The sequence below is a fragment of the Globicephala melas genome, chromosome 8 (genome assembly GCF_963455315.2).
Source record: "Globicephala melas chromosome 8, mGloMel1.2, whole genome shotgun sequence".
NCBI classification, from domain to species: Eukaryota; Metazoa; Chordata; class Mammalia; order Artiodactyla; family Delphinidae; genus Globicephala; species Globicephala melas.
Window position 1 is genome coordinate 62,076,674 of NC_083321.1, and position 144,179 is coordinate 62,220,852.

At 41.8% G+C, this 144,179-nt stretch overlaps 1 protein-coding gene across 10 annotated transcripts; it reads right to left on the reverse strand.

Annotated features, from left to right (window-relative positions):
- Positions 1-6,286: 6,286 nt before the first annotated feature.
- SYTL2 (synaptotagmin like 2) lies at positions 6,287-117,601 on the reverse strand. 10 transcript variants are annotated; one of them, XM_030835904.2, is made up of 20 exons: positions 117,462-117,601; positions 69,278-69,775; positions 58,803-58,954; positions 49,258-49,393; positions 42,053-42,134; positions 40,712-40,826; positions 38,794-39,597; positions 35,514-35,582; positions 28,831-28,932; positions 26,818-26,871; positions 25,525-25,572; positions 22,076-22,170; positions 19,076-19,195; positions 17,591-17,760; positions 16,382-16,484; positions 14,194-14,364; positions 12,112-12,190; positions 10,276-10,375; positions 8,369-8,574; positions 6,287-7,532 (listed from the first exon to the last, which is right to left on the reverse strand). In XM_030835904.2, the coding sequence occupies exons 2-20, from the start codon at positions 69,376-69,378 to the stop codon at positions 7,387-7,389; spliced, it is 2,853 nt and encodes a 950-aa protein (XP_030691764.2). In that variant the 5' UTR covers positions 69,379-69,775; positions 117,462-117,601; the 3' UTR covers positions 6,287-7,386. The 10 variants fall into 10 exon arrangements, with proteins under 10 accessions (XP_030691764.2, XP_030691766.2, XP_060159834.1 ...); XM_030835906.2 differs by lacking the exon at positions 25,525-25,572; XM_060303851.1 differs by lacking the exons at positions 35,514-35,582; positions 38,794-39,597; positions 40,712-40,826; ... (3 more) ...; positions 69,278-69,775; positions 117,462-117,601 and adding an exon at positions 33,150-35,501.
- Positions 117,602-144,179: the final 26,578 nt, after the last annotated feature.

The following is a 144,179-nucleotide window of genomic DNA, read 5'->3' on the forward strand; positions in this document are numbered from 1 at the left end:
TTCAAAAGCCGTGGTGTTGCTAGGGACTCCTGGCAATGTCTAGCAGTCGTTTTTTTCACCCAGTAAGGAGCCCTGTGATTGGTGGACAGGTCTTCAGAATGCTGTGAAGTAACCACAGGGGGACTCCGGTGAGTCCAGAACCAATCTGGTCAGGTTATACTTGCCTATCTAACCAGTCACAGCTCTCAGCCCAGTGTCTGGCCTGTACTGTACAGAGATGCCAAGCCCACCTGATTTCCAGCCAGCATCAGGGGAAGAAGCCTGACTCCACATAATTTCTTGTGGGAGTAAACAAATCAAGCAGTGGTGACATATTCCTCTTCCCTCTCCCGGCTTCAGTGGTCATGAGAATAAAGTCCTCTCTGTGGAAAGTGTTGGCTCCTTAAAAAATTTGCAATCTATAAATACAAAGTAGCAGTAGTACTCTGAGAGCGGTGATCCTAAATGGCTGTGAGTTTGTACCTGTAGTGTTTAACACACCTCTGAGAAAGAGCAAACCCCAGAGAAATTTCTTTTGTTTCCTGAAGCATTGTCCCCAACTGGGAATACATTTTATTAGCTATTCAGCACTCCCTGTTTTACCCACTGGCACAATAGGGTTACAGAGAAAAGCTTAATGGACAATATGGACGTGATAAACGTTAAAACAGAAAAAAGAATCAAATGAGGCTTACCTTATACACACCAAAGTCAATTCCAGATGGATTAAACAGTTAAATGTAAAGACTAAAATGAAAACAAAGTATTAAAAATGGAAACTAGAGGAAAACAAAGGTAAGTATTAAAGTTCTGGGTCAGGAAGGACTTTCTTAGCTTAAATATTATGTAAGAGATGAATAAGGTAACACTCAATTTGACTTAAACATCTAAAGTTATATATAATTTAAAAAATTATGTGACTCTGAGGTCTGGAGCCCCTTCTTTCTCAAGACCTGCCTGACGTTTTAGTTTTATTCCCTAGCCTAACACCAGCTATTGACGTTTCCCTAGCAGGCCCTGTCTGTAGGTGTTCCCTCTGCCTGGAATGCTTTTTTCCACTTTGTCCCTTGTCGCTCTAGTAATTTACCCAGCATTTTATACTTAGATAAGAATCACCTCCTCTGTGAAGCCTCTCCTAGCCGGTAAGTGTAGACGTGACCACTCACCTCTTTTAGTGCGGCCACTCTAGTCTATTTGTACTTCCAACAGAGCATTTGAAAGCCTTACTTCACTCATCATTTACTCCCCTGCCTTCCCCTGTTAAACTCTGAGATCCTTAGGGGCAGGAACTGTGTCTGTTTCATCCTTGGTGACTAGACCAATGCCTTGGGGAGACTCAGATAAATATGTGTTGAATGGATGTTGAAGGCAAAAATCGAATAGAGAAAACTATCCACCATAAATATGACAGACAACAGATTTATATTTTTACAAAGAGCCTGTACAAATCAATAAAGCGTTAACAGCTTAAAAGAGAAATAAACAATTGAATTCACAGATGAGGGGACAGAAATGGCCAAGAATTGAACCCTATCAGGGATCCAATAAATATAAGTTAACATTAGATATCATTTCATCTATCAAATTAGTCAAAAATTTTCCCCTTCTTTTAAGATGACCCAGATACCTGGTATTTAAGATACCTGGTATTATTATTTAAGATACCTGGTAAGGGTATAGTGAAATAGGTGCTCTCTTATACCATGGTAAAAGTCAATTGATGTATTGAGAACTTAAAACACCTTTATGCCTTTTGAATTAATGATTGTCCGTCTGGGGGAGATCTTTGCTGAAAGAAAGGCCTTTTTCTGAAAGAAAAAGTTTTGCTCCAAGTGTGGTTTATAACCGCTAAAAGTTGGAAACCAAAATGTCCAAAAAAGAGAAAATTTAAAGAAAATTATGATATTTTCATATAATAGAATATTATGTAGACATTAAACATTATCATGTTTATAGGTAATTTAATGGCATGGAAATACTTGTGTTTGAAAGATAATTGAAAAAAGCGAGATAAAAAAGTTAAAATTTAGAATGATCTTAATGATGTGAAAACTTAAGCACAGAGCAAAGAGTTAGCTATTCCTGCAATCCCTGTTAAGTCTGTGGTCAGACTTAATTTCTCAAGTCATGATGATAAGGAAAAAGCCTTGGGTGTTATTATACATGGATGGATTTTTAAATGCTTCAGGTTTCACTTGGAGCAAAATAGATCTGAAAGAAGAGTTTGAGATTTTTGCTTTGGTCTCAAAGATCAGGATCTCCTGTCCCAAATCCTGAATCTGTCTATCAGGGAAAGCTTTCACCAGCAAAAGGCTCGGAAAATCTCCTGAACTAAAATTTTAATAACTTAAATTGTAGGTTATTTAGGGTTTATGAAAGTGAATTAAAAAATGTGAGTGAAACTTATTTTTAATTTCCCCCTCACATCTCTTCTTCACTTTTCCTTAAATTTCAAGCTTCGTATACTGAAATGGAACTTGAAAAGCTGAGGCAAGTGACTAGAAAATTAGAATAGTCCTCTTCATTTAAATAAAAGGGTCAGACATACATTGAAAATTTTATTTGCTGATTATCATATATGGTTGTCTGATGTAGTAAAGTGAATTCACAGAATATGTTTCCTAAGAAAAGAAAAGAAAAGAGGAAAAATACTCAAGATGTTAATAGCAGTTGTTTCTTGAGGATGAGCTTACGGATGCTTTCCCCTCTCTTTGTACCTAAGTCCCTTGCACATAATGGCTGCTCAATGAAATCTGTTGATTAAATACATTTTCTACATTAGGAATATTTTATATATCTCTTCTACATTAAAATTATTTTAAATATTAAATTCATAGATCACTTGTCAAGGTTAAGAATCTCAAAAGATCCTAATCAGTATTCATTCACTGATTTATTCAACAAACATTTGTAATGTATGGTGCGGCGCTAGATGCTAAGTATACATTAATAAATTAGGTATATCACTCTTCTCAGAGAACTTTCAGTTTAGTAATAATGACTTTTGGCTCCTTTCTGCCATGGTTTTCTTTGTTATGCCATTTTCCCACCTACCTTTGACCCTGAAGGTATCCAGTATATATTCCAGAGGTCCAAGTCATGAGCCTTGGCCAATGTTCTCCCTAGTGGTGACCAACGAGTTCCCTCCACTTGTATTTGTTAAGTCTTTTAACATCTCCTTTTTAAAGCTGCTATTTACAGAGTTCTTCTATATGCCCTACATAGTACTAGGCATTTGTACATCTTCTCTCATTTAATTCTGACAATATTCTTGAAACATAGGCATTATTATCCACATTTTATAGTTGGCAGGGAACAAAGAAACTAATGCACAGAGAGGTTAAGTTGTCCCAAGTCACTCAGAGAGTAAGTGATAGAGACAGAATTCAAACCCAGATTTTTTGATACTGAACCCCATGGTCTTTAGTTCATCATTCATTCATTTGCTTAATCATTCATTCGTTCAATTCACATACTGAGAAACTGTTACGTCCAAGGTTTGCAGTCCCAGTTCTTAAGATAATTACCATCTAATGATGGAGACAAATAATAGAAAAACAGCAATTCAGTATGACGACTGCTAACATAATCATGGATCAATTGGACACATCACTCTTCTCAAAGAATAAAAATAGGGGCACAATGATCTGAAATCTGATCCCACATCCTGACTGAGGTGTTGAATGTGAAGAGTGAGAGTCTTCTTTTTGTAAGGCTGAAGAAGAACCAGTTCTTTAGGAACAAGTCAGCCAAAGAAGTGGAAGGAATGTTCTGTGATTGGATCAAATGTGTGGGAGCATTTGTTTTGTAAAACAAACTAGTGAAATTAGTGAATGAGCCTGCGGGGGAGTGGAGACAGGAGAGGAAATAGGAGAGCAATCCCAAAGGAGAATGGGGATTCTTCTTGGGACAAGAATTCTTCTTGGGACAACTTAACCTCTCTGTGCTTTAGTTTCTTTGTTCCCTGCCAACTATAAAATGTGGATAATAATGCCTATGTTTCAAAATATTGTCAGAATTAAATGAGAGAAGATGTACAAATGCCTAAGAGTACAAGAGAAGGCAGATGTTCGGGGACTTTTTACTTAAATGGTGAGTATGGATGACAGATGTACAAAGAAGTCCAAGCAAGTTCCCTGGACGTAAGCCTAGGCTAACAGTAATCATGCTTTGGTGGGCTCCTAGGCCATGTGAACAGGTTATGCAGTTCCCAGGATCCTCACCATCTACTTAAAAGCTGCAGCAGTCATGATGGTTGGGGAAATTTCGGCCTCCCTGGAAACAGTCAGCAGTGACTCTTTGGAATATTATTTTATTTTTTAAATAATGGAATTTTGAAGCATTTTCACCAAAGCGGGAAACAAATTACATGGCTACCTAGCTCTTGATTTCTCCAGTGCCCATGTGTATGATACCCTATTCTTCTGAAAATGGATCACCTCTCCCTGGCCACAGGGCGGACACATAATCCACGCAGGGCCAAGCATAAGATCTTACCCTATCCATTCCTGGCTACCGTGAGTGGTCCAATAGGTGGGGGTGACCCAAGCCTGGCCAGTTTCTCCCAGAGCTCTCTCAAGCTGAATCCAGGAAAGAGAAGTGCCTTAGCTGAGAGCTTGTGATGCTGGAGCTGCCTGTCCCTGAGGAAGAGGAGAGACAGTATCTGAGTTCCTGGTTCCAGCCCACGAGTCCCCAAAGTAATCTAGTTCCTGTAGTGCTTCCTTAATTCTCTGGGCTAACAGTTTATTTCCAATAAATCCCCCTTTGGGGCTTATTTCTGGTTGGGTTTCTGGAAAAAGAAAAAGAGCCCTAAAACATGCAGTTCAAGGAAATGCCTCCAGTTTAAAAAAATAAAAAATTTCAGCAGGGACTTTGCCTAAAAATCCCACTGGATGAAAAGTCTGTCAACTTGAGTTCACCAAAGAATTCAGGTTGCCTACACTTTATAACGCATGAAAATCCCATTTAGCCTTCCTCTTGTAGCCAGGTGAGATTAAAGCTTTTATAGATTTTTTTTGGAAAAACAATGTGACACGACATCCCCTTGGATGACCCGAGGCAGTTGGAAGTTCTGTGGGCAGATGCAAGGATGGTTCTATTGTCCCCTCTGGTGTCTTGGGGATCTGGGGATGGGGGAGGCGGGCATTCCTAGTCCTAGATGGGGAGATACTAGAACTCATCTCATTCATGCTTCATAGCTGGCTGGATGCTGGCAGATGGCTGAGCAGGTACTGAAAAAAGGGCTGAGAAAGTAGCTTGTACTATGAAGTGGCAGGAGCTGGAACAGGATTTGCACTTCTGCTATGGCTCCAGCCGATCTTGGAGATGTGCCTCCTTTCACCTCATCTTGTCCCTCCCTGCAGCCAGAACAGGAAGAGGAAATACAGCTAGATTAACCACCCTCCTAAAAGACCTTGAGAGACAATGAGGGAAGGGCGTTGTTTGAGGTTAGTTGCTCTTACTGGCCAGTGGGTCGAAGGTTCTAGCATCTGTTTCGGGGAAAGGAGGCAAGCACTCCAGATGTTTTCAATGACATTCGTTAGATACCTGTTGTAAGATCTCACCCTCCCCTCACCACCCAGGCTTCCCCCAACCTATATTAAATCAGGGCTTGTTTTGAGATGGTGAGCTTGTGGGGTTCTAAGGGGGAGTAATGCTTTATGTATCAAATGACCCAAAAATGTCTTTGTGGAAAACTTTAAGAATAAATGTTAATGTATCTTCAAAGCTTTTCAACCACTTTTTTTTTTTTTTTTTTTTTTAATTTTTGGCTTCATTGGGTCTTCATTGCTGCGCGCAGGCTTTTCTCTAGTTGCGGCGAGCAGGGGCTACTCTTCATTGCGGTGCGTGAGCTTCTCATTGCGGTGGCTTCTCTTGTTGTGGAGCACAGGCTCTAGGCACGCGGGCTTCAGTAGTTGTGGCACATGGGCTCAGTAGTTGTGGCTCGCGGGCTCAGTAGTTGTGGCTCGCGGGCTGTAGAGCACAGGCTCAGCAGTTGTGGTGCATGGGCTTAGTTGCTCCAAGGCATGTGGGATCTTCCCGGACCAGGACTCGAACCCAAGTCTCCTGCATTGGCAGGTGGATTTTTAACCACCGTGCCACCAGGGAAGTCCCTCAACTACTTTTTAAAAATAAAAGTTCTACTCTTAACACAGCTGAAGCTTCCCATTTAGAGGAAATGATGCCCAGAGTTGCAGTAAAGACTCTGGAGAAATATTAGCCCAAAAGTTCTTTAGCCTTGCTAGGGAATTTAGATTTTAGGGTTCTTAACATAAAGTATTTCATTTAAAACAAGAAGTAAGATTAATTTGACAATTAAATCATATAATAATTTATTCTAAGGGTTTTTACAAAATACTTTATGAAAATTATACAGACACAGGAAGTACAATATAATTTAACAATTTACATTCTAATTAAAACTTTGTTGCAAGGCATGTCTGAGACCACTCTCATGCTCTTTTCATATAGTAGAGTTATAAGAAAAACAGAATCTCATATATGCAAGGTTTGTTTTATATACGGCACTCTATTACAAAATACAGGCTTGAGACTTATCTTAGGAGAAAATTAAGCCCAAAACTAAATCCCACCTATGGCCAGTGGGTGGCACCAAAGCACATTTGGGACTTTAACACTGGGAAAAGGGAAAGTTTCTCAAGGCAAAAAATATACGCAGTAAATATAGTCTCATTGCCCTAACATGGAATTCCATTTTCAATAGAGATTACAGAGTAAATAGCTTTCTTATGAACAAATTCTTCATCATCACTGATATTCTGCCTTTTTTTCCCCTCGTAGGAGTATCTTTCAGTCACTCTTCTACAAACCAACATTTCTTCAGTTCATGCAAGGGTTTTCAATGATCAAGTGGCAGGCCCTTCTAACTGTAGCACAAAACTGTGGTTTGAAACACATGGTGGTGGGACTTCCCTGGTGGTCCAGTGGGTAAGACTCCACGCTTCCAGTACAGGGGGCGTGGGTTCCATCCCTGGTCGGGGAATTAAGATCCGACAAGTCTTGTGGCATGGCCAAAAAATGAAAGAAAAAAAAAAAAGAAAGAAACACATGATGGCAAATTGGAAAACTCTTTTCATTAACAACACCCCACATTTAATTATTTTTGGCAGCTTTTTCTTTGAAGCAGCAGCAATGGTTTGATTTTCTTAACTTTCTCAAACATCTTCTTTAATGTTGGAGTCACAAACACATTACATGTTTTGTTATCATTTAAGTCTCTTGGGCCTTGTAACCAAAGAAGTACATGCAGGTTGACTTTAACATGCTGTGTAGCATTTGTTATGGCAATAGATAGAAGGTGAGGATCTCTGTCTACATAGTAACATTTTTAAGATCAGATTCCACGTGTTTAGTAGTTTTCAGTGGAGGAGCCAGTGGACTTTGGGTTCACTTGGAAATCTTGGCAATCAACAGCATTCTAAGAGGCAGGGTTGCTTCAATCCAAGTGTTGGGGGAATTTACCATCTTTTCCCAGAGAGCAACTTCCTCTGAAGTAGAGTCCATCCAATCCACTTCAGTACCATAGCTTTTCCCTGGAAAAAAAGGGAAGCTTTGCATTTAGAAAGGAATAGCTCATTGGGAAAAAACTGAGTCATTCCCTAATTATAATCACCAATGGATCAGCTAGGAAGAGTTTTAACATCACCAGGAGGGCAGAGAAAGAACTGTTTAACCATCTGAGATATCCAATAATGGGACCCACCACAATTGGGATTATTCTCATTACTCTCAGAGTAATCATTTCTCTTCACATCCATATAAAAGTTAGATGAGAATCTGTCAGGTGCATAAGGGGATAGTAGGGAGGATTCCAGCATTGGGTTGGAAGTGACAGTAGGTGATCTCTAGGGAAGTGTGGTTACCGCTTTAGTGTCTAACAGACTCGATTTTGAATCCTGGCTCTGCCACTTATTAGCTCTGTTTCTTAATTTCTTGGAACATCAGTTTCTCTGGGGCTAACATTAGAAACAACTCATAGAACTGCTGTGAGGATTAAATGAAATAATGCAAATAAAGCACTTAGTACAGTGATCAGTGCTCCATAAATATTAGTTACTATTATTATGCAAAGCACACTTTTAGCCATGAAGGGCCATAAATGTTTTTTCAGGAAAGAGTAGTGATGAAGGCTTTTCTGGTTTCCCCCACAATAACTTAAGCTCTGTGTGGACAAACGTTGCATCCCGTTAATCTTTGTATCCAGAGTCCTTGGCACACAGCCTGACATTCCTTCACTCATTCATTTCATTATACTTAACAGAAACAATATCTGTTTTCATTAGGAAGAAGCAAAACAACAAACCAACCAATCTCTAGTGTCTCCAGAAGCATTTGACTCATGGAGAATTAAAAATGTAACAAATGTTACCTGTTCCAAAGCCAATCCGAAGACCTCCCAAAAACTGGTTGGTTAATTTGTAATGGTCCCAGACAGTAAGCTCGACACAGGCTTCCGTCAGGTCCTCAGGCCTGAACCCATCATACACCATGGTGTGGTTGAAGACAGGGTTGGTGGTTTTCCCCACAGCTCTCGTCTTCTGGCGACTTTTCCTACTTGTATCTGGAAGGATGGTACTACGAAAGGAAACATTATTGTGAGAACATTTTAATAAGACAGTAAACTCATGCTTTCAGTGTGCTTCAGCTACTGGGGATTGGCGAGAGGAAATGGAAGAAAAAAAGAGTGTAGAGAGATGGTGATGGTGATGGTGATGGCGATGGTGGGGCATCCTGCCGGAAAGACTCTCTGCACCAGAGTGGACCACACTTGCTTGGAATCCTGACTCTGCCACTTAGTGGCTGTGTAGTATAGGAAACTGACTTAACCTCTTAGACACTTGCTTCCTCATCTATAAAATGGGAATGGTGATGCCTACCTCAAAAGGTTAATATTAGAATTACATATTAAGCAAACAACTTAGTTCAGTACCTGCACTTAGTGTTTACTATGTAGCAATTGTTTGTGGATTCCTCTAAAATCTATTCCTGATTATCTGTGATAGCCTAAGAAATCAGTCTTGTACAGAACTGCAAAAGAAGAGAAACCTCTCCAATTTGCTAGATTTGACTTTGGGAATGAATTATATTACATATTTGCAATTATTTATATTTACTTTATGGTAATAAGTGAAATTAATTTAACCTACCATGTCTCTTGTGCAGACAAGAAGGGCCAGGACTAGTCTTGGAATGGGAGACTGACCTGAGCTGAAAAACTTATCAGTTGACATCTATGAAGAATATGTATAGGGAAAATCATAAATAAGGTCATATAAACTTAAATAGCTACAATTGGTCTTCTGGTAGAATCTATATAGATAAAATTAGTCAGAGAGAGTTAGGAAAGCACAATAATATCTGTTTAGGTAAGATGCCAAGCATTTATATTACAACAGAGAAAAAGGTTGCAACTTAAAAACCCAAATTGTCTTAAACTCTTATGAGCTAATTATTAGTATGGGCCTATTTAGCAAATAACTTCCCAGATATTTAGAGACTGATGCAAAAGACCTTTTGCAAATGGGCCACAAAACAGATGCTCCACAAAGGATCCAAGAGTTGCGGCATCACCATTAGCCATTTCATAAACTCCTTAGTATTGAATATTGTCCTCATCAGCAGATGTACCTCCTAGAAGACATTACGTATCTGAGTATGTGATCTCCGGTTTCGATTGTATATATTCCCTCTTATCTTTATGATTTTAAAACTAAATGAAGTACTTCCCTGGTGGTGCAGTGGTTAAGAATCGCCTGCCAATGCAGGGGACACAGGACACAGGTTCAATCCCTGGTCCGGAAAGATCCCACATGCTGCGGAACAACTAAGCCCGTGCACCACAACTACTGAGCCTGTGCTCTAGAGCCCGCGAGCCACAACTACGGAGCCTGCGTGCCGCAACTACTGAGGCCCACGCGCCTAGAGTCCGTGCTCCGCAACAAGAGAAGCCACGGCAATGAGAAGCCCGCGCACCACAAAGAAGAGTAGCCCCCGCTCACGGCAACTAGAGAAAGCCCGCACGTAGCAGCGAAGACCCAATGCAGCCAAAAATAAATAAATAAATTTATTTTAAAAACCCCCAAAGCAAAAAACTAAATGAAGCCTTGGAGAGGGTTCATGTCAAAGATCCCTCTAGCTCAAGTCGCCACTGTCTCAAGTTATTTTATTTATACTACTAATGACGACTTTCAGCATCACAGATACAGAAAAGTAAAACCAAGCAGCAAAGGCCAGGCTATTGTAGAACTGAGGGTGGAGAGTTATCAATGCTGTTACCATTTAACAAAAGAATTTAGATGGCTGCCCCTTAGCAGTGGTAGATCAAGGCATTCCTTCACCCAGATGTGCACTTCTCCAGTTGTAGGAAGCTTTTTACCTGTAACAGAAAAAAGAGAGAGAAAATGAAATTCCACTGCCATTCCTCTCTTGGCAGTACTGCATCCAAAGATGCCAACCTAAAGATGGTCTGACATAGTAATGCTAGCTAGTGTTTGATCATATGATCCTAATTGATTATATCTGTTCTTAACTATATCTTTCATAGTCTGGCTGTACTGAGCTCAGATAGCTCTATAAAAATAATTTAATTGATTCCAAGTACAGAGTGTTACATCATTCTTTTTGGGTTTTGCTTGGCTCAATGAGATCAATTATAGATATTAGGTAGGTGAATCATCCATTTACAGTTATATTCAAAACTACTCAGTGAAATGCATATACCTTTCAAATATTAATACCAATATCAATCGGTGCTGATAGGAGGCATTTTAAACATATTTGAGTATAGAGTAAACGAAACAGGTACTGGTTAAGGTATAGTCACTCTTCTTGTTAAAAGTAGTTACAAATTTTGTAGGACTATTGTATAGACACACATAACAGCCAGTATTATGGACAGGGAATTACTGAGAAGTTGGCTTAGTCTGAAGTTGTTGTCTAGGTTGGGTGCACATGGATGGAGGAATACTACCATACATTTCTGGATGGGTGGGCCCAATCAGTCAACCAACCAGTATTTAATGAGCATCTATTATGTGCTCAGCCCTATGCTAGGAATGTCATTGGACATACAAGGAATACAGAAAATCTATGTCGCTGGGAGATGTTTACAGTTAAGCTAGAGAGAGAAAATCAATAAAAACTATAAAAATGTAATATAAGAATGAAATGCAAAGTTATTACTGTAATGTTCTAGAAGATAATGTGATCAGTGAGGGTAAAAACATTCAGGAAAAGCTTTAGGGAGGAGATGGGACTTCATCTAAGACTTGGATAGGCTACTGAAAGCACCTGAGTTTGCAACCCCTGATTTCAGTCCTAACATTCATATAGATTCTTAAGGAGGACAACTTGGGGAACTGTGTGGGAAATGAGAGGGGGGTTAGCACAGATTTCCTGAGTCTCTTGCTCCTTAACTGTGCGGGAGAACTGAGGCCTTAACATCAAGGATGCAATTAAAAATTTTGAAGAAAAACCTTTCTCCCCTAATGAGACCTTGAGAGTAGAGGACAAAGGAGCTCTAATTTCTTAGGGGCTTCATATGAATTCTCCCAATTCCCACCTATGGGGGAAAAAAACACACCAGTTCCATTTGTATCACAGCACTATACAGGAAAGGCCATTCACGCCGTGGAGATACAAACTTTTGGGAGAGTGAGGTAAAAGTTAAAACAAGGGCTGTAAGCTGGACTGAAAAAAAAAATGAGAATTTTTCTCATAGAAACAGAAAATAGAATGGTGGTTACCAGGAAGGGGAACCTGGAGGGAAGGGGAAGAAAGGAATTGTGGTTTAATGGGTATAGAGTTTCAGATATACAAGATGAAAAAGTCCAGAGATCTGCTTCTCAACATTGTAAATATACTTAACACTACTAATGGTACACTTAAAAACGGTTAAGAAAAATTTTATGTTATGTGTTTTTACCACAATAAAAAAAAAGAAAATTTTGTAGTTTACAACTGTGGATTGACTCATTCGGTCTATACGATTACTAAATTAGTAAGTTTATTTAGGGCTTCACCTTTGAAAAAATCATAGAACTCAAAGAAATCCTTGAAGAGGGGAGACATAAGGTTAAGGACATAAATCTGGACAGAAAAATCACTACATACCAGGCATTGGCTCTGGGACATACTGGAGAGCTAACTTCATTTCACCTCTGTTTTCTGCTTCAAAGGCAACTGGTGCTGTCTGGAAAATGAAGGAATGTCAGCAGGTATGAGACACAAACCATTTACCCTGTTTGTTGGTGCTCTGTTACGGGACCATATCTGCCTCATTTCTCGGATTAGGTATCACTCATGAGTGCCCTGGATTAAAATTTCCCTCCTCATCAGAGCCAGACTGTTGCTTTTATATTGTGTATCTTTGTGGGGTACCCAGAAAACATTTCAAGGCCTTTAGTTCAGAGAAATCAGAATGGCTTTCTTGGAGACAGGAGTGGTGTTCTGGGATGCTTTGGTTTTTATAAAAACACATACATTTTTTCAGTCATTCAGCCAGCACATAAAACAACTTATTTGTATTCTCTTTCTTTGAAGGCGTAAGAAGAGTCGGGGGCGGGGGGCAGGGCGGGGGGGAACAAATATTACATTTTCAAAGCTGCATTAACCTAATTATTTTAGACCAAACGAGGAGATGCCTGTAAGAATAACAAAGACTGAACAATAATTTTAAAACGTATCTATTATAGGAGAGAGAGAGTTCTACTTTCAAATTCTGGTCTTAAGAGCCTTATTTCCAAAACATGGCTACATGTTAGAAACATAAGGGAAGTTAGTTAAAAATGAGATGCTTTTGACAACTTCTGAGGAATTCTCATCCAGCAAGTCATGGGTAGACCTAGAAATAAGTGCTTCAGGTGATTCTGATGTGATATTTTGGAACCGTTTCTTAAGTGGAACTGTTTTATTGTGTAGATAATAGTTTGTATCAATAATAGTTTGTATTAATTGTATGTATCACTTGCAGCTATGATGGACTAGCTGGGATCACACCAACCCTCCCGATGAGGATAAAAAAAAAAACTGGATTAAAGGAATATATTTGAAGGTGATGAAGAATTATTACGATAGACAGGACTCAAATGGACAAGATGTTGGAGCCTGACATTCTCTGCTTTCCACTTTAAGGCATTAGCTGATTTTCGAGTAGTGCCAACTGAGAGCACAACAAGCCTAGCAGAAAGAGACTAAGAAGCTGAGCAGGGCTTCTCACAGTGCTGGAGAGGCAAAAACTGGCCGGCTAAGGAGAGATGGTCTCAGAAAATACTCTAGACCAGTAGTTCTCAAAGTATGGTCTCCAGACCGGCAGCATCAGCAATGCCTGGGAATTTGTTAGAAATGCATATTCTTGGGTCAGATCTTACCAAAACAGAAATCCTCGGAACAGGGCCAGAAATCTATGTTTTAATAAGTCCTTCAGGTGAATTGGATACCTGCTAAAATTTGAGTACTACCTAGGTTTTCAGTTGCAACCCATGAAAGACCACAGTCTAGGAATATGGGCAAAGAAAAACTAGATCAGACCATGTGGAAGCTGAACCCCAGCTTCTAGTCAGTTCATTACCAGACTAGATTAAGGCGGTGTGTCCCTACTCTGTGTGTCAGATGCAAAAGTAAACCCTCTCAAATTATCCCTAGAATTTTTCATATGCAATGTCCAGCACGCAATAAAAAATGAACAGGCGTATCAGAACAAAGGACCAAATGACCAGACTAAGATAAAAAATTAGATAAGAGGGACTCACAAACGTTTAAGATATTGGAGTTTTCAGATACACACTTTAAATAACTTTGATTAATAAATTCATAAAGATAATGTGAAGATGGAGAATTTTAGCAGAGAAATGGAATCTATAAAAAAGAATGAAGTGAAAATGTAAATCTGAAAAGTATAATTGAGGACCTGTAGCTGGGTGTAACAGCAGATTAGACACAGCAGATAAGAAAATTATTAAACTAAAAGATAGGTTAGCAAAAAATAGCCAGCCCAAAGAATAGAGAGGAGAAAAAAAAAGAATAGAAAATATAGAAAAGAGCATAAGAAACATATGGGACAGAGTGAAAAGACATAATGATCCCAAACTATGGGTAAGCATTCTGAATGAAAACGCAATTATACAACAGCTCTCTCCTGTATCCTAGGCCCCAAACCAACCAACCAACAAACCAAACAAAAAGCTCTGCACTTACCTTCCGCTTTAGAGGGTACCACTTCAATTGTTTATTCTGTTTGTTATCCCAGTCCCAAGTTTCCAAATCAAGTTCCACTTCCCCTAGAAAACTATTGCGCTTAAATGTATCTCGATGCCAAACAGACAGGTTCAGTTTCTGTGTCTTTAAGATTTGCCTGTCGATTTTATACTGCAGTTCAAAGAAGGAAATTAAAGTGGTAAATAATATTATTTTATGCCAAAGTTATGACATAGAGATGAAGAAAAAAGTCATCTGTGTAGATCAGATTTTCTCATCTGTTAGGTTTCAAGTCTCAAGAATATTGCAAAGTCATCTTATTCTAAGTGTCTTGTTTCAAAGAGCTCAAATTCATCTTTCACAAAAGCTCATTTTTCTTTCCCCCTCTGGAAAAGCAAATGATGGCTCAAATATCATAGCTGGTAATAGCTCTCTAAAAACAAAAGCCAATTATTCAATTTTTACTGGATGTTTTTAGTTCTAACTAGATATAACATAAATCAAATTCAGTCTAAAAATACAAATGAAGTTTAACCCAATGGTCTGTTTTCTACCTAAGGACAAAGTATTTTTTTAATAGACTTTATTTTAATAGACTTTTTTTTTTAGAATTCTAGATTCACACAAAATTGAAAGTACAGAAGATTTCCCATATGTCACCTGTCCCATATACATACAACCTCTCCCACCATTATCCTGCAAGGACAAGATATTTTTCAACCTGTTTTTTTTGGCATGCTAATAGTTTTAATCTAAAATGTAGTCAATCCTTGATTATATATAATCATGGAAGGGATAATAGTCTTTCTAATCTAAAAATAATCTCTATTTGGCTTTATGATATACTACTTGACTGTCCATTTTGGTTGTAGCAGACTTGCCTTTCTCTGAGTTTACCATTTAAACTAGCTGGCTTTTCCTGAGTATAGGGTTGAAGTAGCTGACCTAGAAATAGCTAGGGTTCTGAAGTATGTCGTAGTCAAGTCATAATTAAAAACTTGCTACAGAAAATTCACCCATGGATGACTGAGGGTTAATTTAATGTTGCTCCTTTTCTCAGAGGATAACCAAATACTTGGACAGAATTTTCAGAAAGAGGGAATGAATAATCCTTCTCATATTTGTAGTTTTAAATAATCTGTTACTCATGACTAAGGCAGCATAATAAAGTTTGAAGGAAAAAGGAATATGGGCATTTGAGCCAGGTATACTCTTCATTAATCTATCCATCCATCTATCCTTCCATCTATAAACATTTTTTAAGTACCTATACCAGACACTGTGCTAAGAGCCAGCATTTACTAAGTGTTTAATGCATACTAATTACTTCATACATATTGGTAGGTAGGTACTATTCTTATCTCCCTTTTGTAGATCTGAAGTGTAGATGGGTTAAATCATTTGCGTAAGGGTATGCAGTTTACAAGCAACACAGAGTTGGTCCCTGCCCTCATGGAACTTACAATTAAACCAGTAGTTAAAGTGCTGAATGTTAACACAGCCTATTGTAAAACAAGGAGACTGAGGCAGCAGACAGCAGGGAAACTTAGGGGTTAAGGACAGCTTCTCATAGGAAGAGGCATTTCAGGCTGTGGGAAGTAGTTATGGACAGAATGTGGGGAAGAATATCCCAGTCTGAAGGAACAGAAAGTCCCAGCGGTGTGGGAAAATGTAGTTCCTCCAAAGAACAGAAAGGAATCAGGGTGACCTGAAGAAAGACTATGAAAGTGGAATGATGAAGCTGGAGCTCAGGTTATCAAGGGAGTGGTATGCGTGTTAAGATGGGTGTACTTGACCCTAAGGATAATGGGAATCCTCAAATATTTTAAGCAAAGAAACAACATGATCAGAATTAGGCTTTTATAAGATTGTTTTGGCAGCAATGCTCAACTTTATCAGCTGTGTATCCTTGAGCAATTTCCTTTATTTCTCTAAGCTTCATTTGCCTCATCTGTGAGACGCAGATAATACTATCCCCCTGGCAGGGTATGGAGGACATGCATGAGATAACGCATACAACAGTCATGGTGTATCATCTCATACAAAGCAGATTCTCAGAAAATGGTTATTCATTTCCTTCTCTCTTGGTGACTGACTTCCTCCGTAGGGACACTACCCAAGATGACATGGCCTTTTAAACGCATAGGTCACCATTTAGGATTTTCCTAGATAGAGAGGTCATAGATACCCGCAGTATTTCATTATACACAGGATTCAACGTTTTCTTCACCACAAGCGTTTTCTTCTTGCCCATTTTGCCCTTGTCTGGTAACAGATAAGTCTTTACATATCTAAAAAGAGAATTGAACAGACAAGAAGGTCAGAGAAAATAAAAGTGATGTGTCTAACCTCCATTTTAAAAAATGCACTGGAAATTGATAGAAATAATTATTTCATGACACTAGGAAAAGCAGTACGTAATAAATGCTCTCACCAACACCTTTACGCTTAAGCTTTTAAAGTGATTTCAGTGGAATTGATAATTTTATATTGTTTTGAAGATTTTTAAGGGATATTTCCTGAATTCCTTTCTTCCTTTGACCTTAACTAATGTGGGGCAGGGGGAAGACGACAGACCTCTAACATGATGCTTAATTCTATTGGCTAGTTTCCTATTAAGAAAAGGCTTTGATGCTTGCAGAATTAAAAAAGTTTTTGTGACTGTCTTTTGAAAAAAAATAATCTGGTACATACCTATCAAGCCATATGAATGTTAAAAAAAAAAGAAGAAAAAGAAAAAACAACAAAAAGGCTATTAAGCCCAGTTCCTTTTAGGATTGGGCTTATGCTAGCAAAATAATTAAGCATCAGACTTCTGCATAGGGATAAGTAGGGAATACCATTCAACTTTGTAACTAAACTGAAATGAAATTAAACCTGTGATTTCAAAGATGAGTTGGTAATTCCCCCTAAAGTTCTATAGAATATAATTTAAATATGGAAACTACCTTATTCTAGAATCTTAACTATTTCTGCACCGCAGAGCATTATAAAGTATGTCCCACGTGTCCCTAATCTTAGAGAAAGTTTGAAAGTGTGTGGAGAGAGACTGGGGCTCAATCCATCATTCCTCATTTTGCTGCTGAATTTATGTAAACAGTCGCTTATCTTCTCTGTCCCTTGTTTCCTTATCTGTAAAAAGAAGGAATCAGGACAAAATGACCTCAAAGGTCCCTTCCAACTTGAAATGTTTTGTGCCTCTCTGATATTTTTATAATTTAGTAGGTTTGGCATATGAATCTATAAGGTAAACAGCATTTCCCCCCAACTTTTTTTCCCAAACGTTCCTTTTAATACAGTCACACACATACCCTCCCTTCAATTACTTTCTTTCCTTCCCAATTTCTATAAGATTAAGAGTAACTAAGAGAAAATAGTGACTCCAAAATGTACTTACGGGTCCGAACGCTGTTTTTTAATATCTGCTGCTGCTAAATCTTTACACTGGGCCACAAACACATGCAACTCCTTCAGTGAGTCCACATAGTCGATTGCAAACTGAATATTTCCCTTCACTTCCAGATTGCCAAAGTCTCCACTATAAACACTCATCACACTGCCGCTCACCTGAAAGCGTCGGAAACACGCAGTGTTTGTCTCTATCTCATTCTTGAACCCAACACAAGGATCATGGATGTAATCTTTGCTTGCCATTATTTCTCTAGTTTGCACATAAAAGCAGTTAATTTAATATGGCATCAAAAAAGCATACCAACACAGACAACCTGACATGATATACATGACATGATGACTAGTGTTTAACAAAAATTGCCTCTAAGAGACATAGATGAAAAGTGAAATGCAAAGTTTTTTAGATGCTGACTCATTTCAAAGCAGTGTGATTTTATGGTAGGGGGCATTCAGAGTTCCATTTTTAGGCATGCTTAGAGTTTAAAGTGTTAAAGAAAGAGGATGTGAGAAACCTCAGGCACACAAATCACAGTGACACGTTGCTCTATCAAATTTCCAAGGCACTAAAAAGGAATTTTACTATGTTACCCATCCGCTGAATCTAAGAAAATGCTTACTGAGCCATACACTTTTAGAGGTCAGGAAGGGCAGAAAATGGATGATTGATGAAGGAAGTTTAAAGCCTTCCCAAGGCCATATATTTGATTGTCATCAGCAGAAATTCAATTTAAATAGATTTTTTTACAAAGAGTTTGAAAAATGCAAGGCTAGTAAGAATTTAAGCACAGATTTATCATTTGTTTAGCAGACCTGGTGAGATATGTGCATGTGTATATGTATCAGAGATATTTGGATAAGTGTCTGAGGACATATTTACATATATATATCTACACACATCTTACATGCACACACAAAACTACCTCACTTTATGAAAGTTCTGTGTAAAGTCAAATTCTCCAAATCAAATCTGAGCAACTACACTTAGGGAGCTTTCCTTTGAAAACTCCATTCTGAATCCCTCTATGGGGCAAAGAATCGCCTCTCCTATTCTTCTATGTGAATCAGTACTTTCATTCATCAGAATAAAAGTCTTGCTAAAAGACAGGTACAATTCTATACCTGCACACAGTATATAAAAGCATATCAGATATAAGCATACTTTGTGATAGTTACCCCATTTGTTGCACAGAAAAATTTAGTGGTTCATTTTGTTGGTAATTTAGGTTTATTTTTTAAGTACTTACATCCAAAAAACCATATTTATTTATTTTGGATATGAATTCTCTTGTGATTAAAACAGAGAAAAAGGAAGATTTGGCTAGCCAGAAGCCAACTGTGGGTTAGAGAAAAAGCTCTCATGCCCCTGGAATCTGAGAAATACAACAAAAGGCCCTTTTACAGTAGCAGGAGCATGGTGGAGCAAGGTTCGCAGAAGCAGAGGGATATTAACATGAAGCCTTTGTTTACATACAGAAGACAAGGACGTCATGCCAGAGGAGCTGCTAAGATTGGTTAAAGAGCTCGGGCTCTTCTTGTGTCTGCTGAGCTGGTAACTGCCTTCTGATGTTGTATCTGTTTCTCTGTCATCACTCTACAAAACATCATACAATATATACAAAATTTAAATTCAGAATGAGTCAAGATCAAAATCTGTTTAGATAAAGATAATATCTTGGTATCCCACTGATCTATGACATTTTCCAAGGTCAAAGTGCTAACTGCCAAGGAATAGTATTCAAGATGGGGTGGGTGGTCTGCCTTGGACCTCATCGTAGGAGGAGAGCAGTGGTTAGGTACTGAAATAACAAAGCGATTTGTTTCACCTACAAGGTGGCCCCAGGGTGCATTCTCTTAATATTATACATTTATATTGCTTGGAAAACTTTGTTGATACATATGAGAAATTAACTTTACCTAGACAATAAATGGTCTAACATTTACTATCAAATCTAAAATGTCATGCCTCATTCCTCTCGTTAACATAGGCTTAACTTCCCTAAAAATCAATAGTGTCTCGTTTTACTTGAGACACTATTAAACTAGGGGAAACAAATGCTAATCTGATCTGTGTTTCAAGTTTTTTATACATATGTATATATGTGTGTATATATAATTTTAAACCACCTCTTAGGTATTTCTATAGTGCTATTGTGCTTATCTTTTGTGTTGCTATAGGGAAGTATACTGATTTGTACATTCTGCCCACATTAGATTTTAACAAATTAAAAAAAAAATAGCAACAAGATACTTATTTTAAATATGTCCCAGGAAATATTTACCTGGGTCAAGAAAGAAAAGTGACAATAATAAATTTTATTATATTTAGATCTATAGTTTATTAGATGGTAGCTTTAAGAATTTATGCTTCAGAATGAGTTCCTTTTGGGGTTAGAGAGTTTATGGAGCAGTTCAGTGGCTCCTGGGGTTAGGGAAACACCTTTATGGAGGAGTGATTAGTTCATGCCAGCGTATTCCAGGGCCCATGCAATTACATGTCAATATAACAGATGCCAATCCTAACGCAGATTAAGAAAAGGGTTAAAAAATTATGATTTATATGGATGAGAAAAGAATCCTTCCTCAAGGGTGAAAAAAAATACATACATTTTTCATGACTCTATTATCATACTCCCTTCCCACATGCTTACAGACCATTTCCCCCTATCATAGCCGTAATACATTCTACCTGGTACATCAGATCATTAGTGATTATTGGAAGGATAGGACCTTGTCTTGATGACCTGGAACACTGATTTTCATAAAGTTGGTACTCAACAAATGTGACTGACACTAAGCCTCAAAGGGACAGTGGACAAAGAAGCAATGTCTGATTTCATCCCACTTCCTTTAACATTCAGTCCAACCCCAGGTACTTTGAAAGGTAAAATGATGCAGCTTAATTTGGTATCTCTGAGGTACAAACTCAAACAATTTGGACTGTCTTTTGTGTGGAGCAAGTGAGGCAGCAGGTTAAAACTGAAGGGAGGAGAAAAATAAAAAATCAGGCCAATCAGGTATCATTGGCCTCTCAAATTATTAGATGGTTCATTCATATGACCAACCAAGACCAAAGCATATCTACAAAGGTATAAAACCATAGGAACTCCATGAGGTGCCTATGCTGGTTTCCAGCTAATGAGTTAGTTTCAAAGAATGAGTGATTCTTTCCAAAGGAACTGTAATGTGGGCTCTTAAGCAAATGCAGGGGCTGAATACTTGCAACTATAGTTCATCTAAGGCTCAAGAGTAGATAGAACGGTGCCCAGGCGGTGGGGGAGAAGGGATGTAATTTATATATTGTCCAGAGCTTTCCTTACATTCCATCTACTAAGAGAACACTTAAGGATGAAGCTTTTATTTCGCCATTAAAAATCAGACCAAAACTGCAAATGGGAATAGCTAACATTAAGGTACTCTGTGACAGCACTGTGCTATGTGTTTTCCCTGCACTATCTCACTGACCCCTCACAATCTAATGAGGTAGGTACTAGGAAAGCACTCAGGGAAGCTAAGGAAATTGTCCATAATCACGTAACAAATTAGTAGCATGGCCAGAACTGGGAGTGCCTAACCTCAAAGCTCAGGCTCCTCACTAGCTGGTGGCAAGAACATGGAATCTTAGTTAAGTCACAGGATCTGAGTTCAAATCTTAAATCTACTTTTTAGTAGCTGTTGGATTTGGGGAAAGTTATTTAACCTCTGTGAGGCTCTTTCTTCTTTTATAAAATGGAGAAATTTGTACCTACCACACTCTGTTTGTGAGAGTTAGACATCAGAGCGAATATCAAGTGCCTGGTACTTACTAGGTACCAAATGAATAATAGGTAATAGTCATGTTCTTACTTGAGACAGTAGGTATAGTAGTTAATAGCATGGGGGTCGGATCTGTACTCCAGTGCTGGTTTAACCCCTTTCTAGCTGAGTGAGGTTACCTTACCTCTCTTACTCTCAGTTTTCTCATCTGTAATATCTGGGGATAATGATGGTGCCCACCTCCCAGGGTTAATGGAGGATTAAATGAGATAATGTATGTAAAGTGCTTACCCCCAGTTGATATCCTTAAAGTTTGCTATGTCATTGTTACTTTACTATTTTAACATATGCTTTCAAGCTAGTCATGCTACCTAGACTTAGCTTTCACAAATCAACTGTACTCTAAAACTACAGAGGAGCTCATGCCAACATTTTTCTGCTGGATTTCTTATTTTGTACCCACTTTGAAACCAAAGTCACATTCCCAAATCTATGCACTTTGACTTCACCACCAATAAGAGTTACTGTATGAGTCAAATGAGATGTGCCTTGCCTTGTTCCAGGACTAACAACACTACCTCTATTGACATGCGAGGCGAAGGTCAGTCCTGCTGACCTCTTCGGTCTCTGCTATGGCTGAATACAGATACACCAACCTTGGCACAGCAAATCCACCTATTTGGTTCCATTTTTCGGACGGTACAAAAGACAAACTTGCCTCATCTTGGAGAAATGCTGGAACAGACTTGCTCATCCTTTTGAGTTTGTCAGGGTGGGAAAACTGATTATCAGGTTGTGAAGGCACTGTGGAAACTAAACAGTAGCATTTCCATTCAAAATTATCCTCACAGTTGTCAGACAAACATAAGGCATAAGTTGAAAACACACTTTTCTTTCGTCTATGAACAGAGATGTTTTTGTAAATTGGTTAAAGGAATAGTAGTTCACATGCACAGGACCATAAGGTAAGCAACATGCAGTTATAGAGAGAGAACTAAGCAAGGAGTTGAACCAAATAGAAAACAAAAATTTAAAAACCACTAGGTTTACTGGACTGCAGGACTGGTTAAAACCAATGTGGTTAAAACCAATGTGAATTGGTTTTAACTGATATTTTTTCACATTAGAGCTTTGAACCGCAAGATCTGTACTTTATTGGTTCATCTCCTTGAGATATATTACATTTTTAACATGCTGCAGGCTGAAAAACTATTTCATCAGATAGCAAGGATCTTTGCACACAATTCAATCATAAAAGTTTTCTGGCTATTGAGTGTCTAAAAGGAGGTTGGTTTCTTTAGTGATTGCTGGGATTACCTGTAAGAGTGTTTCGCCCTCAGAAAGTCGTGAAAGACTACAATTTCAAAACGAATTATTTTTTGAAAATGGAAATTATTTAGATACCTTTCAATTCAGAGAGTTTTCAATAGAGATATCCCAAGGCAAGTCTGAATGGTTCAATTTAAGATACTCTAAGAATTTACTATGAAAATGTAGCATATGGTTTCTTTCTGATACAGTAAGTACGTGTGTGGAAGTCACAATAAGATGATGAATTTGCTTCCTCGTTTGTGTAACTCTAGTTAGAAAACTTTCTTCTTCTTTGCCTAAGAATGACAATGTCTAAGCTTTTCTTATGGTGAATCAGAGCTTCTATATTGAATGGCTTAATATTTTTCAAGGCACTTAGAACAGTGTCTGGCACATATTAGGCCTTATGTAAATATTTGCTAAACAAATAAACATTATCTGATAGGAAATCTTTAAATTATCTTTTCAATGTGATATAAATATACTGACTTGACTTTCTCATTGAAAGAGATACTAGGAAAACAGATAAATAAAAATCAAATTGTATTTCTACAAATAACTCAAAAGGCTCAAATTTAGTCCTGAGCATTAGCTAAGTTCATCTTTAGTTAAAAGAAATCTAATGAAGGAATACAGAAACTTGAACTACACATATTAAATATTTGCTCATTCACATAATAGTTCTCACCTAGCTTTAGGCTCACAAATGCATCAAAATACATTCATGGTGTCTCACAAGATGAGACCTACTTTAATTACTTCCCATTAAACAATAACACATGTGTGGGTGTATTCAGGTGCCTTATACTGAAGCAGTATAAAAGTAGATCCCACAAGGGCACAATGTAGCCCAATGAGTATGTAAAAAGTATATATCTGTTACTCAAATGTAGTCAGTTTTACACTTATTGGGCTTTAGTTATTTGTGTTTTGATCATGCATTTCATTTTGTCTTGTGGTAAGAATACACTCTTTACTAGAGAAAAGGAATAACCCCAGCCCAGACGTTAAGAGTCATCTTGGAAAATATCACAAAAAAGAGAAATTAATTTACCCAGAATTTAGCACACGATTAGCCTATTTCCCTTGACCAATAACTAAGCTAATTAGGAGGTCACATATGAAGACACAGACATATAGGCATACATTGTCTATGCCTATGTTTTGTTTTCACTCCTCAAGTTAAATGTTGAACAAAACACAGAAAGATAAACTAGGATGCCCAAACTTAAGTATTCAGTTGCCAGTTCAAAAGCAACTGGAAAAGCCTCTTTACTCAACACCCCTGAGGGACAGAAGTCTTGTTTCCTCTGCAGCAGCCGGACAGAGAACACACACCAAGGGCTGAAGCCTGGATTGACTTCTTTCGTAGGTGGTTCTTAAGAATTTGTCAGGTCATGTGCCAAAGCTCAGCTCCTTCATCTCTGGCAGGAGAACCTCATGAGCAAAGTTTCAGATTTCGGATGAGATGTCACAGCTTTCAAGCACCAGCACTTCTCTACCTAATGGCTCCTTCCTTTGGCTGCTCTTCTCTTTAAGAATCATCAGCACATCCAAAGACTGTTGGGAAACTGTTATTAAAAATTATGTGGACTCCTGAGGGCAGGTGTGTGTATCATTATCTTCAACCCTCCAGTGCCTAGGATTATGAAACCACCTCAAACAGGACGTCAAGAAGACACACATGCATATCTGCATGCTTTGCTAGCCTCCACAAACACCTTTTTAATGCACTATTTGTACTCAAGACAATAGTCACAGTTAAGAACAGCAGTCTTAAGATTGAACAGAAAATGGTAAATAATCATTATCTTTTCTTCATGGTGGATATTAATTAGTTGATGCATATTAGCTACCACATACAATATTATGTTGTGTACTAATTAATAACTTGACATTTGCATATAAAATAATCACCATAAGTCTAGCAATCATCTGTCCCCAAAGTTATTACGATATTATTGGCCATATTCCTTACGCTGTATATTACATCCCCACAGCTTTTTTATTTTATAACTTAACCTTTTAAGGTTAAGTTATAAAATAAACTTAACCTTTTCCCACCCACCATGCCCCCCAGCAACCATCCGTTTGTTCTCTATATCTTTGAGTTTGCGTTTTGTTTTGTTTTGTTTAGATTCCACATATAAGTGAGATCATATGGTATTTGTCTTTCTCTGACTTATTTCACTTAGCATAATACCCCCTAGATCCAACTATGTTGTCACACACATTTACGACTTGAGATTCAGATGTTCACTTGCTTCATATGAACTATACTAGAGTTTAGTTTTGAACCTCAGAGCTTAAACCCTGCGCATTATAAAATTTGCTCCTATAGATAATGTAGAGAGGCATATATGACCATACTACATACTAATCGTCAAAGTACAGTTCTTTCTTAGGTCCAGATACATTATAAATTGCTTCATGTCTATAGCCTTGCGTAAAGGCCATAAGAGATCCAGTACTCCAGACCATACTGCAACATAAAAGCCAAGTGATATTAGAAGGTGCCAACTTCATTTTAAGTAAAGATTCAAAAAGCAGAGAGACTGGCAAAAGTATAACAGTACTGAGCAATAACGTGTGTATATATAATACATATACATATGTATACATAAAAATTCTAAATATATATAACTATCCCTCAGTGGAATCATGAATTAATCTTTCAACACAGATAGTAGTAAAATATTTTTAATAAAACCCTTGTCAGAATGAAATAGTTTTGTAAGCTGCAAGAGTTTAGTATAATAATAAATGCTACATTAATGGGGTTAGTTATTTCAGCACATTTAACACCATGTAGAGCGGCAACATTCAGTCATTTGTGAGAAAGATCCTGCTACTCACTTCCTGGAATGCATTCATTTGTATCTGGTTCCTGATCTGCTTTTTGATCTACTCAGAAGAGCAACATTGAGAATAAATACCATTTTAACAGAAAGATGAAAGAGACACGAAAATAAAGCTCAAATGTCAGTTTCACTACTAAGACTGCAGAATACATCTGACAGTTTTTCAGCTTGCTTTCCTCCATTCCCCAGTGCAATTCTTCATTAGCCTCTTTGAGGTCTCCTGTTCAAGTAAATATCCAACATCCAGCACAGGAGATGTGCAGTGTCTTTCCTCTCACTCAATAAGCCACAGCATGGAAAATGGAACGAACACTGTACTAGGAGTGGTGAAGCTGAGATGCCCGTCCCCACCCTCCCACTGACTGACTAGCTACAAGAGCTTAGACAGATCACCTAATTTCTCTGAGCTTTTCTCTGTAAAATGAAGATAAAAATCACTGCCCCACCTACTTCAGTGAGGTGGTTGTAAACATAAAATGAGAACGACAAAACGATTACATAAAAGTAAGGAATGACCTTTGAAGAGCTCTGTTGCTGCATTTTACATGAGAAAGCTCAGTTAATATACATTTTTATCATTATAGTGCAGGCAACTTAGAAAACAAAATTCTAGCATACAAGTATAAATTATATTTATGTTTGCATAAATGCTGAACCATAAAAATCAGACTCATTTCCATCCCTCCCACCACTATTACCCTATTCATTTTATAACTGAACCAAGTAACACCTGATCCATTGACAAGCTGCAAGACCTCCTGGCTCCTAAAAATTCAGAATCAGTTAATTTCACCCTTGGTCTATACTTAGTTATTTACTTGAGAAGAGGCAGGATCCCCACTCTTGTTCTGGGACCCTTTCCTTTGACCTTAAATCTTTACCAGTTACACCTAGAGAGATCTAAATGCTGAGACTTGAGAATCAAATATAGGAATAACTTAACCCAGGAACCCACTCCACTCTCCCTGCCTTCACAAGGAGTTTTGCAAGTCAGAGTAGCAAAAATCTGTTCATACCCATAGAAATACAATTTCCTATTTTTAGAAACCCTCGCTTCCCAAGGGTCTCTGATGAGATCCTCACAACAGTATCACCAGCAGAAACCTTAAGAATACAAGCAGTATTAAATGCACCAAGTCAGAACCATTTTATAATAACTTAGGCACAATTCATCACATAGCAGCAAATGACGTTCTTCTATTTCTCTAACAGCTGCATCCCGGTGACTGCCCAAACCATCCCAGAACCTAATACACAGACAGACATGCAAATACATAAAGATATTTACCATCTTCAGCACTACGCACTAATTCTTCTGGCAGATTATCTACTTTTGCTTGATCTGTGCAGGAGAAATTAACAAATGGTTAAAACGACTGACCCTTGCCGAGAAAGAACAGTGAGATTGTCCCTGGAAGCCCCCGGAGTTGGAAGCAATTAGTCAAGATGCGGTGAGGGGTGCAACCAAGATGTCTTCCCCAAAATACTTTCCCTTTAGATTAGCTAGTTGAGCCAGTGCCATAGCGGGAGCTCCCATTTCAGCCCCGATGCAGCTTACATCAGCACACTGCTGCACACGGACTCCCAAGGGTTAGAGGGTTAGCTCAGAGCAAGCAATCGGCTGGCAGCAGGAGAAAGCACAAGGCTGCAACAGCCTCTTTATTCTTCTGGAAAGGGTAAGATGCTAGCCATGACTAACACCTTCTCAAACCCATGGTCATTAACAAATATTTCTGTGCGTGCATCATCATTTGTGTATGCCTCTGGGAGCCTTGCTTGGGAAGTCAACTGAAGAGATGTAACTGGGGACCAGCTGCTAAGTGGAATCTTGGCAGGCTCGTGTGAGAGTGGGTATCGGTATTTGGAAAGGAGCATGCAGGAATACCCGTCAGCTGATGGTGTTTTTTATTTTAACTCTGCGCATTCCTGAGTACTTTAGAGCTGCACCATGGAAATAGCCACATGCTTCTCAGGCAAGAGGTCTGCCAAATTGGACAATTGTTGCTGAGTTTTGGGGGTTTTTTTTCCCCTCAGGGCTCATCACTAACATCAGGAAGAACAATCAGGGCTGTCCAACAAAGGACTGGACTCGCCTTCTCTGGAAGCATTCAGGCGGATGTGGGGGGTTGGCCACCTGTTAAGGGGGCTTTAGAGGGAATTCCTGCACTGGGGGGAGTTTGGAATGGGTGACCTTCAAGGTCCCTTCCAACCCTGAGATTCCAAGATCTTTGGTAGGGTGAGGACTGCATTCCAAACTGGGACTCTATTGCCCCCAGAGCCCTGAAAATCTCTGAATTTTAAGAATTGTTTAGTGGCGTAGTTTTTTCTTTTTTAAAATCTGAGTTTTCAGTCTCAATTGCAGATGCGTAAAAATATTCTAAACATGACAATGGTCAATTTTAATCATATGAGTTTGGCAGTGGTTAACTTGCACTAAGTTTTCGCATGACCATCTATAATCCCAGGGGTGCATTTTAGCTTAAAAATATTAAGAACAAAACCCCAAGAAGTCACAATCTCTAAGTCCCTATATACATTATGCTGTATGTTAGTACTCTAGAAATCCTTCACCAGTTAAAGCAGCAGCCAGTGGGGAATAGTGTGCCTGAAGTGTTGCATGTCAGATAGCCTTTGGGCTTATAATTCCACTATCCAAAAGAAATGCATGAAAAGGGATAAAAGAGAAAGCAAAGTCCTTGAAGCCAGGGACTAATTCATCTCTATATCATGCAAAAATTCATCAGACATCCAACACTGTCATATGTAACATGGTCTCTTCATAAATGCTCTTGTTAATAGCCTGTTGATTTTGAGTCCCAGCTCTCCTGTATGATAGGAAGCAAACTACTTTACCTCTGTGAACTTCACTTTCCTCATCTGTAAAATGGGAGTAACAATTTGTCCCTCACAGGGTTGCCTATGCCAGTTAAATGGGAAAATGCATGTAAAACACTTAGCCAAGTCCTGGCACACAGTGTTCAATCAATGTTAGCTATTACCACTAGAACCACTAGTTACCACATTCTTTTAAAATTCACTGTACTTGAATAAACACTCAAACTGGGATTCTTCAAGGAAACCTAGTATTCTAGTAACCAAACCTCACGCGTTATTTTAAAAGCAAAGTTCCAGCCACTTTAGGCTGAGCCTCTTCAGCTCACTTGGGAAAAGTTATTCTCATCTGTTAACCCCCCTTTAGGGTTTTCAGTGCACAACAGCATGCAGTGAGGCCACAGAAGAGCACATACGCATTTTTAAGCTGAGATGGGGGCATGAACAGTGGGGCAAACTTTATTCTCACTTGATGAATCTGATGCAATATCTTCTAGACTTTTGGAAGGCATTTTCCTAGCAGCACTCCTTTCCAAAGTTTTCAAAACAGGACTGGGTTCTTCTTCTGAACCTGTTGCAAGACAAAACCGATGAATACTGCACAAAAGAAAAAAGAAAACAACCAAACTCTTAATAATCAATGGACACTGAAATGGTAGGTTGAAAGGAGGCATTATGCCATAAGCCTCTATACTTTTATTCACTCTATGAAGCACTCCAACAGAAGAAAATAAAATTTCTCCACTAAAGAATATTAGTATATTCTTTAAATAACTTTCCTGGTCAAGAAATATTTGTAAGCATAAATGATACAGAAACAAGATTAACAAGATTCCCACATTAATAGAAATGTGCTCTCTTAGTCTTTTACACCTCTATTTTAGGCACATGATTTGTTCTGTGCCAGACTTTGAATCTTTCCCCTTCACTTCTAGCTTTTGAAGACAGCCACAAAATAGTTTTAGGAGCATTAAAATAATTAGCTGAAAACCATAGAAGGCAGGATTCAGATGTTTTAACATCTGTGTATAATTGGGTACACAGATGGGTGAATTCTCCAGATCAACAAATGTAGGCTTTTTGGGTTTCATGAACTGGTGAAATTTCCAACAAAATGTTGGGTAATGACATGAGGTAGTCAACTTTTTATTTTACTAAGGCATTTGCGGGGGGGGAGGTCTCTATTATCTACTAATGGCTTTATTTTATAAAAGGAAAGGCATTTTAGGACCACAAGGGAAAAAAAAAAGGAAGAAAAACCGCATAACCAGAAAATAAGAACAGTTCTTTAAAAACATCTAATTTTATAAAAGTTTTTCTCTAGATAGTCCTTAATTGCTCCATTTTGACAGTGGAAACTCCATCATGGATAAGCCCTGGTCTGAGTACTCTCATTAATCACTGTTGTAGTCTCAGTGACTAGAACAGTGGCTGGCAACAGGCACTTCGAAAATGTTTGCTAAATCAACGAATGATTCCATTAATGAGTCGATGAATTTGGGAACTACTTCTCTAGACAATACTTTCCTGAAATGCATCCCAGTTCTGCCCAATGTTAATAGGCATTCTCCAGTAAATGGATCCTAAGATGAATTAGATTTGGGACGCTCTGTGTTCAAACTTAAATGGTTTCTTACTGCAGACCTTCTTAGTGACTTTAATATGCTTTAGTGTACTAATCATGTGCACGATCTCCCAGCATTCCCTCCCCCTTTTTAAAGGAACATACTGAGGTATTGGTTGGTTAAGAGCTCAGCCACAAGTCAAACATGTTAGGTTGCTCATCAAAGTTATGGTGCCTTGTTGTCAGGTTCTTCCCTACTCTCACTCCACCCCCACCCATTTATTTAAAAAATAATAATTTAGGTTAGAAGATACAAAACTATGTACTATTTTATACCTCCTACTTGGCTTATAATTTTAAAATATCTTCTCTGGGCTCTGTCTGGGTGGTTATTTATATTGATTATTTCTTTTTTAGATAGGCTTTTTTGCTGTTCAATCAGTTACGCTGGTATACTTTAACACAGCCATATACATTAAGCAATAGTCTGTAAAGTAAGTGCAAATTTACAAGCCCTTCGCCTCCTATAGGTCAATTTGGCCCAGTAACTCATGGGGTAGCTTAGTAAAAGTGTACTTCAACAAGTTTAAGATGTTGCCTTAACACTCTTGCATATGTCTGGTTTGAGAGACTGGTATTTCATTTTCCTTTTCTCACCAGTTATAAATGTTAAAGGGGCTTCAGCTTGATTACTTAGGATTAAAGGTGGATTCTTTGGTCACTTTTCAATAATAGGCCCTACAGCTACTTGCAAAGGAGCCCAAACCTCACCAATCAGCCACTCAGTAAAGCTCATTTGTTCTCATTGAGACTGAAGGGAGCCAGAAAATGACAAATTCTATTAATTTTCTACTAAGGAAGGTGATCAACATTAGTCGTTGTGCAACTTTGGTTAAAATGTTCCAGCCAGAGAGCATCCTTTATCATTTCATCATTCTAATCAGCTAACTTCTAATCCCTATTTGTCCCTGGGTTTCTCTCCCAAAATAGCCAGGTTGCTCAGAATAGCAAACTGAGACAAGCCCTATCTTTTATAGCCTGGCTGAAACCAGAAGCCCAAGTCCACTTAGGTGAATATGATAATTGATTAAGATCTCCATCCACTTAGCTAAGGCTGGAGCCAAAGAAATGCAGCAGGCCAGGCAATGCCCTTATAGGTGGAATCAGGTGAGGTCATCAGACTGAGGCATACCCTAGAAGGGGAGGATCCTGCAGATAATTGCAAACAAGAGGAGAGAGTGGCAACAGAAACACCACAGCCCAAGGTATCTCAGGGAAACTTCTAGCCTTGCACTTTGTTCCTGGTACTTAGCCACTAATGTGGTAAACTACTGTTCTTAAAAGGGAAATGTGTGACCAATATGGGAGTTTCTTGCCACAAATCTTACTAGAGACTCCTGTATGGACTGCCAATTAGGAAATTCTAATTAGCTCCAAGAGAAAAGCACACTTGGATGTTTTAGAGGTACTCTCTAAACCCCAAAAGTTCTTTAAAAAATATTTTTGAAACCTAAAAATTCTATCACTGATCAGTGAGAATAAAGTCAGATTCTGAAACACTGCCTGATGGGTAAAGCTATCTCTATGTAACTCATTTGATTAAAGAAGATAAAAGGAAATGTAGTTTTTTATTAAGAAAATCTAGGGAGAACTGAAGTACAAAGAAGAATTTAGTACTATTTGGGATTGTCAAATTAATCCCAATTCTAAAAACTACACCATCCTTTATGTCAGCATTACATAAATCAACTCATTAACCAATCAGTTAAAAACTTCAAAATGCTCGCTGGAGGTATTTCTGCAGCTTTCTGCCTTAGAACTGATGTTTCCATCTGAAATATCAGAGTCAGAGAAACCTTCCTTTTCTTCCTTTTTCTCTTGTCTCTTATATGGTGATGCCAGAATCAATTCAACTTTACTTATTTTTGTAGAGTTTTCTTTGTCTGTCAGGAGAGGAATGGGTTGCCTATTTCTGGGCACGTTCATTGCTTCAGGAGCCTCTTTGAAACCAAGCTCCTGAAAAGCCCCTTCTCAAACTACTGCAACCTCACTTTCATAATTCCTGTCCTCTGGGGGTTTTATAGTTTCAGTGGTCCCTATTTCATGGTCCACAGAAAGTTGTGAGGTTCCAGGGATCTCAACCCCACTTTCAAAACCACAGAGATCTATTGGTAAATCAGCCAGCTTTGTCTCTTCCCAACACTTTATCACGTTGCCTGACTTGAGATTTGAAAACATTACTCTTAAGTTTCATTTCCGAGGCCTTTGAGGCTGTCCAGTAAAAAGAGGGCACTTTCCCCAAGAACCTGGCCTGCTTTGACTGTGAAGGCTCCTCCTCAGGAGTTTCTTCCTTCACTGACACTTGGAGCTGATAAGAAGGACCGTTAGATGATTCTTTAAGGAGTTTCTCAAAGCCAATCTCAAAAGCACTCCCAGTAATTGATGGAGCCTCAGGCTTTTCTACTGTTTCTTTTATTTCCTTAGGATGGAATTCAGAAGCAGCCTGCCTGGGCACCTCAGTACTACCTATTAACTTTGATGAATAAAGGGTCCCTGTATCACTGTCATATTTTGAGCAGGGGGTTTCAATTGTTTCCTTCAGTAGTTTTTCTAAGACAGCACTGAATTCAAGGAGCTCTGATTTAGGTTGAATAATTGTTTCCCTCACAGTTTCTGTCACTTCCTGAGATAACTCTTTGCCATCCTGAGCAACAGTAGAAGCAGATGAGCTAAGGGTTTGCTCTGATGGAGGCATTTGGGCAGCTAAATAAGATCCAACTTTATGAGTTTTATCAGGAACTACACTGAAGGAATATAAATCCTTTCTGTCTGGAACTATGCTGTCCATCGTAGTCTGTGATGGGATAACTCCCAGAGAATTTGAGGGGCTACCTTCTACCTGCACGCCTTCAGGAAATTCTGCTTTTACTCCTCCAGAAGTAAACAAAGCTTCTCTAAGTAGCTTTTGTAATACAGACTTTACATCATTCAGTGCAGGTTTGGGTAGAAGAAGAACTTTTTCTACAGTCTCAGAAATTCCCTTTGAGAAGGTAGTGCCTTATTCTGAGGAACAAGATGAGCATCCTTAGAAGAAGGCACACCTTGGGGAGTGTTGGCCACATCCCCAAAAGAACCCTTTCTGTGGTGATAGGAAGGTTGATCCAATGGGTAAGAACCTTCTGCAGCCATCTGAAACAAGTTCTCCGTGTTTAGCTGGCACTCACCGCTTTGAGCTTTCTGGGAGAGAGCTGAATTTCCCGAAGTTCCTGCCTCTGGAAAAGCAGCTAGTATCTCTCTCTGATAGGCTGATGTGTTCTGACTCCACTCTATCCCTTTTTCATAAACTCTACTCTCTTCAGACTCAGAGTCGATCCTAGTGGTTGCCGGTTCACATTTGGTTTGCGAGGAAGAGGGTGGAGGTCCAGTTGCTTCCTTCAGGAGTTTGTCTAGACTAGCAGTCAAAGTGTTCGAATTGACCTTTGGAGGAGCTACTGTTTTGTCTATATGCTCATTAATGATCTCCTTAGGTCTTTTGGCTTCTTCCTCGGTATCAGCAAAGTCTGTCTTTCGAGGCCATGTCCTATTTTCAGAAATACCTGGTTCGAGCGCTTGTTTTTTATGAACTTTTCCACCACAGGGCTGGATGACTGGTGACGAGGCTTCTGAAAGCAGCTTCTGTAAGCTGTCATTCAACGCGTCTCTGTAGTCTTTAGAGAAAACACTTGTTTTCACGAGGGATTCTTGAATCTCTCGGTCAGAGTAATCCTTTTCTTCCTTGAACACTGGAGTAACAAACCCTTCTGTATTTTTTCCCATGTTTTCCTTTGATGACTCATATCCTGGCAACTGATGAGTGGACTTTCTGGGTGGTCTCAATGGAAATGTGGTTTCATTTGGTAACACCTGGAGTGTGCCCTTTGAATTTAATTTCTCTATTTCCTCTCTTTCCGGAACTTTTTTCTGGCTTAGAAGCGTCTCTCTTTCATGGGTATTTTTTCCTGATGATTTAATGTCACTAAATTCTTCGCGTTTCTGGCTATTAAAAGGCACAGGATTTTTTTGGCTTGTGGTAGTATTCTTCTCAATATTATCTTGACTGTTTGGATTGGCTCCTAAGTCCCAAAACTTTCTCAAATTCTCAAATTGAGAGTGATTATAGACCTGTTCTGTATTGGGTTCATCCATTCTTTCTTTTAGGGATATAACTTTAAAGTTGCGATTCCATTCACCAATCAGAGATCTGTCTTTCTCCAAAGAGGTATGTATTTCACTCCCAACATTTGAAGGAAGTTGCAGTGGTGGAAAAGTAATGTCCTTTTCACAATGCAAACTGTCTGTCACTGGTAATCTTCTTATAGGCTCAGTTGTCTTACTCTGAAACAGAGACACTTTACCTGGTTGGCCAGCTGAAGGATCATTTTTGGATGGACCTGATATTTGGGGCCTGGTCTCTTTAGTTTTATTTGAGGAATAAAAATGGCAGAGATGGGCTGCTTGACCATCCTTATCTAGGACCACTTGTTTGGCAGTGACTTGATTATTATATTTACTACAGCCTGTAGATAAATTGTCCATGGACTTCACAGGCTGATATGCTTTAGCAGAAAGTCGTTCCTGACAAAATGAAGATGTCGGTTCTTTATGAGTTAAGTTAGCAGTAGCTTTCTCACCTTCCCAAAAGGATATTCTGTCACTCACTCTTTTGTATTTCTCTCTTTGCACTTGGTTTTGGGGAACCTCACCTGCTTCTTGCAGTTGGACCTTAGGCTCCTTCCAAGGAGATTTATTGTTGGTAGCCTCAGGGGGTGACTCAACAGTCTCTGATTCTGAAGAAGCTTTTAGGATGTAACTATCTCTTCCTTTGCTCTCTCTCTCTGCCTTCACGTTGTCTTTCAAACTCCATTGTTCGATAACTGTTGAAGAGTCAAAATTCACTTCTGACTTTCTTCTATTTTTTTCATAAACACAAAGCTTGGGCTCTTCTTCACCTAAACTGTCAACATCCTTAGTGTTGCATGGAACTTGATCTTCTGCATGAGATCCTTTGCAAACACTGTAGGAGTAGTTATTGGTTGGAGGAAGTACCCCAATTCCTTCTCCTACGTTTTTTGAACCTTGGCTATAGTCCACAGTTTTACTCTCTTGATTTGGACTGGAGATTTCAAATGGTTGCAGTATGCCTGGACTTTCCTTGCCTTGTGGGGACAAATTAATAGATTTGGGTTTGATATTCACATTTTTGCCATTTCCAAAAGGCATATTTTCCTCTACCTGGAATGTTGAATCAGATCCCACAGGTGTCAATTGAACTTTGGTGGATAACAGAGCCTTTGAGTCATTTTCTTTTTGACTGGTATCACCTGTCACCAAGGCAACAGCAATCTGTGACTTTGAGTCTGTTTTTTCTTTGGGCTCTATTTCTTGGGAATATTCGAGAGATGATTTCTTGTCATCTGAATGAGAACTTCGGTTAAACCAGTCTAGGACTTTAGATATGGAATCATCGGTTGTCTTCCTTATCTCAGTGGCATGTGGACCAGAGCATGAGGACGTCTTAGCTTTTAGGGACTTGAGAAGAGGGGGCTTACCTTGCTGATGGTCTCTAGAACTGAGATCTGGCACCTGAGATGACTCAGGCTCAACGTGAGACAGTTCATCTGCAACATAGAAATGCTTTTCTAAATAAGAAAAGAGAATGCTTAAAGAATTATTATTCAATCACTCACATTACCTTTTAAAAAGGCACTTTGTATTTACATTTTCTACACCATTAGCTGTTTATATCAGCATTTATCTGGAGTTATAATGTAAACCATCCTAAATAAGATATTCTACCAAAGATGCCCTATAACAGTAAAGGAAGGTAAACGTAGGCCCCTGGAAGTATGGGATGTAAGTCGAATTGGGGAATTTCTTTCAAGTGTCTGTTTTATTCTAAAACATCAAGTAGATTTTGTATTCTGACCTGTGTTACATTTTAAACATTAATTTTTCTCAAAGCTTTGCATAAAATAGACACTCCAGGAAGATACATCATGTTGATTTTATGACGCCACCTATCTACTGGCCCACTCATAAACCCTAGAGAGGGCTTATACTCAAGTTCGAGAAACACAGACTTAGGAGATTTCAGAAGTTAGAAAAACAACGTTCAAGGAAGATTAAACAAGGAGATCCCTCCAAAACATCAGAATGGCACAAGAAGGATATTAGCATCCAAGGGCCTTACTCCTGGTTTACTGAACCAGAATCTCTGAAGATGGGGCCCAGGAATCTTTCCTACCAGCTATCCCAGTAGTTGTTTTGCATACTTCAGTTTGAGGACCATGGTCTCAAGAGGCTCCCCCATGATCCCCTATTTCCCTTCTACAATCTGTAAGCTGGAGATAGTCTCTGTGAGACAAAGTAAAATGAGGACTGATGGAGAATGGGATTTCTACCTGTTCCCTGATGTTTGCCAACCAACGGCTAGGAGGCTAGGGAAGGACACTTAAATTCTTTCTAGTCTACCAAGAAAGTAGGGAGAAATTATACTCCAATAAAGATGTTAAAAAAAAAAAAAGAAAAAGTAGGGAGAGACCTTTCTGAGCCTTATTCACAGGGCACATGGCACATGTGGATGAGGGAACTCAGGCATTCTTTCCCTTTAGCTAAGACTAAAGGTGTCTCAGCATTTCTTGCTCTTCCTTATAAATGCTAAGCTACACAATACATGTTCTTGAAAATTACATGAGCTGAATTTTTATGACATTAGCTACATCTGAAATGCACCAGAGGAGATGTCAGTTAATAAAATTATCTCTTTGATTTTAATCATCAACTCTGGCTAAATGCTAAAACAACAAAGGCTTATACAATAATTGGCACATAGTGGATATTGGTTTCCTTTCATAACTACACATTATACTATTAAATATATGTCAGTAATGATAAAGTTCCTTTGAGAAATCTTTAAGAATTCTTTGTTAGTCTGTTTAACAGAAGACTAATAATGAAAAAAATGCTTGTACTACACTGTTAGTGAAAAAAAAAGGAGTCTGGACAGTATAAACATAATTTAAATTATATCCATGCCTGAAAATTATTGGAAGGTCCTACAATTAAACATTAGTGATAGTTAGTGCTGGGTGATATCACAGATGATAATTGTTTTGTTCTGTATGCATTTCTTCTTTTCAAATGTTTTTACACTTTTCAAATTAAAGTATATTACTTAAAAATAAGAAGAGTTTAAAATTTTGATGCCAGATAATGTTTTGTTTCCTTTGAGGAATTCTTTTGTTTTCTTCCAGTATAATATAATGAGTGTGATAATGACTGTCCTAAAGCTCAGAGCTCAAGTCAAACCCTTATAATTCACACAATTAGAGTTTACCATTCTTTTTTGGTCCTGATTTTCTTCTTATGCTCCATTATTTACTTGTATATATTTCTGTGGTAAGCAGGGGGGAAAGCAGGGCATTAATGAGTAAGCAGAACTTTGTATATAAGCTCTGAGACCAGAAGGCCTGTCTGTCAACCAAAATGGGTTTAGCTGATGACGGCTTCTCCCCAGACTTCACGGTGAGCTGAGATTGAGATTTAAAAATCAGAAAGCAAAAATAAATAGTTAATACAAAATTATAAAGGTAGTCTGTGGAAAAGCAGGTGCACTTTGAAAATCAGGAAAGGTTTACCATTTTTCTTCTATGGATTATAACAAAGGAAAATATTACCAAAGAAATTTTTTTCATCTTTTGGATAAACATTTAAGTAAGCATCACCCAATTATTTGCTAATGTTTATTCAAACTTTAGTAGTTTCCTTAAAATGAGTTCCTTTATATCTTGAAGAAGCTAATTTTTAATTTTTTTAAAAAAAATGTTCTCTTCTGTTCAAATGATTTAAAATACCCAGGGAGAGGGGTGATGGAAATGCTTTGTCCTTTAAGAAGTGGATTGATTTGAATAAGTATGAAAGCGTACAGCTGAGCAAAAGTGACTCAGGGTCAACTTAATATCGACTAATAAGGGAGGAGGAGAGTAAATGAGTTAGAAACTTGACTGTTGCTACTATAAATTTTCCTGACTATAAAAATTATCATAGAGTTAGTTTAGGACTTAGTGAAGATGGGAGAGAGTACACAAAATGATTTTTCCCATTGCTTCTGTTTTAAAACATAAGAATTGTGAAGTAATCATATAGGCATAGGAAAGCAGTTTGAGGCATCCCCTGAGAGTTCTAAGACCTTCAAGAGAGGACTAGTCAGCTAGTTAGCAGGAAAAAGCAGTACTCTCATTGCCTCTCAGCTCACACCAGCTGAAGGAGAAAGTTCCTTCAGAGCATTTAAAGTCTAAGAACAAATGGATGGAGGCCCTGGGCAGGCCAAAGTATGAGGCTTTTTCATAGTAAGAATTTAAAGTCTAGTTTCCCATCCTTTGAGGCTAAGAAGGTGACGGTTCTCCTGAAATTAAAAGAGAAACCGAAGTTTGGTTAAATCATAATTGATAAATTTGCATTAGGTGAGTAATAATATATTTACTCTGTACAAAGGTATTAGCATATATTTATTTCTCACTCTGTATATACACCTTGATTTAACTCAAAGTGCTATAATTTGTTTAGTTAAATTATTGATATGATTTTTTTTTTTTTTGGATTAAGCATAATGTGCCGGAAAGTGTGCTATCCTGGTTCTTTTAGTTATTGGTGATTGAGGAAAACATGCAAACCCATTAAGAGGCATAAACATTCCCCAGTGGCATCCGCTTGAATTTTAGCGGGAATACCTAGAAAGCAAAATGGGTTTCTACCAGGCTGGCTGGCTGGCCTGGCCATTCCAAGCCCACTGGCTCAGTTTTTAGAGCCTGGTAGTGACGAATCTCTTACCAGCAGGGCTTCTGGACAATTTTGATTCAAGCCTTGACAATTCTGATGAGTTAGCTTTGTGTTCATTGATGGTGTGTGAATTCTCAGTGGACTGTGCTCTTGTAGTTAAAACTTCTTTGGGAGAATGGTGCTCATTCATTGGAAAGGAGCCAGAAGTCGTTGGCTGATGCGTTTCATTTTTTGATGTACTTGGGCTTGAGGCTGATGGCTGAAAAAGCGAAGACTTTCTGTATTGGGAAGGCTTAGGATCATTGCAAAACTCATCTATGTCCCCTGCATCTTCTGTTCCATTCTTCAATCTGTCAGATTCTAAAACACTAAATTCTCCTACTTCCCGGCCATGGACTAGCCCCAGACTCTGTGGGAGTTCATCCTTCACTGCAGAGAATCTCACGTGCTTTAATGGCTCCAGTGAGTTTGAGGAAGAGTCATCTTCTAAAGAATGCTCCTTCTCAGAAATTCTCTCATGGATGGTTAGGCCAGGTGACACAATTTTGCTTTTGGGTTCAACGTTCTGAGGAAAACGAACAGTTTCTGAGTCTGTGCTACTGGAACTGGAATTGCGTTTCAGGATCCCTCTTGGAGCCCCTCTTGTGTTCAGGGAGTCTGTCCTTTGTCTAGGAAAAGACTGGTTATCATCTTGCTTTAAGTCATGCGATTTATAGATCATTTTCCTGGCTGTGGGGATTGGAGCCTTGATTTGGGACCCATTCTCAGGGCCTGGAAAAGTCTGCTTTGTTTTCTCTAACTTTTGGCTTGAAATATCCAGGATAGATGACTCTTCTTTGGACTCTGACAATTCACCTGAAAAGTAAAACATATTAGATGATATACCAAATGCAGAATAACTCTGTAATTTAAAACACCTATCATAAACTTAATCTACATTTAGCAAAAACACTAAGTATTAAAGACAATGAAGCATGAAGCATAAATACAGACCTAATTAAAAAGCCTTAAAAATTCATGCATGAACATCATTAAATTTAAGATTCTGTGCTTTACATACATACATAGTTTGTGGTATTTTATACTCAATAAAAATTTTTTTTAAAAAAGAAACTTTAAAAATTCCTCAAGGAGGGTAAAGAAAAAACACAGAAGTCACTTAAAAAAATTCACGTATGGAAACCAGAAAAGGGAGCTCAATTTTTTAAAATCTCAATACCTAAAACAAAAATTAATTTTATTAAAAAGTTAAAAAAAACAGGTAATGTTCCAGTGACTTCTTTTCTGTAAAGCATTTTATGCTATCTAAAGTGTATCCAATGGAGAAGAAAAATACACTAATATTAAAACAGGCTAATTGAAACTCCTAACTCTACTGTTTGTTAATTTTCTACCCCTTGTCCAATCTTTGATGCTTGTGGAATCTTCTTACAGTTGCTTTTGAAGAGATTAAATTGTCTAATGTTTCTTCTTAATGGTGAGAATGTTAAAATTCCCTAAGAGGCAGACTTCAATCAGTTAAGCAACAAATCTGATCAAATGCTCCTGGAAGACTGGGCTGATAATTACAGATTAGAGGATTGTAACATTGTCAAGTGGTCTTTTTATCTTGAGGCAAACTCTCCATTTTAAACAGAGAACTGTGTCTGTACCTGGTAGACATCCAATAAAGACTGTTAGATGAATGACTGAATGCCTCTGGTCAAAAAATTTCCCAGGTCACTGGGGGGGGACCCAAGACATGGAGGTCACACAAGTGTCAGCTCCAAGACTGGAATGCATGAACTTCCGGTTTCTAAAATTTCTGCTTCCTTCCCTCAGGCAGGAAACCAGTGGGCAAAGTAGAAGAAAACCATCAGGACTTTTCACTTTCTCTTGAAAGCTATTTTGGTTAAAGGAACTCTGAGAATTTCCCTTAGTCCATAGATAACAAAGATAAAAATATCTACCCCATAAAAATAATATTTACCCTCTTTTGAAGTCTGAAAGAAACCAGCCCTTCCATTTTTTGACTGCTCATTTTTGATTTGTTGAGATAAGTGATCTTCTGGCAGCATGGAGCTATTAAATGGATTCTTCCTTTGCTGGGGAAAAATATTGTTTATTAAACTCATTTTAAATGTCACAGCAGCAACTCAGTGTCAGCAAATGCTTATTATCTCCAATAGTTGGTAGTTTTATCCAGTAAATTCTATCTGGCATGTTTGAAAAATGATGGTCTTAATTAATCTGGTTAGCAAAGAATTACCATATATATGCCATACCAAAAAAAAAAAACACAGGACAAAATTGTATAAAGTATACTCAATTCCAGAGTCCTCCAAAGTTAAACCAGAACCAGGCATTCAAATCTAAATCTCACAGAAGTGAAATTTTTACAGATGTGAGAAAACATGGGCCTGAACATATCAAAGAGGTAGTCAACGTTGGGGTAAACCTGAGACTCTGATTAGGGCAGACTCCCACCCGTGCTCTTCCTACTGTATGAGACTCACTGTGATAGATTAAAGCTGTACTAAATATAATTGTAACTGACCTTTCCTATAAGGATTTAAAAGACAAGGTATCTTGAAGTGGTTCATAGTCACTATCATGATCATCAATTCTAATGACAGAAAAGCGTATCAGTAAATAGAATATTTTTCAATTGAAGTATAGTTGATTTACAATGTTGTGTTAGTTTCAGGTGTAGAGCAGCGTGATTCAGTTATACATACATACATATACATATATATATATTTCTTTATTCAGATTCTTTTCTCCTTTAGGTTATTACAAAATATTAAGTATAGTTCCTTGTGCTATACAGTAGGTCCTTGTTGGTTATCTATTTTATATATACTAGTGTGAATATGTTAACCCCTAACTCCTAATTTATCCCTCCCCCCCAGCATTTTTTTATTAATGTAAGACTGAATATCAATATTTGCTATCTGTTGTTTCATATATTGACAATTCCCTCCCCCAAGCAGACCTCTAACAGAGATTCAGGAAGCCATGAATAGGAATAAGTTGGTTCCATGATATGGAACCAACAAGCCACATTCTTATGCTTCAAAGAAGCAGCCCCCAACAGCATTAGACTTTTCATTCTTTAGGACAAAAACTCTAGGTCTTCAGCAATGCAGTAACATGATATTCATAAAATTTTCCACCACAAGAGTGATTTCTTATATTAAACAGAAAAATTATCTATGTTTGGTAGGAAAAAAGTACTACGAAATTCTCTTTATTTCACGGTGCTTTGAAAAAATGAGAAAAATGGCACTCCTTCCCCGAATGAGATTTTCAAAGTCTGAGCTCAATCTACCTTGGCTGGAGATACAGCTGACTTCCTTGTGCTTTCCTGGGATGTATCAATCATGGTGGAAGCTGGATTTACCACGCTGGAACTGCAAAAGAAACAATTCAGCCAATAAAAACTTACCCTTTGAGGAAGCGTAAATCACGCCTCTGAAGCCAGAAGCTATTAAGGCAGGATAGGAGAGGAAGTTTGTAAAATCAAACTGCCAGGAAGGTAGAGGGAGTTGGAGCCTAGAGATGATTAAGCAGCGAAGCAAAGGCAATGGGAGAACAGAAATGAAAACAGGCATGAGACAAGACGAAAACCATCCATCAGAAGAAGCCTTGAAGTTTTTATCACGGTACCAGGCACACAGGAGGTTCACAGTTTAAATCTGTACAAATAAACTCACCTCAAAGTCAGGACCTAACATCAGATGCAGACTAGAACAGTGAGCGGTTGTTCTCAAGAAGGGAACATCCCTGCTGAAATAAGGCCCCAGAGCATTTTAGAGATTCCGTAGGCCAGGACCAGAAGGGCACTGCTTACTCTAACTCGGGTAGAAAATAGCTAAAGAAAAGACGCAGGTGAGACAAGTGATTGGGCAGTAGAACAGAAGAAACAGCAGATCTAAGAGATGCTGTGCTGGGAGGATGGTGGATTGGAGCAACTTACTGGGAACTTTCAACCCAACTCTACAGGCTGGCCAGGTGAGTTCTCGTTCGAATACAAGAGGAGTAAAGACAAGCAGAGCATCCAGAAGATGGTGGGGGTCAGAAGCCTGGAGCTGGCTTAGAAGGGAGAGGAGAATTCTCTAGACCATGATTCCCTACCGGAGGGACAGGGCAGCCCTAGGGTGAGAGTGCAGGGAGGGTGAATGGAGAAAAGTGAGTTGAGCCAGCTCCCTCCTGAACAACTACTCCCTTGGCTGTTGAGTAAGAAGGGCAAAGAGGGTCACAGTGGCTCCCAAGAGGGAGGAAAACGACCCACTCAGACTTCCTGCTCCAGTGGCCCTGCCTCAGGCATAAGAGGGGAAGTCACTATTGGCTGAAAGCACCGTGCCTGGTTAAACTCCACCAGTTCTCCTAGTGGCATCACAGAGTCAAGGACTTGGAAGAAGTACCTCGGAAGGTGCTGGCTTTTTACCACGAAGCTAAAGAACTGGAGGGGCGGAGGGGAGCATTTTGCCCCAAGGCCACAGAGCCTTGCCAAAGATAGTTGTCACTAAAATTATGGACTAGATGTTCTTGCAAATTCATTTCCTTTCCTTCCCTCTGCACGTTGATTGCTACTTTTGTAGTCCCAGGAACAGGCTGAACACTTGAGGAAGCCATGCTCCCTTTTGTTGCCTTCCTCACTGTTCCAGAAAGGAATTACAGCAGATGAGGCAGCTGTATATGGAATACAGCCTGACCGCAGGGTTGTGAGAAAGGGGGAGGAAAGGGATGGGGAGGGGAAGGGCAGGGAACAAGAGGAGGAACTTATAATGGAGCCAGAATTAAGGCTAATAGAAAAACACATGGCAGGAGGCCTCTGTTCTTGAAACAGGTGAGCACAAACTTGAATCAAGTTATCTAGCGGCCAATGTGAGAAAAGAATCCTGGTCACTGATAGAACTCACAGTAAAAACAGCCAATAGCTCAGGACTAGAAAGTAATGTCTCTTGAGTGTCACTTTAAGAAGGCAGTGAGTGATATGAGGAAGCTTATAGCGGATGCCATGTTCAGTTTTCTCAGTGTTTTGTATCATCTCCTTTAGTAAATAAATCAGTCACACAATGAGAGGACCTGGGCCAAATGCTGATGGTTGGGGTCTCCATGGAACAGCCATCTTCTCCTGTCATCTTCCTCCTTTCTCCTTCCCACTCACCAAGAACAAAGGACAAGCAGAGTCTCTACATTCTCCTCCCTCTGCTCCCTGGAAATCCAGTTCCTGCGCCTCTAGCCACCAGGCCCACGACTGTCCACACTGCATATCATGTTGTCCCCTCCTGCCCAGAGATGAAACCAGTCTCTCTCTACTAAACTCTACTAAACTAAATCCATGCAGCTGTGGATTTCATGTCTGCTCTGCAACCTCATTCTGTGCATACATATCTTATCTCTCATAGTAAACTGGGAGATCCTTAAAGAGTATCTTGACCATTTTTCTATTCCCCACGATGCCTTGTACAGTGCCTGGTACACAACTGGTGAACGACTGAATAACTGAAGGCCAACTGAGCCAGTGCCAAGGAAGGCAGCAGCACACAGGTGCCATGGTTTTTAAAAATATCTATGTTGTTTGCCAAATTACAATGAGGCACATTATTTAGGTTTTAAACAAAATGTCTTTGTTCCTGCTATTCAGAAATCAAAAGAGAAGAAGAAATGAGGTATTCAGAGCACGCGATCAAACACCAGAAACATACAGTATTCACTGGGTTACCTTGTGGTTGGGATTGGCGGGAAATGGGATGAGGGTGAGATACTTGGTTAAGTACAGTTCACAAGTCTGCTTACTAGAAAAAAATAAAACAAGAGTCTTATGCCTCACACTGTCTCTGAAAATATAGTTACTTCCTCAATTAAGCTCCGGCTTTGCTTCTCTTGAGGAATGCATCAATGTTTTGTTTGCCTGTCTTTTAACTCACAACCATCAATACAGCAACCATCTTATTCTCAGTTGATCTTTGCAACATCCCTGTGAGGTATGTATCCTTCTCCCCATTTTACTAGCGAGAAAACGGAGGCTTGGAGAGCTTAAGTTAGTGAAAGAGCTAGGGATTTGCACCAGATGTGTCTGACCCTGACTCCAAAGACAATCATTGTAATGGCTGGGCTCTTCTGCCTCTGATTTCTCACATGAGTAAAGCAGTGGTTTATGGCAAGAGGACTGGAGTGAAGTCTGGGCGATTTCTTCCTTCCCAGTTACTCTCACATCTGTCACTTCCTTTCCACCCCTACTGATTCCTCCTTTATTTCTGTCATCTGTACTAGCCTCATATCCGACCTCCTGACACCAAAGTTCCACTTCTCTAATCCATCCAGCATTCCACCTCTAAAATGGGATGGTCTAAAACAGAACTTTGATCATGTCCCTCTTCTGCTCGTTACCTTTCCTGGATCCTCAAGGCCTGTGGAATGAAGCTGAAGTCTGAACTCCTCAGGAAGGAATTGGAGACGTTCCACCATCTGCCCCACTGTACCCTCCCACTCCGCCTTCCTGTTGACCCTCATGCCAAACATGACTCACTGTCCCTCTTTGCTGTCTCCCCCAACCTATCCCCAGCCCTTCCCTCAAGCGTTTGCTCTACTCTCTTGACCCAAATCCTCACTATCACCTCCAAGCCCAGTCCAAATCTCACCTCCCTTGTGATGCTGGTCACCTATCAGCTCAGCTGGAAGTGGGTCTCCTTGTCTCAAGTCTTACTGCACATTTTATTGGTACCTTGGGATTGGGATTTGCTCTCTGCCTGGTACTATTTATTATCATGTGATCAGATATTCATATATGGAAGCATTATTTTTCCTAAGAGAATATAGTCTCTTTATAGCCAGATACTGTGTCTTTTGTTTCTTAGAATCCCTCTCAGAGGGATCAGATTTCTATTCGCAGGGTGTGTCCTGCATATATAAGATATTCAATACATTCCATGTGATGAGTTCTTAAAACTGTACAGCAAGCCAAGGTTCACACCTTGAGCTCTGTAATTTCTTCCCTCAGGTACCCTTCAAAAACTACCTGCAATACTAGATGTAGCACTTAGCCAAAATGGGTTTACTTTCGTAAGAAGATTATTAAAATATTAGACTACGAAACTACTGTTAGGGTTCCCCTCCTCAAAGTGTTTGCATTTTAATACAAGTCTTTGAAGACTTAACTAAAAAGAAGAATAACGTTAGGTACCGTGGTAGGGACATCTGGGGAAGAGGGAGGGCTTTATAGCAGTCTTAGAACTACACCACGTGGGCAGTGGGACAGTCCATCTGCTCCTATGCCTAGCCATAAAATGTTTCCAAGCACATGCAGCAACTTTTAAAGCTTTTGAACCTTAACTAGCCTTTCCCTCTAAAGCAGTTAAAAATGAATTCCCTGGAGGTCCAGTGGTTAGGACTCCGAGCTTCCACTGCAGGGGTCACGGGTGTGACCCCTGGTCGGGGAACTAAGATCCCACAAGCCTTGTGGCACGACCAAAAAATTAAAAAATAAATAAAGCAATTACAAATAACACCAGACATACCCTCTTCTGAGGTATTTTTCAGCTTAAATATGAACTGTGTCTGGAATCAGAAGCAAATTTTGCAAGTGCTTTTTTTTTCCCCCGTGTTTTTTGTGGTTGGTTTCTCCCTTTGGATTGTTGATTTCTCCCTTTCTCCTTGGCAGCCAATGCTGTGCCCATGCCCAGTACCCAGTGCTGTGCTAACATGTATTACGCTCAATGAGGCTTCAACACATCAACAAACACATGAAGAAATGGCTCAGGGATTGAGTGAAGCAAATTCAAAAATATGCTATGCCTTTTTTTAAAACCCCAAACACTGGTCCTTTACCACTGTGTGTGCCAATACTACCATGCTGAAAATCAGTAACCAGAACTAGAGCTGGGATCACTTGTACTTTTCTTTGCCACTCGAAAGGGAACCTCATTCTCTGCTGCTCTGTTCATCAAACCTCTCTCTGCTTCCCCGTGCTACAGATGCAAACAAAGATGAGTTCCAAAATAACGCAAGTAGCTTCCCATGCTTGAATACACACTGAATACCCACAGTGTTTTAACTATTCACAGGCAGAAGCCCACAGAATTGTACCCACAACGGAAGAAGGACTCTTGCCTCAGAGTTTATTAGAAAAAACTCCTTCAGAAGCTCCAATATCCAGTCACTGCTGGCTTACACTCCCCAACTCCTGACTCCTGGCTAACAAAATATTGACAGGTATTGAGTCATTCTATTGAAGTTCACTTAGTCTAAAAGTACAGGCCCCAAAATATACTTAACACACCCAGTTCCCAAATGTTAAAGTATAGGTGAAAAACATGCTGGAACCTGATACTGAGTAAAGCAGTAGTTTCTGACACGGAAAGGAGGAATTAAACAACAGCTCCTTCTACAGTTCTGGGTGATTACCACCCGTGCCACGTAATGAGCAAGGCGTGCTGGATACATCTAACATTTTTATTCCTGCCTTCTCAACCTACCTCATCTATGTTATAATAACATAATTATGAGGCCACCTGCAAATTGCCAATTTTCTTTCTTCCTGAGAAATGCCAAGTGGTTCCCATACCTCATTTCATTCAGTCTCATAACATCCTGGTGAGGCAGCTTAGTTCTGATGTACATACAGATGAAACCCGAAAGACTCTTCTGAGGTCACGTGAGAAATGTAGCAAACGATGGAGACGCAAATGTGGACACTATATGCTCTAAGGGCAGTGACACCTCGGTCCCTTAGGTCCTTTGAGATGAAATGAGTTCCTGGGAGAAGGACAGGAAGTCTGACCCAGATAAAAGAGTACAATGAGCTAAGTTTGTGTCTGACACCCTCAAATCTTCTCTTGTCCACCTCTTCCCTCAGTCAGTCAGCGCTCTGGTGTCCCCACCAAACCCAGCTCTTAGGAGCTGCTCTCAGTTCCTTGAAGGGGAATCTAAATGCCTGTGTTCTCACTCCCAGAGTTTCTAATATTTAAGGTGTCCTCTTGCTGTATGGAAGGAAGGCAGGCCTTCATCCCATTAGGGAAGTTGCAGGCAGCTGGAACATGGGGAGGCACAAGGAGAAAGAGGTAACGTGTTCTCACATCCTTTCCTGAGCTCCCTGAAATACCTGTATGTATGTGAGAGCCCACACTTCCATTCATTGAGCAACTACTATGCGCTATGAACTATGTGTTAGGAATTCTACATGTACTAGCTAATTAGAATCTCAACAATCCTGCTAGCAAACTATTTCATTCCCATTTTACAGCCAAGGAAACAACGGCCCAGGAAGTTAAGTCACTTCTAGTGCAAGGTCACAGAGTCAATTCACAGCTACCGTTAAGGTGTTTCAGCCTCTAGCCGACATGGCCTCTACAGATATAACAGAACATTACAAATCATCCTAGAGGGGAAATAGTGCCACCTACCACCCAGGAAAACAAAGCAAGTCCTCTCCAAAAGGGAAATGGATAAATAATGGGAAACACTAGAATCAGTATTCCATCATCCATGTGACATAACTTTACTTATATTTGACTCTGAAATGCCTGTTGGTGCCTACAGTATAGACCCTCTCGCTCACCTGTAAATTATGTTGGAAACATCCCTATTCCCCAGGTGCCTCAGCCTTGGATCCTGGATCACTGGCTGTCCCACCAGCAAATTCATTGACTTCATTCCAGTTGGAGATTCTGAATTGAGTTGTCTTCACTGAGGAAGTAGAGATAAAATGCAACTGCTCTCCCACCAAAGGGTAACAACTATACCGCCAAGGGACAGACACCAATGGAAAGATCCTTAAATACCTAAAAGCAAATCATCATGGTTCCAAAAGGTCTGTGACAATGAAACCCCATAATCAGCTATATCACAGGAACCATGTACTGTACAAATGCACGTTTTGATTGGCCAGATGATAAAAATGTATGGAAAACACAAAAAATCATGACTGAAATATTGAGGACAATCTGCATCCTTAAGAGACGTCTACTGAGTGCCTACCATGTGCCAGGTATTCTACATACATTACCACTAATTCTCACCATAACCTTTCCTATATAGTATGATTCCTATCTATAGTTAGGAAAAGAGATTCAGAGAGATTAAATGACTTGCCCATGGTCAAATGGCTAATAAGTGGCATAGTCAGGATGTGAATTCATGTCTGCCTGGTTCCTGTGCTTGAGCTTCTTCTGTTACAATTTGATCATCATTCATCTCTTTCCTGAAATGACTTATTCCCCTACATTCATTTTGGAGTATCTCTTCACTGACTCTATGGAGATATCCTTAGCACAAATAAAAAAACAGCTCTTGTGGGTGCTGGAAGAAATCACCACTTAACATTTTAGTTTTATTTACTATGCAGATCTGTTAGAAATTCTGGAAGCTGAGAAAGAGTACTGCACAGGCTTTGTCCACATCAGGGCCCAGAATTCTCTCGTACATGCCCCCTTCCCATGCCCGTGAGACCTGTCTGTCATTTGCACTCACACAGCAGGACCAAGCCATGAATCCCACGTGCAGCAGCGCTCCCCATGAGCTCAGTCTTACCTTGGGTTTGCAGGTGCTACGTCTTCTTCTGGCTCTTCTACAACACCGGTTAGCTCTGGGGGGAGGAGAGCATCTTTGTTGACATTATTCACCCAGCTTTCCTTTGCCCTGTTTGCTCTGTCCTTACTCTGCTCAGCTGAAACAGGAAACGATAAAGACAAGAAGGTTATCTATCTCTTACCTCCACGACCTACAACTCTCATATCAGCTCTTATCACTGAAGGCTGGAACCTGAACGTCAGGCCTCCTCTGAGTGCCCAGGCAGTCACTAATGAATCTGAGCACTTGGGATCAGAATTGCATCTGCAAGAGAAGTCAAAACACAAAGACCTGGGCTTCCCTGGTGGCGCAGTGGTTGAGAGTCCGCCTGCCGATGCAGGGGACACGGGTTCGTGCCCCGGTCTGGGAAGATCTCACATGCCGCGGTGCGGCTGGGCCCCGTGAGCCATGGCTGCTGAGCCTGTGCATCTGGAGCCTGTGCTCCACAACGGGAGAGGCCACAACAGTGAGAGGCCTGCGTACCGCAAAGAAACAAACAAAAAAACACAAAGACCTGTATACAAGACCTAGTTATATTACTAAGTGGCTCTGAGGCAGAGGGAATGTTTTTTGAGCTCTATGAGCCTAATATTCCTCTTCTTAAAAAGAAGACACTTGTGAAAATTAAAAGAAATCAAGCAGGACTTCCCTGGTGACGCAGTGGTTAAGAATCCACCTGCCAATGCAGGGGACACGGGTTCGAGCCCTGGTCCAGGAAGATCCCACGTGCCGCGGAGCAACTAAGCCTATGCACCACAGCTACTGAGCCCGCGTGCCACACTACTGAGCCCATGTGCCATAATTACTGAAGCCCACACGCCTAGAGCCCATGCTCCACAATGAAGAAGAGCCCCCGCTCGCCACAACTAGAGAAAGCCTGCGCTCAGCAACGAAGACCCAACGCAGCCAAAAATAAATAAATAAAATTAAAATAAAAGAAATCACGTAATTTTAAAAAAATTACATCTGCGAGAGAAGTCAGTAGATTCCCATGTTGTTACCTCCCTACAAGTACCGTCTCCAGAGAGCATGGGTGCACCTTTAAATGTGCAGAGACGACTAAAGCAAAATTCCGACTGCCCTAGGTGATTCTGACCTGAACTGGGGTCAGGACCAAATGTGTACGGCCAGGGGACGCTCAGGGCAGGGAGTCCTCACTGGGACAGACACACCATCATTACCAAGTATTTACTGAACAGCTACAATGGGCCCAACTTGAGGCTGGGTTCTGGGACACAAAGGGGAACAAATGCTTCTATTCTGGAATGTCCCTCTCCATGGCCTCCTCCTCCCCCAATCTCTACACATCCAAATTCTATATCTTTCTTAATAGTCAGCTCAGATGCCAGGGCCCCCTTAAAACCTCTGTGATCCCTCTTCAGGAAATAACCTCTTTTGCCTCTGAACACCCAGAACTCTTTACCTGAACCTCTTAGATAATTAGCATCAACTGAGTGATGACTGAGTGCCAGGCATAGTGCTGAGTCCTTTGCATGCATTATCCTATGAGGAGGTAACTATTTTCCAAGTTTACAGATTTGGAAATTGAGGATCAAAGGGTTCAAGAAACTTGCCTAAGGCCACATAGCCAGTAAGTGCCAGGAATACTTTCATCGGTGTTAAGAAGATGAAGCAACATAAGGGCTCCCAATTTCCAAATACTCACATCCACAGGTCTCTTTACACATAAGTCTATTTTCTTCAGCTGCAAAACGGAGTCCACAGTACTAACTTGCACCCTTCAAGATTTCTGAAGGTCTGGGTGGTTTTGGAAATCAAGAGGGCTGTGAGCAATACATAGCACATCATAAGAGGTCAGCCCTCATCTGTAAGGAGCGTGGCTCTGAGTCCGAAACACTGAAATCCAGGAGCTGTCATTTGCCAACTATATGACCTTGGGCAAGTTACTTCCCTTCTCTGAACTTCACATACCCCACATATAGAATGCGGATAATAAGACCTACCTTACAAGATTGCTACTACAATTAGAAATAATAGGGACTAAATGCCTATCATATATTAGATACTGAAGAGGTGACAGCTATTTTCCTTACTGAGTACAGGCTAGAACTAGACAATGGCTGTTCTTAGGGATAAAGGTTTATACTGGCTAGTGCAGAGTTAATTAGAGAGAAGACACTCGGTTAATATTTGATGAACTCAACAGAATTCTAAAGAAGCCCTCAAAATGCTGTCTTTACAGTCCCTTAAATGATATACTTGGTTTTTAAAGAAGTACCAGGTGTCAAGGTCATTGAACAGGGAGGCTAATCTCTTCCTGTCACCCTACTCAGGAGAAAAGGTTCCGAATTTTCAGAATTAAAAGCCAAAGAAAACACAATGATGGGGACTTCCGGGAAGATGGCGGAAGAGTAAGACGCGGAGATCACCTTCCTCCCCACAGATACACCAGAAATACATCTACGCGTGGAACAACTCCTACGGAGCACCTACTGAACGCTGGCAGAAGACCTCAGACCTCCCAAAAGGCAAGGAACCCCCCACGTACCTGGTTAGGGCAAAAGAAAAAACTAAACAGAGACAAAAGGATAGGGACGGGTCCTGCACCAGCGGGAGAGAGCTGTGAAGGAGGAAAAGTGTCCACACACTAAGAAGCCCCTTCGCGGGTGGAGACTTCGGGAGGCGGAGTGGGGGAGCTTGGGAGCCGCGGAGGAGAGCACAGCAACACGGGTGCGGAGGGCAAAGCGGCCAGATTCCAGTGCAGAGGATCGGGCCGACCGGAACTCACCAGCCGAGAGGCTTGTCTGCTCGCCCGCTGGGGCGGGCGGGACTGGGAGCTGAGGCTCCGGCTTTTGTCGGAGCGCCAGGAGAGGACTGAGGTTGGCGGCGTGAACACAGCCTGCAGGGCGTTGGTGCACCGCGGCTGGCCGGGAGAGAGTCCGGGGGGGAGCCTGGACCTGCCGAAGAGGCAAGAGACTTTTGCGTCCCTCTTTGTTTCCTGGTGCGCGAGGAGAGGGGATTGAGAGCGCTGCTTGGGAGAGCTCCAGGGACGGGCGCGAGCCGCGGCTGGCGGTGCGGAGCCCAGAGACGGACATGGGACGCTAAGGCCGCTGCGGCCGCCGCCGGGAGGTCTGTGTGCGAGCACAGGTCACTAGCCACGCGCCCTTCCGGGGAGCCTGTGCAGCCCGCCGCTGCCGGGGTCCCGGGATCCGGGGACAACTCCCCCGGGAGAACGCACGGCGCGCCTCAGGCTGCAACGTCACGCTGGCCTCTGCCGCCGCAGGCCCGCCCCACACTCCGTGACCCTCCCTACCCCCCGGCCTGAGTGAGCCAGAGCCTCCGAATCAGCGGCTCCTTTAACCCCGTCCTGTCTGAGCAAAGAACAGACGCCCTCCGGCGACCTACACGCACAGGAGGGGCCAAATCCAAAGCTGAGCCCCTGGGAACTGTGAGAACAAAGAAGAGAAAGGGAAATCTCTCCCAGCAGCCTCAGGAGCAGCGGATTAAAGCTCCACAATCAACTTGATGTACCCTGCATCTGTGGAATACCTGAAAAGACAAAGAATCATCCCAAATTAAGGAGCCCTGTGGATGAAAGGCTCTTGGTGCTGCAGCCAGGAGTCAGTGCTGTGCCTCTGAGGTGGGAGAGCCAACTTCAGGACACTGGTCCACAAGAGGCCTCCCAGCTGCACATAATATCAAACAGCAAAAATCGCCGAGAGATCTCCATCTCAACGCCAGCACCCAGCTTCACTCAACGACCAGCAAGCTACAGTGCTGGACATCCTATGCCAAACAACTAGCAAGACAGGAACACAACCCCACCCATTAGCAGAGAGGCTGCCCAAAATCATAATAAGTCTACAGACACCCCAAAACACACCACCAGACGTGGACCTGCCCACCAGAAAGACAAGATCCAGCCTTATCCACCAGAACACAGGCACTAGTACCCTCCACCAGGAAGCCTACACAACCCACTGAACCAACCTTAGCCACTGGGGACAGACACAAAAAACAACAGGAACTACGAACCTTCAGCCTGCAAAAAAGGAGACCCCAAACACAGTAAGATAAGCAAAATGAAAAGACAGAAAAACACACAGCAGATGGAGGAGCAAGATAAAAAGCCACCAGACCTAACAAATGAAGAGGAAATAGGCAGTCTACCTGAAAAAGAATTCAGAATAATGATAGTAAGGTTGATCCGAAATCTCGGAGATAGAATGGACAATAGAATGGACAAAATGCAAGAATCAGTTAACAAGGACCTAGAAGAACTAAAGATGAAACAAGCAACGATGAACAACACAATAAATGAAATTAAAAGTACTCTAGATGGGATCAATAGCAGAATAACTGAGGCAGAAGAACGGATAAGTGACCTGGAACATAAAATAGTGGAAATAACTACTGCAGAGCAGAACAAAGAAAAAAGAATGAAAAGAACTGAGGACAGTCTCAGAGACCTCTGGGACAACATTAAACGCACCAACATTCGAATTATAGGGGTTCCAGAGAAGAAGAGAAAAAGAAAGGGACTGAGAAAATATTTGAAGAGATTATAGTTGAAAACTTCCCTAATATGGGAAAGGAAATAGTTAATCAAGTCCAGGAAGCACTGAGAGTCCCATACAGGATAAATCCAAGAAGAAATACGCCAAGACACATATTAATCAAACTGTCAAAAATTAAATACAAAGAAAACATATTACAAGCAGCAAGGGAAAAACAACAAATAACACACAAGGGAATCCCCATAAGGTTAACAGCTGATCTTTCAGCAGAAACTCTGCAAGCCAGAAGGGAGGGCAGGACATATTGAAAGTGTTGAAGGAGAAAAACCTGCAACCAAGATTACTCTACCCAGCAAGGATCTCATTCAGATTTGATGGAGAAATTAAAACCTTTACAGACAAGCAAAAGCTGAGAGAGTTCAGCACCACCAAACCAGCTCTACAACAACTGCTAAAGGAACTTCTCTAGGCAAGAAACACAAAAGAAGGAAAAGACCTACAATAACAAACCCAAAACAATTAAGAAAATGGGAATGGGAACACACATATCGATAATTACCTTAAATGTAAATGGACTAAATGCTCCCACCAAAAGACACAGATTGGCTGAATGGATACAAAAACAAGACGCATATATTTGCTGTCTACAAGAGACCCACTTCAGACCTAGAGACACATACAGACTGAAAGTAAGGGGATGGAAAAAGGTATTTCATGCAAATGGAAACCAAAAGAAAGCTGGAGTAGCAATTCTCATATCAGACAAAATAGACTTTAAAACAAAGACTATTAGAAGAGACAAAGAAGGACACTACATAATGATCAAGGGATCGATCCAAGAGGAAGATATAACAATTGTAAATATTTATGCACCCAACATAGGTGCACCTCAATACATAAGGCAAATACTGACAACCATAAAAGGGGAAATCGACAGTAACACATTCATAGTAGGGGACTTTAACACGCCACTTTCACCAATGGACAGATCATCCAAAATGAAAATAAATAAGGAAACACAAGCTTTAAATGATACATTAAACGAGATGGAGTTAATTGATATTTATAGGACATTCCATCCAAAAACAACAGAATACACATTTTTCTCAAGTGCTCATGGAACATTCTCCAGGATAGATCATATCTTGGGTCACAAATCAAGCCTTGGTAAATTTAAGAAAATCGAAATTGTATCAAGTATCTTTTCCGACCACAACGCTATGAGACTCGATATCAATTACAGGAGAAGATCTGTAAAAAATACAAACACATGGAGGCTAAACAATACACTACTTAATAACGAAGTGATCACTGAAGAAATCAAAGAGGAAATCAAAAAATACCTAGAAACAAATGACAATGGAGACACGACGACTCAAAATCTATGGGCTGCAGCAAAAGCAGTTCTAAGAGGGAAGTTTATAGCAATACAATGTTACCTTAAGAAACAGGAAACATCTCGAATAAACAACCTAACCTTGCACCTAAAGCAATTAGAGAAAGAAGAACAAAAAAACCCCAAAGTTAGCAGGAGGAAAGAAATCATAAAAATCAGATCAGAAATAAATGAAAAAGAAATGAAGGAAACGATAGCAAAGATCAATAAAACTAAAAGCTGGTTCTTTGAAAGGATAAACAAAATTGATAAACCATTAGCCAGACTCATCAAGAAAAAAAGGGAGAAGACTCAAATCAATAGAATTAGAAATGAAAAAGGAGAAGTAACAACTGACACTGCAGAAATACAAAAGATCATGAGAGATTACTACAAGCAACTCTATGCCAATAAAATGGACAACCTGGAAGAAATGGACATATTCTTAGAAAGGCACAACCTGCCAAGACTGAATCAGGAAGAAATAGAAAATATGAACAGACCAATCACAAGCACTGAAATTGAAACTGTGATTAAAAATCTTCCAACAAGCAAAAGCCCAGGACCAGATGGCTTCACAGGTGAATTCTATCAAACATTTAGAGAAGAGCTATCACCTATCCTTCTCAGACTCTTCCAAAATATAGCAGAGGGAGGAACACTCCCCAACTCATTCTACGAGGCCACCATCACCCTGATACCAAAACCAGACAAGGATGTCACAAAGAAAGAAAACTACAGGCCAATATCACTGATGAACATAGATGCAAAGATCCTCAACAAAATACTAGCAAACAGAATCCAACAGCACATTAAACAGATCATACACCATGATCAAGTGGGGTTTATTCCAGGAATGCAAGGATTCTTCAATATACGCAAATCAATCAACGTGATACACCATATTAACAAATTGAAGGAGAAAAACCATATGATCATTTCAATAGATGCAGAGAAAGCTTTTGACAAAATTCAACACCCATTTATCATAAAAACCCTGCAGAAAGTAGGCATAGAGGGAACTTTCCTCAACATAATAAAGGCCATATATGACAAACCCACAGCCAACATCGTCCTCAATGGTGAAAACCTGAAAGCATTTCCACTAAGATCAGGAACAAGACAAGGTTGCCCACTCTCACCACTCTTATTCAACATAGTTTTGGAAGTTTTAGCCACAGCAATCAGAGAAGAAAAGGAAATAAAAGGAATCCAAATCGGAAAAGAAGAAGTAAAGCTGTCACTGTTTGCAGATGACATGATACTATACATAGAGAATCCTAAAGATGCTACCAGAAAACTACTAGAGCTAATCAATGAATTTGGTAAAGTGGCAGGATACAAAATTAATGCACAGAAATCTCTGGCATTCCTATACACTAAGGATGAAAAATATGAAAGTGAAATCAAGAAAACACTCCCATTTACCATTGCAACAAAAAGAATAAAATACCTAGGAATAAACCTACCTAAGGAGACAAAAGACCTGTATGTAGAAAATTATAAGACACTGATGAAAGAAATTAAAGATGATACAAATAGATGGAGAGATATACCATGTTCTTGGATTGGAAGAATCAACATTGTGAAAATGACTCTACTACCCAAAGCAATCTACAGATTCAATGCAATCCCTATGAAACTACCACTGGCATTTTTCACAGAACTAGAACAAAAAATTTCACAATTTGTATGGAAACACAAAAGACCCCGAATAGCCAAAGCAATCTTGAGAACGAAAAATGGAGCTGGAGGAATCAGGCTTCCTGACTTCAGACTATACTACAAAGCTACAGTAATCAAGACAGTATGGTACTGGCACAAAAACAGACATATAGATCAATGGAACAGGATAGAAAGCCCAGAGATAAACCCACGCACATATGGTCACCTTATCTTTGACAAAGGAGGCAGAAATGTACGGTGGAGAAAGGACAGCCTCTTCAATAAGTGGTGCTGGGAAAACTGGACAGCTACATGTAAAAGTATGAGATTAGATCACTCCCTAACACCATACACAAAAATAAGCTCAAAATGGATTAAAGACCTAAATGTAAGGCCAGAAACTATCAAACTCTTAGAGGAAAACATAGGCAGAACACTCTATGACATAAATCACAGCAAGGTCCTTTTTGACCCACCTCCTAGAGAAATGGAAATAAAAACAAAAGTAAACAAATGGGACCTAATGAAACTTCAAAGCTTTTGCGCAGCAAAGGAAACCATAAAGAAGACCAAAAGACAACCCTCAGAATGGGAGAAAATATTTGCAAATGAAGCAACTGACAAAGGATTAATCTCCAAAATTTATAAGCAGCTCATGCAGCTTAATAACAAAAAAACAAACAACCCAATCCAAAAATGGGCAGAAGATCTAAATAGACATTTCTCCAAAGAAGATATACAGAGTGCCAACAAACACATGAAAGAATGCTCAACATCACTAATCATTAGAGAAATGCAAATCAAAACTACAATGAGATATCATCTCACACCACTCAGAATGGCCATCATCAAAAAATCTAGAAACAATAAATGCTGGAGAGGGTGTGGAGAAAGGGGAACCCTCTTACACTGTTGGTGGGAATGTAAATTGATACAGCCACTGTGGAGAACAGTATGGAGATTCCTTAAAAAGCTACAAATAGAACTACCATATGACCCAGCAATCCCACTACTGGGCATATACCCTGAGAAAACCATAATTCAAAAAGAGTCATGTACCAAAATGTTCGTTGCAGCTCTGTTTACGGTGGCCCGGAGATGGGAACAACCTAAGTGTCCATCGTCGGATGAATGGATAAAGAAGATGTGGCACATATATACAATGCAATATTACTCAGCCATAAAAAGAGACGAAATTGAGCTATTTGTAATGAGGTGGATAGACCTAGAGTCTGTCATACAGAGTGAAGTAAGTCAGAGAGAGAGAGACAAATACCGTATGCTAACACATATATATGGAATTTAAGAAAAAAAAAACGTCATGAAAAACCTAGGGGTGAAACAGGAATAAAGACACAGACTTACTAGAGAATGGACTTGAGGTTATGGGGAGGGGGAAGGGTAAACGGTGACAAAGCGATGAAGAGGCATGGACATATATACACTACCAAACGTAAGGTAGATAGCTAGTGGGAAGCAGCCGCATAGCACAGGGACATCAGCTCGGTGCTTTGTGACCGCCTGGAGGGGTGGGATAGGGAGGGTGGGAGGGAGGGAGACACAAGCGGGAAGAGATATGGGAACATTTATATATATAACTGATTCATTTTGTTGTGAAGCTGAAACTAACATACCATTGTAAAGCAATTATACTCCAATAAAGATGTTTAAAAATAAAAAATAAAAAATAAAAAAATAAAAAAAAAAGCCAAAGAAAGAGGAGGTGGTAGATCCCTTATAACCCCCAATTGTCTAGGCTACTCCAATTCAACATGGCATCTAAGGGGCTTCCCTCCTCCTTCTTCACCACAATAAGTCACTTAGCCCTGCCCTCATCCATCCAAACCCAGGGCAAGGAGATTACGACCTAGAGGACTATGCATGGTGCAAAGCACACCCCTAAATGACTGACACCCTTCCTCTCTCCCAAGGACACCTTCTCCCAAGGACAAATGCTGGCTCTAAAAGTACTAGCCCAATCGACTCACCTGCTCCCTGGTGCCTCTTCTTTCTCATGGACGCTCTGATGATATCTGCTCCGTGGATTTTCTCTCTGTGCCTTTTTGCCTTGGCTTCATAAAACCATTGGCCACTCATATTCTTCAGCTGCTGGTCATCCTTAATTTTTTCAGGCAAATGTCTACAAAAGAAAAAAAAAGCTTTACTTTGCTAAGAACCCACAGTAAATAAATGAGTTTATTATGACACTGCATAAAGAAATCTGTAAACATACAGCCAGAATGAAGTTCTCAATATCTTACAAGATCCCACAAACCTCCCAAATGACTAAAATGTATGCTTTGACTGAAAGGTCAGAGAAGCCGAGGCCAACACTTTTTAAAAATTCAAAGATTTAAGCCATGATTCCCAGATGATGCCTGAAATTTCTCAAAAGCAAATTCACTCTTTGGCTGCAGGCTTGCTGTTCACTGTTCAAATGTAAATACCGCAGAGAAAGATGACATATTAAGCTTCCCTAAGCTTTGGTTTCTTCATCTTTAAAAAGGGGTTAATAATAGTAACCCACCTGACGGGGTCGCTATGAGGATTAAATTAGCTAATGCGTGCAGACCACCTCTGCACATGCCTGGCACCTAATAAACACTCACTGAATAACTGGCTCATCAGTTCTTGCCATTTCACTGAAATGAGCTTATCAGAGACTTTCCTGGAAGCTTGTAGGGGACAGTGCATGAGGTCCCTGGTTCTTAATGTTATGAATGAATTGAATTCAACAAGAAATGAATTCAACAAGACTGGCTGGGATCAGGAAAGATAATATTTATATGGGGTGGGGAGTGGAGGCAGACATAAATTCCATTTGTGCAGATACTGCATTTAAGTGTTCCATGTCATTCATGCTCATTGAAAAGTTAAAACCTAAAGAACAAGCCAAGTGCCACCCTCCTAAAATCTCCCTCATTTACAGTGAGGGGAAAACACTGTTCTACATGACAAGTCCTATAATCTCTGCATCTCTCTATCCACGTCAATAAAATGAGAATCAAAAAACCTATCTTTTCTTTTTGATAGAGCTGTACTTACAATAAAGTGGAATAAAAGCCTTAAGGGGACTTTGAACTCTTGGAGGGTAATGTGTCACAAAAATCCAAGAGGGTTTTATGATTGTCATTCGAGCCAATATGCACGCTTCCTAAAGTAGCCAGTCTAAGTGTTTTAGCCAGAGAACGTGTATGGCAGCCACACCCAAGGTGGTGGCAGGGCTGTGTGTGAGGGTTGCACGCAGGCCTACCTGGGAACGGGGAAGGCAGGAGGGGCAGTTACCTGGGTTCTGGCAAGTACGTTTTCTCTCTCCCAAGTGTGCCTGGAGAGATCTTTCCAGCCAGAGTCCCACTCTCTGCTGGAAACTCCTCTCCTCCCCCAGTTACCTAGAAAGAAGTGACCCTACGCCAAACATGTCCAATCACAACCCTTGGACACACCTTGCTGTGACAGTCCATCATCAAATCCAGACAGGGACAGTGTCTTCATTTCATGGTTCTGAATCACCAGAGGGGTCATGGTTCTTATAAAATGTTTCTAATGGTTTCCCATTGCCTAAATTTTTTTTTTTACTTTTACTGGAGTATAGTTGATTTAAAATGTTGTGTTAGTTTCTACTGTACAGCAAAGTGATTCAGTTATAGATACACATATATCCCACATAGGTTATACAGAGTACTGAGTAGAGTTCCCTGTGCCATACAGTAGGTTCTCATTAGTTATATCTTTTATATACAGTAGTGTGTATATTTACAATAGCCAGGACATGGAAGCAACCTAAATATCCATCAGCAGAGGAATGGATAAAGAAGATGTGGTACATACATGCAATGGAATATTACTCAGCCATAAAAAGAACGAAATAGTGTCATTTGCAGCAACATGGATGGACCTAGAGATTGTCATACTGAGTGAAGTAAGTCAGACAGAGATAAACAAATATCATATGATATCACTTATATGTGGAACCACTGCCTAGCTTTTCAGCACAGCAAAAAATCCACCCTGAGCTGCTGGTGGAGCTTTTTGCCTTCTCTTCCCAAAAGGACCACATTCAAGTTCAATTCCAGAAAAGAGAAGCCCTTCCAGCTCTCCTTGACTAGACAGTGAGTCCCTAGGGGCAGGGCCTGTACTCAATATAGCTTTTCTTGGTGTCTGGAAAACAGTGGGTGTTTATTCAGCGCTTTTGGAGTGAAGGGATATCATATGAGGTCCCTGACCACCTGGCTTCAGGATACCTGTTCAGATTCATTTCCCAGCACTTGCTCCCATGCTGCCCCATGTGCCAGCACACTAGACCTCTTACTGATCTCCACACTGCTCTTACATGACCTCTGTAGACATTAAGGGCAGGAAGGTGTGGCAGGAAGACTATGGGCTTTGATGTCTCCCCAAATTAGGTCCAAGTCCCCGTTGTGACCCTTCCTAAATGTGATCTTTGGCAGGTTACTGAACCCCTCTAAGCTTCAGTCTCCTTGTTTATAAAGATAGGGGAAAATAAGACCTACTCTGCAGGACTTCCGGGATGATTAAATGCGGTATTTACCTGGAAGTACCTAACAGTGCCCAGATCCTGGTGAGAGAGCAATAAATGTGAATTCTCTCCAGATGTCTTTCCCTCACTTCTCTGCCCAGCACGTGGCCCCTCATCCCTCAGATCTAGGTAGCACCTCCCCAGGGAAGCCTTCCCTGATCCTTGAGGGCACTGTGTGGCTTGCCCTTCTCTGTGCTCCCACAGCTCCTCCACGACAGCACTCACCACACTGTGTTCCAATGATCTATTTGCACATCTGTCTTACACACTAATCCGTGAACTCTGCAAACTCCCTGAAGGCAAGGACTACCTCATAAACACCTTTGTAACACGAGCATCCAGCACGGAGCCTGGCACAGAGCTGATACCCAGAAACTGTTGAGTGAATAAATCAGTTAACAAATAAATGCTCAGCAGCCAACCTAGTCTGAGTAAAGACAAGAGACAAGAGAGAACCTGTCGCTGCTGGGGTTAAGTGAACCACGCTCCATCACAATGGCAGTGCCTCCTCCTAATGAGGCAGGCCACCTCATCTCTTGGTGGATTAGGGAAAAGCATGATGAAATACGGCATCAGCCACCATCGTGTTGAAGAAGACCACAAACCCTCATAGCATAACAACTCCCAATTTCTCTTCATGAGATTATTTATTCACTTATCTTTGTTGTTCACCGGAAAGGCACTTTGTAAGGGTCCTTATGCAACTCTTGATCTGCTTCTGCCTAACTGACTGTCTGCAAGCCTCTGATTCCATTAAGCTTTCAGTGCACAGTAAGCCCGCACCATGTGAGGCGGGCTCATTGAAGCACATGGCCCTTCATAGTAAAGCCGTTACAGTAAAGAATTGAGGTTGGGTTTCTGGCTCATTTCTTTTCAAGTGGCAAAAGAATAGGAAATTCTTTCAAATTCAGTAAGTGTTATTTATATATCTCCTATCATGATAATCACTACTAGGGTAAATCAATCTCTTTTTCTAGCTTAGTCATTTGGAATATTTTACAGATGAACCCATATGTATGACATCAAAGCCCAAGTTTTATGAAGGTGTAGATTAAAAAAAGAAATCCCGCCATCTAGGTGGTGCTGTCAAAATCTTCTCTGGGGCTTCCCTGGTGGCGCAGTAGTTGAGAGTCCACCTGCCGATGCAGGGGACGCGGGTTCGTGCCCCGGTCCGGAAAGATCCCACGTGCCGCGGAGTGGCTGGGCCCATGAGCCATGGCCGCTGAGCCTGCGCTTCCGGAGCCTGTGCTCCCCAACGGGAGAGGCCACAACGGTGAGAGGCCCATGTACCGCAAAAAAAAAAAAAAAAAATCTTCTCTGTACCTGGAGACTATTATGCTTAGTGAAATAAGTCAGACAGAGAAAGATAAATTCTGTATGATATCACTTACATGTGGAATCTAAAAAAATAATACAAATGAATGTACATGCAAAACACAAATAGACTCACAGGCATAGAAAACCAACCGGTGGTTACTAAAGGAGAGAGGGAATGGGGGAGGGGCAAATTAGGGGTACGGGACTAAGAAATATAAAGTACTATGTATAAAATAGATAAGCAACAAGGATATATTGTACAGCAAGGGAATTATAGCCATTATTTTGTAATAACTTTTAATGGAGTATAATCTATAAAAATACTGAATCACAATGCAGTACTAATATAATATGAAACATAATATTGTAAATCAACTATACTTTGATAAAAAAATTAAAATAAAATCTTCTCTACCAGCCCATATTGATCTCTCAATTTTCTTGAACTCTAATTGTACCAACCAAATTAGCACTTGATTCTCTCGTTGTTGTACCATTTAGTTGAAGTGGGAAAAAGGTAAGTTTCTTGACACTCACACTTTTTATACCTTACCATCCTCTCCACACGTGCATGTTGTACTTAGTAGAGAGCTAAGGATAGAGAAGATGCTCAATAAACACCCATGGGCTGCCACTGGGCAGAAGTGAAGGCAGAAGAACACTCAACCCAGAGAAGACACTGTCCAGTTGGTCCTCCAGGCAGAACATGATGCTGGTCACACCCCATTCTTTCAGCTAATACATACAAAGCATGTGTTCGGTACTGGGCCTCACGCGTGGCACTTAACATGCATCATCTCATTTAATCCTTACAATTTCACCATGATGTACAAAGAATTCAGTCAACTGCAAAAGATGGCCATCTTGCTTTCTCTGTATGGTAAAGGCCATATCTGTTCATTTTTTCGTTCAACAGTTCATTAATTCCCTATCATATACCAGGCATATGCTTGGAATTGTACATAAAAAAGTTAGTCCACAGCCCTAACTGCTAACATCAACTCCTGCGGTGCAGAGAGAGTGTGAACACTTTCAGAGGAAAGCCAGAAGAGCAGTGGCGCCCTTCATCCTGCATTCAACATTTTTCCTGCTTGTACTCACGTAGCACACCCCAGCTTCTAGCTATTCATCATGATGAGGCAAAGGCCTAACATCATAGACAGGACCTGGTCCATATTATCTGCTCAGCTATGCATAATAAGAATCAGCAGACTGGCCAGAGAGGTTGATTGATCCATTCCCAGATTTTTTTTTAACCTTTCAGTATATTCTGGGCAAGATGGTTAGACTACAAGATTTGAAAGTACTCTTAGATGTCTGTTTTGAATGAGAGAATGTTTGTTTTGAATGGACCTTAGATAGTTACAAATGGCCTCACTTTATAGATGAAATGAGGCCCAGAGAGTTTAAGAGGTTTGCCCAAGGTCACACAGAGCGGGGACCGGAAGCCAGCCTGACTCCTAGCCAACGTTCTTTCCACTGCCCCATCATCCTGCCTGAGAGAGCCAAACATGATTTTGATTTCTAAGATGGCTATCACACTTCACTCTTTCTACAAAGGCATTCAACCTTTGATAGAGAATCTGAAAACAAACGCGTGAAAATGAAATAAATTGCAAAAGTTCTTTACAGCGGAAAACAAGAAGAAACATGCATCACTTGTGCTGTGGACACACCACAGATCCCCACAATCTGCTGCGAGGCAGCACAGTGTGTGGGAAGCACAGGCTTTGCAGTTGCATAAGCAAGGTTTCAATCTTACAGGGCACTTAACCTCCTCCACTCTATTTCCTCCCCCTTGTTGAGTGGGTTCAGCTACACTGCTGTGCGGATGAAAGGGGAAAACGTGAAGCTCTGTGTACAGTGTCAATCCTGGACAAATGTTGGTTCCTTTCCCCTTTGCTTTCACAGAAAATGCCATCAGAGGTCCTAGAAAGCAGTTCTTCAATGACAACTGCCTTTGTTTAAAAGAAAGTAGGTCTTAAGGCAGCAGCTGAGGATCATAAGATGTGGTCATGGGCTTCCCTGGTGGTGCATTGGTTGGGAGTCTGCCTGCCGATGCAGGGGACGCGCGTTCGTGGCCCAGTCCGGGAAGATCCCACATGCCACGGAGCGGCTGGGCCCGTGAGCCATGGCCGCTGAGCCTGCGCGTCCGGAGCCTGTGCTCCGCAACGGGAGAGGCCACAACAGTGAGAGGCCCGCGTACCACAAAAAAAAAAAAAAAAGATGCGGTCGTGGTTGAGATGGTGTCTACTGCAAGAACGCCCATCACCCTAGATGTGGTTGTGTGTTTATGGGATGGGGGATGTGGTGCTGGCAGTGTACAGACACACAGCAGCAATGATTTCCTGCTGGCAGTGTGATGCAAAGCACAGGAAATACCACCTCCAGAGTGTGTCACTTTCAAACCCTAAGAGACTAAAGTTACATCTATGTATGTATGGTGGTGTTTCTTTAAAAAAGGAGGACAGAGAGGGAGGAGGCAGCGGGGAGCGAGAAAAAGAATCCATCCTGATGTCTGCTTCACTGCTGGTTTGTGAAATGTCTCCAGCTGGTAGTTAGGAAAGCAAGCTGGGTAGTGAGGCATGGTAATAACTGGGCCTAGCACTGTGGTACAGGTAGGGAGGCAGCATGAAAGACAGTGACCTGGAATTGCTTTCTTCTAACAGAACCCCCGAGATACCACAGTAGATATTCCCTTGGGTTCAAATCCACATTCTACTATTAACAGGTTGAGTGATTTGGGAACTGGACGCTTCCCTTGTTTGACACTCATTTTCTCATCCATGAAATCAGGATGGGAGGTAGCATAAAGGATAAATCATCTCCAAAGTGCCCTGAAAGAGCTTGGATGTGAACAAGTCAAAGCACTGGATAAATCAGGAATGGCAAACAGATTTCAATTTAAATCCAGCTCTCATCAACAGCCATATTGTAAAGGACTCTGAGGCAGTGTCTGGTCTTAGTGGGCAGCAGTGCTATGATCCATGAGCAATGTCCTCACGGCTACAGGAGGGTTCTACTCCAAAGCCCATAATGAATTAGCATTTGAAATAGCAGTCTGAATTTTAGTGGCAGATTTGCCTTTCTAATGATGTTTTCCTTAGGCTAATATTAGAATTATCTAATTTATGTTTCTAAAGCCATATACTAACTTGGAGGAGGACTGGGGCATTGTAAAATCAGGTTAGGGAAACAAGGTTGAGATTTTAAATTTGCGATTGATAATCCATTAAATGGTTAAATGGTAAATTCCTTGAGCACTGGGACCATGTTTCAATTACCCTAAAATTCCTTCCATTTGTTCAGAGAAGCTCCCTAGACTTAATGAGTACTCAATTAAATTTCACTGTATTAAATAGTTGAGAGTTTTAGGAGTAATTTCCTTCTAAGGAATCAGACTGCTGACCAGAGAATTCTGTCCTTTTTTAGAGGCATAGGTGGAGTGGTGAATGAGGGAATTAAAATGTATCAATCACCTACTATGTGCTAAGAAGATTAAGAATTATCTTACTTAATCTTGACTGTAATTCTTTGAGTTTGGTACTAGGGTCATTCCCAGTCTCTGAGTTGAGGCTCAGAGAGGTCAAGTAACTTGCTGAATGAACCATAGTTGATCAGTGGTGAGGACAGGATTCAAACTCACGAAGTTTTGACTCAAGGTCCACGCTAGGGCCCTTACTGTTCTTCTGAAAAAGCAATACCAGTGTGCAACATGGGGCAGAAGGAAAAGCAGTAGACCAAGAGCTTTTCTTATCATGGCTTTGGCACTGACTAGCTGTGTGACCCTGGGAAAGTCACTTCCCCTCTCTGGGCTTTTCCTTTATTATCTGTAAAGTGACTGATATGGACCCCAAAAATCTTTCCAGAGCTGTCAGGCTATCACTCTGATGGAAGAGCTAGAGACAAACAGCTGCGGGATGGTGACGGGGCTGAAAAGCAAAAGCCCATAGAATAGCATTTTCAGAGACCAGAAACCTAGTCATGGTTCTACCAGCCCAGGAGCAGACAGCCTCAGAACCAACCCAGGTTCCGTCAGTCCTAAAACCAAGGGTGTCAGAGTTCCATTCCTTTTGTGTGGAGCAGGTTACGGGTTGGGCCTCTGTCAGTGTCCACAGGCTATGGGCCTCATGCCCATCTGTGCCCCCCGCACACAGTCACTCAGTCCTGGACCTGCCTGTGGCCAAGTCCACATGAGCTGCTTGGTGACTAATTAGGAAGGCCCCCAGAATGGTAGCAGTAAACAGGACTTGACTCACACCAGATTTTCACCACCCCAAGCCTTCTTCCTATCAGCTTACAAAAGCAAGAAACAAGGGCAGCACCAGCAGCAGCTTCCGAAGCATCCTCAGAAACAGTGCATGGAAGGAGAATCTGCAAAGTCCCTGCTACAAACGGACTCACAGCATTCCTGTTGTGGCTGCAGACTGGCTGGTGCTAGTGGCTACACACACACCCCTTACTAGGCTCAGTTCCAGGCAGAACTTTGAATTTTTTATTTTTTATTTTTTTTGCGGTACACGGGCCTCTCACCGTTGTGGCCTCTCCTGTTGCGGAGCACAGGCTCCGGACGCGCAGGCTCAGCGGCCATGGCTCACGGGCCCAGCCTCTCCGCAGCATGTGGGATCCTCCCCAACTGGGGCATGAACCCGCGTCCCCTACAACGGCAGGTGGACTCTCAACCACTGCGCCACCAGGGAAGCCCAGAACTTTGAATTTTTAAGTATATTTTCAGCAATTACTGTAGATGCCTGAGAAACATCTCCACTCATCTCATACAGAATCAGAGAACTACAGGGAAGACCCAGCAGCCTGGAATCTCTGGGGTCAAGTAAATACAGAAGGGAGGGAGAATGAATCTCTCTTCGTAACCTGGCTAGATAGAGGAAACAGAATTACAGACCACACGTAAGGTCTTGTAAGTGGGAGGAATCAAAGATCGCAGCTCGCCAGGATTCAGAGTCCCCACATCCTGAGGCAGGAAGAGGGACAGGACCCGGTGCAATCCCAGCTCCACTGCTTTCTTTCCCATCCTCTCCATCTTATCTTCCGAGAGACTAAAGGAATTCCCATTTCCCACTATGCTTGAAAAATCAACTAATATTTTCTCTGTGCTGCCCCCTCCCCTTCTTTCTAAAATAGGTCTAACGGTCTTCCCAGGATGTCCTGTCTGCTATAGTTTTCTTAGGGAGGGGAGGTGGAGTTAGTGAATGAGTACCTGAGGGCCAGGATTTAGTTCTCTCTTCTGACACCTACGGACTACATGAGCTTGGGTGAGTCACCTGACCTGTCTCAAGGTCAATTTCCTCACACATCAAGTGGGTGTAATTACATCCCACCCTGCACCCCCAACTGCACGAGTGTTGTGAGCTCAGAAGAAATAAAAGTCATGTAAGCTCCTTGCAATCTGTTAAGCACTATCGATATATGAATTCTTGTTAGTAGCCATAGTTAGACACTCTGGAGTGCTTGAAGTGAATTTCAGCATGTTCTTTTATAAAGCACCCATGTTCAAATTAGGGTCAAAATATGGATAACGAAATATGGGCACAAATAACTCCATTATTCATGATCCTGCTATCCTAAGAAGAACAGGGCTTATGTTCCTTTTGGATAACTCCTAGGTTGGGGATCATGCAGTTAATATGACTAACTCACATTCAGGAAACCTTTCGCTGCCTTCAAGGCCCCAGATCACAAAGGCAATAGATGGCAGGGCTTGGACTCAAGCCCACTTCTTCAGCATTCTGACCTCACGCTCCTCCAGCCCCGCAAGTGAGTGAAAGTGGTGGGAATGCTGATGTGGAACATTTGGGTTCCTCCCAAAGTGAATAGTGTGTCAAAGTTGCCACTCCTTCTTATGGAACACAAATGAAAAATTGGCTCAGTCAGAACTAATTTCAATTGCTGTTGAAACCAATTCAAACATTTCTGAAGATGGGCAAAAATATGAGCTACTTCTCAATTTATTTTCTTCTGAAAACTTTAGAAATTAAAAATTTTTTCTAATTTCATACATGATCCATTTTTTAAGTAGATTCAGTTAAAAAAGTCGATATATATGTGTGTGTTTATATATATATATAGAGAGAGAGAGAGAGAGAGAGGTAGATGTATATATGTGTTTGTATACATTATTTCATTTTTAATCCAGTGTTTAATAATTTAAAGGAGTTTAGTTAGGTTTTTAATCAAAACTATTTCTGGCAGGAGTCCTATGGGATAAATTAAGAGATACGGGGCTTCCCTGGTGGCGCAGCAGTTGAGAGTCCGCCTGCTGATGCAGGGGACGCGGGTTCGTGCCCCGGTTCGGGAAGATTCCACATGCCGCGGAGCGGCTGGGCCCGTGAGCCATGGCCGCGGAGCCTGTGCGTCCGGAGCCTGTGCTCCACAACGGGAGAGGCCACAACAGTGAGAGGCCCATGTACCGGAAAAAAAAAAAAAGAGATACGGAGGAGAAAGTTCTGTCCAGGAAATAAACCTAAAATTGGAATCCGTTAAGTCAGGCTCCAAGTCAGAACTACCACTTAAGGTTGAGGAAAGAAAAGTGTCCCATCTTCTTACAGACTGCCCATCCTCCCATGCCCGAGGACCCGTTCGGCCTCTTACCTGACTCTCTCCTCTTCAGCCCTCTTCAGGGCAGCATCCCGCTGCAGAACCTTCATGATGGCCTCCTGCTCTTCCTCTGTCAGGAAGCTTAAGTCGATCATTTTGAAACGTGTACACAAAAATGACAGAAACAAATATGACTTAAAATTCTCAAAGCTAAACAACAGTTACTGTAGCCCAGATGATCAGAAGATGCAAAAATGAAATGAAACGATATCTTGTTCAGTTCTTCAGCAAAAGTCTTCTATTGGCTGGGTAAAAGTTTTAGGTGGCTGATAGCAAAATCCTCAGCGCCCTTTCCCTCGAGGAAGCAGTGGTCTGTGGGATGATGTCAAGAAGAGGCTCTCGGGATGCTGCATTCCTTGCCAGACAGGTCACTTGTACCTACAGCGGCATTCCTGCTCACGCCCCCTCTCCTGGACCAGTCTGAGCACAGTTTATTCTCCTTCCGTCCAACGTCAACTTGATGAGAGGCAACAGCATCTGAGCATCACCTACCTGCAGAATCGTGAGACAGTAAACACCACACAGTGAGAGGCAGTTCCTATAAGCATTGCTCATTATTTTAAGATTTAAAGCATGTCTGGGGGTAGAAAACTGACCATGTGAGATGGTGTCTGAGATCAGGGAAACCAGTTCTGCCAGCTTCTTGAGCAAATAGAAAATGGGTCATGAAATATGCTTCAACTCAATTCCGGACCGCCAAGATGGAGAGTGCACAAAAACGCCTGTCAATGTTTAACCATCCACAGAGGGAAGAGATGGTTGCAAAAATGCTCACTTCTTCTTGCATAGGGACATTCCACTAGAGTATATCTGTGCTCCGTAATGACAAGAGAATTAGTATTGGGTAGAGGTAATCTGCACAACAATGGGAATTGTTATTCTCCACTTAGTCCCACCTCTAACTTTTGCTCAACCTGGAGCAACTCACCTAGCTTGTCTCCCTTCATTTCCAAGGAGAAAGAACGCTTACTGGTGTTGTGTATATAATCTGGGGGAATGGAAGAGGCAGAATTTCAAAACTCCTCAACATTCAAAGTGAGCATTTTTGCGTAGAACCATGGGCAAGAATCCTATTTTCTTTGAGGCATTTTAAATCCATGAGCAGTGAGAAGATGAGACCTACAGAATGCCACAGCCAGGTGGAACTTCAGAGATACTCCAGGATCGGGGCCCTTTAACAAGCACAGTACTGCATATACAGTAGACACTAAAAAACATGGGTTTAGTAAATTTTAAAGCAGCCCTACTTAAGAAAATACAGTGTGGACAGAGCATCTACTGAACGCTGGCAGAAGACCTCAGACCTCCCAAAAGGCAAGAAACCCCCCACGTACCTGGGTAGGGCAAAAGAAAAAACTAAACAGGGACAAAAGGATAGGGACGGGTCCTGCACCAGCGGGAGAGAGCTGTGAAGGAGGAAAAGTGTCCACACACTAGGAAGCCCCTTCGCGGGTGGAGACTTCGGGAGGCGGAGTGGGGGAGCTTGGGAGCCGCGGAGGAGAGCACAGCAACAGGGGTGCGGAGGGCAAAGCGGACAGATTCCAGCGCAGAGGATCGGGCCGACCGGAACTTGCCAGCCGAGAGGCTTGTCTGCTCGCCCGCCGGGGCGGGCGGGACTGGGAGCTGAGGCTCCGGCTTTTGTCGGAGCGCCGGGAGAGGACTGAGGTTGGCGGCGTGAACACAGCCTGCGGGGCGTTGGTGCACCGCGGCTGGCCGGGAGAGAGTCCGGGGAGAAGTCTGGAACTGCCGAAGAGGCAAGAGACTTTTACGTCCCTCTTTGTTTCCTGGTGCACGAGGAGAGGGGATTAAGAACGCTGCTTGAGAGAGCTCCAGGGACGGGCGCGAGCCGCGGCTAGGGGTGCGGAGCCCAGAGACGGACGTGGCTAGGGCCGCTGCTGCCGCCACCGGGAGGCCTGTGTGCGAACACAGGTCACTGGCCACGCGCCCTTCCGGGGAGCCTGTGCAGCCCGCCACTGCTGGGGTCCCGGGATCCAGGGACAACTCCCCCGGGAGAACGCACAGGCGCGCCTCAGGCTGCAACGTCTCGCTGGCCTCTGCAGCCGCAGGCCCACCCCACACTCCGTGCCCCTCCCTACCCCCGGGCCTGAGTGAGCCAGAGCCTCCGAATCAGCGGCTCCTTTAACCCCGTCCTGTCTGAGCAAAGAACAGACGCCCTCCGGCGACCTACACGCACAGGCGGGGCTAAATCCAAAGCTGAGCCCTGGGAGCTGTGAGAACAAAGAAGAGAAAGGGAAATCTCTCCCAGCAGCCTCAGAAGCAGCGGATTAAAGCTCCACAATCAACTTGATGGACCCTGCATCTGTGGAATACCTGAATAGACAACCAATCATCCCAAATTAAGGAGCCCTGTGGATGAAAGGCTCTTGGGGCTGCAGCCAGGAGTCAGTGCTGTGCCTCTGAGGTGGGAGAGCCAACTTCAGGACACTGGTCCACAAGAGACCTCCCAGCTGCACATAATATCAAACAGCAAAAATTTCCGAGAGATCTCCATCTCAACGCCAGCACCCAGCTTCACTCAACGACCAGCAAGCTACAGTGCTGGACATCCTATGCCAAACAACTAGCAAGACAGGAACACAACCCCACCCATTAGCAGAGAGGCGGCCCAAAATCATAATAAGTCTACAGACACCCCAAAACACACCACCAGACGTGGACCTGCCCACCAGAAAGACAAGATCTAGCCTCATCCACCAGAACACAGGCACTAGTACCCTCCACCAGGAAGCCTACACAACCCACTGAACCAACCTTAGCCACTGGGGACAGACACAAAAAACAACAGGAACTACGAACCTTCAGCCTGCAAAAAAGGAGACCCCAAACACAGTAAGATAAGCAAAATGAAAAGACAGAAAAACACACCGCAGATGAAGGAGCAAGATAAAAACCCATCAGACCTAACAAATGAAGAGGAAATAGGCAGTCTACCTGAAAAAGAATTCAGAATAATGATAGTAAGGTTGATCCGAAATCTTGGAGATAGAATGGACAATAGAATGGACAAAATGCAAGAATCAGTTAACAAGGACCTAGAAGAACTAAAGATGAAACAAGCAACGATGAACAACACAATAAATGAAATTAAAAGTATTCTAGATGGGTTCAATAGCAGAATAACTGAGGCAGAAGAACGGATAGGTGACCTGGAAGATAAAATAGTGGAAATAGCTACTGCAGAGCAGAATAAAGAAAAAAGAATGAAAAGAACTGAGGACAGTCTCAGAGACCTCTGGGACAACATTAAACGTACCAACATTCGAATTATAGGGGTTCCAGAAGAAGAAGAGAAAAAGAAAGGGACTGAGAAAATATTTGAAGAGATTATAGTTGAAAACTTCCCTAATATGGGAAAGGAAATAGTTAATCAAGTCCAGGAAGCACAGAGAGTCCCATACAGGATAAATCCAAGGAGAAATACGCCAAGACACATATTAATCAAACTGTCAAAAATTAAATACAAAGAAAACATATTAAAAGCAGCAAGGGAAAAACAACAAATAACACACAAGGGAATCCCCATAAGGTTAACAGCTGATCTTTCAGCAGAAACTCTGCAAGCCAGAAGGGAGTGGCAGGACATATTGAAAGTGTTGAAGGAGAAAAACCTGCAACCAAGATTACTCTACCCAGCAAGGATCTCATTCAGATTTGATGGAGAAATTAAAACCTTTAGAGACAAGCAAAAGCTGAGAGAGTTCAGCACCACCAAACCAGCTCTACAACAACTGCTAAAGGAACTTCTCTAGGCAAGAAACACAAAAGAAGGAAAAGACCTACAATAACAAACCCAAAACAATTAAGAAAATGGGAATGGGAACACACATATCGATAATTACCTTAAATGTAAATGGACTAAATGCTCCCACCAAAAGACACAGATTGGCTGAATGGATACAAAATTCACAAGCAGCTCATGCAGTTCAATGTCAGAAAAACAAACAACCCAATCCAATAAATAGACCTAAATAGACCTAAATAGACATTTCTCCAAAGAAGATATACAGATTGGCAACAAATATATGAAAGAATCTGCAACATCATTAATCATTAGAGAAATGCAAATCACCACTACAATTAGATATCATCTCACACTGGTCAGAATGGGCATCATCAAAATATCTAGAAACAAAAAATGCTGGAGAGGGTGTGGAGAAAAGGGAACCCTCTTGCACTGTTGGTGGGAATGTAAATTGATACAGCCGCTATGGAGAACAGTATGGAGGTTTCTTAAAAAACTAAATATAGAACTACCATAGGACCCAACAATCCCACTACTGGGCATATACCCTAAGAAAACCATAATTCAGAAAGAGTCATGTACCAAAATGTTCATTGCAGCTCTATTTACAATAGGCCGGAGATGGAAAAAACCTAAGTGTCCATCATCAGATGAATGGGTAAAGAAGATGTGGCACATATATACAATGGAATATTACTCAGCCATAAAAGAAACAAAATTGAGTTATTTGTAGTGAGGTCGATGGACCTAGAGTGTGTCATACAGAGTGAAGTAAATCAGAAAGAGAAAAAGAAATACTGTATGCTAACACATATATGTGGACTCTAAGGGGGGAAAAAAAAAAAAGGTCATGAAGAACCTAGGAGCAAGACAGTAATAAAGACACAGACCTACTAAAGAATGGACTTGAGGATATGGGGAGGGGGAAGGGTAAGCTGGGACGAAATGAGAGAGTGGCATGGACATATATACACTACCAAACGTAAAATAGATAGCTAGTGGGAAGCAGCCGCATAGCACAGGGAGATCAGCTCGTTGGTTTGACTAACTAGAGGGGTGGGATAGGGAGGGTTGGAGGGAGGGAGACGCAAGAGGGAAGAGATATGGGATCATATGTATATGTATAACTGATTCACTTTGTTATAAAGCAGAAACTAACACACCATTGTAAAGCAATTATACTCCAATAAAGATGAAAAAAAAAAAGAAAATACAGTGTGTACACTAGTAATTTTTATGAATAAATTCTTTGCTCTTTGGCAAAACAGAATTACTAAGAAGTACTCGCACCACTACTTGCTAACGACAAACCATTAGGCAAGTTACCTAACCACTCTGAGGCTCAGTTTCTCATTAGGACATCCTTCACAGGTTGTCAGGATTAAATGAAATAATGAATATAAAAGAGCGCATAGCTTGCATCCTGTACCAAAAATAGCTAAAAATATATTCTAGCTTCCTTTCTGAGTTCACACTTTTGTCCCATCCAGCTGAATAAGAGTGTACTGGTTACATAATTTCCTTTTCTCTTTTGTATCTTTCTGATCTCCCCCATGAAGCTTGGACTGCGTAGGCAGGTACTCAGGTGACCTTTATTTTATCTTCCTGTAGCTCTTTGCATATTGCGCACAGTGACGACTCAAATAAATATTAAGACAACACTTCACACTTATTTTTTTTTAATTTGCACGCACTTGCATATGTTACTGCCTGCTTGTTTGTCTTGAAAAATAACTCATCCTTCAAGATGAAAGTCACCACCTCTAGGAAGCCTTCCCTCACTCCCATAGCCAGAGTTAAATGCTGTAGTAGATTCAATTATTACTAACTCTTCACTTCCTCCCTGAAACAGAACTATACAATCATGTTGCCACTACAGTAAGCAGAGTATTCATCCCTATCTTTCTGGAGGTGGGATTGGCCTGTGACTTACTTTGGTCAATGGAACATTATAAATGTGATGCAAGCATAGTCTGTGGATATGCTTGTGTGGCTTGGCTTGGCTTCTTGTGCTCTGGCCATAGACCACAAGAAGAGCTTGCCCCAGGTAGCCACTGCCTCTTCAGTCAGGGTCTCAGAAAAAGAGATACAAGAACAGACCAGAACCTCATCCACCTGAAGCAGGGTCACCTTAGCTGGTCTGTAGGTATTGAAGCAAGAGGTAAATATTTTTTGTTGGAAGCCACTGAGGTTTGGGGTTGTTATACAACGAACACTTTTGTAGCAGGAACTTGACTAACACAAAAATTTTCTCCTCCACCTACGTATCTCCACTGTTATAATTATCTGTCTGCTCTCCATCTCTCCCATCTGACTGTGAGTCTCTCAATGTGAAGAAATAAGTGAATGAGTTGGGACTTCCCTGGTGGCGCAGTGGTTAAGAATCCGCCTGCCAATGCAGGGTACACGGGTTCGAGCCCTAGTCTGGAAAGATCCCACATGCCATGGAGCAACTAAGCCTGTGCACCACACTACTGAGCCTGCACTCTAGAGCTCACAAGCCACAACTACTGAGCCCGGATGCCGTAACTACTGAAGGCTACGCACCTAGAGCCCATGCTCCGCAACAAGAGAAGCCACAATAATGAGAAACCTGTGCACTGCAACAGAGTAGGCCCTGCTCACTGCAACAGAGTAGTCCCTGCTCACTGCAACTAGAGAGAGCCCATGCTCAGCAATGAAGACCCAACGCAGCCAAAAATAAATATATAAATTAATTAATTTAAAAAAAGAAAAGAAATAAGTGAATGAGTAAATGAATTAGTGAACCTAATCCAAATAGACAACTTCACTACGGGATGGCTATCTCAATTCTTTCATGCACAGTAGCTTCCTTTCATGTGCAGTAACTTCCTTAGATCTCAAAGGCTGGCAAGGAAATAGATTCAGGCCACATTCTTGGAACCATGTCCTTCGTGAGGCATCACACTGCCTCCCAGGTTCAATGGGAGATTGTTTTTAAGTTCAGTGAGTCGAGGACAGAAAGAGAACAAAGGAGAAAAACAACTTAAATTTTCCAGCAGTGGTAATTGGCAGGGGGGCTAAAGGGAGAAATGCTGGTTTCCACACCTTCAAATAGAACTATAAGCTAACCAGTGCTTCTGTGTAAAAGCTTCTAGGGTTAAGTTTTTCCTAAAACTAGGCTATTTGGTGAGGCAAAGGGCAATGTCCTTATTTTACAAAGAAGTGAAGGGCTCGAACCCTTGACTCCTAATTGGGTAGTGGGGAGTTACTACCCAGCCAGATCGTGGGAAAGCTCTCAGATGGCAATCAAGCCTCTTCAGTACCAGGTGACCCCCAACTCCCAATATTCTGGATGATATCTATCATGAGAGCTAGTCAATTTCATTCATTCATTCAACAAACATTTATAGAGAGCCTATTATGTGCCTGACACTGTTCTAAGCCCTGGAGATACATTAATGAATAAGACATTAAAAACTTCCTGTCCTTGTAGAGTGTATATGTCAGTTGGAGGGGATAATGATCAAACTAAATAATAAAAACATAAATAAAAAATAAAAACAATTATGTAACTTTTGGGAAGGTGATAAGAGCTCTGGAGGAAAACAAAGCTGGAAAGGGAATAATAAGGTGAGGGGCATTAGAGTTTTACAGAGAGTGGCTAGGGTAGGTCTCATTGAGAAGATGGTATTTGAGCAAAAACTTGCCAGAGATGAGGGAACGAGCCACGCAGGTATCAGAGGGTCCTGAGGTGGGAGTGTATTTGACATGTTCAACAAACTTCAAGGGAGCCAGTGCTGGAAGGCCAGTGTGCCAGGAGGAGAAAAGGATGGAGCGGGCCAGAAAGGAAATAGGTCAGACTGTATCGGGCTTTGCAAGGACTGTAAGATTTCTGCAGCAGCAATAAGGGAGGGCAGAAAAAAAAGAAGGTAATAGGGCTTCCCTGGTGGCGCAGTGGTTGAGAGTCCGCCTGCCGATGCAGGGGACACGGGTTCGTGCCCCGGTCCGGGAAGATCCCACATGCCGCGGAGCGGCTGGGCCCGTGAGCCATGGCCACTGAGCCTGCGCGTCCGGAGCCTGTGCTTCGCAACGGGAGAGGCCACAGCAGTGAGAGGCCCGCGTACCGCAAAAAAAAAAAAAAAAAAAAAAAAAGAAGGTAATAAATATTTACTGGGCACCTCCTAACGCCTGGCACTGTACATATATCATCTCATTGGATCCTCACAAAGATCTGAGGGAGGTATTTTGTTACCTTTGTTTTTTAAATGAGGACCACGAGGCCCAGGGAGGTGTTTGCCACCAAGCTTGTGTGTGGCGGGGCTGGCATTTGCCAGTGGCTTTGTTAGAATAGGTCACTCCGATATTGACATCTCATTTAATTCTCCCCTGCACACAGATCCTCAAACTGGGGAAGCAGAAAAACGCTCTTCTGTCTGGCTGTGGACCTTCTCTGCTTAAGCATAAAAGAATCACTGGCCCAGAGCTGGCTGTCAGCATGGAGGCAACCTCAGTGCAAAAATTCGGGAGGGATGAATCTTGGCAACAGGGATGCCTGACGTGTTTACAGAAGGAGTAGCTCCCGGGATGAGCAAACAGTTCTCCTTAGGTTCAGCCCTCCCTCCCATCCTCCTCATGCTACTGAATGTGAATACGACAAAGCCATATTCCCAGGCTTGAAACCCTTCACCAACTTCCCACTGTCCACTGGCTAAGGCTCAAAGTCCTTACTGTGGCCTGTAGGGCTCTCCGTGAACTCACACCTGCTTTCTTCTCCAAGCTCTTTTCCTGCCCCACTGAACTTTTTCAGCTCCTTTTGCCTTCAGGCCTTTTCATATGCTTGTCCTGGCTCCTAGAATACCCTTTCCTGAGAAAATACCTCTAGGGTCTCAGGCGAGATGTCACTTACTGCACAGAAGCCTTCCCCATCCTCCCAAGGCCAGGTTAGGTGCCCCTCTGGGGTGCTCCATGGGCACCTAACTTCCTCACTCAGGATACTCACCACACCATCTCGAATCCCATCTACTCACATCTGTCCTCCACTAGTTTATGCGCAAGGCCAGGGCCTCTAAGTGCTTTGTATGCCCACCCATCACCTGCCACTGTGGCACCCATCTACGTACGAGGCACTCAGGTATTTCATACGTGAACACGGGTGGAAGGGGACTGAGCTTCCACTTCCGCCTTAACGTGAACCTGGCTCTAGGGTCCATCATTGAAAAAGCAGGTCCATGTTATTCACTGGGTTCCAGCTCCAGGTCCTTCACCATGACTGTCTGGTTTAAATAAATTACCTGACTTCTCCAAGCCTCAGTTTCCTCACCTGTATGATGGGTCTCTTCACTCCTACCTTCCCTTCCTTATGGAAATACTGTGAGGCTCTGGCGAGAAGGAAGAAAGTGTCGAGGACAAGTAAGGAATCGGCAGCAATAGGAACAGCGGCTAAAAGGGAAATGTGAGGGCTCCAAACGCGAAGTGTGCTTAATTCAAATGTTCCTTGCCTCCTTTTGAAATGCATAGACATACCGGATGACTATGTTGTATAACAGGAACTATCATAGTATTGTAGGCCAATTATACTTGAAAAACAAACAAACTCACAGAAAAAGAGATTTATGGTTACCAGAGGTGGGGATTGGGAGAGGGGCAATTGGAGGAAGGCAGCCAAAAGGTACAAACTTCCAGTTACAAGATAAATAAATACTAAGGAGGTAATGTGCAACCTGACAATTATAATTAACACTGCTGGGTGTTAAATATGCAAGTTGCTAAGAGAGTGAATCCTAAGAGTTCTCATCACAAGGAAAAACACTTTTTCTATTTCTTTAATTTTGTCTCTACATGAGGTGATGGATGTTCACTAAACTTACTGTGATAGTCACTTCATGGTGTATTTAAGTCAAATTGTTACGCTGTACACCTTCAACTTATACAGTACTGTATGTCAATTGTATTTCACTGAAACTGGAAGAAAACAAAATATTTTGCATGTGTCAGCCCTGCTATGCCACATCTGTAAAAGCCTATACTCTTCTCTTTGTCAGCTGTCCAAAAGGCCTCAAACAGTTGGTGTTTGCTTTTGACAGCAGCAAAGAGAAGAGCTAGGCTTGCAGGCCTAATCTCCAACATTCTGCCAACCAAACCCAGGTTAAAATCTGATTAACAGCAGCATTCGTTCCCCCAACTCTCTCTGCACCTTCTCCTTTCCCAGATGGCTGCTGCTGTACCAAAGCCTGCGGGCCTCAAGGAAGGGAAGGAAAACTTAAGTAGTGACTCTCACATGATGAGGTTTTCAGAAGAGAAGCAAATTGTTCTGACAGCCCCATGACATCACAACAGTCTGAAAGCAAGACAGCGTTCATGTTCTCCCTGAGTCTGCTTTGTTGAGAGAAAGATGAACTTCCTCCTTCCCTCAGGGGTTCCTCACATGATGTTTTCTAAGCCTCTCACTATCTTGGTCATTTTTCTCTGGGCTGAAAAGTGAGTAGGTGGTGTTAAGACCCTTCATACACAGGAGGTCAGTTAATCACTCTGCCCACCCAGTACGGCAGGTCTTCTCCACATCGTGCAGATAACATGGGGCTTGAGGAGTTAAGTAACTTGTCCACAGTCGTTCAATCAGAATGTGATTTGGACCCAGGGCTGTAGGATTCTAAAGCTGCCGCTTTTAATCTTTCATTACACCCCTCCCCCCCTTATTCTCTGAGAAGTCACACAGCTAGTTAGGCACGAAGATGAAACTAGACCCCCAGGTGTCCTGATGCCCAGCCCAGTCCTGTTTTCACCCAGCTGTCCCTCCTTCTGGATGCCCTACTTTCTTCTTTGTCATTTCCTATGAGTGAATTGCACTGGCCCTCAAAGCACGGCATGCTCTGCAGAACTTATCAGCAACAGGAAAATGATTGGGCCCTTTGGGTTTGTTTTACGGATAGACATGGAAAAGAAGACAAGCATGGATAGAGGAAAAAAGGCACCTGTGTCAATATGCGGGTGTTTATATGTGCTCATTAGACTCTGAGAATGGTAGCAATCCCAGGAACCAGAAACTATCACTAAAAGAAGTTTTTTCAGGGCTTCCCTGGTGGCGCAGTGGTTGAGTCTGCCTGCCGATGCAGGGGACGCGGGTTCGTACCCCAGTCCAGGAAGATCCCACATGCCGCGGAGTGGCCGGGCTTGTGAGCCGTGGCCGCTAAGCCTGCGTGTCCGGAGCCTGTGCTCCACAACGGGAGAGGCCACAGCAGTGAGAGGCCCGCGTACCGCAAAAAAAAAAAAAAAAAAAGTTTCTTCAGATGTGTTTAAACTCACTCAGAATGTTGTTGTTGTTGTTTTTAATAGAAATGTGCTTATGTGAACAGCAAACTTTGTCCACAGCACTGTCAGGAAACAAGGCTATGTGAATATTTTGTTTCTGCATGGTCTCTGCTTTCATCAGTCTACTAAAAAACATGTAAATTATTTACTCTAAATTGCCTAAATTGGGCTTCTTGAGAGGAAAGAACAATTGTCTTGTGACTGGTTCAAAGTAGCTTCTCAAAAACAACCTGAGTTGAATGAATAAATGAAATGAATCTAGGAAGAAGTGAACAAATGAAAAAATATAGATGGAATAAGAAAGAATAATTTATCCAATAAGTTTCTGTTTTATTTTTTCACAGGGGAACAACTGAAAGTCAAAATTGACAGGCACCGCAAGATACAAAGCTTTCACTTTTGTGAGGATTTTTCCAAAAGTGGAAGAAATTTTTCTACTTCAGTCACCGCCTTCAGCCCCGGGGCTGATGCAACTGACAGGTAACATTTCCCATAGACTGACTTGGTGATCTCAAACTAAGGATGAAGAAAGTGCAGAGAAGGAAAGACTACTCATATGTGAAAATGCTCCCTACACCTTAATCTCCTCTTCAAACCTAATGATAATGTCTCTGGATTTCTAGAAAAGCTCACCTTCTGCCATTCCTAGGCAAGTTTAGACTTATGGTACCCACAGGAATCAAAGAGTTTAATCAAGTCCCAGTCAAGGGTAAGATAATGGGCCACGTGAAGAAGACAGTATCACACACAACCTACCTTCGTACAAGTACTATGTCAAGTACTAATAAAGGAGGCACAAACCAAGTGTCAGGGGCCACAGGGATTTAGGAAGGAGATCAAATGATGAGAGCCTTGGAGGCTGAGAAGAAGGGAGCGGGCATTCTGGGCAAGTGCACTGGCCGTGAAACCATGAAGGTAGGGTGTTCAAAAAGAAGGCTGGTAACTGGAGTGTAGGGTACAAGTGCGGAAACAGTGTCTGGGGTCAGACCCTGAGGGGTCTGAAATGCCAAGAGAGGGAACTGGAACTGGAATTTTTTACATTTTTCAGTCTCGATAAATGTGCCTGAACCACCCTTTTAATCTGTATTGTCTTGGAATATCAGGATTTCAAAAGATAAAAACAGTAAAGAGAAAGGAGCTGGGGAAATGGGTGGCTGAAAATTCGTATTAATCTTCACACTTGGGCTGACATCTCAAATCTAAAAAAAGGGATGACAACCTACGAAAGGGATGACTTACAACACATCCAGAAGCTTTAAGACAGTATGACAAGGTTCATCGGACATCGCACGGAGCTGCTGTAACACAGTGTAAACACAGTTATGGGCTCTTATTGGTTACACACCTTGGGAAGCACCTGGAGCCCTGCCTCAGTTCAAAATGCCAGACGGAAACTTCCTCTCCCTTTGCAGCATACACCACAGATCTCAACTCTGGAAGAGATTAGGTTGTATGTCCCAAACGTTGGAATAGTGTACACTGTCTTTGCCCTTAGAGAACTTATATTCCAGAACGGAAGACAGATATTGAACAAGCCTGAGAAGTCCTACAAAACAGAAGAGAAGGGTGCCTTAAAACTTTTAACCAGGAGGCTTATAATGTAGTTTCGGGGGGCCAGGGAAGGCTTCCTTGAAGAACTATGATCTCTGTCAACGGTCAACTCTACAGTGATATCTAAATTGGGAGTTCTACCACTTTAATCAAACTTATCATTGCTTGTATCAAAATACGGCCGATGAGCACAGATTCCCAGACATTGCTTAAGACCCACTGAATCAAGATCTTCAGGGACAAGGCCCAGGAATCTGCATTTTCTAAAATGTTCCCACAGGATGCAGATGTTTGGCCAGGTTTGGCAATCACAGCTATAAAGGATTCCCAGTAGGTCAGAAATGGCTGACGACTGGTTAAAGAGTACAGCAAAATTAAGCATGTTCATTTGTACATCAATTGTTTTCCAGCTGTAACAAGAGCAAACGCAAAAATGAAGTAATGGCTGAATCATGGAGTCATAACCAGTTCTTTGTGCAGATGAGGAAGCTGAGACACAGACGGGTTAGACCAACTGCTTAACGTCACACAGCTACCTAATGTGAGAGCTGGGACACTCAGAGGAGACCTCCTTCATCTTCCGGGACAGATACAGATTCAACCCTCATAAGGATTTGCAAACGGGCTAATAAAATGGGTTGAGATACATTTCCCAGCACCCCTGAAACCAGCACATTGATGATAACAACAGGCATTGCAGATGAATTCTAGATTTAATTATTCTCTAGGTTTCAAATTCAGAGGAAGGGAGTGGAAGAACCAGCTGATTTATTAACCAGGCTGGAATTAAACCCAGGATCATAAAGTTAACTGAACTGTAGCAATCCTCAGCTCTGACTTTAAAAGGACTACATAAACCCTCACTTTTGGTACAATCAGGTACATTCCTACTCAGCCTGGCAGTGAGGGACTCTCTCCAAATGTACAAACTCAGGGGTTCCCAAACCTGGCTGTATATTAGCATCACCTGAAAAACCTTAAAAAAATATATCCATGCCTAGGCCTCTTTGCCTTCCTTCCACCCCGTGCCAGTGATTCTGATTTAACTGGTCTGTGGTCAGACCTTACCCGAGATATTTTTTTTAAGCTACTCAGGGGGTTTGAATGTGCAGCCAGCACTGAGGTCACTGAACTCACTGGTCCTCTCCTCTTTCTGGCCCCTGCTCAAATTTAAGACCTAGGGTGAGGCAAGCAAGATGCCCAGGGCCCAAAATTCAAGGAGGCAAGGTTGTGTGAGCACACCACACTGCACTGCAGCACCCTGAGAGTGAGACCTCCTTACCAGTCAGGCACCCAGGCACACGATGTAAGCAGACGCTCACTTGCAGGGCATGGCAGGTGCAGTGCCAGTGCTTGTGTGACCTTTTCTCCATAGATTTGTGCCCTGGGTGCCTTATGTGCCTCGCCCTTGGCCCAGACCTGCTCAAATCTCTCTGGTCAGGCCATTAATTATCCCATCACAGATACATCAAGTTCTTTTTTTTTTTCATTGAATGTATTACTAATACTATTATGATTATCATTAAGTAACATATTTTCTTTGTTAAAAAAATGTTTGAAAATCACAAAATCATATAAGATATAAAGTAAGTGACCTCTTTTTCTCTCACACTTACCAACTTCATTTCAGAGAAGTAATCATTGTTTTACACTGTATTATATGTCAATTCAGGCATTTTCTATTCAGATACTCATATCACATATCTCAACAAAAAAGTGGATATTGTTTCTGTGACTTGGGTTTTAAAAATTTAATAATACTCTTTCAATGTTTTTGTTTCTATGTTAGAATAGATGTGTGCCATTTTTAATTTTTCCTTTTTTATTTTGAAATTAAAAAATTAATTTTAAGCTCATAAAAAACTGCAAGAATGGCACAAAGAATGTCTATATACTCTGCATACATTATATTAGTTTGAAAGTGCTGCTATAACAAAATGCCAAAAACAAGGGCGACTTCAACAGTAGAAATTTATTTTCTCATAGTTCTGGAGGCTACAAGTCCAAGATCAAGGTGTCAGAGGGTTTCATTTCTTTTGAGTCTTTTTCTTTGTCTTGAAGATGGCCACCTTCCCACGATGTTCTCACATAGTCTTTCCTCTATGAAATACCAACCTAGTGTAAGACATATCATGTTCCTAACTGTGTGCAAGGTCTTTCTTGCTCCTCTCCAAGAGACACTTGTTTTTTGTTTTTTTCTTTTTTTGCGGTACGCGGGCCGCTCACCGTTGCGGAGCACAGGCTCCGGACGCGCAGGCTCAGTGGCCATGGCTCACGGGCCCAGCTGCTCCGCGGCATGTGGGATCTTCCCGGACCGGGGCACGAATCCGTGTCCCCTGCATCGGCAGGTGGACTCTCAACCACTGCGCCACCAGGGAAGCCCGAGACACTTGTTTTGAAATGGATACAGGTGAATAATGCCGACCACATGCATTAACTATATACCCCTTGACGTAAGAGGCTGCTGTGATGGCGCAGGACACTCTGGTTTTAGGGTCAAAAGATGCTTGGAAGGGGACTGATCTTTCATTAGTTCTTTGGCAGTTCCCCTACGGGCTCTGGGTTTGTTTCTTGGTCTGTGCTACATAGCCAGTAAGGCCTACCTTACAGGGTGACCGTGAGGATGACACTGGGCTATAGGTTAAATGGTCTGGGATGTAGTAAAGGCTTCATAAACACCAGCTGACAATAAATCTTCAACATGTCACCAACTCAATCACCTTTCTAGGCTACCTTGAGGTTGGAATGTTACTGCTGCTGCTTTTTCTATTTTCTTCATTAGACTTGTCTCCCTCTTCTAACCTCCCACCCTATTGTAAGGAGCCAAATTCCTGGTTTCTGCAAACACCCCCATCCCCAGAGGCCTTTGAGTAGATAAAAAAGATCTAAATTGGGGGTTGGGATTTGGCAGTAGAGAGGGTGGGTAGGAGGATCCCATTTTGAAATTTTACCAAAATTCTTCTAAACCTTCTCGTCTTAGGCCTGGACCTCCGCTTTAGAAAATCAAGAGCCAAGAGCCTGACAGTTTGGTCTCTGGTTCTACATTAACAGCCTTTCTCTAATTCTTCTTCCTCTGGAGGTGGGCAGCGAGGTGCCTCGGCATCCCCGTGTCCTCAGCACCTAGTACGGTGCCTGACTTACAACAGGTGCCTCATTGATTGAATAAAGAGAAGAAAAAAGAGATTGCAGGGACAAAAAGCTTTGTCAAGTTACCTTCCATAGATGTGTTTGTTAACTCTCTGGTAGGCAGAATAAGGGTCCTCCAAAGATGACCACATCCTAACTCCTGGAACTTGTGAATATGGTAAACGGTAAAAGGGACGTTACATATGTGATTAAGGATATCGTGATGGGGAAATTATCCCGGATTATTTCAGCAGACCCAATGGAATCACAAGGTCCTCATAAGGATGCAAGATGGTCTAAAAGAGAGAGAGGAGATGTGAGGACGAAGACAGGTTGGAGTGATGAGCTTTGAAGATGGAGTAAGGGACCATAAGCCAAGGAATGCAGACAGCCTCTAACAGCTGGAAGGGGAAAGGAAACATGCTCCCACCAGAGCCTCCAGCAGGAACCCAGCTATGCCAACTCCTTGATTGTATCCTGTAAGACTCATTTCGGATTTCTGACCTCCAGAACTGTAAGATAATAAATTTGTGTTGTTTCAAGCCACTAAGTTTGTGGTAATTTGCACTGCAGTAATAGGAAACTAATACAGCCTGAGGATAGATAATGTGCCTTATTCACCTCTGAACCCCCAGTTTGCTGCCTGGAACTCTGTTGACTAAATACATCTTTAAAAGCAACACTGACAGTGGATGCTTTCCTCTCCTTGCCATATAGCCAATCAGTTTCCAGGTTCGGTTGACTGAACCTCTGCACTCTCCCTCCAATTCAACCCCTTCTCTCCTTTTCTACCACTCATTTAGAAGGGAACATGAACTGAACGTGGCTTCTTCACTTCCTGGTTCACCCTCACTTCTGGTTACCGTATACAGTCCAGCTAGACTCATACTCCAAAGCCCCACTTCGAGCATGCCATACTCAATTTAAAAACCTTCCCTAGCTCTTCCCTGATGGCAGAGTAAATCCAAATTCCTAGTACTGACATACTTCTCATCCCAAGCTCCCTATCTAATCTTATTTTCCATGGACCCTTTCTCACCCCGTGAATTCCAGCCAAATCACTCCTCAATATCAGCTCTACACTATCATCACCAGACCTCTGTTCTTGCTGTTCTCATCACCTAGAATGTCTTTCCCTTATTTCTGCACACATCCAAACCTTACCAATCACTCAAGCCCCAGCTTAAATGACACCTCCTCCATGAAGCTGCTCCTGCAGCCCCCTGCCCCTCAAAAATATCCCTTCCACAAGCTAGCAATAATTACTTCTTTCACTGAGCCCTCATAGGCTCTTATCTGTACATCTGTCATCTGAAGTAGGAAAGAGCACAGGCTCCAGAGTCAGACCTGGGTACAATTTGACCCTCTTGTGCAAGTTACTTAGCTTCTCTGAGCCTCAGGCTTCTCATCTGTAAAATGGGCATCATACCTGTCTTACTGGGTTGTTGAGAAGATTTAAGCTCATATATAAGTGCCCAACACAATAAGCATTCAACAATTACATAAACATTACAGAAACTTATAAACATATCAAATTCCCACTTCTAGACTCTTTAAGGGAAAGATTTATGTCCACTTCATTTTTGTAGCCACACAGTACCTTGCACATAGTAATAGTAAAAAAAAAACAACTCTTAAATATTAAGTAACTCACTGAAGTGTTGGGAGTATCTCCTCAGGCTTCCTGTTCTGTGAATAGTAAGGATGGCCTCATTTTTCTCCATTTAAGAGAGAAGGGGAGAAGTATTCTGGTTCTCTTTCGGATCATCTGTGTTAGACAGAATTCTTAAGATAGAAATTTTGTAAGACCTACTCTCTTTGGTTAATGCCTCTCAACTACTCTTCAACCCTACCAACGATTTTAAATGAGTACTGTTTTCATTAGCATAAGTTATACATTGTTATTTTAATGTCACTGAGTTCTAGATCAGAAAATAGCTGTTATTCCGGAGCCAGCGGGACAAAGTTCACTTTTACTCCATCATGTCTAGAAATCCCATGCTGGACATGATCCTTCATTCCTCAGTTGGGTATGCGACAGTTACCTTCCTTTAAAGGCATTCTTTAAACCACTTTTATGCTAGAGGAGAAACTTGGCCCTTTATTTCTCAATCTAGTTGGCAGCATCATGAAGAGGAAAGAACATGAGATTTAAAGTCATATGATCTGGTTTGAAAACGAGTCACCCACTGACTAGCTTGGTGACCACGAACACAGCACTTACTTGAGTCTCCATTTCCTCCTTTCTAAAACTGATTCTAACCACTGCCCACCTCCCTTGCTGAATTACTACAGGGGGCCAATGAGACCACACATGGAAAGACAGTTTGTGAACTGCAAAAATGCTTTACAGCTATATTTATCCATTTACCTTCTAACACAGCATGAGCTCCAAAAAGACACCCATAAGATTAGATAGGAGTAAGGGTTCACAAAACACTCCAGAAGAAATGAAGAATACTTTCACTTCACCTGCCTTCATATAGTCCCTGACCCACAATAGAGAGGTAGTATTGTAACTGTAGATGCCAAATAACCACAGGCAAGTTCCCCTCACAGGATTCTTAAGGAATATCTGACTTGATATCTGTAGAGTGTTCCAAGGTGACAGTCCTGAATGAAAGGTGCTACTCAGTGTACTAGGATGCAATTAGTCAGAACTCTACCCAGGCATCGTGTCAGACTCTACATACATGGCATCCCTGAATCTTCAAAACCCCACAATCCTTTGAGGTATTTGCTGTAATCCAGAAGGACCTTCACTGTGATTGAGAAGGTATGAGAAATAACCAACCACATCTAAGACAGCACTTAACATTAATTAGCACTTAATATTAGTTAGTGCTTAACATTTTAAAAAAAGGGCAGCAGCCATCCCAACTTCAGTCTAGTTTTCCCCATACTCTCGTCCCTTATTTCCCAGGACAGGCTGACTCAGACTCAGTACAATGCCTCACTGAAGGGTGAAAGCCCTAATGGGCAAATCTCATGAAAAATTCAGCTGGTCTTTTGGAGAAAAACAGCTGGAGCTGACCTTAAGAATTCCACTAATTCCCCCTACCACACAGCCTAAAAATAGTCAAAGAGCATTTCTAGCTCGTGATGGCCTTTCCTTTAAAGGACATGATATGCAAAAAAGGCATGCGGGGGTCATTAGCCCAAATCATGCAGTCCCCATGATAAATCTTTGGCTAAATGTTCCTATGAGAATCTGCCTTCACAAGGTCAACACTGGAATTTCATCGTGAAGGCTCCCCTCTACCCTACTCCCCAGGCACCACTGGGTCTATACAAAGATGTACGTTATCAGCCACTGACTAGTTGTGTGGCCACGAGTACGTCAATTTCCATTCTTCGGCCTCAGTTTCCAAATCTGTCAAATGAAATGCTAGACTCTGACCTCTAAGGTCTCCTTCTGGTGTAAGACTCCCTGGGAGGTCCATTCAACGGCTCCTCATTGCTTTCAGGATAAAAGTCAAACCCCTCAGTGTTCCATGGGCCCCTCCAGATCTGGCCCCTGCCTTCCCCTCCATTTGCCCCAACATCATACCCTGATGGTCCTTAAATTTACCTCTGACACTTCTATGCCTTTAGAACACAGAACTCCCTCTGCCTGTAATGCCCTTTCCCAGCTTCTTAGACTCCTCTTCATCTTTCAAGTCACAGTCCAGTTGTCACCTCCTCTGAGAAGGTGAGTCTAGCCCTTTCCTCACAAGTTGGCTACAGTCTTCTCCTCTGTGGTCTCACAGGACTGTATGATATAGCAACTGCCTGCTGACTTGTCAGTCTCCCTTACAAGGACCCTGGGTGCTCCCTGAAGGTAGAGACATCGTGTCCATCTCCTCTGTATTCCCACTACCTGACCCTGTGCCTGCCATATAGTGTTTGCTGACACTGGACCAAATTCCACTGAAGTACCACATGCATTTTAAAGTGTTGTTACAAAGGACCAGAAATTGATTTTTTTAAAGGAATGTTTTCTCTATTCAAAAAGCAAGAAAATAAACTATTGGCAAGCCTTTGCCTTATTAGGAAAAAATATATATAGCGGTTTGGAATTGTGACATAATCTTCGTGGAGATGAAAAATATACACTACATGTGTTTCTGAGAAACCTCTCTTTAAACTAACTGAACCACAGTTTTTTTAAAAGGAGATTCAAATTTAGAAATGATGTCCAACTTGGTGGGTTTTGGTTTGGGGTGGGGTTTAAAAAAATTTTTTTTTTTAGCAAGAGGAAGGAAAATCTCCAAAAGAGATAAATTATACACTAAGCCTTCTGAGAATTCTCAGCCAGACCCTGGAAAAATCAGATGAAAGGATGTGATTTTGTATAGAAAAGCAAAATGCCTTATTAATAATATTGAAAGGTATGTATGTGTGTTATAAAAGATAAAAACTAAGTTAATGAAATTAATAGGTAGAACTTGGACTTGACGGAAAAGTTGGAGAAGAAACAGACATTTTATCTTCCTTCAATACCTTCTTCCATCTTTACACACATTACTTCTACACCATAAGGCGAACCAGCAAAATAGGCAGTATTGTCTGTGTTTCACAGATGAGGAAATTGAAGTTCATGGCAGTTAAGGGACTTGCCTAAACATATCTTGCCTCTAAGCTACAGAGTTGGAATATGAACCCAGGTCTGCCTGGCTCCAAAGTGCTGCCCGACACACCAGGAAGAGAGTGGTAAAAATGGAAGGAAGGGCCAGGCACACAGGTTCCTATGAAGGAACTCAAAGATGCAAAGAGGAGCTGCGTTTCCCTCAATGCCCACACACCCAAGACATTGAGCTTTGCAGTACAGAATGTTGTTAAGCCTGACGTGTAATGCAACTAGTTACAAAGGGATTTTTATGCTTTATGTGATCCAGTTTATCAGCATATATAAATAAACTCCTAAAGTGTGGACAGCAGGCAGGGAGTATGATGATCCAGCATTAGCAAATCTTTTTTTTTCCTAAGCCCTCCTGAACAACAAAAATTCTTGCACTGGGCTTCCCTGGTGGCGCAGTGGTTGACAGTCCGCCTGCCGATGCAGGGGACACGGGTTCGTGCCCCGGTCCAGGAAGATCCCACATGCCGCGGAGCGGCTGGGCCCGTGAGCCATGGCCGCTGAGCCTGCGCGTCTGAAGCCTGTGCTCTGCAACGGGAGAGGCCACAACAGTGGGAGGCCCGCATACCGCAAAAAAAAAAAAAAAAAAAAAAAAAAAAATCCTTGCACTGATCCGAGAAAGAGCTTTATAGTGTCAGTCAACACTTAAGATACCCTCCAAAGGCAGGCAAAAATGATCACTGATACTTCATTATTCAGAGTCAGCCTGGAGGAATAGCTGAAAACCAGTTCTTTCTCTGCTGCTAATGACTGAAACTTTTGGTGGTTTCACTTACCTCCCTGGGTGATCTCACCTATAAAATGAGGCATTTGATCTCTGATCTCTCAGATATCTTCCAATTGTATAAGTTTTTTTCTCATGAGCGTAAAATCAAATGATCAGAGTAAATTCCAACACCACTACCCAGCTAGCTGAGGGAGCAAGAGATGTAGAGGAAGAATATTGGAAGAAGAAAAAAAAGTCATCCTTCTGCCCAGTGCAAAATGTCTTTTTAGGAAAGAAAAAAATCTTTCATAAGATATAGCTATATTGAAGGAGAGAATGATAACTAGTAAAATAGGGTATAAAAACTGACAAAAGTCGTCCTTCCCCTCTTTCTGCCCCTCCGTCCTCCTTTCCTCTCTCATTCAGAGTGTTCCCTGTTTGGGACTGGGTGAGGCACTACAGATACAACTATTAAGTAGTAAGACCTGGTTCCTGTTGTCAAGAAGATTTGGCTCCCAGCAATAATAACAGCTCCCTTTTGTACAAGGTTGGGGGTTTACACTATACTCTGGCATATGCGCTCTTCACAGCAACCTTGGGAGGGCAGGAGGGCAGGTAGGAACAAGTATCATCATAATCCTTCTTTCATTGATGTGAAAGCTGAGGTTCAGCAAGGTCAAGTGGCTTGTCCAAGGTCACACAGCTGCTAAGTGACAGAGCTGGGCAGACAACACATCTGCAGAGGAGGAAAAGGACTACAGACAAAGGGGTATATTTGTGACAACTGTGTGACGAGTGGGGAAGTGAAGAGATGAGGGCAAGAACTGGGAAGTGGTGAAACTTGAGTGGAGCCTTGACTATGGGATAAGATTTAGACAATTCACAACCTACACTCACTGAATTCAAGGCAGAAGACAGCATAATACTACTTTAGAGAGGGTGGAGAGCAGAAAAAACAAAAGGATGTCTATACTTATACACACACAGAAGCACACTGTCTTTCATTTAAGAAGTGGACATTCTTTAGCCACCATCAGTAATCAGCGTGTGTGTGCTCTGAGTATTTTTCTCAGGAGCAGAAATGGGTGGCTCCGAGCCTTTTCCCTTGGCACTCGCAGTGGGCATCGGGGAAAGGGCCATGTGGCGTTAGGGGCATGGGATCTGTACCCAATGAGCCAGGGTGAAGATCCTTGAACTTGGCACTCTTGACCATTACAATAACTACCTGAGCGAACTGGCCTTCTCAGTCAGGTATTCTTCTCTGTGAGGGAGACTAGTCACATGCTTGCTTGTACAGCTTGCCTACCTTCCCAAACTGCATTCATTGCTACCTAGGCTCAAGAATGTAATTAATGAGCAACCTGGACCCGGTCCTGAAGTGGGAAGCAGGAGGAGGAGCATGTCTGAGAAAGATTTCAAGGTGATGATAGAGCCTCAAAATTACCTAAGAGTGTAATAACACAGGCCCAGGCTCTGTATATCAGAGAGAGTGGGATTTAAGTCAAAAAACAGGAATTGGGGAGATTGTGGATTCAGGATAAAGGTCCTTGAGAGGGGAGACTTTGGACACAAAGAAGAGTGAGATTAAAGTTAAACCACAGACCTATTTGGGGTAGAGATTTAGGGGACAGGAATTCTACAGTTTACTCTTTGTAGAATTATAGATCTTATTTCTTACTAGTAAGACTTTAGTCAATCTTCCAGAATTCTGATTCCAATTTTATTTCATCAGGTAATATTCCAAACAATACCTATTTCATCAAGGGTTCTGAGATGGAATTCACAGGTGTAATTCACACAATAGAGGATATTAAACAAATCCCCCCTCATCTCCAACCCTAAGCACCTGGAAAGCGGTGGGGATGGGATGGAGGCTGGGACTATATGATGATGGTACCCAGGAAACGGTTTTGGAGTTTTGACTTGAAGCTGAAAGTGACTCTTTTCCAATCAGAGGGAATTTAAACCTTCTCTTCCATCACATGAACCCAGTACTATTTGCAGAGTGGATACAATGACCAAAGACAAACAGAGCTCCAAACTGGACAGCAGAACCAGTGCCAGCATCTTTTCAGCCTTTCTGGCATCTTGAGGAGCTCATCAGAAGGCGGCAGAGCCTTCCACAGACATCTACCAGTGGAGTCTTGAAGACTTGTCCTTGAGCAAGTGCCAAGTAATGACTAAGCTTAGTGAGGAGGAACAAGAATAGACACACATATACTCTATCTACCTACCTATCCACCTATCTGAAATATAGTGTGTATATATACAGATAGTTTCAAATATATATACACATTTGAATATAACAGCATTTGTATACATGAATATATGCTATAAATATATATATACACATATATATATTTACTTCTCAATCATTTGCAACCAATTTATGAAATCCTGAGAACTCCTCATCCTATTGTTATATAAAGAAAACTGTTGCTAAGTGACTATAAAGCCAGGATTCTGATGTCCAGGTAGGGGGTAAAATCAGGCACCTCTCCCCAGTAAAACAACGTCCTAACAAGGCTTATTTTGGTTCAGATGTAGTTGGGTTTTTTTTGTTTGTTTTCGGGGAGATTAGCAGGATTATATGTGAAGTTACTTACTGCTGTTGTAAGTAACTATGTAAGTAACTATGAAGACCCACCATGTTAGAAGACGTACATACACTGTAAGGAAAGTATCATTATCATTCCTATTTTACAGAAGAGGAACTGGGCTCAGAGGAGTGGAGAAACTTCACCCCCGTCTGTCTTCTTAAATACTAATTCACACACAGATATGGGTATATGGGTATAGATAACAGTTACCTTCTACAAACTGATAATAGAATTTCAAGTTTTCATTTCAAAAACTACAAACAGGGCTTCCCTGGTGGCGCAGTGGTTGAGAGTCCGCCTGCCGATGCAGGGGACGCGGGTTCGTGCTCCGGTCCGGGAAGATCCCACATGCCACGGAGCGGCTGGGCCCGTGAGCCATGGCCGCTGAGCCTACGCGTCCGGAGCCTGTGCTCCGCAACGGGAGAGGCCACGGCAGTGAGAGGCCCACGTACCGCAAAAAAAAAAAAAAAAAAACCTACAAACATATGGGTCAGGTAATATTTATAAATTCTTATTTTACTGGTTTTTTTCCTAGCAGAGGTAGTAGATCTTAAATAAATGGTCAAGCTATAATGGAAAGCTGAAAATATTTAGGTAAATCGATCTTACCCATAACTTTGATTACAGAAGAAGATGAGCACTCATTTTATAAATTCTTAATCAATGAAGACTGATCAATAAATACCTCCTAAGGACATCTGTGTGAGAGAGACTTATCAGGTACGTTACACTTCAGAGGAGGGCTGTGATAGTGGAAAACCCGAATGTACTGGAAAAAGAACACTGTCATGGGAATTAAGGTCAGTCTCTCTCCCAGCTCAGACACTCCTGACCTATGTGATGTTGGGCAAGTCACTTAACCTTCTGGGTCTTTGTTCACCTCATTTGCAAAATAATGGCACTGAAAAAGATGATCTTTCTTTTCCAAAGAGGGATCTCATAGAGCCAGCAAAAAATGCTCTGATTCATACTGGTGAGAAGAGCAAAATTCAGACCACAGCAGAATTTGGCTACAATAGGCCACGGCCCCAAAACTCACGAGAACACTTTTCATCTCAAAGCCCAGAATGACGCCATCCCAATCTGGCAGGAGCAAGTTAACATAGTCATTCAGTTGTGTTCAGGCTCCTCTAAAGAGTAAGATATTTTACAACCGAATTAAATAGCCCTTATTCTTGACAGTAAATAGCAAACTAGGCAAAATTCGTTATTATTGACTAATAATAACTATAAGAATATCAAAGGCTTAGGCAGCACTTACCATATGACAGGCATTGTTCTAAACACTTTATATCATTAATTCATTAATTTCTCACAACTATATGCCAACGTAAGCATTTTACAGATAAGGAAACAGACTAAGTAACTTAGTAAGTGGCAGTGCAGGACTCTACTAAGCTGTTCGGCACCAGTGTCCACACGCTTGACCTCCATGCCACCCTGCCCCTCTTGGACAACGGTGTCACCCTCTAGATGCCCGGATTGCAGCCTTATAAGTCTTTGGCTCTTCCTGCCCCTTTCTCTCTGACCCTCGCGGACTCTCCGGCTTGTTTCATTTTCTAGTCTCCGGCAGATTCTGCCCACAGGTTTCCTCGGACTGAACTTTCTGAAGCAGCCCAAGGACAGGAGGAGCCAGAAGGCCTCCAGCAGCCTAGTGGACGCTATTCAGCCACAACAGCCATGGGTCATGTGTCCCAGAGCAGACTTCTTGGTGACCTGACACAATGTCCTAAAATCAGCCTTCAATTCATCTTTCTGAAACCCAGGGAGAACTCTCACCTTCACCAAGAGACAAGTCAGAGGAGAAAAGAAACATTTCCCCAGGAAAAGCATTTAATGAACTCAGATAAATTAAGACTAAACTTTGTAAAAGTTTAATGGTAGAGATGGTGCAACACAATGGTCTGAAAATAGAGCTTGGGCTTTAAGGGCAGGCTTAACCACCACATGCCTCAAATTCCTTCTGCCTTATTCGTCCATTTGGAAGGCCAAAGCCACCAAGAAGAAAAAAGGAGTGTGGTGAACCTCATGACTGCGTTGCAAAAAGGAATTAAGTAAATTAATAGAGATGTGAAGAAAAAACATCTTATCTAAAGATATGATATTCTGCCTGATTTTTTTTTTTTCATCTTAGATACAAGAGAAGAAAAAAGAATGAAAGAAAACACTGAGGAGATCAAAGAGAACTAGTCAGCCTGCAATGCTCTTTCACTTCAAATTCTGGGTCCATAATTATATTATTCCCCAAAATAATAGCTTTCAAATGCCACCACTATAGGCTGAGATACAAGGGAAATAAATGATATCATCATGGGGTTTCACTTTATTACATGTTCATTGTATTACATTCATGTACCTCAGAAGCACAGAAAACTACCATCCTTCAACATTCATTAAAAAAAGAATTATACAGAAAAAAACCCACCACCTTAAATTTTAGTGTTTCATTTCTTCCCACGATCCCACAGAGCTGGTAGGGGGAGAATGTTTCCATCATCTACATTTACAAACTTGTTTCTATCAGCCCTTGGAATCTCTAGTTACTCACATCACAGCCTTCTGCCTGCTACAACACACCCGTATTTGCATGTATTTAATGCAGTATCTTCTTATTTGGGTGTTACTTCTTACTTGGATCAGTCAGAAGAGGTTTCAAGGTAGGGAGGAAAGAAGTAGGAGGTGAGAAAAGGGCAATTTGAGTCAAGAGAAATCCCACACCCACTCCACATTGAAATCACAGCTATATACGATGTATGGTCTCCGCTAAAGGGAAAAGCACCTGGGGGCCCCTAAAAGCTATAAGGCAAAACACCAATGAGGTCTATTCTGTGGGACTCAGTCTCACCTGACGACAGAGGCTTCTGTAATTCTGAACAAAACTCAAATGAAATGACATATGCTAAATAAGAGGGGACAGAACAGACTTTCAGTATGGGCTCAAACTAACAACACAGCTCATTTGAGGGCAGATGGAAATAAACCCCCTTCACGGATGTAAAACAGAAGGAAAAGTGGGATTTCAACTTTCCCCTTAACTAGCTTTTATCTGGCAAATGTCTAATATCTTCCTAGGAGTCAAAGTCCTTGTCTACCAGTCTTATAAAAAGAAAAGAAGATTTTTTAATTAACTTTTTAAATTGAAGTACAGTTGATTTACAATGTTGTACCAATCTCTCTTGTACAGCAAAGTGACTCAGTTATACACATATATGTGTGTGTGTGTGTGTGTGTGTGTGTGTGTGTGTACACACACACACATTCTTTCTTTCTTAATATTCTTTTCCATTATGGTTTATCCCAGAAGACTGGATATAGTTCCTTGTGCTATACAGTAGGACCTTATTATTTATCCATTCTAAGGGTAATAGTTTGCATCTACCAACCCCAAACTCCCAGTCCATCCCTCTCCCTTCCCCCCTCCCCCTTGGCAACCACAGGTCTGATCTCTATGTCTGTGAATATGTTTCTGTTTTGTAGATAGGTTTATTTGTGCCATATTTTAGATTCCACATATAAATGATATCATATGGTATTTGTCTTTCTCTTTCTGACTTACTTAGTATGATAATCTCTAGTTGCATCCATGTTGCTGCAAATGGCATTATTTCATTCTTTTTTAAGGCTGAGTAGTATTCCATTGTATATATGTACCACATCTTCTTTATCCATTCATCTGTTGATGGACATTTAGGTTGTTTCCATGTTTTGGCTATTGTGAATAGTGCTGCTATGAACATAGGAGTGCATGTTTCTTTTTGAATTAAGTTTTGTCTGGGTATATGCCCAGGAGTGGGATTGCTGGATCATATGGTAAATCTATTTTTAGTTTTCTGAGGAACATCCATACTGTTTTCCATAGTGGCTGCACCAACTTACATTCCCACCAACCGTGCAGGAGGGTTCCATTTTCTCCACACCCTCCTCAGCATTTGTTATTTGTAGACTTTTTAATTATGGCCATTCTGACTGGTGTGAGGTGATACCTCATTGCAGTTTTGATTTGCATTTCTCTAATGATTAGTGGTGTTGAGCATCTTTTCATCTGCCTACTGGCCATCCGTATGTCTTCTTTGGAGAAATGTCTATTACAGTCTTCTGCCCATTTTTTATTGGGTTGTTTTTTTTTGTTGAATTGTATGAGCTGTTTGTATATTTTGGAGATTAAGCTCTTGTTGGTCGCATCATTTGCAAATATTTTCTCCCATTGTGTAAGTTGTCTTTTCATTTTTTTTTTTATGGTTTCCTTTGCTGTGCAAAAGCTTATAAGTTTGATTAGGTCCCATTTTTTAATTTTCGTCTTTAAGGAAGAGCAGATTTGCAAACAATTTTTGCAGAAAATTCTTCTATTCTTCTGTTTCCAAAATAATTCCAAAGGCTGACTGGTAAGATTTTCAATTAAATTTTTAATCATTAAATGCTACAGAAAGTCTGACTTGGTCCAGGAGAATTCAGAGTAAAACCCTGAACATTGAATTCTTGCGGCCTGTCAGAGTCCACAGGAGCTTAATGAGGTCCACACCCTGGACTTCCAGCTTGATTTTCCAAAGAAGCCATATACTGAGAGCCGTAGGCCACTGAAGTCCAAGAGTCAACAAAGGTAATTTTCCTTCACCTACTTCTTAGTAGAATGTAAGTCGTATAATGCTTAGCTCAAAAAAGTACTCACTGAATGACTGCTAAATGAAAGAACAAAATATCCCCAGGGAAGGCACGACAGTGACTCCCACTTCATGCTCTACCTGAGGTTAGACCCAACTATGCTACATAAATTGTTTAAAAAAAAAGTCTTGTTCACAGCAGCTTTATTGTAATAGTCAGAAATTAGGAATAATCCTGATGCCCTTCAAGAGGTGAAGAGTTAAACTGCAGTATATCCACACCATGGGATACTACTAAGCAATAAAAAGAACTATAGATACACACAACAACCTGGATGAATCTTAAGGGAATTATGCTAACTGTAAAGAAACGCCAATCCCAAAGGTTATATACTCTATCATTCCATCTATGTGACATTCTTGAAATGGCAAGATTATAGAAATGGAGAACAGAAGAGTGGTTGCCAGGGGTTGGGAATGGGGATAGAGTAGGCAAGAGGAAGATGGAGATGGTTGTAAAAGGAAAAAGGGAGAGATCCTTGTGGGGATGGAACTGATCGGCATCTTGATAGTGGTGGATACACGTGATAAGATTGTACAGCACTTAACACACCCAGGTGAGCACTCTTGTGCTCACACACGTGAGTACATGTAATACTGAGGATATCTGAATTGTACTGATGTCATTATCCTAGTTGTGATTATTATACTATAGTTGTGCAAGATGTTACCATTGAGGGAAACCGGGTAAAGCGTACACAGGTCTCTCTGTATTATTTCTTACAACTATATAAGAATCTACAATTATCTTAAAGTTTTTTTAAAATCTTAAGAAATCTCTCCTCTGCCACCATAAGCACCACCATTTGAGACTGAATGTTTAACACACGAAATCTTTCCTCACCACCTACGTAGATCTCTCCCGCCTCTAAATGCACCGACTGTTTTTATCACATAATCAAACTCCTCGTCTTACATTAAGGACAGGTGTTTCAGGACTCTTATCTCCTTATAGGATAAAAGCTCCTGAGACAGGAGCCATGTCCTCTACCCCTTTGATACCCTCTCAGTGCCTAGCACAATGTTGAACCAAGAGCAGAGACTGAATAAAAGTGGTTTTAATAAATATGTGAATGAAGGAACGTACACATTTTCTACTCCTTATAGTAGAGCTGGGTAAACCAGTAATTCACAATCCTTTTGCTCCAATTTTCTCAACTCTGAAAGGCCTGTGAAAGCTGTGCTCCCCACCCCAGCCTTACAGGCCTACAGTGAGGTTAAAGATCACCTCCCACTGAGGCTGCAGTAGTAGCTGCATTGATTATTTGCTGTGTGATCTTGTGCCAGCTAATTTCTCTGAACCTCAGTTTTCCCATTTGTAAAATGGGGGATACTGCTTATTTTTGCAAAATGGTGGCCAATTCTTAGTAAGTTTCTGCCTTTTCAATAAATAGTGCTTTATTCACGTAGCACGTTTCTCTAAAGATCGAACTTTACTTCCATTTACAACGGCAAAAGAAATGTGTGCAAAGTAAATGGAGATAGAGGATGGAGAAACGGGAGGAGACCAGTTCAAGTGGAAGCTGACAAGGGAATTTACCGGTAGCTGTTAGGACAGTGCACCACAAGTAACCCTCCCTGCAAATCACTGTGGAAGAAGGCTTACCTCGGGCATGGCCTCCTCCCCTTGGTTTCATGCCTTGGTCCTGTCCAAAGGCAGCACAGACACTAGGGCAAGACACCCCAAAGTCTACGATCCCTAAGACTAGTGGGCTGGTGGTACTGAAGAGAAGGAGAAAGGGCTTCTGTTTATTTTCTCTGCCAGGGAAGTATTTGTTTTCAGGGTAAGTCTACTGCTTCCTTCTCAGGGCTGGGAGTGCCTTAGTACATTCTTACCCAGAGGGTGATTAACTTTTCCCCTAAGTATGCAGCTGTCTGAAAACATATTTGCTCTGGATGTGTCACTGGGTTATGAAGAGTTCTATGAGAAACACTTTACACATGGCTGTTTCCAAGCCCAGGCAGTAGAGATACTTGCTGACCCATAAGACAGAGATGGACAAACATTGGATATAGTTCCAGGGTCCAGGTTTTAGAAGAATACACTTAGTCAGTTGGTCAGTCATTCTGAGCCCTGACTATACACCTGGCCTCAGCTAGAAACTGAGGAGGAATCAAGCATGACTGTTACAGAAGAGACCCCGTCCCTTAATGGAGATCCTGGTCTAATTTTGCATATTCACACATGTTTGCTTTACTTCTACCATGATGATCTTGCATGAAACAACAGCACGTTTTGTCAAAGCCAAGGTCTTCCAAGCATATTCCCTATAACCAGCAGAAGTGTATGAAATAGAATATAAAGATATGTCCAAGTTAGACAACAAACGTATGGCATAACCCACAGGTTTCAGAGAAAAAGAAATGAATGTGCTGTCTAGAAGGATTAAAAACTTTAAAACGTTATGAGTTCTATTCTCTTCCTTATTAATGCAATGAATAATAGCATATACTCATTAAGTAAGTACTACGTGCCAGGCACTATATACTAAGCCTTTCAAAGAATCAGTTCCTTTAACCTTTAAAACAATCTCAAGAGTGATGTACATAATATTTTTTCTATTTTATAGATGAGGAAACTTCAGCTTAGAAAGACCAAGGATATAAAAGCAGGATCATCTGATTCAGAACCAGTATTCTTGATCTTCACGCTAAGCTACACTGCTCTGGGCTTGTTTCACAGAGAAGGCCAAGGTTGTTATTGCTATTACTGAGAAGAAAGTACACTTAGTACTGGTCCTTCAAACATATTAGGTGGAACCACACAAAATTGCAATATGCAAATGCTCTGATCCACAGAAATGACAATTTCACTTGGTTCAACGTAATACAATATCAAGACAGAGAATGACATGTGCCTGGCCCCGGCACAGTCCCTAACTAGCTGTGAGACTTTGGGCAAATCACTAGTCTTCACTTGTCTCATCCCATAAAATGAAAAGGTTGAGCTGAATTTGTCTTTAAGTTCCCTTCCCGCTCTATAATTACAAGGGAAGGAAGAGAAGCACCATAATTCATTTGTTCAATAATTATTTCTTAAGTGACAACTACATGCCAAACACTGTGCTTTCTCTTTCATCCTAAATTCATCTGCATTTCAAGCACAGCCTCCCAGCAGCTTCCTCTGATCCCTGGGCTCTCACTTGTTAGATGTAAAAACCCAGCTTGAGGATTCTTGCTTGCCTTCTATTTAGGGAAACTGGCAGGTGCCACAGGATGCTAGCAGCTCCTGTCCTATCACCATTCCACAGCATAAGGGAAAACCAAATGCCCTAGAAACTACTTCAGGGTGAAGAGATAAAGTATGGTGTGGCAGCGAAATGGTACATGTGTACAAATGTGCATCTTCCAAAACAAAGAACTCTCAGTAAGTATACGGGCTCACAGTGACCTCCAGAAAATATTCTTTTTTTCTGGTCTTTACTTGCACACCCCCTCCACCAGGAAGATAGTCATCTAGTCTTTTAAATTTAAAAAAATCCAGAAGGAAGAGACCTCAGTTTTGCTGGGTAGAGCACTTGAGCATCTAGTCACAGCGTTTGCAATGATTAAAGATTGGGAGTAGAGGATTATGGGAAAACAGCAAGCCTGTTTTGGGATTATGGGAAAACAGCAAGCCTCAAGACATTAATTCAACACTGACTGTGCTACTCAGTAGCTTTGTGAGCCTGGATTCATCATTCAACCTGCCTTTGCCTCAGTTTCCTCATCGGTAGAATAAAGACTGGAATAGACAACTTCTAAGTTCCTTTCCTATCCTAAAGGTGGACCAGCCCTTTATCATCTAAGTTTTTACCAACTAATCTGCCATCTGTTCCCTTTTACACGTCCATTGTGGACACAGCAAACAGCTGTCTTCCAACACGCCTAAAACAGCTCTTCAAATACATACTTGAAGTCTCTCATGTGTGCCCACTTCAATCCCTCTCTTCTGGCTTAAGTCGTGTGGTTAGCAAGATGTTGGGAGTAACTCATGAGGAGTCATATAGCTAAACTTTGAGCTCATAAATAAGGGAATACATGCAGCAAATAGCTGTTTGCTTTCTCAATTTCTTGAAATTGAGAAAGACCCATAACTCTCAACCTCATTCCCTAGGAATCCTACCAGCTGTTACAGGAATACAAAAGCTGCAGGAGAAGGGGATGAATAACCTTGACATGCTGACAGTCTAGCTGAGATCGAACCTACACACAGTATGTAACCGGTGAATTCTATAGGAAAGATTATTATTATGTGCTAAATTTGGGTATGTACCCAGTATGAGTCAAAAGAAGCCAGATGAGCAAGGTCCGATGTGGGGTATAGTCTGCTTCAGCGAAAGCCCGTTGTTCTATAGATTGGACTCTGAATCATTGAAAAAGACACAACTCACCAGGGAAAATGACACCAACCCAGCCTCTAACCTCTTCAAATTAGGGGTGACCCTGGGCTCTACCAATAGAGCTCCCTCAGACCCTTCTGGGATAGATCAGAAAGGGTTATCTGACAGGGCAGTGGAGGCCATTGTCAGCCACATGTCCCTTGCCCTTCTGTGTTCTATTCTCAGTCAGGGCTGCTCATTTCTCTCTTAACCTGTAGCTTAACTTAATAGTCCATTTAATGCAAGCCATCGCCAAATGGGGCTCCTATGAAATGTGTCTCTTTAAGTACCTTGAAGTCTCCAGAAGGATTTTTCCTCCTCCTCAAACAACTACCTTTTAGAAACCAAATAAATAAACCAAAGAATCAAAATGATTTCACAAGAGAAGTAATCACAAAAGCTATTTGTTTGTTAATAAACTGCTACTCTACCTGCCCAGTTTCATTACAAAATACAAATACCTATAAGGAAGAAAGTAATTTGAGAACTGTTATTAATCAAATTCTGTGTTTTAGAGATAAGCAGTTTTCTATTTTCTCTTCAAGGATTTTGAATTATAAACTTTCTCCAAGAGACAGACATGGAGAAAAGTTTCAGCCACATCAAATTTTGAAAACATCCATGAAATGTAAGCTGATATCTCATAACTGATGTTTTTATAAACCTGTCCTTAAAAATCAAGGGCATGCTCTCAACACTTTCTGTCATGGAAATTGTTCCAACAGGCAAATAAATAGGCATTTCCATGGTTAAGGCCTCACAGCTGTCATATTATTTAGTTCTGCACAAATGAAAAATCCTATTACCAAAAAAAGGTTGGAGGATCTGTGGCTGGAATCTGGCAAGCAATTGCATTTCCATTTTGTTTTGGTCAGTACGCTCCCTCAATGCAAATATGAACACCACAAAATATTTAATTAAAACTAACTATGTGGTCTGAAAAACAAGTCCAGCACAACTGGAAACATGTCCAAATGAGAAGTTAACGCTTTGCCATCTTTAATTAATGATGCTATGAAACTCATTAGAGAAAAGAGCTCACAGTTCCTCAACCCCCATGCTCCAATGACTCAAAAATGCACATTCAACTCTAAAAGACAAAAGAACAAGCAATAAAATCTCCCATTTCCTCAAGGTCACAGAATAGACTTTCATATCACAAAACTCAAAAGAATCCAAATTCCCAACCGGTCATCATATTTCTCCATGAACTGGTCTCCCAGTGGGGGAACTTGAGTTTATAAAGTCTTTACTGCTTGTTTGAACTCGATTTCTACTATTTGCCTGGTATTTGAGGGAAGAAAAAAACAACATTATGTTAGGGGGAAAAGTATGAAAAGACTCAAACATGAACTTTCATTTCTTTCTGATTAAAAATTTAAAATATTGTTTAAGGTTTATATAGACCTAAAAGAAAAGCAGAATTTCCAGAAACTGCTCCAGGAATTCATGGAAAGAGAAGCCTTTCACCCGTACTATTCTTTTAATAAATGAAGCAAAGAAATAGCAAGGACTAGATGGCCCTTCAAAATGCCTAGGTTCCCTCAAATGATTTTTGACAAGGGTGCCAAGACCACTCAATGGAAAAAGGACAGTCTTTTCGATAAATAATGCTGATAAAACTGGATATCCACATGTAAAATAATGAAGTTGGCCCTTTACCTAACACCATATACAAAAATTAACTTAAAATGGATCAAAGACCTAAAACATACAATTCTTAGAAGAAAACATAAGGCAAAAGCTTCATGACATTGGATTTGGTAGTGACTTCTCGACTATGACACCAAAGGCACAGGCAGCAAAAGAAAAAAATAAATTGGAATTCATGAAAATTTTAAAGTTTTGTGCATCAAAACACTATCAACAGAGTAAAAAGGCACCCCACAGAATGAAAAAAATTTGAAAATCACATACATCTGATAAAGAATTAATATCCAAAAGTTATAGAGAACTCCTAAAACTCAACAAAAAATCTACCCAATTAAAAATGGGCAAAAGACTTGATGTTTCTCCAAAGAAGATATACAAATGTCCAATAAGCACATGAAAAGATACCTGACATCACTAATCACTAGGGAAATGCAAATCAAAACTGCAATGAGATACCATCTCAGGTCCATTAGGATGGCTACTATGAAAGAAAAAAAAAAAAGAAAATAGCAAGTGTTGGCAAGGATGTGGAGAAATTAGAACCCTTGTGCAGAGCTGATGGGAGTGCAAAGTGGTACAGCCTCTGCAGAAAACAGTACGGCAGTTCCTCAAAAAATTAAAAGTAGAATTATCATATGATCCAGCAATTCCACTTCTGGGTACATACCCAAAAGAACTGAAAGCAAGGACTTGAAGAGATATTTATACACCCATGTTCACAGCAGCATTTTTCACAACAGCTAAAAAGTGGAAGCAACACAAGTATCCATTGATAGATGAATGGATAAACAAAATGTGGTATATACATATAATGGAATATTACTGGCCTTTAAAAAGGAAGGAAATTTTGACATATGCTACAATATGGGAGATCTTTGAGGACATTATGCTAAGTGAAATAAGCCAGTCCCCCAAAGAGAAATACTGTATGATGCCACCCACATGAGGTACTTAGAGTAATCAAATCACAGAAGCAGAAAGTAGAATGGTAGTTGCCAGGGGGTAGGAGTAGGTTGAAATGGGGAATTATTGTTCAATGGGTATAGAATTTCCGTTTTATAAGATGAAAAGAGTTACGAGATGGATGATGGTGATGGCCGCACAACATTGTGAATGTGTTTGATGCCACTGAACACTTAGGAAAGGTTAGGATGATAACTTTTATGTGTATTTTACCACAATAAAAAAAAATGGGGGAAAATGCCTAGGTTCCTATTCCTTTATAATATCACTGAAGAGCAGTTAAGTGGCTGCTCTTTGGTATCCACATGCACATTTCAGAATTACCACTTATATGTGACCTTGGGCAAGTTACTTAGTCTCTCTGCATTTCAGCTTCCTCATTGGTAAAATATCTACTTAAAGGTATGATGTGAGGATGAGATGGGTTTGTATGTGTAAAGCATTTAGTCTCGCATAATAAACACTACCTAAGTACTAGCTCTTATTATTACGACCTCCACCACTAAATCTATTCTCAGCATCACAAATAAAATCTCATCCCACCACGGAGAAACCATTGGCATTTCATTCTCTGAAATGATGATGGCCTGGCCCCAGGTTCAACATCTGATCTAAAAAAAGTGAATCTTCCCTTCCTCAGCAGGAGCACACTAATGGGAACTGGGGTCCAAGTTACTCTGTCCTTTGGGCAGCAAAAGAGGTAAGACACTTACCCCCAGTTGCATTTATTCAACAAATGTTCATTGTGTACCTAGTCTGTGCTGGGCCCTGTACCGGATACTAAATTTATTTGCTCACACCCAGCACTTCCCACTGTACTCTGTGGAGCCCAAGGCCTTGTTTCCTTACTGAAATATGCTTATCATCTAAAAGCAATGTGGTATAAAAGCATTTCCTAGGATGAAACTAATAAGAATAGAAGAGGGCACCCCAAATCACCTATTTCTATTTTCCTCCTTCTAGTTCTGTTCTTTAAAAAAAACACAACTCTCCATTTACTTTCAAATTTCATAAAGCAGATTGTTCCCAGATAAGCTTTTATCCAAGATTATCAGAAAGAAAGATTTCAGGCACACTTGCTCTGAAACTGACAAAATGACAGAGCAGGCCATTCCTGCCTCCACCCACTCATGGACTGCAGCACACTCCTGGGCCCTGTGAATAGAGCCAGGACCCTGGAAAGGCAATACACAAGCCTAGGGCATGCACAGGAGCCACCATTGCCAGGGAAACTTCCTCCTTCTCTAAACCTTCCAGCTAGGCACCAGAAGATAAAACTTCTCAAAACTTAACATTTACTGAGGCCCAGGTAAGGCTTAGCCACTTGTAAAAGAGCTGATATAGTGATTGATTACTAATTATTTTATGTAGTCACACCATTGTGTTCAGGCAGCACAATGGGGGGAAAAAAAAAAGAGCACTGACTTGGGAGTTTGGACCTAGGCTTGAATTCCAGGGTTAGCACTCACTAGCTGTGTGACCCTTGACAAGTATTTCACTTCTTCTAAGTTTCATTTTCCTTAACTATATTTGTACAGCTTAAAATCCTACCTTTGAGGAACTTCGTGAGGACTAAAGGAAATGATTCATGTTAAATACCTAGCTGATGTCCGACACAATAGAATCTCAACATTATGGATGCCCTCCTGCCCACCCCTTATTTTCAGGCAGGAAAAATGTCCCAAGGAACTCAACTCCTGATTTAGAGGAATAATAAGAATGCGTGGATCCCAGGCTAATACTGCCCCTAGTTTTTCTAAGAGCCTAGTTCTGATAACTAATACTTTTAGGACTCTGACAGTACTTGAGATGTTATGAAAAATCCAACCAAGCCTCCTCCAATAGCTCTTTCTCACCCAGATTTTACAGAGAGCAGTCAAGAAGCCTTCAGCTTTATCTCACAGAGCATTATGTTCATTCACATGCCCATATGCATACAGTCTTAAGAATTGGGTTCTTCTCTTATGTGAGGACCAATAACCTCTCCAAAACTTTAATAACTCTGAAGTCTTAGCTAAAAGAAAAAAGAAACAAAAAGGATTGGGTCTGCATTTGTGGCATTTCATGGTGTGTTGAGTGGATCCCCAAGAGCAGCCCCAGATTTCTGATGGTTCAGTGGGAGGACTCATAGGACAGCATACAATCATACAGCCGTGATTTATTACAGTGATGAATACAAAGCAAAATCAGCAAGGAAAAGAGGCAGATGGGGTGAAGTCTGAGGAGAACCAGGCACGGGCTTCGAAGAGGCCTATCTCAGCTGAGTCATACACACAAGTTGTGACAACATGTGTGAAATGTTAACAACCATGGAAGCTCATTAGAGAGTCAGCGTCCAGGGGTTTTTACTGGGGACTGGTCATGTAGATACCCCCTGCCTGGCATGTACCCAAATTCCAGACTCCCAGAAGGAAAGCCGGTGCTGAACATAAACTGCATTGTTTGCACGGTTTAGATACAGTGAGCTACTGGTATCATTTAGAGTGGTGGGAACCCTTCTGCAATCCAAGTTCAGATACCAGTCAAGGACCAACCTTGCAAGCAGGCATTTCTAAGGACAGTCTCAGGCTCACTATGTTAATCCCTTCCCGCACACACAAAACAAAATCCCAAATATCTAATTAATAACTGCCCTATGACCGCTAAATTCTTATAGCTAATTGACATGTTGAAATTCGTATATATAAAAAAAAGATAGTGAATATAACTCAGTGCTTCAAAATATATTCATTCAGCACATTTGTACTGTGTCAGCCTGCTGGGCTCCAGACAACAAGGAAATAACAATAAGTGCCTGCCCTCTAAGAAATTTCAGACCAATAGAGACGATAAGATGAGTACACAAAGAGCATTAACACAAGGTGGTATGCGATGACGACCATAAAAGAGGTATAAGCCAAACACTAAACCAGTTAGAGAAGGGAGAGGAAACTTCCTGCTGTGATGAACCAGGAAGGTTTTGGTAAGAATTATCACAGAGCTGCGGTTTTAAGAACAGGTAAGATTTTGAGAGTAAGTGGCAGGGCAGGGAAGAGCTCAAGAAGGGGAATAAAAGTATCGTTCCAGGGCTTCCCTGGTGGCGCAGTGGTTGAGAATCTGCCTGCTAATGCAGGGGACACGGGTTCGAGCCCTGGTCTGGGAGGATCCCACATGCCGTGGAGCAACTAGGCCCGTGAGCCACAACTACTGAGCCTGCGCGTCTGGAGCCTGTGCTCCGCAACAAGAGAGGCCGCGACAGTGAGAGGCCCGCGCACCACGATGAAGAGCGGGCCCCCGCTTGCCACAACTAGAGAAAGCCCTCGCACAGAAACGAAGACCCAACACAGAAAAAATAAATAAATAAATAAGTAAACTCCTACCCACAACATCTTAAAAAAAAAAAAAAAAGTATCGTTCCAGGCACAGACAGGAAGCTATGTAAAAAATGCACAGAGGCTGCTATAGGGAAAGAGGAATACGGTTTGAATGGAAGACTGAGTTTATAGAAGGGGATAGTGGAAGATATGAACCTAAAACACAGGTCTCAAATGTCAAACTAAGGAGTCTCAAATGTCAAACTAAGGTGTTTTATGCAGTGGGTAATGGGGGAGTCTGTGAGTTTTGTTACTTTTCTAAACATGTTACTTTAGCATGAATGAGAGGAGTCACTATAATCAAAAGGACCAGGGCTTTTGCCATAGATGTCACAAAAGCCGCAGAGAGCTAGAAGGTGCAAAGAGGTGAAATATAAATGTCATCTGGGAACAACACTGAGAAGGAAGCAGTAACAATGCTCCTCAGGAGATGCAGGAATCAAACAAGACTCAAAGTTCTTAAGTCAATTGCAGGATTAGTGCATTCAACCACAAGTGCCTGGAAGGGCAGCCAGGTTAAAGGTAAAAACTAACAGCAGGGCAGAAAATTCAGTGGCTGTGTCTAGAACTCCAATGGAGATGAGGAACCAGTGCTCAGGAAGGAGGTGGCGACTTGAATGGCAAATGTGGAGGAAGCCAGCTTAGAGGCTCAGCTGTAGCAGAGGAGAAGCCAAACACTACACACGGCAAGTCAAGAGCTATGCACTTCTTCTGCCTCAAGCAAACATAACTAGGCTCTTAAGCTTGACAGAGAGATAGCACAATAAACATAAGCATGCACACACACGTGCACACTACTGAGAAGTGCTCTGTGGCCAGAGTGCCTCGGTTCAGATCCTGACTCCACCATGTATTAGCTTTCTGATCTGAGACAAGTTACTTAACTTCTATGCCTCTGATTTCCCATCTATAAAATGGGCTCAATAATAGTACCTTATCTCATAAAGTTGTGGTGAGGATTCAATGAGTTAATTCATGTAAAGAGCTTAATGCAAAGTCTGTCTGGCACATAGTGAGTGATCAGTAATTGTTGGCCACTATTATTATCTTGAGTCTCACTATTATGTCATGAGATAAAGCCAGGCAATCATTATCATCTCCGTATTACTAATGAGGAAACTGAGGCTCAGAGAGGAAATACTTGCCCAATTTTCACACAGTGCAGAATACAAGTTAGGGGTTTATAAAGTCCAGTCTCCTTAATGAGATTTACAAAGCTCTCCACGTTCAGCCCACCCGCTACCTCCCTGGCCTCAGTTCCTGCCAACCTTGCCTTGAATGTGAAACTGTGCCCGCCACACTATTTCTTGCCCCTCTTAACTTTCTGATCCCTATTCATCCCTCAAGTCTCCTCTCAAGTGTCACCTCTTCCAGGAAGCCCTTGGCACTTACTCCCTCTTCCCTCTCACCACCCCACCTCCTTCTATACTCACATCTGACTATTAACATCACACCATGTGTAATTATAGACATCTGCTTTCCCCACTGGACTCCGAGCTTAAAACAATTTCTGGCACACAGTAAACACTGAGTATTTACTGAATGAACTAACTCTTGTCTCTAAGTCTGATATTCTTTCCCCCAGAGCATGCTGCCCCTTTATCAACAAACATTCGCTGTTTAATAATAGTTTAAAAAGAGTAGCGACAAAATTTCACCAAAGATCAACCAGTCATACTATACTTAAATATCAAACTAAACTTAAACACGTGGTCATTGTACCTATAGGGAGTGAAGCACACAAACACACCCTTCAAAGAGCTGACCATTCCCACCCACAGCTCATCTGTCTTGGTGCCTGTGGTCTCAAAGGAGAGAGACCAAACCCGAATCTATCAAAGGATTCCTCTTCCGCTTGATTAACCCACTGAGAAGGACCTGGGGCTTGGCACGTGAGGAAGACAGGTTCAAAGGTCTCACATCCAAAAGCCCAAGGCGAGGTGCCTCTATGAAGTTAAAGGGTACATCTTGCAACCTGTGTTCCACCTGTCAGCCTGAGACTAGCTTTCAGTTCCCGACGACTCAGAGTGATCGTGGGGAAAGGTTACCAGAGTAGGGAGAAATGGAGCACGTCCACTGCATCCGCAGTTCCTCACAGACCAAGCAAACACCTGTGCTCCATTCCACGAACATCTGTTCCCGGAAGCTTCTGACAGGTGGAGCCACATCTCCTCCACACCCTTGGCTCGGGCCACCACCCAGTTCATGTGGGAAGCGGGTGATCCTCTCCACGTTTAGGCAACTCTAGCAACGGAGGCTGATCTCCCCAGGGGTTCTTCCCTGAGGAACACCGGGTGTATGTCAGGTTTTCCCGTTGGTCTGGATAAAGCCGACAACACTCAGGGAAACAGAAACACAGGCCCAGAAACATACAAACACACACTTGTGTGTACTTGTGCCTGACGCTGACGGCTTGGGGAAAAGGGCCGCTCAGGTTCTTGCGATTTGCCCACAGATGAGAGTTTTGTGGCCCACGCCTCCCTGCTCCTCCCCCACCAGGAAACTCAGAGACTGCTAACCGCAGCAGTGCCTGCTGAGCATGAGAAATTCTGCAAAGCACGAACCAAATTCAGCACGTACTGGGTTTCAACAATTCCCAGAACTTCAATTCTGGAAATACGGCCCTTACACATTCTTACTGGGTCCAAGCCTCAATCGTTTGTGCCAGAAGGACACCTGGGTCCTTATTAAAAGTGGTAAATATGCTTAACTCCAAGGCAGGCATAGTTATCGTCTTGGAATTCATCCCCAATGTGGTCCAGTCCATAAATTAGTATATGGAGCCACTGTTTTCCAACACATGTGTACCTTCCTCCAGAAGTCTTGAATTAAACAGCAGCACCATCTCTGCTCCTACAGGTGCCTTTTACCAAAAGCTTTAAAATATCTTATCTGTTCCCACAAGTCCAAACAAGCATGCCTTTGATCATCCTCAAATTCACCTTCCATACTGTGGACAGTGTTACTGTCCTAAAGTCTAGTTATTTCACACAGGATATTGAGACACTTCCGTTAGTTCCTTGCTGCCTTCAAGATAAGGGACAAGTTTTTAGCCTGGTTTCACCTTTGGGCATCAGCCCCCCACGTTAAATATATGACCATTAAATATACGCCCTCATTTAATCCTCTGAACAAACTGTGAGGCAGGTCTGATCTTTCCCATTTTACAGACACATTGAGGAAGTGATATGCTATGGTGATAGTTGCAGACTTGGGGGACAACCAAGGTCTCAGGATGCGCCCTTCAACATGTCCCAAGATGGCAGACCTAAAACAACCCTAGAATCCATTCTATAAAGAATTAAAGAATTAAACTGAAAACCCAGACCCTTTATTTCTTTTTTTTCAAATTCTTTTTCAAATTCTTTTCCCATTTAGGTTTACAGAATATTGAGCAGAGTTCCCTGTGCTCTACAGTAGGTCCTTGTTGGTTAGCCATTTTAAATATAGCAGTGTGTGCATGGCGGGCTTCCCTGGTGGCGCAGTGGTTGAGAGTCCGCCTGCCGATGCAGGGGACACGGGTTCGTGCCCCGGTCCAGGAAGATCCCACGTGCCACGGAGCAGCTGGGCCCGTGAGCCATGGCTGCTGAGCCTGCCCGTCCGGAGCCTGCCCGTCCGGAGCCTGTGCTCCGCAACGGGAGAGGCCACAACAGTGAGAGGCCCGTGTAACGCAAAAAATAAATAAATAAATAAAATAAAATAAAAATATATATATATGTGTGTGTGTATATATATATGTGTGTGTGTGTGTGTGTGTGTGTGTGTGTGTATACACACAGTAGTGTGTGCATGTCAATCCCAAACTCCCAGTCTATCTGTCCCCCTCACCATTCGCCCCTGGTAACCATAAGTTCATCTAAGTCTGTGAGCCAGACCCTTTATTTCTAAAACTCAAATGATTAGTCTAAAACCAGCAGTGGTGAAGATTCTGACCTAAAGAATCTAACATGCCAGAGTTCAGTCTTCCTCCTAGCGCAGATGGCTGGCAGAGGGGGCAGAGTGGTTGAGGCACGGATATGACAGGGCGCCTTGGTTTGGCCTGGGATCCAGCCCATGCCCTCAGCCTCAGAGCCCTGTGTTTTCATCAACTGACTCAGCCAGTGGCAGGAGAGACCAGGCGCCTGTGGCCGTGAGTAATGGCAGCACAAAACACATCTGTCTAATCAGAAGCTGATGGTGTCAGTTACACCAGGAGTTACAGTAAAACAATGCTCTACAAGGGAAAAAAGAATGTCTATTCACTCAGAAGTTAAGCAATGCCTTTCTTTCTCCCTCTAACTCACAATGCAAATTTGTGGAATTGTTTACTAGGTCTTACACCCCCCTCTCAAATATTTCTTGATGCAGTTATAGAAAGAAGACTTATCTATAAATAGCAAACCAAATCTGTTCTACTAGTTGCTGCAAAATATCTAGAAAGTATGACATTAGGAAATGCTTCTATTTTGGCTTTCTTTAATCTCTATCAACATTTTGAGGGATAATGCATAGCAACGTGTTTTTGTAAGTGGTAAGTACTTCACATATGTAAAGTAACTGCAACCACCTGAGGACCATTACACCACATTTCAGCATAGACTTCATTTCAGAAGAGTGACTCATTCATTCTTCCATTTGTTCATTTATTAATTCATTGAAAATACTAAGTTCCCATTGAGCGCCAGGCAATTGGATGCAGAATTAAACCAGAGATTCCAAGCCCTTAGAGCCTCAATCTTTTCCCGAATTGGCCTTTTCGTCTCCAAGGTGTTCCAGCCACACCTGGCGCTCTCTCCTCTCTCCGGTCTCCTCTCTCCCTCCCTTGTCCTAGCCTATGGTTCTAAACCACTCTAGAGTGTGCTCTCTCACGTTCTGCAAGGGTCCCAGCACAGGACCAATACCCAGTGGGCACTAAAGAAAAGTACTGTAGTTAGTGATTTCAGAAGTGAGTACTTTGTGACACACACACAGCCTTATTAACATAAATAACCTGCTTTCATTAGGCTTCCGTCAACCTACCTTCCCAAAAGTTGCCTCAAAGCAGTTCTCCCTCCTACAATCTGAGGATGTTCTAGATTAACAGTAACAAATAGATGAGCAGAAACAACTCTTCTCTCAATGATCTATGGATCATGTGTTCTGCATGAGGGCAGTCAGCTGGGGAGACCCTTAGAAAATAATGAGGGCGCACTGAAAGCAACAGGAAGTGGGAACATTTTCTGACACCTGATTCATTTAGATGCTCTACCAAACTTTTATGTGGGCAAATGTGAATGAAAAATAACCCAGAATCATAGATTTTTAAGACTGGAAAGAACTTCATCTGGTCCAACTCCCTCTATAGATTAAAAAAAAAAAAAAAAAAAACAAGGCTCCTGGAGAGGATATGACTAAACCCAGAGCTCACAGCCTATCTGTGAAATAGGAGTAGAAGCCAAGCCACCTGCCTCCCAATACAGGGCCCATTCCTCTCCGCAGAGCTGCTCCGAGCTGGGCGAGTGCCGCCAGGGGTACATCATCACCTTTCCGGCTGCTCTCACTGCTTCCTCCCAGCATGCTTCGGCCTTGATTTAAGCATCTAGAGACAGCCCTCAGGAGCTCTGGGACTCCCTGTGCAAAGGAACAGCTCCCTTGAATGGCAAGCCTGTTTTTATTCTGTGAAATGGGACTATTTTCTGTCCTTTTCTTCGCTTCAGGACTGTGATGAAGATCAGTGAGACGCCAGCCACGTAGGAATCCTATATTCTTTGAAGAAAACAGAGTAGGGATCCAACAGAGCATCTGCATCATAATTAAGTCCTACTAACGTTAGGCCCAGGAGTTAGATTTCGGCATTTTTATAAAGACCGACAATGTTTTTGTTTTATTCTACCTTTAAATTTTTTTTTAATTGCATACACACTGACATGCGATTCAAGTAACAAACAATAACACCTGCCACTTGGTCCTCCTAGTGACTTCGGTGGAGAAAAATCAAGTAGGTGTCATTATTTCCAATTTACGGGAGGGAAAACTGGTTCACAGAAGCTACCCAAAGTCACACAGGTACTAAAATGCAATGTTGGAGCAAGGACCTTATCTAAGGCTCTCTCCTCCTCACTGTGCTATTTAGCTTTAGAACTTTCTGCTCACGTGTTGCACATCAACAACACTGAAGAGCTACCTTTTTGTTACATCTGAGACATTTAAGATACTTGAGTCACTTTAACAAGGAGCACAACTTGACCCCGTAACTTCAGTAGCAGCCCCACTGCCGGCACTTCTTTCTGCTGGAAACTAAATGACACAGGGGAACTATAGGGGGTGAATTTTGGGGTTCACAAACAGGATTAACTTTTATGATGTCTTTAATTATTCATGATTTACTCTCAACATTCTTTCAAAAGCAACTTGAGATGGCTCTTAGCCCTGACAATAATACAATCAAAAGTAAGGGTTATATTCATTTGTTCTTTTTCTTTTTAACGTACAGAGAAAAGATTTGGAAGGCTGTATCCCAAGTTTTGCATTAGTTGTTTCTGAGTACAGATGTATTATTATTAATGCTAATCTGTATTTTATCTTTTTCTACAACAAATAGGTATAGTTTTGGTAATAAGAAAACAAACAATAATGATATCACTTACACGTGGAATCTTACAAAAGCTAAACTCATAGAAACAGAGAGTAAAACGATGATTGCCAAAGGCTGGGGAGTGGGGGAAATAGATCTTGGTCAAAGCATACAGATTTCCAGTTATAAGATGAATAAATTCTTAGGATCTAATATACAGCATGGTGACTATAGTATGTATTACATACTTGAAAGTTGCTAAGAGACTAAATATTAAACGTCCTAGAAAAATAGTAGTGATATATACATGTATGAAATCATCATGTGTACACCCTAGACTTACGCAATGCCATTTATATCTTAATAAGTCTGGGGGGAGGGAAAACAATGATCGTTTTTATTTTATAAATATGTTCTTCACTCTGAAAAATGGGAAAAGAGGTTATCACCACAGGAGGCTGGGAAGCTCTATCACTATGAACCAAGTGACCAGAAAATGCAAACAATACTTAAAGCTCCCAGACCAGAACCTTTGCCCTGTTTCTCCATTTGGGTACTCTCAGCCCCGCAAGAATATAAAGCAATATGCCAGGACACCAATTTTACACAAATATTTTGGAGAAGAAAACTATACATAAATATTTATCAGAAAAACTAAATTTGACAGACATATGGAATCAAATGAAAAAACCTGCATAAATCCTTAAAACAATTTCCACGCTCACTGGGGCCAATCTGAACTATAACCCAACCCCCAGGAGCACTTGTCAGGCTTCTTTTGCTATTAGAGACTCTTCTAATGGAGAAGTTTGGGAAGCCCTAAGGCAAATAGTACCATCTTATTTCCCCCCACTTTTTGAGAGAGCAGAAACCTGATTAAAACTAAGTCACTTTTCCTTTTAATTTTTTCAAAAGTCAAATTTGTCTTCATCTACTATCTTTAAAAACTCATTTATAGAACAGGTGGCAGCCAACACATTATCAGGGAAATCTGTTAAGCCCACAGGGGCACAGTTCACCCTTCCCTCCTTGCCCGAGGGGGAGAACGATCTGGCCTGGCATCCTGGGTTCTGAGGATGGTGAGGGCCCGGGCTGCCCCAGGGGCCGCCTCACATTTCTTCAGGACAGCAGACCACTCTGCACAAGGTGCTAATTCATTCATTCCACAAATGTTTATTGAGCGAAGCCTGAGAAAGGCCTCTTAGGGGACAGTGGGATCATTCACAAGCCAACGGTCAGGTCTAACGGATCAGCTGTGGACAGTCAATCTTTCATGAGACCTCAAACCACCTCTAGGATAAAGCAAACAGGGCCCTCACCCAACCCACTCACCAGCAGCTGGGTGGGATCAGGCAGGCGTTCTGGAACGGGGCTGCTGCTTGAGAGAGGCTAAGGCATCACTGATGCCCACCGGAATGACTGAAACGCCTGCACCATAAATGACATAACACCTCTAGAGTGCTTTGAATGGAGTCTGTCACCTCGTGAGAACTCAATAACAATCATTTTTGCTGTCACTATTCCAACTTGCCCTTACTCAAGGAGCACCAAAAAAGGGAAAAGAACACAGGTTTTAGAGTCACAAAGACTGGATTTGAATCCCAGCTCTGCCACTTACTAGCTATGTGACTAAGGGAAGCCATCTTTCTGAGCCTCAGTTTCTCATTTGTAAAATGGGGTAAATATCAGGATACCAGCCCTCACGTGGCTTTGTGAGAACTAAGGACGTGTTACATGCAAAGAAGAGTGTCTGGCCCATAAGTGCCCCCAAAAAAGTCAACATTGCCACTGCCCTGCCCCCCTCCTCCGCTGCTCTTGATGGACCCTGGAATCTACTTTCACCTGGATCCCACACTAAGGGCTGAGGGAAAGAGAAGGGAGAGAATTGCTGGAGACCTTCCATAGAACCCACCAAAGTCCTCTGCTCCTTTCAAGCACCCTCCTCCGACAGTTGGCTGCCTAGCTGAGGATGGCTGCCAAGAAGGGGACGGGAAGCTGAACAGCAGTTGGAATCCATCCCACCTTCCAGTGTTGTCTTTCTGTCTGTCTGTCTGTCTGTAACCCCGTGGGGCTTCCTCTGCACATCCTTGCATGGTAGAGGCTGACAGTATGATTCATAGTCTGTTCTTATCTAGGCTTCCATCTCAACCCAGAACCCAAAGCCCTGGAGGCTGCTGGTCACAAACCAGCACTCCACGAAAACGAGGACTTTTCATTCAGGCAGGAAGTGGAGCCCCTCAAAGTCAAAGGGGATTTATAAAGGGAGGAGGGAGGAAAAGGAAGAGGGAGGAGGATGGCTGCAGAGAGAGAGGCCCACTTCCTACATGCTGGGAGAGCCCTATGTCCTAGCTGCTGAAGCAGTTGGTTTTCTACTTTGAAAGATAATAAATCTCATTCCTGTAATTTATAACTCACCACGGGACAAGGTCTGGGTGTAGGAGGAGAACTCCAAAACAAATCTGCTTATTTTCCAGGTAGAAATCGTCGGCACCCAACTCCCCCTTCCCAACCCCCCGCCTGCAGATAGGTCCTAACGCCCTACCTTACTCCACCTGAGCAATCTAGGGACAGTTACTCTGTAGTCAGGGCCACCCAGCAGCCAGTCCCAAGCCCAGGCTCAGTCCTCGAAAGCCCCAGGAAACGCGACAGCCCACGGAACCGCCGCCTACCCAAGCACCTCGGCTTCCTGGAGACCGCCTCCTGGGCAGCGGAGCCGGCTCTTTCGTGAGTGCGAAATTGAGAAAGGGCGCTTGCCGGGTGTCAAAACGAAGTTCACGTTTTAGAACTCAGAAGACCAGAAATGCATCACCATTCAACACCAACTCCCTCATTTAACGGAGGAGGAAACACAGACCCAGAGAGGGAAAGAAAGTTGCCCGAGGTAACACAGCGAGTGGGCAAATTAGTCGAGGCTAGAGCCGGGCGCGCTGACAGCCTTTCGCCGCCTCCCTCGTCCTCTTGGCCGCAGACCCCGGCCGGTTGGAGCAAACCCCGCAACCCCGAGCGCGGTGCGGCGCGTTACCTTCCTCCGGACTGGGCGCTGCGAGCCTCCTCTCCCCCGGCGGGGTGCTGGCGGCTCTGCCCGGCTCGCTCGCCCTGCGGTCCAGGTGCCGCCCGGCCGCTGTCAGCGATGGGAGGCGCGTGCGGTCTCCCCGTGGAGCGGCGTGCGGGCGCTCAGGGGCCACTCCCCGACGCACGGGCCAATAGCTCTGCGCCCGCGCCCGGCCCGCCCCCGCGCCCCGCCCCGCCCCGCCCCGACCTCAGCTCCCTAGGACTCCAGCCCTCTCTCGGGTCCTTCTCCCACTCCTCCCCGCCCCGCTCCTGTTTCTTCTCTACCCCTTAGCTCCCCATCTTGGCTTCCTTCTCAACAACTTTTACCCCGAAACAACTTTTTCACTGTGCAGATAAAGAATGCAATACATTTTTTGACCACTCTGCTTTAGGGGTCCTTGGAGCCCGAGAGCGTGGAGCGCCGGGACATCTTCCACTCAGAAAGCGGGGTCAGCCCCGGCGCAGTGGAAAGGGGCGCGCAGTGGTACGGAACAAGGTGCTTTCAGCACTCCGAACGTTAGTTTCCTCACGAGAAAAATAAACAAAAATATCTCACAGGTTGTTGAGAGGATTAAACGAGCTGATGATTTTAAAATATCTAATACAATAATACCTGGATAAACGGTGAGGGTGATGTGTACGGCCTGAGCCACCCAATGGGTGCGGAGTGAGGACTGGTAAACTGCTGGAAGGTGCTGGCTGGTAGAAAGGCAGGCACGCATATAAATACAATATTGTATCAGGGCCAGCTGAAAAAAAAGTTACCGATGGTGGAGCCAGACCCGGAAGATTTCCAAAATTGGTGAACTTTAAGGCCTTCTGCTTCCTCATCATCTCCCCAGTTACTGTTGAACATCCAGTTGAGTGTAGCCCAGGTCTGCCTTGGGTCCTTCCAAAGATCTTTCTTCTCCCGAACCTACAAGTACTGATCCCCAAGTGCCTTCGTTTAGCGCTGGGTGCAGGACTACTAATCGACCTAGGAATCCTTGCATCGGGTTAATGTGCGTATTTTGGCTTTCACCCTAGCTTTGAGAGCCTAGTGTGTCCCCCGTGCTGAGTGAGCACTCCGGATGCAAAAGAGGATTAAGCCTTTGAAGAGACAAATTTGTAAACGATTTCAATTTAGGGTAATAACTGCTATAATAGGTGTACAAAGTGTTATAGAGTCGCATACACTGGGGAGAGGAGAGCAGTAAAAGCTTGAATACAAGTGCGACCAAGATAAGTCTTGAAGGAGCGCTATAACTTAGGTCAGGTGGACGCAAAGAGGACATGAAGATGCCTGTCATATGCCTGGCTATTGCACAGAGTGAGTGACAGGGGGGCAGAGATGAAGCTAAGAAGGAAGACAGACAGATGCAGGAGGAGTAGCTGTGCCTGTCTTGCTGAGGGAAGCAGGCTGTCATCATCCTCTTGGTGATGACTGCTGGTGAATGATTTTAAGCAAAGGAGTGGCATGACTTCATTTGCTTTTGGTACCTCAATTTCAGTATCGATTGCACCTGCCTTGTTTATCTCCTTCCTGCTCCTCTCCAGCCTAGAGGGCAGGCACTGGGTCTTGCCCTGCCCGCTCCCCCGCCATCGTTGCCTTGCATCACCTGCTACAGGGCTTTGAGGGAAACCGATGCTCGCTACTCCCAGTGTCACTCCTCTCCAGCAAACAAACAGCAACTCCCAACTGCAAAGGAGGATCTAAGGCTTCTCACTTCAAGTTCTGGGGCAGGCAAGTGGGGGAGAAATTTTGAAGTAGGGTCTTGTCAGGGACCCTCAACTCATCCGAAGTGGCCATATCGCTCAGAGCTTAAAAGCTAGAGCTCTGACATCAAACGGCCAAGGTTCAAATACTGTCCCCACCACTTTCTAAGAGGACCTGAGCTCAGTTGCTTAACCTCTCTGTGCCTCAGTTTGTTCATCTGTTAAAGAGATGATAATTATGCCCCTCTCTAAGGCTACTGTGAAGGTTGAAATGAGAAAGTGCCTGTGTTTAGCAGTGTCTTGCACATAGAGAGTGCTGAATAAATCTTAGTTAACATGATGCTAGCAAGTCAGGGGCGGCTTCTTCCTCTTAACCTACAGATTGCCACCCTTCAAAATGGTTTGCATACAAGTGACACTTAAGTTTCACAGAATTCTCTGTTGATACTGAAGAGAAAGACAAGTGAGTAGGGATAATACAGTGCAGTGGTTATATGTGCGTGTCCTGACTCCACTGGACCCCAACACTAAACTAGCCAGGTTACTTGGGAAAAGTTACATAGCCTCTTTAAGCCTCTGTTCCTCTGCAATTAAATAGAAATAGTAATATTACCTGTCCTGTGTAAGGGAGATGCTGTAATACGCATAGCACACTGCCTGGCCCAAGGTAAGATCTCAATAAATGTTAGCTAATAGTATGATAATGGTTAGAAGAGAGTTCTTATACTTTGGGGAAAGGGAAAAGTAATCTAACAGTAATGAATTGGAAGGGGAAGTGTAATCCCTCCCCCCAAACTAAACTCAAACATAAAGGTTGGTGCTGGATCTGTGAAAACTGACTGGGACACAAGCAGAAGTTAGCTTAGAAACAAGCAGGTGGAACTTAGGCCTGGAGAGTTTTCCAGATGCGCGTGGGTTATTTAAATTTGGAACCTCCATTTGAACAAAGATTAAATTCTTGCAACTCTATGGAACTGAAATAAAATGAAGTGTTGTTTGCAGAGGTGTGTATGACTGCCCTCTGAACTGGCCTCCTGGGATGGTGGAATTCCAAAGGCTCTTGCTTTCAAATGAGAATCTGGGATTTAACCCCTAACACCACCCAGCTGTTACTTTGTAGAGTCACAGGCACATTGCCAAGTTGTTTAGTTTTATCAGCCAGTTAGCGGGTAAATATTTGTGGGATAGGCTAGGTATGGTCCCTGCAGGCTCTGGACATCCTCACCTCTATTTCTGACCCAAGGAATCCTTCTCAGGCATCAGGACCAGGGACAAATCTCACAAGATTCTGCCCTCCTAGTTGAATGAATCAATCCTTTGAACATCTCAATCAATCCTTTGAACCCGCATGATGTATTACTTAAGCCTTTTCTTTTTCTTTTTTTTTAAAGAATTTATTATTTATTTATTTATTTATTGGCTGCGTTGGGTCTTTGTTGCTGCGCGTGGGCTTTCTCTAGTTGTAGCGAGCAGGGGCCACCCTTCATTGCGGTGCGCAGGCTTCTCATTGCGGTGGCTTCTCTTGCTGTGGAGCTCAGGCTCTATGCACGCAGGCTTCAGTAGTTGTGGCTCACGGTCTCAGTAGTTGTGGCTCGCTGGCTATAGAGTGCAGGCTCAGTAGTTGTGGCTCACGGGCTTAGTTGCTCCGCAGATGTGGGATCTTCCCAGACCAGGGCTCGAACCCGTGTCCCCTGCATTGGCAGGCAGATTCTTAACCACTGCGCCACCAGGGAAGCCCCTTAAGCCTTTTCTTGGCATTGATTTCATTGTGTCTTTATAGTTAGTTGTCACAGGATATGGCACTCCCCACCAGTTTTAAATCTCCCCCAATTCAAGGACCCCTTTTTGCTTTGTGTTTCTTCTCATGACCTCCACCCTTCCCTCAACCCCATCTCTACCCCAAATGACTGTACACCATAGGCGCTTAATTAATGCTTGCTAAATTGCATCTCATAGTAGACATGTTACAGAGAGTAGCACTGTTGCCACCATGGAAAAGTAAAAGAAATTAAAAACCAAATCTTCTAGTGAAGACATGAGTTTGTCTTTAAGCTATGTTGATTTATAACCTCTTACCCACCAAAAATGGAAGATATTGCAAAATGCTGTACAATTACATCCAGTGTGGTAATGTGGTTATGTGACTTATAGCAAGCAGTAGGTATCAAATGTACAGCATTTAGCATATAATTCAGTCATAGTACTGGGTCGCCACAGCAGGAATTTGGTTTTCTAAATAATTTGCAAATGCTGAATATCTTTTTAACTTTTGGAAGTACAAAACTTTGGCCTTGAATCAAATTGTGTTAGCAATCTCTCCACAGTCTTTAATAATGCCTTGCATTTCTACAGGGCTTTGTATTTTCAAAGCTCTTTCACTCTGATTATCTTGTTTGATCTTCACATCAACCCTATGATGTAGGAAGGGCAGCTATTAGTATCTGCATTTTACAGATGAAGATAGGAGGGACTAGAGAGGATCAGGTCCTAAGCTTAGGCCAAATGGCACACTAGTGACACAGCCAAGGTTGGAACCCAAGGATCTGTAAACCAGAGAGATTTCTGATATTCATGAACATTTTGATTATTTATGACATTTATGAGCAATGGTCTTATGCAGACGTCCTAATTTATATTCATGTGCATATATTTTCATAGAGTTCCTTTTAAAAAAGTAAAGAAAAACCTTCATGGTGATCAGATATGTATGTGTAATACTCATAATTTGTTACTTCAGTGCCTTTCATCTGCACATATCAACATGCATTCCAACATTAATTATTCTTTAAAAACATTTCTTGGTTTACTCTATCTGTAAGAACATATTTTCTTACTTTAATGTTTAAAGAAATAACATGTTACTTCAAAAAATAAAGACCTCCAGGGACTTCACTGGTGGCACAGTGGTTAAGAATCCACCTACCAAGGCAGGGGACAGAAGTTTGATCCCTGGTCCAGGAAGATCCCACATGCTGTGGAGCAACTAAGCCCACACGCCACAACTACTAAGCCTGCACTCTAGAGCTTGCAAGCCACAACTACTGAGCCCATGTGCCACAACTACTGAAGCCTGTGCGCCTAGAGTCTGTGCTCCACGATAAGAGAAGCCACCCAATGAGAAGCCCACGCACCACAACGAAGAGTAGCCCCCACTCGCCGCAACTAGAGAAAGCCCATGTGCAGCAACGAAGACCTAACACAGCCAAAAATAAATAAATAAATTTATTTTAAAAATAAAATAATAAAGATCTCCATTTATATGAAATACCTAGAATAGTCAAACACAAAAAGACAGAAAGTAGGCTAGTGTTTACCAGGGACTGGGGAAGGGGGTAATAGGAAGTTATTGGATACAGAGTTTCATTGTGGGATGTTGAAAAAGTTCTGGAAATGAATGATGGTGATGGTTATAGAACAGTGTGAATGCACTTAATGCCATAGAACTGTACAGTTACAAATGGTTAAAATGGTAGATTTGTTACCGAACACAAGTTTGTGTGCCCAACACACAGTAAGGCCAAACAAACCGAAAAGTTGGAGTTGGAGCAGAGAAGGGATTATTGCAGGGCTCGTGCCCAAACCACCCCCCCAAACTCCCTGAAGCATTTCAGCAAAGCATTTTTAAAGGCCAGGTGAGAGAGAGTCATCCCAAAGGGTATGTGATCCACTCCTGCACAGTTCTCTGGTTGATGGTGGTCAATCCTTAGTCACCAGCAGGTCTGGGGGCTGCATGCTCATGATCGTCAAGGAGTTAATTTCTTCCACATGGTGGTGGTTTCTAGCAAATGAAAAACGCAGGAAATATGCATGAGATACTATTATCTAGGTAGTCAGAGAGGAACTACAGCAGAGGATATAGGGGAGGGGTCTGTCCTGGGAAGGCCCCATAGGGTCCTGCTCCGTTACAGATTTTATGTTATGTACATTTTACCACAACTTCAAAAAAGTAGAACACCATCTTATTTTATTAATATGATTCCCTCTAATAGAAGAAATCTAGTTATAATGCAACTCATGACCATTTTTGTTTCTTTACATTTTTTTTTTTTTCCAATTCACCTTACCTAAGAGCCCCTTTCCACTTGCTGCGGAAGAGACGATAGCAATCCGTAGGGAGCCCTACTAACCTTTTAATAAAACTCTAAAATGAGGTTAAGGTTTGTGTGATAAGGTGGGATCCTAGTAGATTTTTATAGCTACTACTAATCAAGTACTTCCTACCTGCCAGGTATTGACTAAATGCTTTTACCTATATAATCATCTGAGCAGCTCCAAGTGACAACAGATGAGAAACTGAGTTATATGAAGGTTAAGGTACTTGCCCAGGGCTGAAGAGCCAAACACGAGGTAGTAGACTCTCCCTTCAACAGCAGTGGTTTGGGTTACGTGATTGGACCAAAGCAGGGTAACTTCCTCAAGTGCTCCTTAGGAGACTACTTCCTCTGTGTTGTGATTACTGTCACCTTCCTTTTACAGAATCACCATGTCCTGTGTGGCTAGGCCTGTGCTGTCCAAAATGGTAGCCACTAGCCACATATGGCTACTAAGCACTAGAAATGTGGCTAGTCTGGAGTGAGATGTACCCCAAGTACATCTCAGAAAAACAAAAAAAAAGTAAAATATCCCATCAATACTTGTTGTGTTGATTCGATGTTGAAAAGATAATATTTTGGACATATTGAATTAAATAAAACATGTTATCAAAATTAATTTCATCTGTTTTCTTTTATTTTACTGTAGCTACTAGAAAATTTTAAATTAAATACGTTGGACTTCCCTGGTGGCACAGTAGTTAAGAATCCGTCTGCCAATGTACGGAACATGGGTTCAGTCCCTGGTCCGGGAAGATCCCACATGCCGCAAAGCAACTAACGCCGTGTGCCACAACTACTGAGCCCGCGCACTTAGAGCCCGTGCTCCACAGCAAAGAGAAGCCACTACAATGAGAAGCCCGCACACAGCAACGAAGAGTAGCCCCCGCTTGCTGCAACTAGAGAAAGCCCGCACGCAGCAGCAGAGACCCAACGCAGCCAATAAATAAATAAATAATTTTATTTATTTATTTATTTATTAAATAAATAAATAATATGTTGCTCTCATTCTCCTTCTACTGGACAAGGCTGCTCAAGGTTGCCTGGGTCACTTCTGCTACCTTAGTTCTTCACTGGGAGAAGGGGAGTAACCTTCATTTCCCGATGGCTCAGTAGAAAGTTCTCCCTTCACCTCCTTCCCACCATTGTGCCATGTCCAGAGAGGGCCTTTTGAGTTATTATGTACAAAATAGGAGAGACATATTGAAAGAGCTTACCTTTGTGTCTAATACTCTGCTTTTGAATTCAAAGCACAATAATTACAAAATGTTGTCATTACTACTGACTGGGGGTTTTATCCCCTATTCCTTTTCAAGTACAGAGGGATCTTGAGTAATCATACATTTCAAGAACGGAATGTCTGGTTAAAATGAAACATAATCCTGGTCTATCCTTTGTTTATTCAGTTGTTCATTCATTCATTCATATATTCATTTCATATTACAAATATTTACTGAGTGAATATCTGGTTAAAATGAAACATAATCCTGGTCTATCCTTTGTTTATTCAGTTGTTCATTCATTCATTCATATATTCATTTCATATTACAACTATTTACTGAGTGAACATTATGTACATGGTATATTGCTATGAGGAATTCAAAGATGAACAAGATTAGTGTCTGCTGCTGATTCTCTTTCAAAAATATATTTGTTTATTTCTTTGCTTATTACACTGGACATCACAGGCAGCCTGATATAATAAAAAAGCCCTGGACCAGGGGTCATAAGGCCCAGAATCTAGTCCTGGTTTTATGAGTTATGTGAAATGAGCAGGTCTCTTCAAATCCAAATCTCAGGTTTTTTCATTTATAAAATAGGGAAGTGTAAATATACCAACGCTGCCTATTGTGAAAATAAGATCATGAAAGTGGTAATCTACAAATGACCATTTCTTACTTATTAAAAGACACTGCATTAGAAGCCAGGAGACTTGGCTTCCTTTCTGGATCCTACTAACAACACACAGTGTGGTTTTAACCTCTCAAGCCTCAGTGTCCTTAAATTAAGAGGTTAGACTGCATAGATTCCAAGATGTCTTCCTGCTCAAAATCCCAGGTTTTAAGAGTTTATGATTTAAAGTAATCATTCTCTGAAGATCAGCATTTAAGTTTACCAGAGTCATAATTTTCATATCAATTCTCTAGCCATAGATCTTATAGGATTTAAAAGTATGAAGCACTAGACACTTCCCTGGAAACTGTGCCTATTTGTTTGTAGAAAAATCTCTGCATCAGCTTTTTTTTTTTTTTTGTAACAGTGTTTTGTCCTCTGCATTTTTATTTTATTTATTTATTTTTTTTTGCGGTACACGGACCTCTCACCGTTGTGGCCTCTCCCGTTGCGGAGCACAGGCTCCAGATGTGCAGGCTCAGTGGCCATGGCTCACGGGCCCAGCCGCTCCGTGGCACATGGGATCTTCCCGGACTGGGGCACAAACCCACGTCCCCTGCATTGGCAGGCGGACTCTCAACCACTGCGCCACCAGGGAAGCACGTCCTCTGCATTTTTTAAAAGCCAAATGGAAGAGGACAGAAAGTAAAGAAATTAAAAACAACTGTTTGGGGCTTCCCTAGTGGCGCAGTGGTTAAGAATCCTCCTGCCAATACAGGGGACATGGGTTCGAGCCCTGATCCGGGAAGATCCCACATGCCGCAGAGCAATTAAGCCCAGGCACCACAACTACTGAGCCTGCACTCTAGAGCCCGCGACCTGAGCCACAGCTACTGAAGCCTGTGTGCCTAGAGCCCATGCTCCGCAACAAGAGAAGCCATGCAATGAGAAGCCGGCGCACCGCAAGGAAGAGTAGCCCCTGCTAGCCGCAACTAGAGAAAGCCCGCGCGCAGCAACGAAGACCCAACGCAGCCAAAAGTAAATAAATAAATTAATTAAAAAATAAAAACAACTGTTTCAATCACCAATTGGTGTGTAGCAAACCACTCCAAAACATAGTGGTTAAAACAATGATTTACTACTTCTCATTACTCTGTAGGCTGGGCGGTACTGCTGCTGTTCCCTCACTACTACCTGGGATGTCTGAAATGACTGCATTCAGCTGAGAGCTCAACTGAGGCTGGAACATCCAAGATGGTCTCTCATCCTCTGGGGCCACTCTCCACATGGCCTTTCCTCATCCAGTCTTCTAAGTCCAAGCTTCTGAAATGGCAGCTGAAGCCCAAACATTACAAGAGACAAGCCCCCATGTGCAACTATTTGTGTCATGCTTGGTAATATCCTCTGGCCAAAGCAAGTTTTGTGGCCAAGTTCAGAGTCAATACAGGGGATCTGAATATGTGGAGGCATGTTTCATCAAGGACCACCGAGGTAATAGTCTACCACTACAACTTCCATTTGACCGAGTTCTAGATCTTATCCCCATCTCTCACACTTCTGCATAAATCATTCCATTCTTTACTTCTGTGCCTTGTTCATACTTCTATTTCTGCATATGTCACACTCCACTTTAATCATCAGTTTATATTTTTATATTTCCCACCAAAATGGGAGGTACTTATACAGAGAAGAGACAGTGTCTTATTCCTCTCTGAATGTCGATCATCTATCAAAGTGTCTCCACATAGGAGATACTTAATTAATAATATTGAACCACCAAACTGAATTGTTTGGAACTTCACCAAATGTCAAGAGTAGAGTGCCCCTTGGGCTTCCCTGGTGGCGCAGTGGTTGAGAGTCCGCCTGCCGATGCAGGGGACATGGGTTCGTGCCCCGGTCCGGGAAGATCCCACATGCCGCGGAGCGGCTGGGCCCGTGAGCCATGGCCGCTGAGCCTGCGCGTCCGGAGCCTGTGCTCCGCAACGGGAGAGGCCACAGCAGTGAGAGGCCCGCGTACCAAATAAAAAAAAAAAAAAAAAAAAAAAGAGTAGAGCACCCCGTTTCAGATTGCACAAGGGCGAGTATTCCTAACCTAGGTTCTTTATTTTCACTAAACTCTATCTGAAATTTACCATTTCTTTCAACTGGAAATGTATGCAACAAACCACAGTAGTACTAACGGTAGGTGTGGGAGTTTTTCACCAAAAGAAACCTCAATTTTTTTAATATCACATCACAGCTGACTTGTCACAAATATTGTACATATTACAATTTTTTAAATAATTTGAACAATCCATTTTAATATAATTGGTTTTCTTTGTAGTCCCAAATATTTTACTTTATTCCATTTAGAAATATTATTCTAGGGAGTACCTGAGCTTCACCACACTGCCAGGGCTTTCGGAAAAGGTGAAGAACCCCTGATTAGAATGAGCATGTGACTAGGGAGAATTTAATACCTTTGGAAAGACACCCCCCCCCTCCATCCCACTAGAGCCACGTCAGCACTACCTTGTTAGAAAAGCAAATGCTCAGGCTTACCACAGACCTTCTAAATCAGAAACCTGGGGTTGGGGCCCAGCAATCTGTGTTTCTACAAGCCTTCCAGGTGATTCTCCAAATTCTTGCAAGTTTGAGAACCACTGAACTAGGGAAAACAGTAGTGAGTTGAAACTGAGCAATACAAGGGTAGCTGAAGACCATTTAATCAATCAATAAGTATAGACAGATACCTCCTATTTCCTCAGCACTGGGAAAAGTACTGTAGGAAAATGTTCTATATCTTAATTTGAGTGATTATAATGCAGATGTATACATATATAAAAAGACTTCAGGCTCTACCCTTAAGACTAGTGCACTTTACGGGTGTTACATGTCAATTTTAAAAATAAGTATACATAAGAGTGTAATACATAATTCTTGTCTTCGAGGAACTTTCTGTTCACTTTAGAAATCTACTGATGCAAACATCTGTTGAGTACCAGAGGTGAGCTGGATAGTAAGTGAATGGTCAGGCATGAAATCTGTCCTCATGAAGTCCTCATTCTAGTAGGCGAGTCAGAAAATAAACAGCAATTATGAAACAGTGATAATTACAGTCCATTATAATTATAATAAGTACCACTAAATAATTACCATATTTCATTGATTCTAACATGTCCTTTTTTTATAGCTTAACATTTCTGAAATCAAAAGGTGTCTTACATTCTCTAGTTGCCAGTTTAATTAGAAGGGTTTTCCTAATGGCACATAAAATAATGGTGCATCTTTAGTTGATGGCATCTTAGATTTTGTGTAATTTGATAAATTCTAAACTATTAAGTATCACAGGTGCTCAAGGATATGTAGATCTATAAGCATTCCAGGATTCAAAAAGGGTTTCAAGAAAGAAATCAGATTTGTCGTTCCCAGAGGTAGGAGGTGGAGTGAGGGGAATTGGATGAAGGAGGTCAAAAGGTACAAACTTCCGGTTATAAGATAAACAAGTACTAGGGATGTAATGTACAACATGATTAGTATAATTAACACTGCTGAATGTTACATGTAAATGGTGTTAAGAGAGTAAATCCTAAGAGTTTTCACAAGGAAATAACATTTTCTTTCTCTTCTTTTGTATGTCTATGAGCTGTTGGATGTTCACTAAACTAATTGTGGTAATTGTTTCACAATGTATGTAAAGCAAATCATTATGCTGTACACCTTAAACTTATAATACAGTGTGGTATGTCAATTATATCTCAATAAAACTGGAAGAAAACAACAAGAACTAGAAAAAGGGCTTCAAGGGCAAGGAGACTTGAGCCTGGTTGAAGGAAAAGTAGGATTTTAGAGAGAGGAGGAACAGCAGGGGCAGCTGGAGGTGAAGCACCCAAGGGGGAAGGAGAAGCTGTGATGAGCGACAGCTCTGGGTGAGACAGAAAGGGGGAGCGTTAGGAAGCAGAGGGAGCTCAGTGGCTAAGAAACTGAAGTCAGATTCTAAAAGGCCTAGAAAATTGAACAGATGCAGTTAAAAATAAGGAGCAACCGGGCTTCCCTGGTAGCGCAGTGGTTGAGAGTCCGCCTGCTGATGCAGGGGACACGGGTTCGTGCCCTGGTCTGGGAAGATCCCACATGCCGCAGAGCGGCTGGGCCCATGAGCCATGGCCGCTGAGTCTGCGCGTCTGGAGCCTGTGCTCCGCAACACGACAGGCCACAGCAGTGAGAGGCCCGCGTACCACAAAAAAAATTAAAAATAAGGAGCAACCGAAGATTTCTGAGCAGAACAAAAGGTTAAGTCCAACACTGGTATACGGAACAGACTCAGCAATAGAAGCCATATGTATATGCCCATTTTCAATGTTGGGTCAACGTTGTTTGAGTTTAAAAGAAGGAGACACGCTGGCTCAGGGCTCAGGGAGGTTATGAGCTGACGGCAGAGCCATGGCAAATACAAGAGTACTGTACACATGAGCATGTGGTAGAGATAAATGGGCCAACACTCAACCACTCCCCCAGACCCAGTGGGAGGGCACCCCACTGGGTGTTAGTCTCTCCAGCAGCCAGACCTGAAGGACCACGCTAGACGACTGTTGAAACCAGAGCCGGCCGTGCCAGCGTTGTGCTGCTGACTGTTGTCCCCTCCCCACTTGCCCCAGATGCTCAGAGACTTGTTTATTGGCCTTCCTTTTTGAGGAGGCCTCATAGTCTTCCCCAATTCATTCATTTAATCCTCACCACATCCATGTAAGGCAGATGTTACCATCTCCATTTTACGGGTAAGGCGACTGAGGATCAGAGAGGTAAAGCAATTTGCCCAAGGTCACAGAGCTAGTAAATAGCAGAGTTGGGATTCACACCCTCTTCTGTCTCCTCTCAAAGTCTGTGCTTTGAACAAGTACTCTCTGTGAGTTTCAGCCCTAACCAGCCTGTCAGATCAATAGTTTCAGACCCCCAGGTATGGAAGCTGGAATTAGTACTAATACAGCCTGGGTTTGGTGTGCCCCCTGTGCTCACCAAATTGCAGCCTTGTCCCTAGCCCCTGTTATGCTTGCCTGTCTATAAGACTGGATCTTACCGTAACTTTCTGCTTTGCACTTTCGTTACCCTGCCGGGCGGGGACCCTAGCCTGAATCCCTGACCCCTTGACCCTCTCCTGCCAGTCTTGTCCTCCCAGTCATGATCCTGCTCCAAATTAGATAACCCCCTGCAACCCCAATCTTGTTTCTTGCCTGGATCTGAGCACCACCACTGTCTGGAAACTGCTGCTGGGCCCCAATCCCTGACATCTGATTTCCCCCAGTTAGGTCAGGTCATGTCTAAGGCTCCAACCTAGAAACTAGAGCTGGGCTCAGACTGAGATAGAGCTGGCCAATAGCTGTGGAACACAGAGGTAAGAAGGGATCCAAGGAGAGTATCTAAGGATGGAGGCAAAGAGGGGAAGCAAGAGCCAGGCCAAAGAAGTATCAATTGCAAGGAGGCTGGCAGAGGGGGAACCAGCCAAGAGGGGGGAAGACTGTAACCAGAACCAACATTACAGAGGAAAAGGGTGCATAAGGAAGGACAGAGGTGAAGGCAGCAACAACTTCCCAAGCATTTAAATGTGGAGACAGGGCTTCTGATAGGGGCTACCAGTGTATAAGGTCGCAAACTGGTTCAGACACCCAGAACTGACCTCCTTCTGGATCTGTTTAAGCCCTCAGGCACTATCAAGGATTGTTGGTTGCTGTGACCGCAATCCAGCCCAATCCCAGCCTCTTCCGTCTCTCCACTTTCATTCATTCATTCACTCATTCAGTTAAACATCTGACCCTCCACTAGAATATAAGCTCCATGCAGGCAGAAACACTATCTTTTTTCATCATTTTAAGGCCTAAAACCCAGAACAATGTCTGGCATGTAGTAAGCACTAGCTATCAATTAGTTGAACGAATGAATAATAAATGAATGTTTGGAAAATGTATTGAATTCTAGAGTATTTTCCGAGTTGTGACAGTAACCTTACTTAGAGTGCCAAGCACATGCTGCCTACTGATATTCACCAACAATAAAATGAGAGATTTGAATAGGCTAGCAGCCATCAGCGTGTGGAGTCTTCCGTCAGACACTTAATACACTGAGATCATTTAAAAATTTCTAAGAGACAAATAGCACATGGACTTGAGAAAAGGGAAAAATACACTTTAATTAGTCAGGTTTTAGAACATCTAAGACAAAATAATTTTTTTCTTTTAAGTTTAGAACTAATTTGTGGTCAATATTATCAATGCTACTAAACATTTGCCAATGATTTCAAAAGAATTCGCAACAAAGAATGCCTGCAATTTGCCAAAAATTATACAGTCAACATTGTAGGCAAAAAAATTATGGAGTTTGACCACAAAATTTTCTAGACTTGAATGGAGTCCCAAGAGGAAAATATTGATGCAAAGCTTTGAAATTTTACTTTGTATTACTTCTTAGGGCACTAGATCAGATAAGACTCAAAAGTTTTCAAGATGCAGGTAAACTCCACATAAGCCCCAAATCATCTACGTACTGACTTCAGGATGCTGTTGTCAGTCAGGTTGGAGCTCTATGGGTCACCTTCATGTTCAGAGTAAACAAATAAAGATCCTTGGACTTGTACAGAAACAATGGCAAACCCTGAGCGGGGCTTTAACTTCGAATTAAAGGAAACCAAGAGCCACCAAACTGCTGACCATGAACATGTTTACATTTTATCTGATGGGGGATGAGTGCAAAAGAGTTTGAGTGACTTACAGAGCTGTTGCCCGTGGTGTGGCCAAGGGAAAGAGGACTGGGGGATATGCAATAAAAGGATCCAGCTACACACAGTTAGAGGCTCAGAAGGTCCAAGGCAAACTTGAGCTTGGGTTGGGCAGGTATGACTGTCTGTTGGGTATGTGAGTGGAGGGAAGGGACGCTTAAGTAAATAACAGGTGTCAATCAGAGTGACATAGGGTCTATAGAAGATTGCTGAAAGTCTGGTTTATGATCATCAAAAGTATCAGTCTGAATATGGGGAATGGTTTATGATCATCAAAAGTATCAGTCTGAATATGGGGAATGGTTGACAGAATTTTGTTAAAGAGTTCTCACTAAATTTTGTTAAAGAGTCATACTGAATGTCTTGGGGTCGAATGGATTGCGTTGAGTAACATACAGAGAAAATGTTACAACCATCAGTGAGAACTTGCAATGATACATTTCAATACCTAAATTGAAATTTAACTTCAATTTCAATACCTACATTTCAATTTCAATTTAATTTCAACCTAAATGCTAAATTCTGCCATTCTAAGTAAGATAAAGTGATTGAGGCAGCAGCAAATATTACCCCTCCCCCTGCACTGGGTAATTCAATGGAAATAAATGAGCCAATAGGAAGTAAGCTCCTTGCTCACCAAGGAAGCAGGCTAAGGGGGGCAGGGGGAGGACTACAAGAATTCAAAGCCGTGACCACAGACCAGGGCTCCCGTGGTCTATGTAATGTCTGTCCTGTGCAGATGACCCCCTCAGAGTCTATTCCACTCTTTCTGCTCTCCCCAGAGACTTGACAGAGATGGGCAGAGCTGAGATGCGATCTGAGATGAGTCACATCATGAGCGCTACTGTCTGCTACATCCATTCATAGGGAAAGGATGCTGGGACCATTAGGTATACTGCCGTGGCTAAGAGGTCAAAGAATGAAGTTTGCATAAATCAGTGCCACTTCCTTCTTTGTTTACTATTCCTATTACATAGCTTATTTACTTTTTGAAGTGTCTGATGCTGAGTGTGAAACTCAAAAGAACCATGAGGGTGAATTATAGATGAAAGGGAACATTCCTCTGGCTAGTTCCTAGAAGCTATTTTGCAACATGGAGCAATGCTTTTTATTTCCAGGCAAGTGGACTATCTATAGCAGAACCCTAACTGGGGGATGTGTGGATGGGGAGGAAAGAGTTGGGCGCATGATTTCTAGCCAAGTTGTCTGGGGTTTGGAGCAGGGCTCAGCCTAAGCCAGAAACTGAAATATTAGGCAAGGAAACTGAGGCAGAAGCCCAACTGTACAGATCTTGGCAACACAAGAAGATTAAGGAAATGATGCTCAGAGTCAGAGAGCTGAGAACTGAAATCCAGGCTGTCATTCCCCATGAGTGTAACCCTTGACAAATGTCAACTCAACTTCTCTAAGCCTGTTTCCTTATGTGTAAAATGGGGATAATAATAATCTCATAGGTATATTGTGAGAACTAAGCTATATAAAGGATATAGGCTAAAAATAAACACTTCTTTTCTATTAGATTAAAAGCTCCCTGACAAAACCTGAAGTCAACAGAAGGAAGGAAAAAATAAAGATCACAGAGGAAATAAATAAAATAGAGATTTAAAAAAATAGAAAAAAACCCAATAAAACCAAGAGCTGGTTTTTTGAAAGGATAAACAAAATCAACAAACCTCTGGCCAGGCTCACCAAGAAGAAAAGAGAGAGGACCCAAATAAACAAACTAAGAAGTGAAAGAGGAGAAATAATAACTGTTACCACAGAAATAAAAAACCATAATAGAATACTATGAACAATCATATGCCAACAAATTGGACAACTGAGAGGAAATGGACAAGTTTCTAGAAACATACAGCCCACCAAAACTGAATCGAGAAGAAATAGATAATTTGAACAGACCAATTACTAGAAGTGAAATAGAATCTGTAATTAAAACAGCAACAACAACAACAACAGCAACAAACCTCCAGGCAAACAAAGTCCAGGACCAGATGGCTTCACTGGGGAATTCTACCAAACATACAAAAAAGAGCTTATATGGATCCTTCTCAAACTCTTAGCATATAAGTCTTTCACCTCCTTGGTCAGGTTTATTCCTAAGTATTTTATTTTTTTGATGTGATTTTAAAAGGGATTGTTCTTTTACTTTCCCTTTCTGATATTTCATTGCAAACAAACAATCCCTTTTAAAATTGCACCAAAAAATAGAAATAAAATACTTAGGAATAAACCTCATCAGTTTATCAGAATAAACCTCATACAGTTTCCTGTATTAATGTTTGTAGTTCTTAGCATATGTCTTTCACCTCCTTGATGAGGTTTATATGATAAAGGAAACTGAAGATGATTCAAAGAAATGGAAAGATTCCCTATGCTCTTGGATTGGAAGAATTAATATTGTTAAAATGGCCATATTACCCAAAGCAATCTACAGATTTAATGGGATCCCTATCATATTATCCATGACATTTTTAACAGAACTAGAGCAAATAATCCAAATTTATATGGAACCATAAAAGACCCAGAATTGCAAAAGCAATCCTGAGGAAAAAGAACAAAGCTAGAGGCATAACCCTCCCAGACTTCAGATAATACTACAAAGCTATAGTAATCAAAAGAGTGTGGTATTGGCACCAAAAGAGACATATGGATCAATGGAACAGAATAGAGAGCCCAGAAATAAACCCACACTCCTATGGTCAATTAATCTTTGACAAAGGAGGCAAGAATATACAATGGAAAAAAAGCCAGTCTCTTCAGGAAATGGTGTTGGGAAAACTGGACAGTCACATGTAAATCAATGAAGTTAGAACACTCCCTCATACCATACCCAAAAATAAACTCAAAATGGCTTAAAGACTTAAATATAAGCAAGACACCATAAAACTCCTAGAAGAGACCACAGGCAAAACATTCTCTGACATAAATCATAGCAATGTTTTCTTATGTCAGTCTCCCAAGGCAATAGAAATAAAAGCAAAATAAACAAATGGGACCTAATCAAACTTATAAGCTTTTGCACAGCAAGGGAAACCATAAACAAAATGAAAAGACTACCTATACACTGGGAGAAAATATTTGCAAATGATGTGACCAACAAGGGCTTAATTTCCAAAGTATATAAACAGCTTATACAACTCAATAACAAACAACCAAATCAAAAAATGGGCAGAAGACCTAAATAGACATTCTCCAAAGAAGACCTACAGATGTCCAGTAGACACATGAAAAGATGCTCAATATCGCTAATTATTAGAGAAATGCAAATCAAAACTACGATTGAGGAATCACTTCACATCAGTCAGAATGGCCATATCATCAAAAAGTCTACAAATAATAAATGCTGGAGAGGGTTTAGAGAAAAGGGAACCCTCCTACACTGTTGATGGTAATGGAAATTGGTGAAGCCCCTATGGAGAACAGTATGGAGGTTCCTTAAAAAACTAAAAATGGAGTTACCATATGATCCAGAAATCCCAATCCTGAACATACACCCAGAAAAAACTCTTAATTCAAAAAGATACACAGGGCTTCCCTGGTGGCGCAGGGGTTGAGAGTCCGCCTGCCGATGCAGGGGACGCGGGTTCGTGCCCTGGTCCGGGAAGATCCCACATGCCGCAGAGAGGCTGGGCCCGTGAGCCATGGCCATTGAACCTGAGCGTCCGGAGCCTGTGCTCCGCAACGGGAGAGGCCACAACAGTGAGAGGCCCACGTACTGCAAAAAAAAAAAAAAAACTGGCATTATGCATATTTTCCAGGCATCACTATAAAAAGCAACCATCAATTCTGAAATGGGGATAAGTTTCCTTTTGTACTGTCAAAGCAAGATGAACTTTCAGCAAATATTTACATTTAAGGAGTGCAGTTTCAGCAGTGATGTCATTGACATTTGTCAAACTGCAGTTCAAATCTCAATTAAAAAAAGAACTGTCTGAGAAACAATTAAATTGTCCTCAAATAGAAGCCAAATAATGGAGACAGATCCCTTTGGTTAAAAAAATAATTATATTAATCAAACTTCATCCTAAATAATAGAGCTATTTCATGTATTTAATTCCACTCGTTGGTGGCTTAATTTTTTAAAGAAAACAGCCTGATTGCAATATAACTGACATATAATAAACTGCACAAATTTTGACATATGTATGCACCCATGAAACCACTGTGCTGGCTTATTTTTGAAAGCAATTCTACCTAGTTTTAAGTCTATATCATTTTAAAGTCCACTTTCTGGAATAATCCATTAATTATCACACTTATGCAGTGATCCATTATGGGCTAAAGCTCTTTACATTACTCCCTATTTGAAATGGCTATATGAGTATATTCCAAAGTGCATACGTGTAAAATAATAAATACATTCTAATCCCCAGAAATTATGAGGCATGTCTTACAAATAGTAATAAAAGCTACCACTTATTTAGCATCTATCGTTGCCAAGGTCTATTTTGTAACTTTTTACATACATCATTTGTAACCCTCACAACAATCCTATGAGATCAATATTATTAACTCTATTTCACCAGTGAGCAAATTGAGATTAGAGACATTCAGTGATTTAGAGACATTTACATAGTTAGAACATGACGGAACTAGGAACTAGATTCATCCCACTATGCTAATATTTCCCAAACTGTTAATTTATTCAACAAGTATACGCCAGGCTCTAGGTTAGATGTTGGAGATATAGTAGTGAAGGTCATGGTTCCCAACATCATAAACTTTACAGGCAGGGGTAAAGAGATATGCCACTTCATTGAAATATGTTCTGACATATGTATACACCTTCGAAACTGACAGCACACTGAAGATTATGAACATACCCATTACTACCATAAGAGTCTTATGATCCTGTGTAATTCCTGCCGCCTGACCCTACCCTGCCCACGACAAAGCAACCATTGATCTGCTTTCTCGCCCTATACATTAGCTTGCATTTTCTGGGGTTTAACGTAGATGGAATCATACATATATATTATTTGCCTGGATTAATCTCTGGGTATATTTGAACTGTAGTCAACTTTTAAAAATCAGCTTTACTGAGGCATAACTTACAAACTCACCAATTTTAAATGTAGAATTTGATGAGTTTTGACACATGAATATCAGCAAGTAATCACCACTACAATCAAGATACAGAGCATTTGACGAGGAATATTTTAAGTTTAGACAAAGTTTTACCCTTAAAAGCACAGAGTTTATTAGTTTCAGAGAAAGTCAAGTGCGGTACACATGGAACATTCGTGCATTATCCCAGGAACACACCAAAATCAATGCCATTTTGCCTCCTTTTTAAACCTACACAGCTATGGGAACTTGCATTCTTGATTGTTTACAGGGAACTTTTATGATTGCCTATTGCTCTTCTTACAAACACCCCTTTGGCGCTTTAGGAAATAACTTCAAAGAGCACATAACAGGAAGGGGTATACTTTGATTCATTCACCACAGTGATTTCTCTGTCCCCAATCAGCCTAGTGACCCACAGTGGAAAGTTTCACACAGCTCAAAAGTTTCTGTCAGCCACGCTGTCTCAGGCTTCTTTCCTCTCTTTTTGTTCCCCAGCCTCCAGTCTCTTCCCATTCCATCCCTGCCTAAATATCACTGTTCCATTCATTTTTCTAAAGTCTTGCTTTTGGCATGCTGGGAAACATTCCGAGGCTCTACAGTGCTCACAGGATTAAGTCCAAGCTCTATAAGGCCACCTTTGTACGCTCCACCTGTTTGCACTCATGCTGATGAGCAGCTGGGAGCCAGCTCCCGGGGCTGAGCCAAGCTGCTGCCCGGCCCCAGCAAAACGTGTGGAGTGTTTGCATCTTCCCTGGACCCAGCACAACGTGTGGAGGGGATCTGGGTCTAGAAAAAAGATATCGGGACTGTATTTGCTGCAAAGGGATAAAAATGAACATCCTAAGCTTTATTTAGAAAGCCTAGTAAGGCCCTTAATTGGCATTGTTAAGAAATTTCAGTGATTTATGTGAATATAGGGATTCAGATGTAACAATAACTTAGAGGGTTTTTTGCTGCATGTGTAATTTCTCTGTCAAATACAAAGCATGCCGTGACTGGGTTACTTTCTGAAAGGATCACCATATTTCATTTATCCACACATTCACTAAATATCTCTTGAGCACCTATTACATATCAGGCTCTGTGCTTAGCCCTGGTGGTATATTGGTGAAGCAGAGAGGTATCATCTGCACCCTTATAGAACTAACAGATTAGCTGATGGGTCACTACAGGGTAAAGAGAACCACAAAGCAGAGATAAAATGCTTTCTGGGAGCTATGGTAGACACTATTGCCCTGACCATATCCCTTAGCGCTCACCAGGCAAGCCAGAGGCTTCTTCCCACCAGGGACTCTCAGGCTGAGTGAGAACTTTTCTGGCTCAGGGAAACAGGAGCTCAGCCCTTGCATGGTGCAGGCCGTGATTGCTGGGGAATCAGTGCCTTCAGGTGCAGCCCTAAACCAATGGCAAATGAGGATTGAGAGTTAACTACCCAGCTTCCACCCAGAGCACCCTGGCAACTCTGAGGTTGTTCCATGCTGTCTTAGCTTGAGCTGCCGTTAACAAAATGCCATAGACTGAGTGGCTTAAACAACAGGAAATTTTTTTCTCACAGTTCTTAGAGGCTGGACGGCTGAGATTAAGGTGCCAGCATGCTTGGTTTCCGGTGAAGCGTCTCTTCCTGGTTTGTGGGCTCACGTGACCTCTTGTGTGGCGAGAGAGAGAGAGACAGAGAGAGAGAGAGAGAGACAGAGAGAGAGACAGAGACAGACAGAGAGACAGAGAGAGAGAGAGACAGAGAGACAGAGACAGAGAGACAGAGAGAGAGACAGAGAGACAGAGACAGAGAGAGACAGAGAGAAGAGACAGAGAGACAGAGAGATAGAGAGAGAACTCTCCAGTGCCTCTTTTTGAAGACACTAATCCTATTGCATCAAGGCCCCACCCTGACCATCTCACTGTAGGGTCTCCTTGATGTTTAATTACCTCCCTATAGGCCCTATCTCCAGACACAGTCACATTTGGGGTTAGAGCTTCAACATACACGTTCTGGGGGGACACAGTTCAGTCCATAGCATACACTGTCTCCCAGAGTTCTCCACTGAGGCTGAGCCCCAGTTACCCATCTCCCAGTAACTTGTTCATCAATGCATGCTGAATTGGCTTCTTTTCCTTCCCTCCTCATTTCCCCATCCTCCTACCAGAGCTCCCTGAGACTACCTCCTAAATTAACAACTTGCACTCAAATCTCAGTCTCAGGGTATGTTTCTGGGGGAACCCAACCAGTGACTGGAGCACATAGCAGGGAACCTGCCCTAGACCTGGGGGGCCTGGATTTTAGAAAGCCTTACCAGTTGTGTCAGTAATTCTTTCCTGAGGGCTCTGTGGGAAGCCACTTAAGGTCTTAAGCAAAGGAATGAATCTCTGGAAGAACGTGGAGAAAGGATTAGAGGAAATAAAAAGTAGATTCAGGGCAACTAGTTGGGAACCTATTTCTTCAGTCAATAGGAGAAAACTGTGACCCGGATTAGGGAGAAGGCAGTGAAGACAGAACCTGACATGGTGCTTAGTTCAAAGCAAGCTGCTCAACAAATATTTTTGATTAAAATTAATGAATGGGTTCAATCTACCGAATTTCTAGGTAGACTGACAGAACTCGAAGGTTGATTAGGTCTAGGGTCTGGGGAAAGGAAAGAGTTGAGAATAACTCCCATCTTCAGGCTTGAACAGCTAAGTAGATGCTGGTGCTATTGACTGAATATGGACACAGCCTCGAGGAGAAGGGGCAGGTTAGAGGGGGTAGGAGATAATGAGTTTGGGGCATGATGTGCCTGTGATACATCTAACTGATGTTGAGTAGGCAGCTGGGTGTACAGGTTTGCAGCTGGGTCAGAGATGCATATTTGGGTCCCACCAGACCAGCCACATGGGAAATATGACCCAGAAGAGCTCCACTTTTCCTACTTTCTGGCATTCCCTCTAAAATAATATTTTAGAAGGAGTATGATGGAGAATTAATATTTATTGGGAACCTACTACGTGCCAGGAATTGTACCAGGCATTTATTTAATCTTCCGAACAGCCCAGAGAGGTATGCAATATTATCTCCATTTACAGATGAGGAATTGTGGTGCAGAAAAGAGAAGTAACTTATCCAAGGTCACACAGCTGGTAAGCAGCTTCAGAAAAACTCTGGACTTAGTCCAAATTTCATGTTCTTAAAGAAAATAAGATCAACAAAGTGTGGTTCTGTATCCTATGTCTCTCAGTCTCTCTAGACACCACAATGAGCAATTCGCAAAGTCAAGTGCATTCACTAGAAGGATCTTTCAATTTCAGCACCCAAAGACTTCTCTCCGCAGCGCCCTGTTGAGCTACACATCCCTCATTTGGACAGTTCTCTCTCCAAGTGGTCCCCCTGCTGGTGACCCTACTGTGTACAGCCCTAACTGAAGTCTCTCAATTTTTTTTTTTTTTGCAGTACGTGGGCCTCTCACTGTTGTGGCCTCTCCCGTTGCGGAGCACAGGCTCCGGACGCGCAGGCTCAGCAGACATGGCTCACGGGCCCAGCCGCTCCGCGGCATGTGGGATCTTCCCCGACCGGGGCACGAACCCGTGTCCCCTGCATCGGCAGGCGGACTCTCAACCACTGCGCCACCAGGGAAGCCCCCTCTCTCAATTTTTGTCTCTGGAAATCTTTTCTTTTTCTGGAAATATCTTCTAAAAGGAATCACATAATGTGGTCTTTTGCAGTGGTTTTCTTAGCTAGTGTGCTGTATAAAAGGTAAAATATTTAGTATTTTTCAACACCATATGAAGTGTAGGGAGTAACCCAAAACCTCATTATTTCTTTTCATTTAAAAATACAGCACACTACCTTGGATGTGCTAATATTGATTTATAGTCCTGAAAATGTCCCAATTATTTTCCCTTCTGCAAACAAATACTTTTTTGTAGATCTGCATTAAACTTATACATTTCTTTGGAAAGAATTGACATTCTTCAATGTTATATATTTTCTCTTCAGGCACGCATTTCCTTTCCAATGCAATATGCTAAGTCAAAAGTTTTGAGAACTTTAAAAAAATTATTATTTAGGTTTTAAACATATGCTAGCAGTATGTAGTTAAACACTGTTCTTTTTGTGATATTTTTAAATGACACATTTTCCCATAGTCTATTCTAAATCAGTGTTTCTGATAGACAGGAAAGCTACTGAATTGTGAATTTAAAATTTGGGAAAAAACGTATGGAGGTTCTTCAAAAAACTTAAAATAGAACTACCATAGGATCCAGCAATCCTATTTCTGGGTATTTATCCAAAAGAATTGAAATCAGGATCTCAAAGAGATATCTGCACTCCTGTGTTCACTGCAGTATTAGTCACAATAACCAAAATATGGAAACAATGTCAATGTCCATTGAAAAATGAATGGATAAACAAAACATGGTACATTCATATAATGGAATATTATGTATCTCTAAGGGAAGAAGAAAATACTACCATTTGCAACAACATGGATAAACATGGATAAAGCCAGTCACAGAAGGACAAATACTACATGATTCCACTTATACGGAATATCTAAAATAATCAAGCTCATAGGAGGGGGAAATGGGGAGCTGCTATTCAACAAAGTTTCATTTATGCCAGTTGCATAAATTTTAGAGATCTGCTATTAAATATAGTGCCTATAGCTAACAATATTGTATTATACACTTAAGATTTTGTTAAGAGGGCAGATCTCATATGTTCTTACCACAATAATAAAAAAATCAAGGGGGAAAAATTATATGAATACAGTCCTTAAAAGGTGGAAATTATTATCTATACTGCCCTATTCTCCAGATATGAGGTAGTGTTACTCCATGAGAGAGTGGCACGGACATCTATACACTACCAAGTGTAAAATAGATCGCGAGTGGGAAGTAGCCGCATAGCACAGGGAGATCAGCTCCCCCTAGAGGGGTGGGATAGGGAGTGTGGGAGGGAGATGTAAGAGGGAGGGGTGGGATAGGGAGGGTGGGAGGCAGACGCAAGAGGGAGGAGATATGGGGATATATGTATACGTATAGCTGTTCACTTTGTTATACAGCAGAAACTAACACAACATTGTAAAGCAATTATACTCCAATAAAGATGTTAAAAAAATAATAATTCCTTTCATATGTTTGCTGGAGGTGGAGCTTCATAGACTACTTCCTGGTGTGGAGGTAGGCATCTCACCTGAGTCATAGAAGGCTCCAGAGATTAGGCAAGCTGATAACTTGAGCCAGGAAGATGAGGTCATTCTTTTTGCCAGTCGCTGCAATCTGGCAAAAGGCAGATCCTGAGACATGTTTCTTGGACCAGAAACTAGACCTAAGGGAGAGGCTCTTAGGCAGAAAAAGATTGGAACTGTGGTCAGTGGAGTTCATCCTGGAAACTGTCCCCATCCTGACTTCTCCCATCCTCCTCCACACTGGGGCCAGAGTGAACATTTGTTATTATAAAAGAGCGTGGTTCAGAGGACCCATCAGGATCTGCCCCTGCTTGCTTCTCCAGCCTCCCCTCTCGCTCCTTTCTTCTCTCTGGGACCCTATGATCTAACCATTAGTAAATTTCTTTCAGCTCCATGAGAAACTCGTCATGTTCATTTTCACCTCTAGGCCTTTGTACATGCCCAGGCCTCTGTCCCAGCCCCTCTCACACCCTCCAAACTGACTCATTCTTGCCCACTGTCAAGACTCAGTTTAGACCTCACTTCCTCTAGGAATTTTTCCTTGACCCTCAAGGCTGGGCTCGGTTTTCCCTTAGCACTCTGCTTCTACCCCTGTTCCAGGGGTTATCTAGCCCTGTTGCAGTTGCCTATTAATTTGTCTGCCCCTCCCTCTTCCTAGACTGAAAGCTCCTTTAGGCAGAGACAGAATCTGTCCAACATCTGCCCTCATGAGATACTCCAAGTTAGAACTGCCCAGTCAACTTGCTCCTAAATTCCTGATGCATAGAAACCGTGAGATAATAAGTGATTATTGTTGTCTTGAATCACTAAACGTTGGGGTACTTTGTCATACAGCAATGGACAACTAATGCACTATCAAAGCTCAGTGGCTTAAAACAATCGAATCTCAGATTCTGTAGGTTAGTAATTGGTGATCTCTTGCTCTTTGTGGCATCAATGAGATCAACTCAGCAATACTCAGCTGATGCATGGGCTGGTTGGGAGGATCCAAGGTGGTTTCACTCACAGGCCTGGCACTTTGTGGGCTGGAAGGCAGGACTCAGTTGGTTAACCACAGAGCCTACACGTGCTCTCTCTAGCATGGTCGTCTCAAAGTAGACTTTTTACGTGGCAGCTGGCCTCCCTCAGAGCAAGTATCCCAAAAGAACCTGGAAGAAGCTGCATGAGTTTTTATGACCTAGCCTTGGAAGTGACGTACAGTCATTTCTGCCATATTCTCTTGGTTGAAGCAGTCATAAAGACCACCAGATTCAAGAAGAGGAAACAGAGACCCCATCTCTTGATGAGAGGAGTTGTCAAATAACTTTAGCTATTTTTTAAATTAACTTTTAAACATATAATTTATATACAACATACCCATTTAAAGATAATTTGATGAGTTTTAACAAATACATATACCCTGTAACCACCACTGCAATCAAGTCATAGAACATTTCCTTCATCCTAAAAAGTTCCCTCCTGCCCCCTTGTAGTCAATCCCCTCATTCCCCCCATCAGCACTAGGCAACCAGTGATCTGCTTTCAGGATTTTCTAGAAGTTCATGTGATGTAGTATATAATTTCTCACACTCGGCTTTTTCACTTAGCTAAGTTCTTTTGAGACTCATCATGCTGTTGATGATGGGTCAAAACATAATCTCCTCTATGAGTTTGTCACCATGCCTGCTTAAAGGTGATGTAAACTTTTCCCCTCAAGAGAATATTTTACTTGATGACTTTTTTTTTTTTTTTTTTGGCAAAACACCAATTTAACTGTTTCAAATTTGTCAGGAACAAAGGTTTTGGATAAGAAGTTATAGCAGGAATTTGATATTTCTCAAAAATAACTTTGGGGCTTCCCTGGTGGCGCAGTGGTTGAGAGTCCTCCTGCCGATGCAGGGGACGCAGGTTTGTGCCCCGGTCCGGGAAGATCCACATGCCGCGGAGCGGCTGGGCCCGTGAGGCATGGCAGCTGAGCCTCCGCGTCCGGAGCCTGTGCTCCGCAGCGGGAGAGGCCACAACAGTGAAAGGTCCGCCTACCGCAAAAAAAAAAAAAAAAAAAAAAGTAACTTGTTGTCAGTAAAAGCTCTGATTTACTAGAAGTTTGAACTTGT

Bases quoted from the DNA above. Each gene is read 5' to 3' on its own strand.
- SYTL2 (XM_060303851.1), bottom strand. From the start codon at position 35,184: ATGCCTTTTGGAAATGGCAAAAATGTGAATATCAAACCCAAATCTATT. The intron at 17,761-19,075 runs GTATGTAAACAA...CGACGCTTTCAG, and splicing joins GCATGACGTCCTTGTCTTCT to GTGAGCGGCAGTGTGATGAG. The intron at 14,365-16,381 runs GTATCTATGACC...TTTGAACTGCAG, and splicing joins TGTATAATGAAATACTGCGG to TATAAAATCGACAGGCAAAT.